Source organism: Phalangium opilio, unplaced genomic scaffold (genome assembly GCF_054372755.1).
Source record: "Phalangium opilio isolate 3A_F unplaced genomic scaffold, DU_Popi_V2 ptg000329l_1, whole genome shotgun sequence".
Lineage (NCBI taxonomy): Eukaryota > Metazoa > Arthropoda > Arachnida > Opiliones > Phalangiidae > Phalangium > Phalangium opilio.
Window position 1 is genome coordinate 12878202 of NW_028324226.1, and position 143198 is coordinate 13021399.

The following is a 143198-nucleotide window of genomic DNA, read 5'->3' on the forward strand; positions in this document are numbered from 1 at the left end:
TTGAACAATAAATAAAAATGTACCTCGATTTTTAATATCATTTTCAAAATCGACGTTTCACGGCCAGAGAAGCATATTTTGAGAATTTCTTCACTATTTTCAAATATAACCACTGAAGCCGTTATTTTTGTACATTTTACTTTAATTCAAGCAAATGTAACGATATTCATTCAAAAAACTGTTAAAATTCAATTTTCAACAATAAATCGTTGTCACGGATTTTGTATCTTGAAGAAAAAAAACATGCGATTTTTTCGGTACATTTTTAATGCATTTTTTTCTGGACAAATTTTTGACCGAATTCAGCTTAATTCACTATAAAATATTCCTTAAAAGTGATTTCATCTCGATTGAACAATAAATAAAAATGTACCTCGATTTTTAATATCATTTTCAAAATCGACGTTTCACGGCCAGAGAAGCATATTTTGAGAATTTCTTCACTATTTTCAAATATAACCACTGAAGCCGTTATTTTTGTACATTTTACTTTAATTCAAGCAAATGTAACGATATTCATTCAAAAAACTGTTAAAATTCAATTTTCAACAATAAATCGTTGTCACGGATTTTGTATCTTGAAGAAAAAAAACATACGATTTTTTCGGTACATTTTTGAATGCATTTTTTTCTGGACAAATTTTTGACCGAATTCAGCTTAATTCCGTATAAAATACTCCTTAAAAGTGATTTCATCTCGATTGAACAATAAATAAAAATGTACCTCGATTTTTCATAACATTTTCAAAATCGATGTTTCACGGCCAGAGAAGCATATTTTGAGTATTTCTTCACTATTTTCAAATATAACCACTGAAGCCGTTATTTTTGTACATTTTACTTTAATTCCATCAAATGTAACGATATTCATTCAAAAAACTGTTAAAATTCAATTTTCAACAAGAAATCGTTGTCACGGATTTTGTATCTTGAAGAAAAAAAAAACATGCGATTTTTTCGGTACATTTTTGAATGCATTTTTTTCTGGACAAATTTTTGACCGAATTCAGCTTAATTCCCTATAAAATATTCCTTAAAAGTGATTTCATCTCGATTGAACAATAAATAAAAATGTACCTCGATTTTTAATATCATTTTCAAAATCGACGTTTCACGGCCAGAGAAGCATATTTTGAGTATTTCTTCACTATTTTCAAATATATCCACTGAAGCCGTTATTTTTGTACATTTTACTTTAATTCAATCAAATGTAACGATATTCATTCAAAAAACTGTTAAAATTCAATTTTCAACAAGAAATCGTTGTCACGGATTTTGTATCTTGAAGAAAAAAAACATACGATTTTTTCGGTACATTTTTGAATGCATTTTTTTCTGGACAAATTTTTGACCGAATTCAGCTTAATTCACTATAAAATATTCCTTAAAAGTGATTTCATCTCGATTGAACAATAAATAAAAATGTACCTCGATTTTTAATATCATTTTCAAAATCGACGTTTCACGGCCAGAGAAGCATATTTTGAGAATTTCTTCACTATTTTCAAATATAACCACTGAAGCCGTTATTTTTGTACATTTTACTTTAATTCATGCAAATGTAACGATATTCATTCAAAAAACTGTTAAAATTCAATTTTCAACAAGAAATCGTTGTCACGGATTTTGTATCTTGAAGAAAAAAAAACATGCGATTTTTTCGGTACATTTTTAATGCATTTTTTTCTGGACAAATTTTTGACCGAATTCAGCTTAATTCACTATAAAATATTCCTTAAAAGTGATTTCATCTCGATTGAACAATAAATAAAAATGTACCTCGATTTTTAATATCATTTTCAAAATCGACGTTTCACGGCCAGAGAAGCATATTTTGAGAATTTCTTCACTATTTTCAAATATAACCACTGAAGCCATTATTTTTGTACATTTTACTTTAATTCAAGCAAATGTAACGATATTCATTCAAAAAACTGTTAAAATTCAATTTTCAACAATAAATCGTTGTCACGGATTTTGTATCTTGAAGAAAAAAAACATACGATTTTTTCGGTACATTTTTGAATGCATTTTTTTCTGGACAAATTTTTGACCGAATTCAGCTTAATTCCGTATAAAATACTCCTTAAAAGTGATTTCATCTCGATTGAACAATAAATAAAAATGTACCTCGATTTTTCATAACATTTTCAAAATCGATGTTTCACGGCCAGAGAAGCATATTTTGAGTATTTCTTCACTATTTTCAAATATAACCACTGAAGCCGTTATTTTTGTACATTTTACTTTAATTCCATCAAATGTAACGATATTCATTCAAAAAACTGTTAAAATTCAATTTTCAACAAGAAATCGTTGTCACGGATTTTGTATCTTGAAGAAAAAAAAAACATGCGATTTTTTCGGTACATTTTTGAATGCATTTTTTTCTGGACAAATTTTTGACCGAATTCAGCTTAATTCCCTATAAAATATTCCTTAAAAGTGATTTCATCTCGATTGAACAATAAATAAAAATGTACCTCGATTTTTAATATCATTTTCAAAATCGACGTTTCACGGCCAGAGAAGCATATTTTGAGTATTTCTTCACTATTTTCAAATATAACCACTGAAGCCGTTATTTTTGTACATTTTACTTTAATTCAAGCAAATGTAACGATATTCATTCAAAAAACTGTTAAAATTCAATTTTCAACAATAAATCGTTGTCACGGATTTTGTATCTTGAAGAAAAAAACATGCGATTTTTTCGGTACATTTTTGAATGCATTTTTTTCAGGACAAATTTTTGACCGAATTCAGCTTAATTCCCTATAAAATATTCCTTAAAAGTGATTTCATCTCGATTGAACAATAAATAAAAATGTACCTCGATTTTTAATATCATTTTCAAAATCGACGTTTCACGGCCAGAGAAGCATATTTTGAGTATTTCTTCACTATTTTCAAATATATCCACTGAAGCCGTTATTTTTGTACATTTTACTTTAATTCAATCAAATGTAACGATATTCATTCAAAAAACTGTTAAAATTCAATTTTCAACAAGAAATCGTTGTCACGGATTTTGTATCTTGAAGAAAAAAAACATACGATTTTTTCGGTACATTTTTGAATGCATTTTTTTCTGGACAAATTTTTGACCGAATTCAGCTTAATTCACTATAAAATATTCCTTAAAAGTGATTTCATCTCGATTGAACAATAAATAAAAATGTACCTCGATTTTTAATATCATTTTCAAAATCGACGTTTCACGGCCAGAGAAGCATATTTTGAGAATTTCTTCACTATTTTCAAATATAACCACTGAAGCCGTTATTTTTGTACATTTTACTTTAATTCATGCAAATGTAACGATATTCATTCAAAAAACTGTTAAAATTCAATTTTCAACAAGAAATCGTTGTCACGGATTTTGTATCTTGAAGAAAAAAAAACATGCGATTTTTTCGGTACATTTTTAATGCATTTTTTTCTGGACAAATTTTTGACCGAATTCAGCTTAATTCACTATAAAATATTCCTTAAAAGTGATTTCATCTCGATTGAACAATAAATAAAAATGTACCTCGATTTTTAATATCATTTTCAAAATCGACGTTTCACGGCCAGAGAAGCATATTTTGAGAATTTCTTCACTATTTTCAAATATAACCACTGAAGCCATTATTTTTGTACATTTTACTTTAATTCAAGCAAATGTAACGATATTCATTCAAAAAACTGTTAAAATTCAATTTTCAACAATAAATCGTTGTCACGGATTTTGTATCTTGAAGAAAAAAAACATACGATTTTTTCGGTACATTTTTGAATGCATTTTTTTCTGGACAAATTTTTGACCGAATTCAGCTTAATTCCGTATAAAATACTCCTTAAAAGTGATTTCATCTCGATTGAACAATAAATAAAAATGTACCTCGATTTTTCATAACATTTTCAAAATCGATGTTTCACGGCCAGAGAAGCATATTTTGAGTATTTCTTCACTATTTTCAAATATAACCACTGAAGCCGTTATTTTTGTACATTTTACTTTAATTCCATCAAATGTAACGATATTCATTCAAAAAACTGTTAAAATTCAATTTTCAACAAGAAATCGTTGTCACGGATTTTGTATCTTGAAGAAAAAAAAAACATGCGATTTTTTCGGTACATTTTTGAATGCATTTTTTTCTGGACAAATTTTTGACCGAATTCAGCTTAATTCCCTATAAAATATTCCTTAAAAGTGATTTCATCTCGATTGAACAATAAATAAAAATGTACCTCGATTTTTAATATCATTTTCAAAATCGACGTTTCACGGCCAGAGAAGCATATTTTGAGTATTTCTTCACTATTTTCAAATATAACCACTGAAGCCGTTATTTTTGTACATTTTACTTTAATTCAAGCAAATGTAACGATATTCATTCAAAAAACTGTTAAAATTCAATTTTCAACAATAAATCGTTGTCACGGATTTTGTATCTTGAAGAAAAAAACATGCGATTTTTTCGGTACATTTTTGAATGCATTTTTTTCAGGACAAATTTTTGACCGAATTCAGCTTAATTCCCTATAAAATATTCCTTAAAAGTGATTTCATCTCGATTGAACAATAAATAAAAATGTACCTCGATTTTTAATATCATTTTCAAAATCGACGTTTCACGGCCAGAGAAGCATATTTTGAGTATTTCTTCACTATTTTCAAATATATCCACTGAAGCCGTCATTTTTGTACATTTTACTTTAATTCAATCAAATGTAACGATATTCATTCAAAAAACTGTTAAAATTCAATTTTCAACAAGAAATCGTTGTCACGGATTTTGTATCTTGAAGAAAAAAATCATACGATTTTTTCGGTACATTTTTGAATGCATTTTTTTCTGGACAAATTTTTGATCGAATTCAGCTTAATTCCCTATAAAATACTCCTTAAAAGTTATTTCATCTCGATTGAACAATAAATAAAAATGTACCTCGATTTTTCATAACATATTCAAAATCGACGTTTCACGGCCAGAGAAGCATATTTTGAGTATTTCTTCACTATTTTCAAATATAACCACTGAAACCATAATTTTTGTACTTTTTGCTTTTATTCAAGCAAATGTAACGATATTCATTCAAAAAACTGTTAAATATTAATTTTAAACAAGAAATCGTTGTCACGGATTTTGTATCTTGAAGAAAAAAACATACGATTCTTTCGGTACATTTTTGAATGCATTTTTTTCTGGACAAATTTTTGACCGAATTCAGCTTAATTCCGTATAAAATACTCCTTAAAAGTGATTTCATCTCGATTGAACAATAAATAAAAATGTACCTCGATTTTTCATAACATTTTCAAAATCGACGTTTCACGGCCAGAGAAGCATATTTTGAGTATTTCTTCACTATTTTCAAATATAACCACTGAAGCCGATATTTTTGTACATTTTACTTTAATTCAATCAAATGTAACGATATTCATTCAAAAAACTGTTAAAATTCAATTTTCAACAAGAAATCGTTGTCACGGATTTTGTATCTTGAAGAAAAAAACATGCGATTTTTTCGGTACATTTTTGAATGCATTTTTTTCAGGACAAATTTTTGACCGAATTCAGCTTAATTCCCTATAAAATATTCCTTAAAAGTGATTTCATCTCGATTGAACAATAAATAAAAATGTACCTCGATTTTTAATATCATTTTCAAAATCGACGTTTCACGGCCAGAGAAGCATATTTTAAGTATTTCTTCACTATTTTCAAATATATCCACTGAAGCCGTCATTTTTGTACATTTTACTTTAATTCAATCAAATGTAACGATATTCATTCAAAAAACTGTTAAAATTCAATTTTCAACAAGAAATCGTTGTCACGGAATTTGTATCTTGAAGAAAAAAAACATACGATTTTTTCGGTACATTTTTGAATGCATTTTTTTCTGGACAAATTTTTGATCGAATTCAGCTTAATTCCCTATAAAATATTCCTTAAAAGTGATTTCATCTCGATTGAACAATAAATAAAAATGTACCTCGATTTTTAATATCATTTTCAAAATCGACGTTTCACGGCCAGAGAAGCATATTTTGAGTATTTCTTCACTATTTTCAAATATAACCACTGAAGCCGTTATTTTTGTACATTTTGCTTTAATTCAATCAAACGTAACGATATTCATTCAAAAAAATGTTAAAATTCAATTTTCAACAAGAAATCGTAGTCACGGATTTTGTATCTTGAAGAAAAAAACATGCGATTTTTTCGGTACATTTTTGAATGCATTTTTTTCTGGACAAATTTTTTACCGAATTCAGCTTAATTCCCTATAAAATATTCCTTAAAAGTGATTTCATCTCGATTGAACAATAAATAAAAATGTACCTCGATTTTTAATATCATTTTCAAAATCGACGTTTCACGGCCAGAGAAGCATATTTTGAGTATTTCTTCACTATTTTCAAATATATCCACTGAAGCCGTCATTTTTGTACATTTTACTTTAATTCAATCAAATGTAACGATATTCATTCAAAAAACTGTTAAAATTCAATTTTCAACAATAAATCGTTGTCACGGATTTTGTATCTTGAAGAAAAAAACATGTCATTTTTTCGGTACATTTTTGAATGCATTTTTTTCAGGACAAATTTTTGACCGAATTCAGCTTAATTCCCTATAAAATATTCCTTAAAAGTGATTTCATCTCGATTGAACAATAAATAAAAATGTACCTCGATTTTTAATATCATTTTCAAAATCGACGTTTCACGGCCAGAGAAGCATATTTTGAGTATTTCTTCACTATTTTCAAATATATCCACTGAAGCCGTCATTTTTGTACATTTTACTTTAATTCAATCAAATGTAACGATATTCATTCAAAAAACTGTTAAAATTCAATTTTCAACAAGAAATCGTTGTCACGGATTTTGTATCTTGAAGAAAAAAAACATACGATTTTTTCGGTACATTTTTGAATGCATTTTTTTCTGGACAAATTTTTGATCGAATTCAGCTTAATTCCCTATAAAATACTCCTTAAAAGTTATTTCATCTCGATTGAACAATAAATAAAAATGTACCTCGATTTTTCATAACATATTCAAAATCGACGTTTCACGGCCAGAGAAGCATATTTTGAGTATTTCTTCACTATTTTCAAATATAACCACTGAAACCATAATTTTTGTACTTTTTGCTTTTATTCAAGCAAATGTAACGATATTCATTCAAAAAACTGTTAAATATTAATTTTAAACAAGAAATCGTTGTCACGGATTTTGTATCTTGAAGAAAAAAACATACGATTCTTTCGGTACATTTTTGAATGCATTTTTTTCTGGACAAATTTTTGACCGAATTCAGCTTAATTCCGTATAAAATACTCCTTAAAAGTGATTTCATCTCGATTGAACAATAAATAAAAATGTACCTCGATTTTTCATAACATTTTCAAAATCGACGTTTCACGGCCAGAGAAGCATATTTTGAGTATTTCTTCACTATTTTCAAATATAACCACTGAAGCCGATATTTTTGTACATTTTACTTTAATTCAATCAAATGTAACGATATTCATTCAAAAAACTGTTAAAATTCAATTTTCAACAAGAAATCGTTGTCACGGATTTTGTATCTTGAAGAAAAAAACATGCGATTTTTTCGGTACATTTTTGAATGCATTTTTTTCAGGACAAATTTTTGACCGAATTCAGCTTAATTCCCTATAAAATATTCCTTAAAAGTGATTTCATCTCGATTGAACAATAAATAAAAATGTACCTCGATTTTTAATATCATTTTCAAAATCGACGTTTCACGGCCAGAGAAGCATATTTTAAGTATTTCTTCACTATTTTCAAATATATCCACTGAAGCCGTCATTTTTGTACATTTTACTTTAATTCAATCAAATGTAACGATATTCATTCAAAAAACTGTTAAAATTCAATTTTCAACAAGAAATCGTTGTCACGGATTTTGTATCTTGAAGAAAAAAAACATACGATTTTTTCGGTACATTTTTGAATGCATTTTTTTCTGGACAAATTTTTGATCGAATTCAGCTTAATTCCCTATAAAATACTCCTTAAAAGTTATTTCATCTCGATTGAACAATAAACAAAAATGTACCTCGATTTTTCATAACATATTCAAAATCGACGTTTCACGGCCAGAGAAGCATATTTTGAGTATTTCTTCACTATTTTCAAATATAACCACTGAAACCATAATTTTTGTACTTTTTGCTTTTATTCAAGCAAATGTAACGATATTCATTCAAAAAACTGTTAAATATCAATTTTTAACAAGAAATCGTTGTCACGGATTTTGTATCTTGAAGAAAAAAACATGCGATTTTTTCGGTACATTTTTGAATGCATTTTTTCTGGACCAATTTTTGACCGAATTCAGCTTAATTCCCTATAAAATACTCCTTAAAAGTGATTTCATCTCGATTGAACAATAAATAAAAATGTACCTCGATTTTTAATATCATTTTCAAAATCGACGTTTCACGGCCAGAGAAGCATATTTTGAGTATTTCTTCACTATTTTCAAATATAACCACTGAAGCCGTTATTTTTGTACATTTTGCTTTAATTCAATCAAACGTAACGATATTCATTCAAAAAAATGTTAAAATTCAATTTTCAACAAGAAATCGTAGTCACGGATTTTGTATCTTGAAGAAAAAAACATGCGATTTTTTCGGTACATTTTTGAATGCATTTTTTTCTGGACAAATTTTTTACCGAATTCAGCTTAATTCCCTATAAAATACTCCTTAAAAGTGATTTCATCTCGATTGAACAATAAATAAAAATGTACCTCGATTTTTCATAACATTTTCAAAATCGACGTTTCACGGCCAGAGAAGCATATTTTGAGTATTTCTTCACTATTTTCAAATATAACCACTGAAGCCGATATTTTTGTACATTTTACTTTAATTCAATCAAATGTAACGATATTCATTCAAAAAACTGTTAAAATTCAATTTTCAACAAGAAATCGTTGTCACGGATTTTGTATCTTGAAGAAAAAAACATGCGATTTTTTCGGTACATTTTTGAATGCATTTTTTTCAGGACAAATTTTTGACCGAATTCAGCTTAATTCCCTATAAAATATTCCTTACAAGTGATTTCATCTCGATTGAACAATAAATAAAAATGTACCTCGATTTTTAATATCATTTTCAAAATCGACGTTTCACGGCCAGAGAAGCATATTTTAAGTATTTCTTCACTATTTTCAAATATATCCACTGAAGCCGTCATTTTTGTACATTTTACTTTAATTCAATCAAATGTAACGATATTCATTCAAAAAACTGTTAAAATTCAATTTTCAACAAGAAATCGTTGTCACGGATTTTGTATCTTGAAGAAAAAAAACATACGATTTTTTCGGTACATTTTTGAATGCATTTTTTTCTGGACAAATTTTTGATCGAATTCAGCTTAATTCCCTATAAAATACTCCTTAAAAGTTATTTCATCTCGATTGAACAATAAACAAAAATGTACCTCGATTTTTCATAACATATTCAAAATCGACGTTTCACGGCCAGAGAAGCATATTTTGAGTATTTCTTCACTATTTTCAAATATAACCACTGAAACCATAATTTTTGTACTTTTTGCTTTAATTCAAGCAAATGTAACGATATTCATTCAAAAAACTGTTAAAATTCAATTTTCAACAAGAAATCGTTGTGACGGATTTTGTATCTTGAAGAAAAAAACATGCGATTTTTTCGGTACATTTTTGAATGCATTTTTTTCAGGACAAATTTTTGACCGAATTCAGCTTAATTCCCTATAAAATATTCCTTAAAAGTGATTTCATCTCGATTGAACAATAAATAAAAATGTACCTCTATTTTTAATAACATTTTCAAAATCGATGTTTCACGGCCAGAGAAGCATATTTTGAGTACTTCTTCACTATTTTCAAATATAACCACTGAAGCCGTTATTTTTGTACATTTTACTTTAATTCAATCAAATGTAACGATATTCATTCAAAAAACTGTTAAAATTCAATTTTCAACAAGAAATCGTTGTCACGGATTTTGTATCTTGAAGAAAAAAAACATACGATTTTTTCGGTATATTTTTGAATGCATTTTTTTCTGGACAAATTTTTGATCGAATTCAGCTTAATTCCCTATAAAATACTCCTTAAAAGTTATTTCATCTCGATTGAACAATAAATAAAAATGTACCTCGATTTTTCATAACATATTCAAAATCGACGTTTCACGGCCAGAGAAGCATATTTTGAGTATTTCTTCACTATTTTCAAATATAACCACTGAAACTATAATTTTTGTACTTTTTGCTTTTATTCAAGCAAATGTAACGATATTCATTGAAAAAACTGTTAAATATCAATTTTTAACAAGAAATCGTTGTCACGGATTTTGTATCTTGAAGAAAAAAACATGCGATTTTTTCGGTACATTTTTGAATGCATTTTTTCTGGACCAATTTTTGACCGAATTCAGCTTAATTCCCTATAAAATACTCCTTAAAAGGGCTTTCATCTCGATTGAACAATAAATAAAAATGTACCTCGATTTTTAATAACATTTTCAAAATCGACGTTTCACGGCCAGAAAAGCATATTTTGAGTATTTCTTCACTATTTTCAAATATAACCACTGAAGCCGTTATTTTTGTACATTTTACTTTAATTCAATCAAATGTAACGATATTCATTCAAAAAACTGTTAAAATTCAATTTTCAACAAGAAATCGTTGTGACGGATTTTGTATCTTGAAGAAAAAAACATGCGATTTTTTCGGTACATTTTTGAATGCATTTTTTTCAGGACAAATTTTTGACCGAATTCAGCTTAATTCCCTATAAAATATTCCTTAAAAGTGATTTCATCTCGATTGAACAATAAATAAAAATGTACCTCGATTTTTAATATCATTTTCAAAATCGACGTTTCACGGCCAGAGAAGCATATTTTGAGTATTTCTTCACTATTTTCAAATATAACCACTGAAGCCGTTATTTTTGTACATTTTGCTTTAATTCAATCAAACGTAACGATATTCATTCAAAAAAATGTTAAAATTCAATTTTCAACAAGAAATCGTAGTCACGGATTTTGTATCTTGAAGAAAAAAACATGCGATTTTTTCGGTATATTTTTGAATGCATTTTTTTCTGGACAAATTTTTTACCGAATTCAGCTTAATTCCCTATAAAATACTCCTTAAAAGTGATTTCATCTCGATTAAACAATAAATAAAAATGTACCTCTATTTTTAATAACATTTTCAAAATCGATGTTTCACGGCCAGAGAAGCATATTTTGAGTACTTCTTCACTATTTTCAAATATAACCACTGAAGCCGTTATTTTTGTACATTTTACTTTAATTCAATCAAATGTAACGATATTCATTCAAAAAACTGTTAAAATTCAATTTTCAACAAGAAATCGTTGTCACAAATTTTGTATCTTGAAGAAAAAAAACATACGATTTTTTCGGTATATTTTTGAATGCATTTTTTTCTGGACAAATTTTTGATCGAATTCAGCTTAATTCCCTATAAAATACTCCTTAAAAGTTATTTCATCTCGATTGAACAATAAATAAAAATGTACCTCGATTTTTCATAACATATTCAAAATCGACGTTTCACGGCCAGAGAAGCATATTTTGAGTATTTCTTCACTATTTTCAAATATAACCACTGAAACCATAATTTTTGTACTTTTTGCTTTTATTCAAGCAAATGTAACGATATTCATTCAAAAAACTGTTAAATATCAATTTTTAACAAGAAATCGTTGTCACGGATTTTGTATCTTGAAGAAAAAAACATGCGATTTTTTCGGTACATTTTTGAATGCATTTTTTCTGGACCAATTTTTGACCGAATTCAGCTTAATTCCCTATAAAATACTCCTTAAAAGGGCTTTCATCTCGATTGAACAATAAATAAAAATGTACCTCGATTTTTAATAACATTTTCAAAATCGACGTTTCACGGCCAGAAAAGCATATTTTGAGTATTTCTTCACTATTTTCAAATATAACCACTGAAGCCGTTATTTTTGTACATTTTACTTTAATTCAATCAAATGTAACGATATTCATTCAAAAAACTGTTGAAATTCAATTTTCAACAAGAAATCGTTGTGACGGATTTTGTATCTTGAAGAAAAAAACATGCGATTTTTTCGGTACATTTTTGAATGCATTTTTTTCTGGACAAATTTTTGACCGAATTCAGCTTAATTCCGTATAAAATACTCCTTAAAAGTGATTTCATCTCGATTGAACAATAAATAAAAATGTACCTCGATTTTTCATAACATTTTCAAAATCGACGTTTCACGGCCAGAGAAGCATATTTTGAGTATTTCTTCACTATTTTCAAATATAACCACTGAAGCCGTTATTTTTGTACATTTTACTTTAATTCCATCAAATGTAACGATATTCATTCAAAAAACTGTTAAAATTCAATTTTCAACAAGAAATCGTTGTCACGGATTTTGTATCTTGAAGAAAAAAACATGCGATTTTTTCGGTACATTTTTGAATGCATTTTTTCTGGACCAATTTTTGACCGAATTCAGCTTAATTTCCTATAAAATACTCCTTAAAAGTGATTTCATCTTGATTGAACAATAAATAAAAATGTACCTCGATTTTTAATATCATTTTCAAAATCGACGTTTCACGGCCAGAGAAGCATATTTTGAGTATTTCTTCACTATTTTCAAATATAACCACTGAAGCCGATATTTTTGTACATTTTGCTTTAATTCAAGCAAATGTAACGATATTCATTCAAAAAACTGTTAAAATTCAATTTTCAACAAGAAATCGTTGTCACGGATTTTGTATCTTGAAGAAAAAAACATGCGATTTTTTCGGTACATTTTTGAATGCATTTTTTTCAGGACAAATTTTTGACCGAATTCAGCTTAATTCCCTATAAAATATTCCTTAAAAGTGATTTCATCTCGATTGAACAATAAAAAAAAATGTACCTCGATTTTTAATAACATTTTCAAAATCGACGTTTCACGGCCAGAAAAGCATATTTTGAGTATTTCTTCACTATTTTCAAATATAACCACTGAAGCCGTTATTTTTGTACATTTTACTTTAATTCAATCAAATGTAACGATATTCATTCAAAAAACTGTTAAAATTCAATTTTCAACAAGAAATCGTTGTGACGGATTTTGTATCTTGAAGAAAAAAACATGCGATTTTTTCGGTACATTTTTGAATGCATTTTTTTCAGGACAAATTTTTGACCGAATTCAGCTTAATTCCCTATAAAATATTCCTTAAAAGTGATTTCATCTCGATTGAACAATAAATAAAAATGTACCTCGATTTTTAATATCATTTTCAAAATCGACGTTTCACGGCCAGAGAAGCATATTTTGAGTATTTCTTCACTATTTTCAAATATAACCACTGAAGCCGTTATTTTTGTACATTTTGCTTTAATTCAATCAAACGTAACGATATTCATTCAAAAAAATGTTAAAATTCAATTTTCAACAAGAAATCGTAGTCACGGATTTTGTATCTTGAAGAAAAAAACATGCGATTTTTTCGGTATATTTTTGAATGCATTTTTTTCTGGACAAATTTTTTACCGAATTCAGCTTAATTCCCTATAAAATACTCCTTAAAAGTGATTTCATCTCGATTAAACAATAAATAAAAATGTACCTCTATTTTTAATAACATTTTCAAAATCGATGTTTCACGGCCAGAGAAGCATATTTTGAGTACTTCTTCACTATTTTCAAATATAACCACTGAAGCCGTTATTTTTGTACATTTTACTTTAATTCAATCAAATGTAACGATATTCATTCAAAAAACTGTTAAAATTCAATTTTCAACAAGAAATCGTTGTCACAAATTTTGTATCTTGAAGAAAAAAAACATACGATTTTTTCGGTATATTTTTGAATGCATTTTTTTCTGGACAAATTTTTGATCGAATTCAGCTTAATTCCCTATAAAATACTCCTTAAAAGTTATTTCATCTCGATTGAACAATAAATAAAAATGTACCTCGATTTTTCATAACATATTCAAAATCGACGTTTCACGGCCAGAGAAGCATATTTTGAGTATTTCTTCACTATTTTCAAATATAACCACTGAAACCATAATTTTTGTACTTTTTGCTTTTATTCAAGCAAATGTAACGATATTCATTCAAAAAACTGTTAAATATCAATTTTTAACAAGAAATCGTTGTCACGGATTTTGTATCTTGAAGAAAAAAACATGCGATTTTTTCGGTACATTTTTGAATGCATTTTTTCTGGACCAATTTTTGACCGAATTCAGCTTAATTCCCTATAAAATACTCCTTAAAAGGGCTTTCATCTCGATTGAACAATAAATAAAAATGTACCTCGATTTTTAATAACATTTTCAAAATCGACGTTTCACGGCCAGAAAAGCATATTTTGAGTATTTCTTCACTATTTTCAAATATAACCACTGAAGCCGTTATTTTTGTACATTTTACTTTAATTCAATCAAATGTAACGATATTCATTCAAAAAACTGTTGAAATTCAATTTTCAACAAGAAATCGTTGTGACGGATTTTGTATCTTGAAGAAAAAAACATGCGATTTTTTCGGTACATTTTTGAATGCATTTTTTTCTGGACAAATTTTTGACCGAATTCAGCTTAATTCCGTATAAAATACTCCTTAAAAGTGATTTCATCTCGATTGAACAATAAATAAAAATGTACCTCGATTTTTCATAACATTTTCAAAATCGACGTTTCACGGCCAGAGAAGCATATTTTGAGTATTTCTTCACTATTTTCAAATATAACCACTGAAGCCGTTATTTTTGTACATTTTACTTTAATTCCATCAAATGTAACGATATTCATTCAAAAAACTGTTAAAATTCAATTTTCAACAAGAAATCGTTGTCACGGATTTTGTATCTTGAAGAAAAAAACATGCGATTTTTTCGGTACATTTTTGAATGCATTTTTTCTGGACCAATTTTTGACCGAATTCAGCTTAATTTCCTATAAAATACTCCTTAAAAGTGATTTCATCTTGATTGAACAATAAATAAAAATGTACCTCGATTTTTAATATCATTTTCAAAATCGACGTTTCACGGCCAGAGAAGCATATTTTGAGTATTTCTTCACTATTTTCAAATATAACCACTGAAGCCGATATTTTTGTACATTTTGCTTTAATTCAAGCAAATGTAACGATATTCATTCAAAAAACTGTTAAAATTCAATTTTCAACAAGAAATCGTTGTCACGGATTTTGTATCTTGAAGAAAAAAACATGCGATTTTTTCGGTACATTTTTGAATGCATTTTTTTCAGGACAAATTTTTGACCGAATTCAGCTTAATTCCCTATAAAATATTCCTTAAAAGTGATTTCATCTCGATTGAACAATAAAAAAAAATGTACCTCGATTTTTAATAACATTTTCAAAATCGACGTTTCACGGCCAGAAAAGCATATTTTGAGTATTTCTTCACTATTTTCAAATATAACCACTGAAGCCGTTATTTTTGTACATTTTACTTTAATTCAATCAAATGTAACGATATTCATTCAAAAAACTGTTAAAATTCAATTTTCAACAAGAAATCGTTGTCACAAATTTTGTATCTTGAAGAAAAAAAACATACGATTTTTTCGGTATATTTTTAAATGCATTTTTTCCTGGACAAATTTTTGATCGAATTCAGCTTAATTCCCTATAAAATACTCCTTAAAAGGGCTTTCATCTCGATTGAACAATAAATAAAAATGTACCTCGATTTTTCATAACATATTCAAAATCGACGTTTCACGGCCAGAGAAGCATATTTTGAGTATTTCTTCACTATTTTCAAATATAACCACTGAAACCATAATTTTTGTACTTTTTGCTTTTATTCAAGCAAATGTAACGATATTCATTCAAAAAACTGTTAAATATCAATTTTTAACAAGAAATCGTTGTCACGGATTTTGTATCTTGAAGAAAAAAACATGCGATTTTTTCGGTACATTTTTGAATGCATTTTTTCTGGACCAATTTTTGACCGAATTCAGCTTAATTCCCTATAAAATACTCCTTAAAAGGGCTTTCATCTCGATTGAACAATAAATAAAAATGTACCTCGATTTTTAATAACATTTTCAAAATCGACGGTTCACGGCCAGAAAAGCATATTTTGAGTATTTCTTCACTATTTTCAAATATAACCACTGAAGCCGTTATTTTTGTACATTTTACTTTAATTCAATCAAATGTAACGATATTCATTCAAAAAACTGTTGAAATTCAATTTTCAACAAGAAATCGTTGTGACGGATTTTGTATCTTGAAGAAAAAAACATGCGATTTTTTCGGTACATTTTTGAATGCATTTTTTTCTGGACAAATTTTTGACCGAATTCAGCTTAATTCCGTATAAAATACTCCTTAAAAGTGATTTCATCTCGATTGAACAATAAATAAAAATGTACCTCGATTTTTCATAACATTTTCAAAATCGACGTTTCACGGCCAGAGAAGCATATTTTGAGTATTTCTTCACTATTTTCAAATATAACCACTGAAGCCGTTATTTTTGTACATTTTACTTTAATTCCATCAAATGTAACGATATTCATTCAAAAAACTGTTAAAATTCAATTTTCAACAAGAAATCGTTGTCACGGATTTTGTATCTTGAAGAAAAAAACATGCGATTTTTTCGGTACATTTTTGAATGCATTTTTTCTGGACCAATTTTTGACCGAATTCAGCTTAATTTCCTATAAAATACTCCTTAAAAGTGATTTCATCTTGATTGAACAATAAATAAAAATGTACCTCGATTTTTAATATCATTTTCAAAATCGACGTTTCACGGCCAGAGAAGCATATTTTGAGTATTTCTTCACTATTTTCAAATATAACCACTGAAGCCGATATTTTTGTACATTTTGCTTTAATTCAAGCAAATGTAACGATATTCATTCAAAAAACTGTTAAAATTCAATTTTCAACAAGAAATCGTTGTCACGGATTTTATATCTTGAAGAAAAAACATGCGATTTTTTCGGTACATTTTTGAATGCATTTTTTTCAGGACAAATTTTTGACCGAATTCAGCTTAATTCCCTATAAAATATTCCTTAAAAGTGATTTCATCTCGATTGAACAATAAAAAAAATGTACCTCGATTTTTAATAACATTTTCAAAATCGACGTTTCACGGCCAGAAAAGCATATTTTGAGTATTTCTTCACTATTTTCAAATATAACCACTGAAGCCGTTATTTTTGTACATTTTACTTAATTCAATCAAATGTAACGATATTCATTCAAAAAACTGTTAAAATTCAATTTTCAACAAGAAATCGTTGTGACGGATTTTGTATCTTGAAGAAAAAAACATGCGATTTTTTCGGTACATTTTTGAATGCATTTTTTTCAGGACAAATTTTTGACCGAATTCAGCTTAATTCCCTATAAAATATTCCTTAAAAGTGATTTCATCTCGATTGAACAATAAATAAAAATGTACCTCGATTTTTAATATCATTTTCAAAATCGACGTTTCACGGCCAGAGAAGCATATTTTGAGTATTTCTTCACTATTTTCAAATATAACCACTGAAGCCGTTATTTTTGTACATTTTGCTTTAATTCAATCAAACGTAACGATATTCATTCAAAAAAATGTTAAAATTCAATTTTCAACAAGAAATCGTAGTCACGGATTTGCTTTGGTCCCATTGAACCGAATTCCCATTCGACAGAACGGCTTTTTTGAGGTGTCCCATTCGACCGAACGTAGCCAAAAGGTGCGATTTTATTATAGTCCCATTGGACCGAAATTCTATTGAACTGGAAGAAGACATACTGTGTGGCTTTGCATTAAATATATTTTTAATTAATAGGAAAATCTTTTGGAAAAGGTGGCAGCTAATTAAAAGGAGCATATTCCAACGAATTATTGGAACCAAACCTAACCTAACCTAACCTAACCTAACCTAACCTAACCTAACCTAACCTGACCTAACCAAACCTAACCAAACCTAACCTAACCTGACCTGACCTAACCTAACCTGACCTAACCAAACCTAACCTAACCTGACCTAACCTAACCTGACCTAACCCAACCTGACCTAACTTAACCTAACCTAAACTAACATAATCTAACCAAACCTAACCTAACCCTAACCTAACCTAACCTGACCTGACCTAACCTAACCTAACCCAACCTAACCTAACCTAACCTGACCTGACCTAACCTAACCTGACCTAACCAAACCTAACCTAACCTGACCTAACCTAACCTGACCTAACCCAACCTGACCTAACTTAACCTAACCTAAACTAACATAATCTAACCAAACCTAACCTAACCCTAACCTAACCTAACCTGACCTGACCTGACCTAACCTAACCCAACCCAACCCAACAAAACCTAACCTAACCTAACCCAACCCAACCCAACCTAACCTAACCTAACCTAACCTAACCTAACCCACCCGAAACCAAAATATTAAAATTTTAATTTAAAACTTAAAGACATTGATGGAACTACCATTAAGACTGTACTTCATTTTAAGCACAATTTGTTTATTAATTCTATAAACTCTTGCCTTGAAAGGAAAGAAAATGAGCGATTTAATTAGTATCACGAAACATTCACTTTTAATATTATTAGCATACCTTTCGGAGATTCGAACCAACAATCTATCACTTCGCAGTCCAACATCGTATCCACTACACCACCGAATCGCTGACGGCTACAGTGTTTCAAATTATATTCATGTATTTTTTAGGGGCATATTCGGACGATTGAGATTTCGGTCCATCGGGAATATAGCCATTGGGCTGGAAATCTAAAATCATTGCGGGATATTCGGTCGAATGGGATTTCGGTCCATTGGGAATTCTGTTGAAAGGAACGATACCACGGATTTTGTATCTTGAAGAAAAAACATGCGATTTTTTCGGTACATTTTTGAATGCATTTTTTCTGGACCAATTTTTGACCGAATTCAGCTTAATTCCCTATAAAATACTCCTTAAAAGGGCTTTCACCTCGATTGAACAATAAATAAAAATGTACCTCGATTTTTAATAACATTTTCAAAATCGACGTTTCACGGCCAGAAAAGCATATTTTGAGTATTTCTTCACTATTTTCAAATATAACCACTGAAGCCGTTATTTTTGTACATTTTACTTTAATTCAATCAAATGTAACGATATTCATTCAAAAAACTGTTAAAATTCAATTTTCAACAAGAAATCGTTGTGACGGATTTTGTATCTTGAAGAAAAAAACATGCGATTTTTTCGGTACATTTTTGAATGCATTTTTTTCAGGACAAATTTTTGACCGAATTCAGCTTAATTCCCTATAAAATATTCCTTAAAAGTGATTTCATCTCGATTGAACAATAAATAAAAATGTACCTCGATTTTTAATATCATTTTCAAAATCGACGTTTCACGGCCAGAGAAGCATATTTTGAGTATTTCTTCACTATTTTCAAATATAACCACTGAAGCCGTTATTTTTGTACATTTTGCTTTAATTCAATCAAACGTAACGATATTCATTCAAAAAAATGTTAAAATTCAATTTTCAACAAGAAATCGTAGTCACGGATTTTGTATCTTGAAGAAAAAAACATGCGATTTTTTCGGTACATTTTTGAATGCATTTTTTTCTGGACAAATTTTTTACCGAATTCAGCTTAATTCCCTATAAAATACTCCTTAAATGTGCTTTCATCTCGATTGAACAATAAATAAAAATGTACCTCGATTTTTAATAACATTTTCAAAATCGACGTTTCACGGCCAGAAAAGCATATTTTGAGTATTTCTTAACTATTTTCAAATATAACCACTGAAGCCGTTATTTTTGTACATTTTACTTTAATTCAAGCAAATGTAACGACATTCAATCAAAAAACTGTTAAAATTCAATTTTCAATAAAAAATCGTAGTCACGGATTTTGTATCTTGAAGAAAAAAACATGCGATTTTTTCGGTACATTTTTGAATGCATTTTTTTCTGGACAAATTTTTTACCGAATTCAGCTTAATTCCCTATAAAATACTCCTTAAAAGTGATTTCCTCTCGATTAAACAATAAATAAAAATGTACCTCTATTTTTAATAACATTTTCAAAATCGATGTTTCACGGCCAGAGAAGCATATTTTGAGTACTTCTTCACTATTTTCAAATATAACCACTGAAACCATAATTTTTGTACTTTTTGCTTTAAATCAAGCAAATGTAACGATATTCATTCAAAAAACTGTTAAAATTCAATTTTCAATAAGAAATTGTTGTCACGGACTTTGTATCTTGAAGAAAAAAACAAGCGATTTTTTCGGTACATTGTTGAATGCATTTTTTTCTGGACAAATTTTTGACCGAATTCAGCTTAATTCCCTATAAAATATTCCTTAAAAGTGATTTCATCTCGATTGAACAATAAATAAAAATGTACCTCGATTTTTAATAACATTTTCAAAATCGACGTTTCACGGCAAGAGAAGCATATTTTGAGTATTTTTTCACTATTTTCAAATATATCCACTGAAGCCGTTATTTTTGTACATTTTACTTTAATTCAAGCAAATGTAACGATATTCATTCAAAAAACTGTTAAAATTCAATTTTCAACAAGAAAGCGTTGTCACGGATTTTGTATCTTGAAGAAAAAAAACATGCGATTTTTTCGGTACATTTTTGAATGCATTTTTTTCTGGACAAATTTTTGACCGAATTCAGCTTAAATCCCTATAAAATATTCCTTAAAAGTGATTTCGTCTCGATTGAACAATAAATAAAAATGTACCTCGATTTTTAATAACATTTTCAAAATCGACGTTTCACGGCCAGAGAAGCATATTTTGAGTATTTTTTCACTATTTTCAAATATAACCACTGAAACCATAATTTTTGTACTTTTTGCTTTAATTCAAGCAAATAAAACGATATTCATTCAAAAAACTGTTAAAATTCAATTTTCAATAAGAAATCGTTGTCATGGATTTTGTATCTTGAAGAAAAAAACATGCGATTTTTTCGGTACGTTTTTGAATGCATTTTTTTCTGGACAAATTTTTGACCAAACTCAGCTTAATTCCCTATAAAATACTCCTTAAAAGTGATTTCATCTCGATTGAATAATAAATAAAAATGTACCTCGATTTTTCATAACATTTTCAAAATCGACGTTTCACGGCCAGAGAAGCATATTTTGAATATTTCTTCACTATTTTCAAATATAACCACTGAAACCATAATTTTTGTACTTATTGCTTTAATTCAAGCAAATGTAACGATATCCATTCAAAAAACTGTTCAATATCAATTTTAAACAAGAAATCGTTGTCACGGGTTTTGTATCTTGAAGAAAAAAAACATGCGATTTTTTCGGTCAATTTTTGATAGCATTTTTTCTGGACAAATTTTTGACCGAATTCAGCTTAATTCCCTATAAAATATTCCTTAAAAGTGATTTCATCTCGATTGAACAATAAATAAAAATGTACCTCGATTTTTAATAACATTTTCAAAATCGACGTTTCACGGCCAGAGAAGCATATTTTGAGTATTTTTTCACTATTTTCAAATATAACCACTGAAACCATAATTTTTGTACTTTTTGCTTTAATTCAAGCAAATGTAACGATATTCATTCAAAAAACTGTTAAAATTCAATTTTCAATAAGAAATCGTTGTCATGGATTTTGTATCTTGAAGAAAAAAACATGCGATTTTTTCGGTACATTTTTGAATGCATTTTTTTCTGGACAAATTTTTGACCAAATTCAGCTTAAATCCCTATAAAATACTCATTAAAAGTGATTTCATCTCGATTGAACAATAAATAAAAATGTACCTAGATTTTTAATAACATTTTCAAAATCGACGTTTCACGGCCAGAGAAGCATATTTTGAATATTTCTTCACTATTTTCAAATATAACCACTGAAACCATAATTTTTGTACTTTTTGCTTTTATTCAAGCAAATGTAACGATATTCATTCAAAAAACTGTTAAATATCAATTTTAAACAAGAAATCGTTGTCACGGATTTTGTATCTTGAAGAAAAAAACATGCGATTTTTTCGGTACATTTTTGAATGCATTTTTTCCGGACCAATTTTTGACCGAATTCAGCTTAATTCCCTATAAAATACTCCTTAAAAGGGCTTTCATCTCGATTGAACAATAAATAAAAATGTACCTCGATTTTTAATCACATTTTCAAAATCGACGTTTCACGGCCAGAGAAGTATATTTTGAGTATTTCTTCACTATTTTCAAATATAACCACTGAAACCATAATTTTTGTACTTATTGCTTTAATTCAAGCAAATGTAACGATATCCATTCAAAAAACTGTTCAATATCAATTTTAAACAAGAAATCGTTGTCACGGATTTTGTATCTTGAAGAAAAAAAACATGCGATTTTTTCGGTACATTTTTGATAGCATTTTTTCTGGACAAATTTTTGACCGAATTCAGCTTAATTCCCTATAAAATATTCCTTAAAAGTGATTTCATCTCGATTGAACAATAAATAAAAATGTACCTCGATTTTTAATAACATTTTCAAAATCAACGTTTCACGGCCAGAGAAGCATATTTTGAGTATTTTTTCACTATTTTCAAATATAACCACTGAAACCATAATTTTTGTACTTTTTGCTTTAATTCAAGCAAATGTAACGATATTCATTCAAAAAACTGTTAAAATTCAATTTTCAATAAGAAATCGTTGTCATGGATTTTGTATCTTGAAGAAAAAAACATGCGATTTTTTCGGTACATTTTTGAATGCATTTTTTTCTGGACAAATTTTTGACCAAATTCAGCTTAATTCCCTATAAAATACTCATTAAAAGTGATTTCATCTCGATTGAACAATAAATAAAAATGTACCTCGATTTTTAATAACATTTTCAAAATCGACGTTTCACGGCCAGAGAAGCATATTTTGAATATTTCTTCACTATTTTCAAATATAACCACTGAAACCATAATTTTTGTACTTTTTGCTTTTATTCAAGCAAATGTAACGATATTCATTCAAAAAACTGTTAAATATCAATTTTAAACAAGAAATCGTTGTCACGGATTTTGTATCTTGAAGAAAAAAACATGCGATTTTTTCGGTACATTTTTGAATGCATTTTTTCCGGACCAATTTTTGACCGAATTCAGCTTAATTACCTATAAAATACTCCTTAAAAGTGATTTCATCTCGATTAAACAATAAATAAAAATGTACCTCGATTTTTAATCACATTTTCAAAATCGACGTTTCACGGCCAGAGAAGTATATTTTGAGTATTTCTTCACTATTTTCAAATATATCCACTGAAGCCGTTATTTTTGTACATTTTACTTTAAGTCAAGCAAATGTAACGATATTCATTCAAAAACTGTTAAAATTCAATTTTCAACAAGAAATCGTTGTCACGGATTTTGTATCTTGAAGAAAAAAAACATGCGATTTTTTCGGTACATTTTTGAATGCATTTTTTTCTGGACAAATTTTTGACCAAATTCAGCTTAATTCCCTATAAAATACTCCTTAAAAGTGATTTCATCTCGATTGAACAATAAATAAAAATGTACCTAGATTTTTAATAACATTTTCAAAATCGACGTTTCACGGCCAGAGAAGCATATTTTGAATATTTCTTCACTATTTTCAAATATAACCACTGAAACCATAATTTTTGTACTTTTTGCTTTTATTCAAGCAAATGTAACGATATTCATTCAAAAAACTGTTAAAATTCAATTTTAAACAAGAAATCGTTGTCACGGATTTTGTATCTTGAAGAAAAAAAACATGCGATTTTTTCGGTACATTTTTGAATGCATTTTTTCCGGACCAATTTTTGACCGAATTCAGCTTAATTCCCTATAAAATATTACTTAAAAGTGATTTCGTCTCGATTGAACAATAAATAAAAATGTACCTCGATTTTTAATAACATTTTCAAAATCGACGTTTCACGGCCAGAGAAGTATATTTTGAGTATTTTTTCACTATTTTCAAATATATCCACTGAAGCCGTTATTTTTGTACATTTTACTTTAATTCAAGCAAATGTAACGATATTCATTCAAAAAACTGTTAAAATTCAATTTTCAACAAGAAAGCGTTGTCACGGATTTTGTATCTTGAAGAAAAAAAACATGCGATTTTTTCGGTACATTTTTGAATGCATTTTTTTCTGGACAAATTTTTGACCGAATTCAGCTTAAATCCCTATAAAATATTCCTTAAAAGTGATTTCGTCTCGATTGAACAATAAATAAAAATGTACCTCGATTTTTAATAACATTTTCAAAATCGACGTTTCACGGCCAGAGAAGCATATTTTGAGTATTTTTTCACTATTTTCAAATATAACCACTGAAACCATAATTTTTGTACTTTTTGCTTTAATTCAAGCAAATAAAACGATATTCATTCAAAAAACTGTTAAAATTCAATTTTCAATAAGAAATCGTTGTCATGGATTTTGTATCTTGAAGAAAAAAACATGCGATTTTTTCGGTACATTTTTGAATGCATTTTTTTCTGGACAAATTTTTGACCAAACTCAGCTTAATTCCCTATAAAATACTCCTTAAAAGTGATTTCATCTCGATTGAATAATAAATAAAAATGTACCTCGATTTTTCATAACATTTTCAAAATCGACGTTTCACGGCCAGAGAAGCATATTTTGAATATTTCTTCACTATTTTCAAATATAACCACTGAAACCATAATTTTTGTACTTATTGCTTTAATTCAAGCAAATGTAACGATATCCATTCAAAAAACTGTTCAATATCAATTTTAAACAAGAAATCGTTGTCACGGGTTTTGTATCTTGAAGAAAAAAAACATGCGATTTTTTCGGTCAATTTTTGATAGCATTTTTTCTGGACAAATTTTTGACCGAGTTCAGCTTAATTCCCTATAAAATATTCCTTAAAAGTGATTTCATCTCGATTGAACAATAAATAAAAATGTACCTCGATTTTTAATAACATTTTCAAAATCGACGTTTCACGGCCAGAGAAGCATATTTTGAGTATTTTTTCACTATTTTCAAATATAACCACTGAAACCATAATTTTTGTACTTTTTGCTTTAATTCAAGCAAATGTAACGATATTCATTCAAAAAACTGTTAAAATTCAATTTTCAATAAGAAATCGTTGTCATGGATTTTGTATCTTGAAGAAAAAAACATGCGATTTTTTCGGTACATTTTTGAATGCATTTTTTTCTGGACAAATTTTTGACCAAATTCAGCTTAATTCCCTATAAAATACTCATTAAAAGTGATTTCATCTCGATTGAACAATAAATAAAAATGTACCTAGATTTTTAATAACATTTTCAAAATCGACGTTTCACGGCCAGAGAAGCATATTTTGAATATTTCTTCACTATTTTCAAATATAACCACTGAAACCATAATTTTTGTACTTTTTGCTTTTATTCAAGCAAATGTAACGATATTCATTCAAAAAACTGTTAAATATCAATTTTAAACAAGAAATCGTTGTCACGGATTTTGTATCTTGAAGAAAAAAACATGCGATTTTTTCGGTACATTTTTGAATGCATTTTTTCCGGACCAATTTTTGACCGAATTCAGCTTAATTCCCTATAAAATACTCCTTAAAAGGGCTTTCATCTCGATTGAACAATAAATAAAAATGTACCTCGATTTTTAATCACATTTTCAAAATCGACGTTTCACGGCCAGAGAAGTATATTTTGAGTATTTCTTCACTATTTTCAAATATAACCACTGAAACCATAATTTTTGTACTTATTGCTTTAATTCAAGCAAATGTAACGATATCCATTCAAAAAACTGTTCAATATCAATTTTAAACAAGAAATCGTTGTCACGGATTTTGTATCTTGAAGAAAAAAAACATGCGATTTTTTCGGTACATTTTTGATAGCATTTTTTCTGGACAAATTTTTGACCGAATTCAGCTTAATTCCCTATAAAATATTCCTTAAAAGTGATTTCATCTCGATTGAACAATAAATAAAAATGTACCTCGATTTTTAATAACATTTTCAAAATCAACGTTTCACGGCCAGAGAAGCATATTTTGAGTATTTTTTCACTATTTTCAAATATAACCACTGAAACCATAATTTTTGTACTTTTTGCTTTAATTCAAGCAAATGTAACGATATTCATTCAAAAAACTGTTAAAATTCAATTTTCAATAAGAAATCGTTGTCATGGATTTTGTATCTTGAAGAAAAAAACATGCGATTTTTTCGGTACATTTTTGAATGCATTTTTTTCTGGACAAATTTTTGACCAAATTCAGCTTAATTCCCTATAAAATACTCATTAAAAGTGATTTCATCTCGATTGAACAATAAATAAAAATGTACCTCGATTTTTAATAACATTTTCAAAATCGACGTTTCACGGCCAGAGAAGCATATTTTGAATATTTCTTCACTATTTTCAAATATAACCACTGAAACCATAATTTTTGTACTTTTTGCTTTTATTCAAGCAAATGTAACGATATTCATTCAAAAAACTGTTAAATATCAATTTTAAACAAGAAATCGTTGTCACGGATTTTGTATCTTGAAGAAAAAAACATGCGATTTTTTCGGTACATTTTTGAATGCATTTTTTCCGGACCAATTTTTGACCGAATTCAGCTTAATTCCCTATAAAATACTCCTTAAAAGGGCTTTCATCTCGATTGAACAATAAATAAAAATGTACCTCGATTTTTCATAACATTTTCAAAATCGACGTTTCACGGCCAGAGAAGCATATTTTGAGTATTTCTTCACTATTTTCAAATATAACCACTGAAACCATAATTTTTGTACTTATTGCTTTAATTCAAGCAAATGTAACGATATCCATTCAAAAAACTGTTCAATATCAATTTTAAACAAGAAATCGTTGTCACGGATTTTGTATCTTGAAGGAAAAAAACATGTGATTTTTTCGGTACATTTTTGAATGCATTTTTTTCTGGACAAATTTTTGACCGAATTCAGCTTAAATCCCTATAAAATATTCCTTAAAAGTGATTTCATCTCGATTGAACAATAAATAAAAATGTACCTCGATTTTTAATAACATTTTCAAAATCGACGTTTCACGGCCAGAGAAGCATATTTTGAGTATTTTTTCACTATTTTCAAATATAACCACTGAAACCATAGTTTTTGTACTTTTTGCTTTAATTCAAGCAAATGAAACGATATTCATTCAAAAAACTGTTAAAATTCAATTTTCAATAAGAAATCGTTGTCATGGATTTTGTATCTTGAAGAAAAAAACATGCGATTTTTTCGGTACATTTTTGAATGCATTTTTTTCTGGACAAATTTTTGACCAAATTCAGCTTAATTCCCTATAAAATACTCCTTAAAAGTGATTTCATCTCGATTGAATAATAAATAAAAATGTACCTCGATTTTTCATAACATTTTCAAAATCGACGTTTCACGGCCAGAGAAGTATATTTTGAGTATTTCTTCACTATTTTCAAATATAACCACTGAAACCATAATTTTTGTACTTATTGCTTTAATTCAAGCAAATGTAACGATATCCATTCAAAAAACTGTTCAATATCAATTTTAAACAAGAAATCGTTGTCACGGATTTTGTATCTTGAAGAAAAAAAACATGCGATTTTTTCGGTACATTTTTGATAGCATTTTTTCTGGACAAATTTTTGACCGAATTCAGCTTAATTCCCTATAAAATATTCCTTAAAAGTGATTTCATCTCGATTGAACAATAAATAAAAATGTACCTCGATTTTTAATAACATTTTCAAAATCAACGTTTCACGGCCAGAGAAGCATATTTTGAGTATTTTTTCACTATTTTCAAATATAACCACTGAAACCATAATTTTTGTACTTTTTGCTTTAATTCAAGCAAATGTAACGATATTCATTCAAAAAACTGTTAAAATTCAATTTTCAATAAGAAATCGTTGTCATGGATTTTGTATCTTGAAGAAAAAAACATGCGATTTTTTCGGTACATTTTTGAATGCATTTTTTTCTGGACAAATTTTTGACCAAATTCAGCTTAATTCCCTATAAAATACTCATTAAAAGTGATTTCATCTCGATTGAACAATAAATAAAAATGTACCTCGATTTTTAATAACATTTTCAAAATCGACGTTTCACGGCCAGAGAAGCATATTTTGAATATTTCTTCACTATTTTCAAATATAACCACTGAAACCATAATTTTTGTACTTTTTGCTTTTATTCAAGCAAATGTAACGATATTCATTCAAAAAACTGTTAAATATCAATTTTAAACAAGAAATCGTTGTCACGGATTTTGTATCTTGAAGAAAAAAACATGCGATTTTTTCGGTACATTTTTGAATGCATTTTTTCCGGACCAATTTTTGACCGAATTCAGCTTAATTCCCTATAAAATACTCCTTAAAAGGGCTTTCATCTCGATTGAACAATAAATAAAAATGTACCTCGATTTTTCATAACATTTTCAAAATCGACGTTTCACGGCCAGAGAAGCATATTTTGAGTATTTCTTCACTATTTTCAAATATAACCACTGAAACCATAATTTTTGTACTTATTGCTTTAATTCAAGCAAATGTAACGATATCCATTCAAAAAACTGTTCAATATCAATTTTAAACAAGAAATCGTTGTCACGGATTTTGTATCTTGAAGGAAAAAAACATGTGATTTTTTCGGTACATTTTTGAATGCATTTTTTTCTGGACAAATTTTTGACCGAATTCAGCTTAAATCCCTATAAAATATTCCTTAAAAGTGATTTCATCTCGATTGAACAATAAATAAAAATGTACCTCGATTTTTAATAACATTTTCAAAATCGACGTTTCACGGCCAGAGAAGCATATTTTGAGTATTTTTTCACTATTTTCAAATATAACCACTGAAACCATAGTTTTTGTACTTTTTGCTTTAATTCAAGCAAATGAAACGATATTCATTCAAAAAACTGTTAAAATTCAATTTTCAATAAGAAATCGTTGTCATGGATTTTGTATCTTGAAGAAAAAAACATGCGATTTTTTCGGTACATTTTTGAATGCATTTTTTTCTGGACAAATTTTTGACCAAATTCAGCTTAATTCCCTATAAAATACTCCTTAAAAGTGATTTCATCTCGATTGAATAATAAATAAAAATGTACCTCGATTTTTCATAACATTTTCAAAATCGACGTTTCACGGCCAGAGAAGCATATTTTGAGTATTTCTTCACTATTTTCAAATATAACCACTGAAACCATAATTTTTGTACTTATTGCTTTAATTCAAGCAAATGTAACGATATCCATTCAAAAAACTGTTCAATATCAATTTTAAACAAGAAATCGTTGTCACGGATTTTGTATCTTGAAGAAAAAAAACATGCGATTTTTTCGGTACATTTTTGATAGCTTTTTTTCTGGACAAATTTTTGACCGAATTCAGCTTAATTCCCTATAAAATATTCCTTAAAAGTGATTTCATCTCGATTGAACAATAAATAAAAATGTACCTCGATTTTTAATAACATTTTCAAAATCGACGTTTCACGGCCAGAGAAGCATATTTTGAGTATTTTTTCACTATTTTCAAATATAACCACTGAAACCCTAATTTTTGTACTTTTTGCTTTAATTCAAGCAAATGTAACGATATTCATTCAAAAAACTGTTAAAATTCAATTTTCAATAAGAAATCGTTGTCATGGATTTTGTATCTTGAAGAAAAAAACATGCGATTTTTTCGGTACATTTTTGAATGCATTTTTTTCTGGACAAATTTTTGACCAAATTCAGCTTAATTTCCTATAAAATACTCATTAAAAGTGATTTCATCTCGATTGAACAATAAATAAAAATGTACCTCGATTTTTCATAACATTTTCAAAATCGACGTTTCACGGCCAGAGAAGCATATTTTGAGTATTTTTTCACTATTTTCAAATATAACCACTGAAACCATAATTTTTGTACTTTTTGCTTTAATTCAAGCAAATGTAACGATATTCATTCAAAAAACTGTTAAAATTCAATTTTCAATAAGAAATCGTTGTCATGGATTTTGTATCTTGAAGAAAAAAACATGCGATTTTTTCGGTACATTTTTGAATGCATTTTTTTCTGGACAAATTTTTGACCAAATTCAGCTTAATTCCCTATAAAATACTCCTTAAAAGTGATTTCATCTCGATTGAATAATAAATAAAAATGTACCTCGATTTTTCATAACATTTTCAAAATCGACGTTTCACGGCCAGAGAAGCATATTTTGAGTATTTCTTCACTATTTTCAAATATAACCACTGAAACCATAATTTTTGTACTTATTGCTTTAATTTAAGCAAATGTAACGATATCCATTCAAAAAACTGTTCAATATCAATTTTAAACAAGAAATCGTTGTCACGGATTTTGTATCTTGAAGAAAAAAAACATGCGATTTTTTCGGTACATTTTTGATAGCATTTTTTCTGGACAAATTTTTGACCGAATTCAGCTTAATTCCCTATAAAATATTCCTTAAAAGTGATTTCATCTCGATTGAACAATAAATAAAAATGTACCTCGATTTTTAATAACATTTTCAAAATCGACGTTTCACGGCCAGAGAAGCATATTTTGAGTATTTTTTCACTATTTTCAAATATAACCACTGAAACCATAATTTTTGTACTTTTTGCTTTAATTCAAGCAAATGTAACGATATTCATTCAAAAAACTGTTAAAATTCAATTTTCAATAAGAAATCGTTGTCATGGATTTTGTATCTTGAAGAAAAAAACATGCGATTTTTTCGGTACATTTTTGAATGCATTTTTTTCTGGACAAATTTTTGACCAAATTCAGCTTAATTTCCTATAAAATACTCATTAAAAGTGATTTCATCTCGATTGAATAATAAATAAAAATGTACCTCGATTTTTCATAACATTTTCAAAATCGACGTTTCACGGCCAGAGAAGCATATTTTGAGTATTTTTTCACTATTTTCAAATATAACCACTGAAACCATAATTTTTGTACTTTTTGCTTTAATTCAAGCAAATGTAACGATATTCATTCAAAAAACTGTTAAAATTCAATTTTCAATAAGAAATCGTTGTCATGGATTTTGTATCTTGAAGAAAAAAACATGCGATTTTTTCGGTACATTTTTGAATGCATTTTTTTCTGGACAAATTTTTGACCAAATTCAGCTTAATTCCCTATAAAATACTCATTAAAAGTGATTTCATCTCGATTGAATAATAAATAAAAATGTACCTCGATTTTTAATAACATTTTCAAAATCTACGTTTCACGGCCAGAGAAGCATATTTTGAGTATTTCTTCACTATTTTCAAATATAACCACTGAAACCATAATTTTTGTACTTTTTGCTTTAATTCAAGCAAATGAAACGATATTCATTCAAAAAACTGTTAAAATTCAATTTTCAATAAGAAATCGTTGTCATGGATTTTGTATCTTGAAGAAAAAAACATGCGATTTTTTCGGTACATTTTTGAATGCATTTTTTTCTGGACAAATTTTTGACCAAATTCAGCTTAATTCCCTATAAAATACTCCTTAAAAGTGATTTCATCTCGATTGAATAATAAATAAAAATGTACCTCGATTTTTCATAACATTTTCAAAATCGACGTTTCACGGCCAGAGAAGCATATTTTGAGTATTTCTTCACTATTTTCAAATATAACCACTGAAACCATAATTTTTGTACTTATTGCTTTAATTCAAGCAAATGTAACGATATCCATTCAAAAAACTGTTCAATATCAATTTTAAACAAGAAATCGTTGTCACGGATTTTGTATCTTGAAGAAAAAAAACATGCGATTTTTTCGGTACATTTTTGATAGCATTTTTTCTGGACAAATTTTTGACCGAATTCAGCTTAATTTCCTATAAAATATTCCTTAAAAGTGATTTCATCTCGATTGAACAATAAATAAAAATGTACCTCGATTTTTAATAACATTTTCAAAATCGACGTTTCACGGCCAGAGAAGCATATTTTGAGTATTTTTTCACTATTTTCAAATATAACCACTGAAACCATAATTTTTGTACTTTTTGCTTTAATTCAAGCAAATGTAACGATATTCATTCAAAAAACTGTTAAAATTCAATTTTCAATAAGAAATCGTTGTCATGGATTTTGTATCTTGAAGAAAAAAACATGCGATTTTTTCGGTACATTTTTGAATGCATTTTTTTCTGGACAAATTTTTGACCAAATTCAGCTTAATTTCCTATAAAATACTCATTAAAAGTGATTTCATCTCGATTGAATAATAAATAAAAATGTACCTCGATTTTTCATAACATTTTCAAAATCGACGTTTCACGGCCAGAGAAGCATATTTTGAGTATTTTTTCACTATTTTCAAATATAACCACTGAAACCATAATTTTTGTACTTTTTGCTTTAATTCAAGCAAATGTAACGATATTCATTCAAAAAACTGTTAAAATTCAATTTTCAATAAGAAATCGTTGTCATGGATTTTGTATCTTGAAGAAAAAAACATGCGATTTTTTCGGTACATTTTTGAATGCATTTTTTTCTGGACAAATTTTTGACCAAATTCAGCTTAATTTCCTATAAAATACTCATTAAAAGTGATTTCATCTCGATTGAATAATAAATAAAAATGTACCTCGATTTTTCATAACATTTTCAAAATCGACGTTTCACGGCCAGAGAAGCATATTTTGAGTATTTTTTCACTATTTTCAAATATAACCACTGAAACCATAATTTTTGTACTTTTTGCTTTAATTCAAGCAAATGTAACGATATTCATTCAAAAAACTGTTAAAATTCAATTTTCAATAAGAAATCGTTGTCATGGATTTTGTATCTTGAAGAAAAAAACATGCGATTTTTTCGGTACATTTTTGAATGCATTTTTTTCTGGACAAATTTTTGACCAAATTCAGCTTAATTTCCTATAAAATACTCATTAAAAGTGATTTCATCTCGATTGAATAATAAATAAAAATGTACCTCGATTTTTCATAACATTTTCAAAATCGACGTTTCACGGCCAGAGAAGCATATTTTGAGTATTTTTTCACTATTTTCAAATATAACCACTGAAACCATAATTTTTGTACTTTTTGCTTTAATTCAAGCAAATGTAACGATATTCATTCAAAAAACTGTTAAAATTCAATTTTCAATAAGAAATCGTTGTCATGGATTTTGTATCTTGAAGAAAAAAACATGCGATTTTTTCGGTACATTTTTGAATGCATTTTTTTCTGGACAAATTTTTGACCAAATTCAGCTTAATTCCCTATAAAATACTCATTAAAAGTGATTTCATCTCGATTGAATAATAAATAAAAATGTACCTCGATTTTTAATAACATTTTCAAAATCTACGTTTCACGGCCAGAGAAGCATATTTTGAGTATTTCTTCACTATTTTCAAATATAACCACTGAAACCATAATTTTTGTACTTTTTGCTTTAATTCAAGCAAATGAAACGATATTCATTCAAAAAACTGTTAAAATTCAATTTTCAATAAGAAATCGTTGTCATGGATTTTGTATCTTGAAGAAAAAAACATGCGATTTTTTCGGTACATTTTTGAATGCATTTTTTTCTGGACAAATTTTTGACCAAATTCAGCTTAATTCCCTATAAAATACTCCTTAAAAGTGATTTCATCTCGATTGAATAATAAATAAAAATGTACCTCGATTTTTCATAACATTTTCAAAATCGACGTTTCACGGCCAGAGAAGCATATTTTGAGTATTTCTTCACTATTTTCAAATATAACCACTGAAACCATAATTTTTGTACTTATTGCTTTAATTCAAGCAAATGTAACGATATCCATTCAAAAAACTGTTCAATATCAATTTTAAACAAGAAATCGTTGTCACGGATTTTGTATCTTGAAGAAAAAAAACATGCGATTTTTTCGGTACATTTTTGATAGCATTTTTTCTGGACAAATTTTTGACCGAATTCAGCTTAATTTCCTATAAAATATTCCTTAAAAGTGATTTCATCTCGATTGAACAATAAATAAAAATGTACCTCGATTTTTAATAACATTTTCAAAATCGACGTTTCACGGCCAGAGAAGCATATTTTGAGTATTTTTTCACTATTTTCAAATATAACCACTGAAACCATAATTTTTGTACTTTTTGCTTTAATTCAAGCAAATGTAACGATATTCATTCAAAAAACTGTTAAAATTCAATTTTCAATAAGAAATCGTTGTCATGGATTTTGTATCTTGAAGAAAAAAACATGCGATTTTTTCGGTACATTTTTGAATGCATTTTTTTCTGGACAAATTTTTGACCAAATTCAGCTTAATTTCCTATAAAATACTCATTAAAAGTGATTTCATCTCGATTGAATAATAAATAAAAATGTACCTCGATTTTTCATAACATTTTCAAAATCGACGTTTCACGGCCAGAGAAGCATATTTTGAGTATTTTTTCACTATTTTCAAATATAAATATAACCACTGAAACCATAATTTTTGTACTTTTTGCTTTAATTCAAGCAAATGTAACGATATTCATTCAAAAAACTGTTAAAATTCAATTTTCAATAAGAAATCGTTGTCATGGATTTTGTATCTTGAAGAAAAAAACATGCGATTTTTTCGGTACATTTTTGAATGCATTTTTTTCTGGACAAATTTTTGACCAAATTCAGCTTAATTTCCTATAAAATACTCATTAAAAGTGATTTCATCTCGATTGAATAATAAATAAAAATGTACCTCGATTTTTCATAACATTTTCAAAATCGACGTTTCACGGCCAGAGAAGCATATTTTGAGTATTTTTTCACTATTTTCAAATATAACCACTGAAACCATAATTTTTGTACTTTTTGCTTTAATTCAAGCAAATGTAACGATATTCATTCAAAAAACTGTTAAAATTCAATTTTCAATAAGAAATCGTTGTCATGGATTTTGTATCTTGAAGAAAAAAACATGCGATTTTTTCGGTACATTTTTGAATGCATTTTTTTCTGGACAAATTTTTGACCAAATTCAGCTTAATTCCCTATAAAATACTCATTAAAAGTGATTTCATCTCGATTGAATAATAAATAAAAATGTACCTCGATTTTTAATAACATTTTCAAAATCTACGTTTCACGGCCAGAGAAGCATATTTTGAGTATTTCTTCACTATTTTCAAATATAACCACTGAAACCATAATTTTTGTACTTTTTGCTTTAATTCAAGCAAATGAAACGATATTCATTCAAAAAACTGTTAAAATTCAATTTTCAATAAGAAATCGTTGTCATGGATTTTGTATCTTGAAGAAAAAAACATGCGATTTTTTCGGTACATTTTTGAATGCATTTTTTTCTGGACAAATTTTTGACCAAATTCAGCTTAATTCCCTATAAAATACTCCTTAAAAGTGATTTCATCTCGATTGAATAATAAATAAAAATGTACCTCGATTTTTCATAACATTTTCAAAATCGACGTTTCACGGCCAGAGAAGCATATTTTGAGTATTTCTTCACTATTTTCAAATATAACCACTGAAACCATAATTTTTGTACTTATTGCTTTAATTCAAGCAAATGTAACGATATCCATTCAAAAAACTGTTCAATATCAATTTTAAACAAGAAATCGTTGTCACGGATTTTGTATCTTGAAGAAAAAAAACATGCGATTTTTTCGGTACATTTTTGATAGCATTTTTTCTGGACAAATTTTTGACCGAATTCAGCTTAATTTCCTATAAAATATTCCTTAAAAGTGATTTCATCTCGATTGAACAATAAATAAAAATGTACCTCGATTTTTAATAACATTTTCAAAATCGACGTTTCACGGCCAGAGAAGCATATTTTGAGTATTTTTTCACTATTTTCAAATATAACCACTGAAACCATAATTTTTGTACTTTTTGCTTTAATTCAAGCAAATGTAACGATATTCATTCAAAAAACTGTTAAAATTCAATTTTCAATAAGAAATCGTTGTCATGGATTTTGTATCTTGAAGAAAAAAACATGCGATTTTTTCGGTACATTTTTGAATGCATTTTTTTCTGGACAAATTTTTGACCAAATTCAGCTTAATTTCCTATAAAATACTCATTAAAAGTGATTTCATCTCGATTGAATAATAAATAAAAATGTACCTCGATTTTTCATAACATTTTCAAAATCGACGTTTCACGGCCAGAGAAGCATATTTTGAGTATTTTTTCACTATTTTCAAATATAACCACTGAAACCATAATTTTTGTACTTTTTGCTTTAATTCAAGCAAATGTAACGATATTCATTCAAAAAACTGTTAAAATTCAATTTTCAATAAGAAATCGTTGTCATGGATTTTGTATCTTGAAGAAAAAAACATGCGATTTTTTCGGTACATTTTTGAATGCATTTTTTTCTGGACAAATTTTTGACCAAATTCAGCTTAATTCCCTATAAAATACTCATTAAAAGTGATTTCATCTCGATTGAATAATAAATAAAAATGTACCTCGATTTTTAATAACATTTTCAAAATCTACGTTTCACGGCCAGAGAAGCATATTTTGAGTATTTCTTCACTATTTTCAAATATAACCACTGAAACCATAATTTTTGTACTTTTTGCTTTAATTCAAGCAAATGAAACGATATTCATTCAAAAAACTGTTAAAATTCAATTTTCAATAAGAAATCGTTGTCATGGATTTTGTATCTTGAAGAAAAAAACGTGCGATTTTTTCGGTACATTTTTGAATGCATTTTTTTCTGGACAAATTTTTGACCAAATTCAGCTTAATTCCCTATAAAATACTCCTTAAAAGTGATTTCATCTCGATTGAATAATAAATAAAAATGTACCTCGATTTTTCATAACATTTTCAAAATCGACGTTTCACGGCCAGAGAAGCATATTTTGAGTATTTCTTCACTATTTTCAAATATAACCACTGAAACCATAATTTTTGTACTTATTGCTTTAATTCAAGCAAATGTAACGATATCCATTCAAAAAACTGTTCAATATCAATTTTAAACAAGAAATCGTTGTCACGGATTTTGTATCTTGAAGAAAAAAAACATGCGATTTTTTCGGTACATTTTTGATAGCATTTTTTCTGGACAAATTTTTGACCGAATTCAGCTTAATTTCCTATAAAATATTCCTTAAAAGTGATTTCATCTCGATTGAACAATAAATAAAAATGTACCTCGATTTTTAATAACATTTTCAAAATCGACGTTTCACGGCCAGAGAAGCATATTTTGAGTATTTTTTCACTATTTTCAAATATAACCACTGAAACCATAATTTTTGTACTTTTTGCTTTAATTCAAGCAAATGTAACGATATTCATTCAAAAAACTGTTAAAATTCAATTTTCAATAAGAAATCGTTGTCATGGATTTTGTATCTTGAAGAAAAAAACATGCGATTTTTTCGGTACATTTTTGAATGCATTTTTTTCTGGACAAATTTTTGACCAAATTCAGCTTAATTCCCTATAAAATACTCATTAAAAGTGATTTCATCTCGATTGAATAATAAATAAAAATGTACCTCGATTTTACATAACATTTTCAAAATCGACGTTTCACGGCCAGAGAAGCATATTTTGAGTATTTTTTCACTATTTTCAAATATAACCACTGAAACCATAATTTTTGTACTTTTTGCTTTAATTCAAGCAAATGTAACGATATTCATTCAAAAAACTGTTAAAATTCAATTTTCAATAAGAAATCGTTGTCATGGATTTTGTATCTTGAAGAAAAAAACATGCGATTTTTTCGGTACATTTTTGAATGCATTTTTTTCTGGACAAATTTTTGACCAAATTCAGCTTAATTCCCTATAAAATACTCATTAAAAGTGATTTCATCTCGATTGAATAATAAATAAAAATGTACCTCGATTTTTAATAACATTTTCAAAATCGACGTTTCACGGCCAGAGAAGCATATTTTGAGTATTTTTTCACTATTTTCAAATATAACCACTGAAACCATAATTTTTGTACTTTTTGCTTTAATTCAAGCAAATGTAACGATATTCATTCAAAAAACTGTTAAAATTCAATTTTCAATAAGAAATCGTTGTCATGGATTTTGTATCTTGAAGAAAAAACATGCGATTTTTTCGGTACATTTTGAATGCATTTTTTTCTGGACAAATTTTTGACCAAATTCAGCTTAATTCCCTATAAAATACTCCTTAAAAGTGATTTCATCTCGATTGAATAATAAATAAAAATGTACCTCGATTTTTCATAACATTTTCAAAATCGACGTTTCACGGCCAGAGAAGCATATTTTGAGTATTTCTTCACTATTTTCAAATATAACCACTGAAACCATAATTTTTGTACTTATTGCTTTAATTCAAGCAAATGTAACGATATCCATTCAAAAAACTGTTCAATATCAATTTTAAACAAGAAATCGTTGTCACGGATTTTGTATCTTGAAGAAAAAAAACATGCGATTTTTTCGGTACATTTTTGATAGCATTTTTTCTGGACAAATTTTTGACCGAATTCAGCTTAATTTCCTATAAAATATTCCTTAAAAGTGATTTCATCTCGATTGAACAATAAATAAAAATGTACCTCGATTTTTAATAACATTTTCAAAATCGACGTTTCACGGCCAGAGAAGCATATTTTGAGTATTTTTTCACTATTTTCAAATATAACCACTGAAACCATAATTTTTGTATTTTTTGCTTTAATTCAAGCAAATGTAACGATATTCATTCAAAAAACTGTTAAAATTCAATTTTCAATAAGAAATCGTTGTCATGGATTTTGTATCTTGAAGAAAAAAACATGCGATTTTTTCGGTACATTTTTGAATGCATTTTTTTCTGGACAAATTTTTGACCAAATTCAGCTTAATTCCCTATAAAATACTCATTAAAAGTGATTTCATCTCGATTGAATAATAAATAAAAATGTACCTCGATTTTTCATAACATTTTCAAAATCGACGTTTCACGGCCAGAGAAGCATATTTTGAGTATTTTTTCACTATTTTCAAATATAACCACTGAAACCATAATTTTTGTACTTTTTGCTTTAATTCAAGCAAATGTAACGATATTCATTCAAAAAACTGTTAAAATTCAATTTTCAATAAGAAATCGTTGTCATGGATTTTGTATCTTGAAGAAAAAAACATGCGATTTTTTCGGTACATTTTTGAATGCATTTTTTTCTGGACAAATTTTTGACCAAATTCAGCTTAATTCCCTATAAAATACTCATTAAAAGTGATTTCATCTCGATTGAATAATAAATAAAAATGTACCTCGATTTTTAATAACATTTTCAAAATCGACGTTTCACGGCCAGAGAAGCATATTTTGAGTATTTTTTCACTATTTTCAAATATAACCACTGAAACCATAATTTTTGTACTTTTTGCTTTAATTCAAGCAAATGTAACGATATTCATTCAAAAAACTGTTAAAATTCAATTTTCAATAAGAAATCGTTGTCATGGATTTTGTATCTTGAAGAAAAAACATGCGATTTTTTCGGTACATTTTGAATGCATTTTTTTCTGGACAAATTTTTGACCAAATTCAGCTTAATTCCCTATAAAATACTCCTTAAAAGTGATTTCATCTCGATTGAATAATAAATAAAAATGTACCTCGATTTTTCATAACATTTTCAAAATCGACGTTTCACGGCCAGAGAAGCATATTTTGAGTATTTCTTCACTATTTTCAAATATAACCACTGAAACCATAATTTTTGTACTTATTGCTTTAATTCAAGCAAATGTAACGATATCCATTCAAAAAACTGTTAAATATCAATTTTAAACAAGAAATCGTTGTCACGGATTTTGTATCTTGAAGAAAAAAAACATGCGATTTTTTCGGTACATTTTTGATAGCATTTTTTCTGGACAAATTTTTGACCGAATTCAGCTTAATTCCCTATAAAATATTCCTTAAAAGTGATTTCATCTCGATTGAACAATAAATAAAAATGTACCTCGATTTTTAATAACATTTTCAAAATCGACGTTTCACGGCCAGAGAAGCATATTTTGAGTATTTTTTCACTATTTTCAAATATAACCACTGAAACCATAATTTTTGTACTTTTTGCTTTAATTCAAGCAAATGTAACGATATTCATTCAAAAAACTGTTAAAATTCAATTTTCAATAAGAAATCGTTGTCATGGATTTTGTATCTTGAAGAAAAAAACATGCGATTTTTTCGGTACATTTTTGAATGCATTTTTTTCTGGACAAATTTTTGACCAAATTCAGCTTAATTCCCTATAAAATACTCATTAAAAGTGATTTCATCTCGATTGAATGATAAATAAAAATGTACCTCGATTTTTCATAACATTTTCAAAATCGACGTTTCACGGCCAGAGAAGCATATTTTGAGTATTTTTTCACTATTTTCAAATATAACCACTGAAACCATAATTTTTGTACTTTTTGCTTTAATTCAAGCAAATGTAACGATATTCATTCAAAAAACTGTTAAAATTCAATTTTCAATAAGAAATCGTTGTCATGGATTTTGTATCTTGAAGAAAAAAACATGCGATTTTTTCGGTACATTTTTGAATGCATTTTTTTCTGGACAAATTTTTGACCAAATTCAGCTTAATTCCCTATAAAATACTCATTAAAAGTGATTTCATCTCGATTGAATAATAAATAAAAATGTACCTCGATTTTTAATAACATTTTCAAAATCGACGTTTCACGGCCAGAGAAGCATATTTTGAGTATTTTTTCACTATTTTCAAATATAACCACTGAAACCATAATTTTTGTACTTTTTGCTTTAATTCAAGCAAATGTAACGATATTCATTCAAAAAACTGTTAAAATTCAATTTTCAATAAGAAATCGTTGTCATGGATTTTGTATCTTGAAGAAAAAACATGCGATTTTTTCGGTACATTTTGAATGCATTTTTTTCTGGACAAATTTTTGACCAAATTCAGCTTAATTCCCTATAAAATACTCCTTAAAAGTGATTTCATCTCGATTGAATAATAAATAAAAATGTACCTCGATTTTTCATAACATTTTCAAAATCGACGTTTCACGGCCAGAGAAGCATATTTTGAGTATTTCTTCACTATTTTCAAATATAACCACTGAAACCATAATTTTTGTACTTATTGCTTTAATTCAAGCAAATGTAACGATATCCATTCAAAAAACTGTTAAATATCAATTTTAAACAAGAAATCGTTGTCACGGATTTTGTATCTTGAAGAAAAAAAACATGCGATTTTTTCGGTACATTTTTGATAGCATTTTTTTCTGGACAAATTTTTGACCGAATTCAGCTTAATTCCCTATAAAATACTCCTTAAAAGTGATTTCTTCTCGATTGACCAATAAATAAAAATGTACCTCGATTTTTAATAACATTTTCAAAATCGACGTTTCACGGCCAGAGAAGCATATTTTGAGTATTTCTTCACTATTTTCAAATATAACCACTGAAACCATAATTTTTGTACTTTTTACTTTAATTCAAGCAAATGTAACGATATTCATTCAAAAAACTGTTAAAATTCAATTTTCAACAAGAAATCGTTGTCACGGATTTTGCATCTTGAAGAAAAAAAACATGCGATTTTTTCGGTACATTTTTGAATGCATTTTTTTCTGGACAAATTTTTGACCGAATTCAGCTTAATTCCCTATAAAATATTCCTTAAAAGTGATTTCATCTCGATTGAACAATAAATAAAAATGTACCTCGATTTTTAATAACATTTTCAAAATCGACGTTTCACGGCCAGAGAAGCATATTTTGAGTATTTTTTCACTATTTTCAAATATAACCACTGAAACCATAATTTTTGTAGTTTTTGCTTTAATTCAAGCAAATGTAACGATATTCATTCAAAAAACTGTTAAAATTCAATTTTCAATAAGAAATCGTTGTCATGGATTTTGTATCTTGAAGAAAAAAACATGCGATTTTTTCGGTACATTTTTGAATGCATTTTTTTCTGGACAAATTTTTGACCGAATTCATCTTAATTCCCTATAAAATACTCCTTAAAAGTGATTTCATCTCGATTGAATAATAAATAAAAATGTACCTCGATTTTTAATAACATTTTCAAAATCGACGTTTCACGGCCAGAGAAGCATATTTTGAGTATTTCTTCACTATTTTCAAATATAACCACTGAAACCATAATTTTTGTACTTTTTACTTTAATTCAAGCAAATGTAACGATATTCATTCAAAAAACTGTTAAAATTCAATTTTCAACAAGAAATCGTTGTCACGGATTTTGTATCTTGAAGAAAAAAAACATGCGATTTTTTCGGTACATTTTTGATTGCATTTTTTTCTGGACAAATTTTTGACCGAATTCAGCTTAATTCCCTATAAAATACTCCTTAAAAGTGATTTCTTCTCGATTGACCAATAAATAAAAATGTACCTCGATTTTTAATAACATTTTCAAAATCGACGTTTTACGGCCAGAGAAGCATATTTTGAGTATTTCTTCACTATTTTCAAATATAACCACTGAAACCATAAAGGTTGGTGTTTCTAGCCCACCCGGGAGCGGTGTTGTGAGGTATCAGATGTAACGTAAAAAGTCAAAGCTTTTCCAAAAGACCTGACGACTATTTAATTTTTGAGCTTCCGGGCTCAACGGTTTGCGCGTTCGGCCGTTAACCGAAAGGTTGGTGATTCAAACTCACCCAGGAGCGGTGTTGTGGGGTCTCAGATGTAGCGTAAAAAAACATAATTTTTCCACAATACCTGACGACCATTTAATTTTTGGCTTCCGTGGCGCAATGGTTTGCGCGTTCAGCTGTTAACCGAAAGGTTGGTGGTTCGAGCCCACCCGGGAGCGGTGTTGTGGGGTTTCAGATGTATCGTAAAACGCCAAAGTTTTTCCACAATACCTGACGAACATTTAATATTCGGGCTTCCGTGGCGCAATTTGTAAGCGCGTTCAGCTGTTAACTGAAAGGTTGGTGGTTCGAGCCCACCCGGGAGCGTAGGTGTGAAGTTTTAAAAGTAACGTAAAAAGGCAAAGTTTTACCACGATACCTGAAAACCATTTAATTTCTGAGCTTCCGTGGCTCAATGGTTAGCATGTTCGGCTATTAACCGAAAAGTTGGTGGTTCAAGCCCACTCGGGAGCGGAGTTTTGGGGTCTCAGATGTAGCGTAAAAAAACATAATTTTTCCACAATACCTGACGACCATTTAATTTTTGGGCTTCCGTTTCGCAATGGTTTGCGCGTTTGGCTGTTAACCGAAAGGTTGGAGGTTCGAGCCCACCCGGGAACGATGGTGTGAAGTTTTAGTAGTTACGTATAAAGTCAAAGCTTTTCCAAAAGACCTGACGACCATTTAATTTCTGAGCTTCCGGGCTCAAAAATTAGCGCGTTCGGCCGTTAACCGAAAGGTTGGTGATCCAAGCCAACCCAGGAGCGTAGTTGTGGGGTCTCAGTTGTAGCGTAATAAAACATAATTTTTCCACAATACCTGACGACCATTTAATTTTTGGCTTCCGTGGCGCAATGGTTTGAGCGTTCAACTGTTAAACGAAAGGTTGGTGGTTCGAGCACACCCGGGAGCGGTGTTGTGGGGTTTCAGATGTAACGTAAAACGCCAAAGTTTTTCCACAATACCTGACGAACATTTAATTTTCGGGCTTCCGTGGCGCAATTTGTTAGCGCGTTCAGCTGTTAACCGAAAGGTTGGTGGTTCGAGCCCACCCGGGAGCGTAGGTGTGAAGTTTTAAAAGTAACGTAAAAAGGCAAAGTTTTTCCACGATACCTGAAAACCATTTTATTTCTGAGCTTCCGTGGCTCAATGGTTAGCGCGATCGGCTGTTAACCGAAAAATGGTGGTTCAAGCCCACTGGGGAGCGGAGTTGTGGGGTCTCAGATGTAGCGTTAAAAACCATAATTTTTCCACAATTCCTGACGACCATTTAATTTTTGGGCTTCAGTGAAAATAGTTAGCGCGTTCAGCTGTTAACCGAAAGATTGGTGGTTCGAGCCCTACCTCGAGCCTAGGTGTGAAGTTTTATAAGTAACGTAAAAAGTCAAAGTTTTTCCACAATACCTGACAACTATTCATTTTCTTAGCTTCCGTGGCTCAATGGTTAGCACTTTCGGCTGTTAACCGAAAGGTTGGTGGTTCGAGCCCACCCGGGAGCGGTGTTGTGGGGTTTCAGATGTATCGTAAAACGCCAAAGTTTTTCCACAATACCTGACGAACATTTAATATTCGGGCTTCCGTGGCGCAATTTGTAAGCGCGTTCAGCTGTTAACTAAAAGGTTGGTGGTTCGAGCCCACCCGGGAGCGTAGGTGTGAAGTTTTAAAAGTAACGTAAAAAGGCAAAGTTTTACCACAATACCTGAAAACCATTGAATTTCTGAGCTTCCGTGGCTCAATGGTTAGCGCGTTCGGCTGTTAACCGAAAAGTTGGTGGTTCAAGCCCACTCGGGAGCGGAGTTGTGGGTTCTCAGATGTACCGTAAAAATACATAATTTTTCCACAATACCTGACGACCATTTAATTTTTGGGCTTCCGTTGCGCAAAGGTTTGCGCGTTTGGCTTTTAACCGAAAGGTTGGTGGTTCGAGCACACCCGGGAGCGGTATTGTGAGGTCTCAGATGTAACGTAAAAAGCCAAAGTTTTTCCACAATACCTGAAGACCATTTAATTTTTGGGATTCCGTGGCGCAATGGTAAGCGCGATCGGCTGCTATCCGAAAGGTTGGTGGTTCGAGCCCACGCGGGAGCGGTGTTGTGAGGTATCTGATGTAACGTAAAAAGTCAACGTTTTTTCACAATACCTGAACACCATTTAATTTTTGGGCTTCCGTGTCGCAATGGTTTGCGCGTTTGGCTTTTAACCGAAAGGTTGGTGGTTCGAGCACACCCGGGAGCGGTATTGTGAGGTCTCAGATGTAACGTAAAAAGCCAAAGTTTTTCCACAATACCTGAAGACCATTTAATTTTTGGGATTCCGTGGCGCAATGGTAAGCGCGTTCGGCTGCTATCCGAAAGGTTGGTGGTTCGAGCCCACGCGGGAGCGGTGTTGTGAGGTCTCAGATGTAACGTAAAAAGCCAAAGTTTTTCCACAATACCTGACAACCATTTATTTTCTAAGCTTCCGTGGCTCAATGGTTAGCACTTTCGGCTGTTAACCGAAAGGTTAGTGGTTCGAGCCCACCCGGGAGCGGTGTTGTGGGGTTTCAGATGTAACGTAAAAAGCCAAAGTTTTTCCACAATACCTGATGACCATTTAATTTTCGGGCTTCCGTGGCGCAATTTGTTAGCGCGTTCAGCTGTTAACTAAAAGGTTGGTGGTTCGAGCCCACCCGGGAGCGTAGGTGTGAAGTTTTAAAAGTAACGTAAAAAGGCAAAGTTTTACCACGATACCTGAAAACCATTTAATTTCTGAGCTTCCGTGGCTCAATGGTTAGCGCGTTCGGCAGTTAACCGAAAAGTTGGTGGTTCAAGCCCACTCGGGAGCGGAGTTGTGGGGTCTCAGATGTAGCGTAAAAAAACATAATTTTTCCACAATACCTGACGACCATTCAATTTTTGGGCTTCCGTTGCGCAATGGTTTGCGCGTTTGGCTGTTAACCGAAAGGTTGGAGGTTCGAGCCCACCCGGGAACGATGGTGTCAAGTTTTAGAAGTTTTTTTTTTCAAATTCAAAATGTTTATTTTAACTTTTCATTACATATACAGTTTGCTACGGGGCTAAGTCACATTGTGACTTGTAAGCCCCGTGCCCATCTGCTTAATTTATTACAACAATTTAATTTAATAAAATAAAAAATAGATTTAACAATGGTGTATTATAATAATTAGTGTTAAAGATTCATGAAAAAAGAATTAATGAATATATGTTATATCCACTTAAAATTGAACCGTGGCATGGTATAATATAAAAAATTTAACAATTGGTTTTGCCAAAGGTGGCTTTATAAAAACAAATTAAATAAAAAAGTAAAGGTTTTATTATTTTTTTCTAATATTAGTGATTTTATAGTCTTTTTAAATCTAGTTAAAGTCGGTTTTCCTTGAATTTCAGGTGATATTGTGTTATATAATTTTATTCCCGTATAAAATATAGACGTGAATTTTTTTGAAGTGTTACATTTAGTAATTTTTAGTAGGCTATTTTCCCGCCTAATGTTTGTGTATATGTAACATAAGATATTATACTGTATACTCTTTTGTATGTTTAATATTTTTGCCCTAGTAAAGTACTCTTGGGTATGGACTCTAAATGATAAATTATATATTTATCTAATTGCCCTTTTTTGAAGGATATGTATCCTATTTTTATTAGCTTTTGTTGTGTTGCCCCAGAATTGTATTCCATAGGAGAGCACCGAATTAAATAATGCGTGGTATATTTCAATTAGAATATTTCTGGGTACCATTTTTCTACAATGGTAAAGTAATCCATTCACTCGGGCTAATTTTGAGCTGGTTATATTAACATGACTGTCCCAGGTCAGGTGTTTATCAAAGTATAGGCCTAGATATTTGTATTTATCTACTATTTTAATTTTTTCCTTATTAAGTTCGATACCATTTAGTACCCTACTGAAATCTGTACCCCTATTATGGAATATTATGCATTCCGTCTTTTTTATATTAAGGAGAAGCCCATTATATGTGATCCACTTAAATATCTTATCTAGGTAGTGGTTTGATTGATCTATTGCATTTATTGGGTTTGCGGATTTATATAAAAGGAGCGCGTCATCTGCGTACATGAACATGTGACCAGACGGTGCCTGTTTAATGAGGTCATTTATAAATAGATTAAATAAGAGTGGTGATATTATAGAGCCCTGCGGAACTCCAGACATTAATTGACTTGGCGCAGATAAATCCCTTCCCACTCTAGTGTAGCATTGTCTATTTTCTAGGTAGCTTTTTAGCCACGCACTTGCAGATCCTCTGATCCCTTGTTTGTATAGTTTGTTTAGTAGATGTTCGTGATCTACACTATCGAAAGCTTTTCGCAGATCCAGAAAAACGCCCACACAGATTTCACTTTGATCAAGTGCCTCTAGTATATACTTGTATGCTCCCCCTAATGCTTCCATTGTACCATTTCCACTACGGAAACCAAATTGAAATTCCGATAATATGTTAAATTTCTCCACGAAGGAGTTGAGGCTTTATCAAATATTTTTGCTATAATAGATAGAAGTGAAATAGGGCGATAATTTGACGGAGTTTTTGGGTCGTCTTTTTTAAAAATTGGAACTATTATGGTTTTTTTTAGATTTTCTGGATAGATACCTAGATTGAAGGATAAGTTAATTAGGTATTTAAGAGGGATTATTATGCTTTCTATCACTATTTTCAGCGGTTTAGCTTTTATGCCGTCAAAGCCAGATGACGAGTTAGTTTGGAGAGAGTTAATTATGGTTACAAGTTCTGCTTCGTCGGTTTCGTACAGAGACATTGTGTTGGGGTTTAGTTCGAGAAAGTTTAATGATTTAACATTAACTGGTTTAGATTCGTTGCTAGTAAAATATTCATTTAATTTATTAGGGTGTAATGTAATTTGTTATAAGGTCATTTGACCTTTTCCCAATAGTTGATTTACAATTTGCCATTTTTCTTTATTCGTTTTTGAACCATATAACTTACTCCTGAAAAACTCATTTCGGCTATTTCTAATAATATTGTTTGCTCGGTTTCTAAGATGTAGGTATTGACCTTTGTTCATCTGTGAGGGCGATCTTCTAAACCTTTTTTGTGCTTTATGTTTGTTCCTAAGTGGTCTCCCTCCCAAGTACTGACTGCGCTCGAGGCTGCTTAACTTCAGTGAAGGGACGAAAACCGCTGTTTGGAGCGTGATATGTTCGTTGCTGAGAGTGCTATTTAATAATTTGAATTTAATTAACCTTCATCTTTATAAAACAATAACAAAAAGAAGATATGTTTGCTTTTTTCATATCTGGTGGAATTTAAAAGAGGAAACAAAAGTGAAAAAGCCAACGGCACGCAGTGTTCCCAAGTACCTACTGCGCTCGACGCTGCTTAACTTCGGAGATCAGACGAGAACCGGTGTTTTCAGCGTGATTTGGCCGTTGCCGTGAGTGCTAGTTAATAATTCGGATTTAAATTAAGTGAGACAAATTAACCTTCATCTTTTTAAAACAATAACAAAAAGAAAATATGTTTGCTTTTTTCATATCTATTGGAATTTAAAAGAGGAAAAAAAGTGAAAAAGTCAACGGCACGCAGTGTTCCAAAGTGGTCTCCGTCCCAAGTACTGACTGCGCTCGACGCTATTAACTTCGGTGATCGGACGAGAACCGGTGTTTTCAGCGTGATATGGCCGTTGCCTAGAGTGCTATCTAATAATTTGAATTTAATTAACCTTCATCTTTATAAAACAATAACAAAAAGAAGATATGTTTGCTTTTTTCATATCTGGTGGAATTTAAAAGAGGAAGCAAAAGTGAAAAAGCCAACGGCACGCAGTGTTCCCAAGTACCTACTGCGCTCGACGCTGCTTAACTTCGGAGATCAGACGAGAACCGGTGTTTTCAGCGTGATTAGGCCGTTGCCGTGAGTGCTAGTTAATAATTCGGATTTAAATTAAGTGAGACAAATTAACCTTCATATTTTTAAAACAATAACAAAAAGAAAATATGTTTGCTTTTTTCATATCTATTGGAATTTAAAAGAGGAAAAAAAAGTGAAAAAGCCAACGGCACGCAATGTTCCTAAGTGGTCTCCGTCCCAAGTACTGACTGCGCTCGACCCTGCTTAACTTCGGTGATCGGACGAGAACCGGTGTTTTCAGCGTGATATGGCCGTTGCCGTGAGTGCTAGTTAGTAATTCGAATTTAAATTAAGTGAGAAAAATTAACCTTCATATTTTTAAAACAATAACGAAAAGAAAATATGTTTGCTTTTTTCATATCTATTGGAATTTAAAAGAGGAAAAAAAAGTGAAAAAGCCAACCGCACGCAGTGTTCCAAAGTGGTTTCCGTCCCAAGTACTGACTGCGCTCGACGCTGCTTAACTTCAGTGATGGGACGAAAACCGCTGTTTGTAGCGTGATATGTTCGTTGCTGAGAGTGCTATTTAATAATTTGAATTTAATTAACCTTCATCTTTATAAAACAGTAACAAAAAGAAGATATGTTTGCTTTTTTCATATCTGGTGGAATTTAAAAGAGGAAACAAAAGTGAAAAAGCCAACGGCACGCAGTGTTCCCAAGTACCTACTGCGCTCGACGCTGCTTAACTTCGGTGATGAGACGAGAACCGGTGTTTTCAGCGTGATTTGGCCGTTGCCGTGAGTCCTAGTTAATAATTCGGATTTAAATTAAGTGAGACAAATTAACCTTCATCTTTTTAAAACAATAACAAATAGAAAATATGATTGCTTTTTTCATATCTATTGGAATTTAAAAGAGGAAAAAAAGTGAAAAAGTCAACGGCACGAAGTGTTCCAAAGTGGTCTCCGTCCCAAGTACTGACTGCACTCGACGCTGCTTAACTTCGGTGATCGGACGAGAACCGGTGTTCTCAGCGTGATATGGCCGTTGCCTAGAGTGCTATCTAATAATTTGAATTTAATTAACGTTCATCTTTATAAAACAATAACAAATAGAAGATATGTTTGCTTTTTTCATATCTGGTGGAATTTAAAAGAGGAAACAAAAGTGAAAAAGCCAACGGCACGCAGTGTTCCCAAGTACTGACTGCGCTCGACGCTGCTTAACTTGGGTGATCGGACGAGAACCGGTGTTTTCATCGTGACATGGCCGTGGCCGTGAGTGCTAGTTAATAAATCGAATTTAAATTAAGTGAGACAAATTAACCTTCATATTTTTAAAACAATAACAAAAAGAAAATATGTTTGCTTTTTTCATATCTATTGGAATTTAAAAGAGGAAAAAAAAGTGAAAAAGCCAACGGCACGCAATGTTCCTAAGTGGTCTCCCTCCCAAAAACTGACTGCGCTCGACGCTGCTTAACTTCAGTGATCGGACGAGAACCGGCGTTTTCAGCGTGATATGCCCGTTGCCGAGAGTGCTAATTAAAAATTCAAATTTAAATTAAGTGAGACAAATTAACCTTCATCTTTTTAAAACAATAACAAAAAGAAAATATGTTTGCTTTTTTCATATCTATTGGAATTTAAAAGAGGAAAAAAAAGTGAAAAAGCCAACGGCCCGCAGTGTTCCCAAGTACTGACTGCGCTCGACGCTGCTTAACTTCGGTGATCGGACGAGAACCGGTGTTTTCAGCGTGATATGGCCGTTGCCGTGAGTGCTAGTTAATAATTTGAATTTAAATTAAGTGAAACAAATTAACCTTCATATTTTTAAAACAATAACAAAAAGAAAATATGTTTGCTTTTTTCATATCTATTGGAATTTAAAAGAGGAAAAAAAAGTGAAAAAGCCAACGGCACGCAATGTTCCTAAGTGGTCTCCCTCCCAAGTACTGACTGCGCTCGACGCTGCTTAACTTCGGTGATCGGACGAGAACCGGTGTTTCCAGCGTGATATGGCCGTTGCCGAGAGTGATATCTAATAATTTGAATTTAATTAACCTTCATCTTTATAAAAGAATAACAAAAAGAAGATATGTTTGCTTTTTTTATATCTGACGGAGTTTAAAAGAGGAAACAAAAGTGAAAAAGCCAACAACACGCAGTGTTACGAAGTACTGACTGCGCTCGACGCTGCTTAACTTCGGTGATCAGACGAGAACCGGTGTTTTCAGCGCAGTGGTGGGAATCTTCAGAAGAATCTTCTTAAGAAGGGCGCTATCACGCCTTCTAACCCTTCTTTTCCGTAGAAGAGAGGGCAACACTATAAAAGCTGAAGTGCGCCTTCTTTGAAAAGAAGATTGGGTAAAAGAAGGCACAACTTCCTACCTTCCTTCCCCAGACCGAAAAATGCATGGAATGGAGTTTTAGCTATCGCGAACCCCCCTTCTAAGATTCGGAAGGTACTCCCTCGAGAAGGGAGGTGAGCCTTCTTTTTTGGGAAGAAATATCTCTTTAGAATTAAAGAAGGCAACTGGCTGGAGAAGGATGTTTACCTTCTTTTTATGGGAAGGGATAGTGGCAAAGAAGGGAAGTTTTGGGGAGGGAGAGAATAGGCATTGCCCAAGAAGGGAATTTTTTTTTATTCCGTGATGTAAACAGCCCGCATAAGGTTTTAAGGCTTCTTTCAATGGGAAAGAAGTTCTGATAGGTAAGGTAGTACAGCTCTATTATGAAATCAAATACGAGAAACTATCGGTAGATGATGTTATTCCACCAAATAAAAATTTATGTGTTTGAAAATATGAATTTGATTGAATCGATGAAGAAATACTGATCATTCTCAATTTATTTAGTCACTAGTATGTAGTAATTACAATTATGGTTTTTTCTATTGAGTTCAAATACTAACTTTCTGCCCTAATGAAATATTAAACCTAGGCCTATATGTGAATTATGTTAATGATTTTAGTATTAAGCATAAAACTATGGATTTTATTATGAAGCATAAAATTACGGACAATTTCAATATTAAGCATAAAATTACGGATATAAGTATTAAGCGTAAAATTACAAATTTTAATATTAAGCATCAACTTATTAATCTGTGACGATCAAATCAAAGCAGCGATTCCAAAACAGATTTTGATATCAAACTCGACGAAGGTAAACAAAAACTAGCTTTTTTATTCAATTGGTTTATATGTAACCTAAACGGGAGCCACCGAGACTTGCGGTATTCTCTTTGTTAGATGCTTGCTCCTCCGCGGGCCGGTGAATATTTTCACCCAGCAAGTCTTTTGTGGTGCCTTTTAATCATAGTAATTTTGCACAGCTGATAGATATTTCACCTTGTGCACATTTTATTTTATCCAACCTGGAATCCGTTGGCGACAATTTTCGGAGCACAAGACTCGGATTCGGATTCTAAACTAAACACTAAAGGCAACGTTAGATGACGACGGTTGGGAGAGAAAAAGTTGCAGAGCACACTCCTTACAATTAGTTGTAAATGATGCCATTAAGGCCAATGACTGATCGAAACAGTTACTCGAAAATGTCCAAAACAGGAAAAACCTTTTTCTAAAATCGCTTAAATGGACGGAAGAATTAAAATCAAGAAGTAGCGGCGTTGATTTGAACATGATAGGGGGTGTTCGCTGGAGCGCTGTTTTTCTTGGATTGGAATGATTTACGAAGGTCAGTTTATTTTAAGGGTCCATCTTTTCTAGAAAGAACCTCTGAATGTTTTTTGTCTAACTTCAATTTGAAAGGTTAGACAAGCAAGATCTAATAGAGAATATTTTGTACAATAAACAAATATATTCCAGGATAATGTTGGAAGCAATGGTTTATGGAAACAAAAAATTCCACGATCGGAGTACTGGAAAATCTCCAAAAACGGATTTCATCAATGTTGAAGGACCCATATTACATAATGGCCTCTCTCCTTGATCCAACCCAAAAAAAACATACTTTTTGAGAGTAAGTATCATTATCTATGAACATGTTTATTACGAATATCGAACATCGCAGAGATCAGTTCTTATTATGGTACAATTTTGATTTGTTGCTTTTCCAACTTTGAAGAATTAAATTTTGCTAAAAATAATATTCAATTTGATTCACTTTGATTATAGACACGTCAATAATACAATTCCATGTTCATAATTAACATTAATAAAATAAATTTACGACATGGATATAAGTCATGTTTATACTAATATTTCAAATCTTAAGGTTCTTATGCACAACCAGTATGGACAAATTTGTATCCAAACTTCAAGTGCGTAACAAAAGCACGCGCACATGTTGTAATTAGAGAGTAAGTAATTTCATAGGTATTTGAAAATTAAGCATAGAGGTCCGTGCACTCGAACTAAAAAAAACTCGCGGATATTTTAAATCCTGAAGATCCTGAAGTTTTTCGTCTCTTGTCAGCACGCACAAAGCTAGGTAACGTAGAGACCTAGGTTTGCTCGTGCTGACAATCGATGTTGTAACAGAGTATATCCAGAATAAGCTGTCGTTCGAGATAGGGATTTGCCTATCCTGTAGAGTGAAAATAATTTACTCACGCGCATTCTTTATCCATGGTCATAACCCTCTATCTCTTACTTTATTGATATCCCCCTTCCGGGGAAAATATTATTTTTTCTTACAAAAGTCAAAAACTGAGGTAAGAGATATGAGGGTGAGACGTCAAGAGACATTTCGTAGTACCACAGCTCTATTGGAGCATTTACACTTAAATATTTCTATGATTGAATGACTATCCTTAATCTCATGGTCGCCTTACCAGTGCCACCATCGTGCATCCCGTGAAACAAATTTTTTGAAGTGAAATGTGTTGTTAAATATTGTTTATAATTGTAATATATTTATATATTTTTAATTTTTACTGTAGTTTTATTAATTTGTTTGGCCTTAAAAATTAATTTTAATTTTCTGAGATTAATAAATCTTTCATATCTAAAATATTCTTCTTTCCTTTACCTTCTTAAACATTGGCCTTCCCTTCAAAAGAAGGTAGATTGGGTTCCGAGAGAGGAGATCTTCTCGAAAAAGAAGGCGCTGTCCCCTCTCTAGGAATCTTTCGTCCAACCATAGTAGGTTTCCTTCTAAAGAAGGTAAACTTTCCTTCCGAGGCAAGCGCCTTCTTTTACAAAGAAGGAAAAATTTTCTTCTAATGGGGGAAAACTACAGTTGAGAAGGGGGAACACCACTTCGAACCCTAGACTTTCAGCCTGTCTGAGTTACTCACCCCTTTCTTCTCTCCAACACCCCTACTCTTGAACGGAGAAGGGAGAGAAGAGAATTTTTCAAAAAGCTTCTGAGAAGGTGAAGCGGGATTTGACGGTGTCGCCCTCTGCGTCAAAGAAGGGAAGGTTGGTCTAGGGAAGATCTCTAAATTCCCACCACTGTTTCAGCGTGATATGGCCGTTTCCGTGAGTGCTAGTTAATAATTCGAATTTAAATTAAGTGAGACAAATTAACCTTCATATTTTTAAAACAATAACAAAAAGAAAATATGTTTGCTTTTTTCATATCTATTGGAATTTAAAAGGGGAAAAAAAGTGAAAAAGCCAACCGCACGCAGTGTTCCCAAGTACTGACTGCGCTCGACGCTGCTTAACTTCGGTGATCGGACGAGAACCGGTGTTTTCAGCGTGATATGGCCGTTGCCGAGAGTGATATCTAATAATTTGAATTTAATTAACCTTCATCTTTATAAAAGAATAACAAAAAGAAGATATGTTTGCTTTTTTTATATCTGACGGAGTTTAAAAGAGGAAACAAAAGTGAAAAAGCCAACAACACGCAGTGTTCCGAAGTACTGACTGCGCTCGACGCTGCTTAACTTCGGTGATCAGACGAGAACCGGTTTTTCAGCGTGATATGGCCGTTGCCGTAAGTACTAGTTAATAATTCGAATTTAAATTAAGTGAGACAATTTAACCTTCATCTTTTTAAAACAATAACAAAAAGAAAATATGTTTGCTTTTTTCATATCTATTGGAATTTAAAAGAGGAAAAAAAAGTGAAAAAGCCAACCGCACGCAGTGTTCCTAAGTGGTCTCCCTCCCAAGTACTGACTGCGCTCGACGCTGCTTAACTTCAGCGATCGGGCGAGAACCGCTGTTTGTAGCGTGATATGTCCGTTGCTGAGAGTGCTAATTAATAATTTGAATTTAATTAACCTTCATCTTTACAAAACAATAACAAAAAGAAGATATGTTTGATATTTCATATCTGGTGGAATTTAAAAGAGGAAACAAAAGTTAAAAAGCCAACGGCACGCAGTGTTCCCAAGTACTGACTGCGCTCGACGCTGCTTAACTTCGGTGATCGGACGAGAACCGGTGTTTTCAGCGTGATATGGCCGTTGCCGAGAGTGCTTCTTAATAATTCGAATTTAAATTAAGTGAGACAATTTAACCTTCATCTTTTTAAAACAATAACAAAAAGAAAATATGTTTGCTTTTTTCATATGTATTGGAATTTAAAAGAGGAAAAAAAGTGAAAAAGCCAACGGCACGCAGTGTTCCTAAGTGGTCTCCGTCCCAAGTACTGACTGCGCTCGACGCTGCTTAACTTCGGTGATCGGACGAGAACCGGTGTTTTCAGCGTGATATGGCCGTTGCCGAGAGTGATATCTAATAATTTGAATTTAATTAACCTTCATCTTTATAAAAGAATAACAAAAAGAAGATATGTTTGCTTTTTTTATATCTGACGGAGTTTAAAAGAGGAAACAAAAGTGAAAAAGCCAACAACACGCAGTGTTCCGAAGTACTGACTGCGCTCGACGCTGCTTAACTTCGGTGATCAGACGAGAACCGGTGTTTTCAGCGTGATATGGCCGTTTCCGTGAGTGCTAGTTAATAATTCGAATTTAAATTAAGTGAGACAAATTAACCTTCATATTTTTAAAACAATAACAAAAAGAAAATATGTTTGCTTTTTTCATATCTATTGGAATTTAAAAGGGGAAAAAAAGTAAAAAAGCCAACCGCACGCAGTGTTCCCAAGTACTGACTGCGCTTGACGCTGCTTAACTTCGGTGATCGGACGAGAACCGGTGTTTTCAGCGTGATATGGCCGTTGCCGAGAGTGATATCTAATAATTTGAATTTAATTAACCTTCATCTTTAAAAAACAATAACAAAAAGAAGATGTGTTTGCTTTTTTCATATCTGACGGAGTTTAAAAGAGGAAAAAAAGTGAAAAAGCCAACGGCACGCAGTGTTCCGAAGTACTGACTGCGCTCGAAGCTGCTTAACTTCGGTGATCAGACGAGAACCGGTGTTTTCAGCGTGATATGGCCGTTGCCGTAAGTACTAGTTAATAATTCGAATTTAAATTAAGTGAGACAATTTAACCTTCATCTTTTTAAAACAATAACAAAAAGAAAATATGTTTGCTTTTTTCATATCTATTGGAATTTAAAAGAGGAAAAAAAAGTGAAAAAGCCAACCGCACGCAGTGTTCCTAAGTGGTCTCCCTCCCAAGCACTGACTGCGCTCGACGCTGCTTAACTTCGGTGATCAGACGAGAACCGGTGTTTGTAGCGTGATATGTCCGTTGCTGAGAGTGCTAATTAATAATTTGAATTTAATTAACCTTCATCTTTATAAAACAATAACAAAAAGAAGATATGTTTGATTTTTCATATCTGGTGGAATTTAAAAGAGGAAACAACAGTTAAAAAGCCAACGGCACGCAGTGTTCCCAAGTACTGACTGCGCTCGACGCTGCTTAACTTCGGTGATCGGGCGAGAACCGGTGTTTTCAGCGTGATATGGCCGTTGCCGTGAGTGCTAGTTAATAATTCGAATTTAAATTAAGTGAGACAAATTAACCTTCATATTTTTAAAACAATAACAACAAGTCGGGAAAACCAAAATATTACCTCTCCGTGTCGAGAAGATTATATAACCTTAAGTATCCAATGAAAACTTCGACCTTTTTGCCCTCATCCTTTCCCGCGCTTTGCGCTTCCGCATTTCATCCTTACTCTCAACATTATCTTCCTCCATTTTACATATAAAAATCAAATACTCACAAAAAGAAGTGGCAAAAACCTGCTGGCTCTTTACAACCACTTAATTTGACTTAATATCCAATTTCCAACAACAATAATATACCGGTAGTTTAATTGACAACCTACTAGCATCGAAATTCTCATTAAGAATGGCTCCCGCGGTAAAAAAACGGCAATTTTCAACTAGGTGGGCGTTATCTCATTAGATTTGAAAAATATCATTTGTCTTTTTTACCAATGCCTAACCGTTTGGATTTTTTAAAGCAATCTTGGCACCAAAAAATATTTTTGAATGAGCATAAAAAAGGTCTATCCTCTCGTCATTTTTAAAGCTTTTCTCATGATTACTCTATACAACAGTAACAAGGAGTATAAACCCATTAGTGGAAGCAGTATTTTTTTCCCAAAACAATCTCGCTTATGTTTATGCAATGAATGAAATATATCACAATGCACGGGCCTTGATAGATATAGGAGGCAATGAAGGAAATATATAGCATGCACGGGCCTTGGTAGATATAGGAGGCAATGATAATCTCTCTCTTTGCACGAGAGGTTTATCTTTAATATTTAAATAAATATAATTATTTTTAATTATTTTAATCTTCAATAATTAACATTAATAGTAGTTAAATCGTTTAAAATAAAGCTATACCTATTATCTTCTCAAACTTTGCTAATATTGACGTTTAAAGTGAAGGGTACCCCTCTTGCCCGCTTTTTTCAAATTTGGGGTATATATACGATTCGTTTCCATTATAATAATAAGGAAAAAGCGCAATTGCGAAAACCTTTGGTGGCGATCCCACCTTAGGGAGGCTAGACGTTTCTCGTAACCCTAGCTGATCGCCGCGTATATCCTAAAACCAAACGATGATAATGGAGTAGAAGCCAATGATACAGATTGGTGTCTATGTGGAATAGAAGGAAGACCAGTGGATGGTGGTGTTAGAAGCCAGTGTAAGTGCAGACTGGTGTCAATGTGGGATTGACAAAGAACAGAAGATGGTGGTGGTGTTAGAAGCCAGTGTAAGTGCAGACTGGTGTCAATGTAGGATTGACAAAGAACAGAAGATGGTGGTGATTAGAAGCCAGTATGTACAGACTGGTGTCCACGTGGAATGGACGAAGACCAGAAGATGGTGGTGATTAGCAGCCAGTAAGAACAGACTAGTGTCCGTGTGGTGTGGACAAAGACCAGAAGATTGGTGGTGTGAGAACTCAAGTAGAGGAGCCCATTTCCGTGACTGTGAAAGCAGTTCGGAAATGGCGAACACGTTTGCTCCGATACGCAAACTGCGAACGCGGTCACGTGGGTGTAACAACGGACAGACAGACAGACACACACACAGACACACAGACAGACACGGCCGTTACAGAACCTCTCCTGGACTACGTCACACGGAGAGGTAAAAAGAAAATATGTTTGCTTTTTTCATATCTATTGGAATTTAAAAGAGGAAAAAAAAGTGAAAAAGCCAACCGCACGCAGTGTTCCTAAGTGGTCTCCCTCCCAAGTACTGACTGCGCTCGACGCTGCTTAACTTCAGCGATCGGGCGAGAACCGCTGTTTGTAGCGTGATATGTCCGTTGCTGAGAGTGCTAATTAATAATTTGAATTTAATTAACCTTCATCTTTACAAAACAATAACAAAAAGAAGATATGTTTGATATTTCATATCTGGTGGAATTTAAAAGAGGAAACAAAAGTTAAAAAGCCAACGGCACGCAGTGTTCCCAAGTACTGACTGCGCTCGACGCTGCTTAACTTCGGTGAGCGGACGAGAACCGGTGTTTTCAGCGTGATATGGCCGTTGCCGAGAGTGCTACTTAATAATTCGAATTTAAATTAAGTGAGACAATTTAACCTTCATCTTTTTAAAACAATAACAAAAAGAAAATATGTTTGCTTTTTTCATATGTATTGGAATTTAAAAGAGGAAAAAAAGTGAAAAAGCCAACGGCACGCAGTGTTCCTAAGTGGTCTCCGTCCCAAGTACTGACTGCGCTCGACGCTGCTTAACTTCGGTGATCGGACGAGAACCGGTGTTTTCAGCGTGATATGGCCGTTGCCGAGAGTGATATCTAATAATTTGAATTTAATTAACCTTCATCTTTATAAAAGAATAACAAAAAGAAGATATGTTTGCTTTTTTTATATCTGACGGAGTTTAAAAGAGGAAACAAAAGTGAAAAAGCCAACAACACGCAGTGTTCCGAAGTACTGACTGCGCTCGACGCTGCTTAACTTCGGTGATCAGACGAGAACCGGTGTTTTCAGCGTGATATGGCCGTTTCCGTGAGTACTAGTTAATAATTCGAATTTAAATTAAGTGAGACAATTTAACCTTCATCTTTTTAAAACAATAACAAAAAGAAAATATGTTTGCTTTTTTCATATCTATTGGAATTTAAAAGAGGAAAAAAAAGTGAAAAAGCCAACCGCACGCAGTGTTCCTAAGTGGTCTCCCTCCCAAGCACTGACTGCGCTCGACGCTGCTTAACTTCGGTGATCAGACGAGAACCGGTGTTTGTAGCGTGATATGTCCGTTGCTGAGAGTGCTAATTAATAATTTGAATTTAATTAACCTTCATCTTTATAAAACAATAACAAAAAGAAGATATGTTTGATTTTTCATATCTGGTGGAATTTAAAAGAGGAAACAAAAGTTAAAAAGCCAACGGCACGCAGTGTTCCCAAGTACTGACTGCGCTCGACGCTGCTTAACTTCGGTGATCGGGCGAGAACCGGTGTTTTCAGCGTGATATGGCCGTTGCCGTGAGTGCTAGTTAATAATTCGAATTTAAATTAAGTGAGACAAATTAACCTTCATATTTTTAAAACAATAACAAAAAGAAAATATGTTTGCTTTTTTCATATCTATTGGAATTTAAAAGAGGAAAAAAAAGTGAAAAAGCCAACCGCACGCAGTGTTCCTAAGTGGTCTCCCTCCCAAGTACTGACTGCGCTCGACGCTGCTTAACTTCAGCGATCGGGCGAGAACCGCTGTTTGTAGCGTGATATGTCCGTTGCTGAGAGTGCTAATTAATAATTTGAATTTAATTAACCTTCATCTTTACAAAACAATAAAAAAAAGAAGATATGTTTGATATTTCATATCTGGTGGAATTTAAAAGAGGAAACAAAATTTAAAAAGCCAACGGCACGCAGTGTTCCCAAGTACTGACTGCGCTCGACGCTGCTTAACTTCGGTGATCGGACGAGAACCGGTGTTTTCAGCGTGATATGGCCGTTGCCGAGAGTGTTACTTAATAATTCGAATTTAAATTAAGTGAGACAATTTAACCTTCATTTTTTTAAAACAATAACAAAAAGAAAATATGTTTGCTTTTTTCATATCTATTGGAATTTAAAAGAGGAAAAAAAGTGAAAAAGCCAACGGCACGCAGTGTTCCTAAGTGGTCTCCGTCCCAAGTACTGACTGCGCTCGACGCTGCTTAACTTCGGTGATCGGACGAGAACCGGTGTTTTCAGCGTGATATGGCCGTTGCCGAGAGTGATATCTAATAATTTGAATTTAATTAACCTTCATCTTTATAAAAGAATAACAAAAAGAAGATATGTTTGCTTTTTTTATATCTGACGGAGTTTAAAAGAGGAAACAAAAGTGAAAAAGCCAACAACACGCAGTGTTCCGAAGTACTGACTGCGCTCGACGCTGCTTAACTTCGGTGATCAGACGAGAACCGGTGTTTTCAGCGTGATATGGCCGTTTCCGTGAGTGCTAGTTAATAATTCGAATTTAAATTAAGTGAGACAAATTAACCTTCATATTTTTAAAACAATAACAAAAAGAAAATATGTTTGCTTTTTTCATATCTATTGGAATTTAAAAGGGGAAAAAAAGTGAAAAAGCCAACCGCACGCAGTGTTCCCAAGTATTGACTGCGCTTGACGCTGCTTAACTTCGGTGATCGGACGAGAACCGGTGTTTTCAGCGTGATATGGCCGTTGCCGAGAGTGATATCTAATAATTTGAATTTAATTAACCTTCATCTTTATAAAACAATAACAAAAAGAAGATGTGTTTGCTTTCTTCATATCTGACGGAGTTTAAAAGAGGAAAAAAAGTGAAAAAGCCAACGGCACGCAGTGTTCCGAAGTACTGACTGCGCTCGAAGCTGCTTAACTTCGGTGATCAGACGAGAACCGGTGTTTTCAGCGTGATATGGCCGTTGCCGTAAGTACTAGTTAATAATTCGAATTTAAATTAAGTGAGACAATTTAACCTTCATCTTTTTAAAACAATAACAAAAAGAAAATATGTTTGCTTTTTTCATATCTATTGGAATTTAAAAGAGGAAAAAAAGTGAAAAAGCCAACCGCACGCAGTGTTCCTAAGTGGTCTCCCTCCCAAGTACTGACTGCGCTCGACGCTGCTTAACTTCAGCGATCGGGCGAGAACCGCGGTTTGTAGCGTGATATGTCCGTTGCTGAGAGTGCTAATTAGTAATTTGAATTTAATTAACCTTCATCTTTATAAAAAAATAACAAAAAGAAGATATGTTTGATTTTTCATATCTGGTGGAATTTAAAAGAGGAAACAAAAGTTAAAAAGCCACCGGCACGCAGTGTTCCCAAGTACTGACTGCGCTCGACGCTGCTTAACTTCGGTGATCGGGCGAGAACCGGTGTTTTCAGCGTGATATGGCCGTTGCCGTGAGTGCTAGTTAATAATTCGAATTTAAATTAAGTGAGACAAATTAACCTTCATATTTTTAAAACAATAACAAAAAGAAAATATGTTTGCTTTTTTCATATCTATTGGAATTTAAAAGAGGAAAAAAAAGTGAAAAAGCCAACCGCACGCAGTGTTCCTAAGTGGTCTCCCTCCCAAGTACTGACTGCGCTCGACGCTGCTTAACTTCAGCGATCGGGCGAGAACCGCTGTTTGTAGCGTGATATGTCCGTTGCTGAGAGTGCTAATTAATAATTTGAATTTAATTAACCTTCATCTTTATAAAAAAATAACAAAAAGAAGATATGTTTGATTTTTCATATCTGGTGGAATTTAAAAGAGGAAACAAAAGTTAAAAAGCCACCGGCACGCAGTGTTCCCAAGTACTGACTGCGCTCGACGCTGCTTAACTTCGGTGATCGGGCGAGAACCGGTGTTTTCAGCGTGATATGGCCGTTGCCGTGAGTGCTAGTTAATAATTCGAATTTAAATTAAGTGAGACAAATTAACCTTCATATTTTTAAAACAATAACAAAAAGAAAATATGTTTGCTTTTTTCATATCTATTGGAATTTAAAAGAGGAAAAAAAAGTGAAAAAGCCAACCGCACGCAGTGTTCCTAAGTGGTCTCCCTCCCAAGTACTGACTGCGCTCGACGCTGCTTAACTTCAGCGATCGGGCGAGAACCGCTGTTTGTAGCGTGATATGTCCGTTGCTGAGAGTGCTAATTAATAATTTGAATTTAATTAACCTTCATCTTTACAAAACAATAAAAAAAAGAAGACATGTTTGATATTTCATATCTGGTGGAATTTAAAAGAGGAAACAAAATTTAAAAAGCCAACGGCACGCAGTGTTCCCAAGTACTGACTGCGCTCGACGCTGCTTAACTTCGGTGATCGGACGAGAACCGGTGTTTTCAGCGTGATATGGCCGTTGCCGAGAGTGCTACTTAATAATTCGAATTTAAATTAAGTGAGACAATTTAACCTTAATTTTTTTAAAACAATAACAAAAAGAAAATATGTTTGCTTTTTTCATATCTATTGGAATTTAAAAGAGGAAAAAAAGTGAAAAAGCCAACGGCACGCAGTGTTCCTAAGTGGTCTCCGTCCCAAGTACTGACTGCGCTCGACGCTGATTAACTTCGGTGATCGGACGAGAACCGGTGTTTTCAGCGTGATATGGCCGTTGCCGTGAGTGCTAGTTAATAATTCGAATTTAAATTAAGTGAGACAAATTAACCTTCATCTTTTTAAAACAATAACAAAAAGAAAATATGTTTGCTTTTTTCATATCTATTGGAATTTAAAAGAGGAAAAAAAAGTGAAAAAGCCAACCGCACGCAGTGTTCCTAAGTGGTCTCCCTCCCAAGTACTGACTGCGCTCGACGCTGCTTAACTTCAGCGATCGGGCGAGAACCGCGGTTTGTAGCGTGATATGTCCGTTGCTGAGAGTGCTAATTAATAATTTGAATTTAATTAACCTTCATCTTTATAAAACAATAACAAAAAGAAGATATGTTTGATTTTTCATATCTGGTGGAATTTAAAAGAGGAAACAAAAGTTAAAAAGCCAACGGCACGCAGTGTTCCCAAGTACTGACTGCGCTCGACGCTGCTTAACTTCGGTGATCGGGCGAGAACCGGGGTTTTCAGCGTGATATGGCCGTTGCCGTGAGTGCTAGTTAATAATTCGAATTTAAATTAAGTGAGACAAATTAACCTTCATATTTTTAAAACAATAACAAAAAGAAAATATGTTTGCTTTTTTCATATCTATTGGAATTTAAAAGAGGAAAAAAAAGTGAATAAGCCAACCGCACGCAGTGTTCCTAAGTGGTCTCCGTCCCAAGTACTGACTGCGCTCGACGCTGCTTAACTTCGGTGATCGGACGAGAACCGCTGTTTGTAGCGTGATATGTCCGTTGCTGAGAGTGCTAATTAATAATTTGAATTTAATTAACCTTCATCTTTACAAAACAATAAAAAAAAGAAGATATGTTTGATATTTCATATCTGGTGGAATTTAAAAGAGGAAACAAAATTTAAAAAGCCAACGGCACGCAGTGTTCCCAAGTACTGACTGCGCTCGACGCTGCTTAACTTCGGTGATCGGACGAGAACCGGTGTTTTCAGCGTGATATGGCCGTTGCCGAGAGTGCTACTTAATAATTCGAATTTAAATTAAGTGAGACAATTTAACCTTCATTTTTTTAAAACAATAACAAAAAGAAAATATGTTTGCTTTTTTCATATCTATTGGAATTTAAAAGAGGAAAAAAAGTGAAAAAGCCAACGGCACGCAGTGTTCCTAAGTGGTCTCCGTCCCAAGTACTGACTGCGCTCGACGCTGCTTAACTTCGGTGATCGGACGAGAACCGGTGTTTTCAGCGTGATATGGCCGTTGCCGAGAGTGATATCTAATAATTTGAATTTAATTAACCTTCATCTTTATAAAAGAATAACAAAAAGAAGATATGTTTGCTTTTTTTATATCTGACGGAGTTTAAAAGAGGAAACAAAAGTGAAAAAGCCAACAACACGCAGTGTTCCGAAGTACTGACTGCGCTCGACGCTGCTTAACTTCGGTGATCAGACGAGAACCGGTGTTTTCAGCGTGATATGGCCGTTTCCGTGAGTGCTAGTTAATAATTCGAATTTAAATTAAGTGAGACAAATTAACCTTCATATTTTTAAAACAATAACAAAAAGAAAATATGTTTGCTTTTTTCATATCTATTGGAATTTAAAAGGGGAAAAAAAGTGAAAAAGCCAACCGCACGCAGTGTTCCCAAGTACTGACTGCGCTTGACGCTGCTTAACTTCGGTGATCGGACGAGAACCGGTGTTTTCAGCGTGATATGGCCGTTGCCGAGAGTGATATCTAATAATTTGAATTTAATTAACCTTCATCTTTATAAAACAATAACAAAAAGAAGATGTGTTTGCTTTCTTCATATCTGACGGAGTTTAAAAGAGGAAAAAAAGTGAAAAAGCCAACGGCACGCAGTGTTCCGAAGTACTGACTGCGCTCGAAGCTGCTTAACTTCGGTGATCAGACGAGAACCGGTGTTTTCAGCGTGATATGGCCGTTGCCGTAAGTACTAGTTAATAATTCGAATTTAAATTAAGTGAGACAATTTAACCTTCATCTTTTTAAAACAATAACAAAAAGAAAATATGTTTGCTTTTTTCATATCTATTGGAATTTAAAAGAGGAAAAAAAAGTGAAAAAGCCAACCGCACGCAGTGTTCCTAAGTGGTCTCCCTCCCAAGTACTGACTGCGCTCGACGCTGCTTAACTTCAGCGATCGGGCGAGAACCGCGGTTAGAGAGTATGCAGCCAGTATGGCATACAAGATGGCGGCCACTGTTAAGTCGGAGGAGCCGTGTTTTTTCGCTCTCTCGTCTTTTTTTGGTGGGGAGATTATTTAAAGATATTTTTTTCATAAAATAAGAAATTATTTCACAGTAATGGTAAATTTTATTCTGAGTGTAATAAAGCTAATAACAATTAATATTAATTAAACATATTAATTAAAATACAAAAATTATATACACACAAATCAATTTTTTTTTTAAATTCAATTGGTTTGATAACCATATGGTGTGGTAGTATAATCGGGGAAAACTCTGACTTTGTCGACGACTACTTGATATATTTTTGTTTGATCTATTGTAATGAGGGTATGATTGGGCAGGCGACGTATTTGGGGGCCAATGGGTACTTGGATAGAATTCATTTCAGGTTTCCCCTGGTTGTTTACGCCTAATAATTTTTTCATAATGTCAAAGTTTACATGATTCTCGGTTGATGAATTTAAGTAGAATCCCTTAACTTTAATTATATTGGTAATTTTTTCTGTTGCGGGATCGTAAATGTTCATGGAATAGTTTTTAGCCCCAGCACTTCCGAATTCACAAATATATGCGTCTTTACCGTAGGATTCTAGTTCATTTTTTAATTCGCCAAGATAATCACCCGTGGGGAGTATAGGGACGCCATCTGGTGAGAGGTAAATCAGGCTATCGGTATCCATATAAAAACAGAGGTCACCTACCACCTCGAGATGTTTTAAAAGATGAAGGCGTGCCATAGTTGTGGTATAACAGGCTATGACGACATTAGTGTGTTTATGAGCTATCTCATTCTCGACAATGTCTTCTGATTTAACTAAGATGGTGTTGTCATTTAAAGTCATGAGACTTTTTACTTCTTTATCGGGGTTGAGGATCAATTCGTATAGAGTCTTGGCTTCTTTTATGATGTCTGTTGAGGCGTGTCTAGTTTTCTGTCCAAATTTCCCCCAAAAAGAGTTAAGCATAAGCTTACTGAGGCATCTCAACCCTTCGTTCTTTTCGATTTTATCTATATCTAGATCTATCCCCTCAACTTCTTTGTAGTTCCTGACATAGTTTTCTTTGTCCTCCTGGGTGATACAATCGGCAGGGAAACCGCTAGCCAGAGTTTTGTACTCTAAAAAGGCGTTTACGTAGTCTTTAAAAATACCGCCTTGTTTAGTCTCTGTGTTGTATTGCGTTATTTTGTAGGACCAGGCTTCGTACATGCGCGTGATTTTGTATCCTCGCTCTACGGCGTATCTCAACTCGTCGGTAACCCAGGTACCCCGCAGCTCTCTCTGATCAGGTGTGTGTGAACAGTCACCTTGAAATTGAGTTTTACAACAGGTGTAACATAGGGGAAAGGTGAGCTTACCATTTATCCGAGCTGGTAAAACCGGATGTATGAGATTTTGAGCCGGAAGTATGTCACATTTGAGAAGGCCATCAAAAGAAAATATGTCGGGGAAATTATCTAAAATAATTTGAGGATGTCCAATAGGAATTTTACCCGTTTTGTTCACGAACGGATATAAACTGGTGAAATCAACGTAGTGCATTTTTTCTGTACCAGCTGTTTTATGGTACAGTTTGTTAGCGCTACAACGGCCTCCAAAGAAAGCATCACGTGGGTTCAATCTTTTGGCTGTTTTAATACGAATGTCGTTGCGTTTTAAAAAATCATTTATTTCGGTGTTATTTGTTTTGTCCTGTAGCCACTCGCATTCCCATTTGACATTCACTTTGTAGTGGAGGGCTTCTAGTTTACAAATTTTTTTCTCGGTTTTTGTGTACCTCGTATTTAATGTTTGAGTGGGGTCGCCATGTAAAATCATGTTTCTGTTTATAGGGAAGTGAACTTTACAGCCATGATAGTAGCATCCCATGAATTCGAACACTTCTTTGTTTGTGGGGCAATAACCATCTACCTTTAGGGTTTGGATTTTAACCTCCCTACCTCTAAAAGAGGATTGAATAAGAATGTTTCTCTCGTGAGACGTCCATTCTAGCCATTCAATAGCGCCGAAAGATTGATTTTCGCCAAGTCTGTAGTAGTTTGATGGGATGATGCTAATGGTGTTGGATTTGAGATAATTTTTACGATAGACATAGGAACAAACGCCTGGGAGGGTAACTGATCCGCAATTAAATGGGTCTACGCTAGTAACTTTAAGTAGGAGCGACCGAAAGGTTAAACACCCCAAAAATAAGAGTAGAGTGTCGTTCTCGCAATAATGATAAAGCTCCTTTAAAAAATTAAAGCCTTTACCCTTACTGACTTCTGAAGTGTGCCATTTTAAGAAAGTGTCCAAGTTTTTCCTGGTGAAATACTGACACCCGTAAGCTTCTGTCGGTGGTAGAGTGTCCTCCAATACGTAGTTAGTCTCTTCCTGTCTGTCAATAATGAACTCGTGGTCCACTACGTTGAAAAGGAAATGAGGAAAATACCCTTTAGCGGCATTAGGGAGACCGAAAGTAGCGGGAAATTTGGATAAAGCGACTGGGATGAAATTATATGAATCAAGGAATAATATATTTGATAGTTTCATTTCTAAAATCCGAGTTCCGTTAATTTTCAATGATTCGGGTACAAATTTCTCGTCACGATTAATTATTTCTCTAATTAATAGTTGGTTGTCATAGTTACTACCAAAATGAGACACCACGATGACTTTCTTCACGTCGAATAAGCTAATCAAGTAATCTAGGAACCAACCAATAGGTTTGCCACCTGTGAAGCGTTGTTTGCGAGGCCCAAATTGATTACATTTAATACAATTAAAATCGAGGGACGTTTCGTCAATGCAGTCTCCGCAAACAGAGATGCTCACGCATAAGATGGCTTGATGCTCGTACGCTCCCAACTTTTCTGGGCATCTTTTCGTTTGTATACATTCAATGTCGAAGAAAACATACATTAGTTCGGGTAAATTATTGCGTGGTTTTTTAGCAGGGTTAACATTGATTGTTTTGTCTTTGATCACTTGAATGTAGCATAAATGATCACTGGGTTGATGCTTCCCACATATAGGACAGAAAATCTCCCCACAGCTATGTCTAGTAGTACGTTTTCCGAAATCAATTATTTTAAAGCAGCTTTTGCAATGGTAAAGCCGCTCGCAAAGGGCTTTTTTGTTACCAACAGGAACCAAATGGCTGTTATAACAATCGTCACCCCAGAATTTTCGTAGGCAGGAGCCGCATGTTTTTTCACGTCCATGACAAACAGTCGGACGCATACATTTAAAGCAAAAATCATTACATTTATGAGATTGAACACGCCAGTAAGGTGTGAGGCACTTCTCGCAAAAGTGTTCGTGACTAAACAATGGTTTTAAATTTGTTATGACGTTATAGTGATTATTCTCATTAAGTAGAAAGAGGCGTGGTCTGGTATCTGTAGGGTCATTTTCGCCTAAAATTAGAATTGGAACTCTGTTTTCGAATTTATAGACGAATATAGAATAGGAGGATAAATAAATTTTAAATTTCTGGAATGAATCGGGGGTACCGCATTCGGATACAGAGACTCCGGCCTTTCGACAAAGATCTAAAGAGGCTGTTTTTTGAGTTGTGAATCGGGGCCCGGTTTCTGATATGTTCTTGTAACGGTTTTTTAACTCGGTGTTGTTTTTATTGTTCATGTGGACACGATGAGCGACAGCAACACAAAGGCTACGCGCTAAACAGAGATTATCAGTGTTAGGTATTCGTCGAATCCCCCTTCGATCCTTTGAAAAAATACTGAAGGGCTTGAGTTGTCTACGATTAGACCGTCCATACCCTTCTGGTATTCTGACTATACTAAATATCATTTTTATAGGTCCTTGAAAAAAATGTTCGATCTCATCATCATAAAGTAACTCGGCTAGTTGATCAAAGAGAATAGAAGGGTCTACTTGATCGAGTCTTTTAAAGGATAATTCAAGTTCCGAACGACAGTTTATACCCAGACTTCGTAAAGTTATTTGCACGTAATCTGTTGCTCTATATTCTCTTAATACGTGTTCCGTAATAGAACATATACTATCCACAGGATCATCAGTTATATTTAGAGTTATTTCCCTCCCATACATATTAAAATGTTCAAAAAATCTCTCGCTCTGCTCTAGAATTTCGCAAGAGGGTACATCTTCTATAGGTGAAGGGGGACACCCCCCTCCCCATTGATCATAAACATTCGCCTCCGCCTCCTCCGAATCTACGATGGAGCTCTTTTCGCTGGGGGCGTAATCGGAAAAGTTCAGAGACATATATTCAAAAGGGTCGTTCTCCGTCTCGTCTTGTTGACACGCGTTATCTAGAATCTCCCCCATCTCCCTGCCTGTTTGAGAATTATCGAAACTGGGTCTTAAAGATTCATGGTTATCCCGTTCCATTTCTTGCTTCCGTCTTTTCACGCGGTCTAAGTAAGAAATTTTTAAAGGGGTAGGAATTAAATTATATAAATGTTCCAATTCGTCATGTGTTTGACAGGTTTCAGGTGTACGAGGAACGTTCTTCATATAGTCTATTAGATCGAGGAACGTTTGAATAATATTTAAGCCGCCATTTATGATAAAACCGGGTAATGTTGAAGGTATATTAGAAGGATCTAAGTGTAAATAAGAGCATAGAAAATAATAAAACTTGTTAATTTCGACTATGTTCCAAGGCTTATTTACGGCCATTTCGTCAAGTGTCCAGCGAAGTGCTTCAGCGTCCATGTTGAGGTTTTGACGATTGATGTTCGACTGTGAAGTACTGTTATTTTCTCACGTTCTTTATACTAGATTCCTACCCCCCCCTTCTCTTCCTCCTCTCAAGGGGGGTCAAGGACAGTTGATTTTTCGAAATTATTGACTAACAATACAAGGTACTAGCAAAGGCCATCGCAGCTGATTTCCGACATGTTTAAACACGTCTAACATTGTTTGACAGTGAACAATAGGTGATATAAGATAGACGTACGATGGCTTGACAGGGTGTCAAATAGTCGTATAACAAAACAACGAATTTGCAATAGATTTTATAATTCAACAAAAGGAATAATTATAACAAAAGAGTTGGTACGACATTCCACTAGGTGGGGACTTCTTCAACAATGACATTGAGAAAATGTTAGGAAAGAATTTCTTCAATCAATCAAATTGTGACAGTTCTATTTAAGGAATGTTGAGAATAGTAGATAAATAGGTCAAGTTTACTATTGTGTAATTTATTTACTCCTCAACTGTCAGGTACACAAAGCTTGTCAGGAATTCGTCGGATCTTGGAGATTTAAAAACTGCTCATTGTGCTATTTATCTTATTGGTCTTGAGAGTGCTGGAATTCCTTAATCTCTGGTTTGAAAAACGCACCTAAAAATACGCTTATAATCGAAGAAGGGGAGAGGGTTCTTCAACAATGACCTTAGGTCTTTGAAGATGTTAGGAAAATATTTCGTCAATCAAATATTGACAGGTCAGGAATGTGGGTCATAATAGATAAATAGGTCAAGTTTACTATTGTGTTATTTACTTACTCGTCAGCTGTTATGGAGGCAAGTACACAAAGGTTGTCAAGAATTCGTCGGATCTTGGAGGTTAACCCTCAAAAACTACTTATTGTATTCTTTATATTACTGATTTTGGGAATGTTAGAATTCCTTAATATTTGGTTTCAGAACTTTGACATAAAAATACGCCTACAATCTAACAACGGAACAGTCAAGGACAATAGATATTTCGCGATAGCTACTTAGGAAATTTAGTATAAAAACCGTGGAACACGACAGAGGAGAGTATCATTATTCGAGAAGACCTTAAACGTGCAACATGGAAAATCAAGAAGCTGTTAAGAGGAAGATTGGCGTAACTAACGAACGAAAAATCAACGGTAGATTCCACATTTCTAGAGAGTTGTTCCTGACAACGGGGTTCGTGAACGGCACCCTCGATCCCGAGATTCGCTTATGTAAGAAGCAGTCGGTAAAAAGTTTCGCCATTTCAACAAGTACCTGGGAGAAGTTGATCCCGCGTTTACCCGTATTAGCAGGCTGGACGGCGGGCCACGAAACCAATAACTTTGAAATCGTTTTGATCGATAACGCAAATGAAAAAACAACTGTCGTGGCGTATCATAATACGTGTCACATTAAAGATCTACTAAATGAGGACTCCATTGTTTTGGACAGTATGGAAACAGCGGCATTGAACCGAGTTTCGAACGCCGTTAAGGAGCATCTTATTAAGTTAAGTAACCATGAAATTGTATTCACGCACATGGCTGATATTATTATAGAATTTTATAATGATATTTATGATAATTTATACGGCGAACACGATCGCATACCGTGTTTAGATGGGCAGCCCGAAAAATTCGATGCAGTGGTGGGTTACTTCACCAATTTCGTAACATCGTACCAAGTGGTAATGAAATTTAATAATGTACTGGAAGAAGAAAATCTTGAAAGTAAATTTTATAACTATAATGTATTCTCGGTAATTTCGGGTCAAATAACATTTTTAAAAGAGAGAATGCACATGTTAACGCATTTTTAAATTTATGTCTGTTTGATAATTTGTTTTTTTTCATTGATGTTTCAAAAATAAATTGAATTTAAAACTGAAAAACTGTTCCATTTTATATAACTAATACAACACAGAAATGATATAAATTTCTAGTTTTTAAATTTTAAGCCTAAGAAATATAAAAGTAGATATAACTAAAGTGTAGGAAAAACTTGTCGATTTTTTGATAGGAACTTATTTTAAATAAAACGAAGTAAATAAGGCAAAAACAATTTATTTTATTTAAAATATTTACAACAATTTTTTTTTTTTTTTTTTACTTCCCCATGTTGCGGAAAGGTCCATCGCTCCGTGTTGGCTGTGGTGGTGGTGGTTCATGGTTCAGAGAGAATGATAACTTTGAGGTCTCAACCTCTTCATTTTATACTTTTTACTAGGGTCAAGGCGTGTTCGAGAGCAAACAAATGACTTCGAGGTATTTAGTACGTACAAGGGTAGAAAATTTTCGCGGGCAAAATTATACGAAACCTTGCCATTGGACTAAAAATGTATTTCAGGCGACTTTTTTTTGGGGGGACATTTAGAGAAACCCCTTCAGCGTTTCTTCGATTGACCGTACAAGGGTCTTTAGTTTAACCGTATTTACCATCTCAAATAGTGACAGTCCATGTTAAAAGCTTCGCCCCTATAGTGAAAGGCAGCATGATGGCCCTACTTTTCAAAATTATTTCTACGCGTTCACGATGGCCTACCCGCGCCGCGCTTCCCCCCTCCCCCCGCGTGTCGTTTGGGCCCCCCTACCCCCCCCCCGCGTTTGGGGTTCGCGACCCGGGGTTTGCGCGCGTTCACGCATTAATTGAATACGTTTAAGTACGAATGATAGTTACAAATAAGTTTCATTCGAGTGTTAGCTATGATACCGTTCACTACACCTGGAAATTTGATTATTTTCGGTCCTTCGGGATCAGGTAAGACAGTTTTATGCAAACGAATAATTGAAAATAAGGACAAAATGTTTGAACCTAAAGTCGATTTAGTTGTTTGGCATTATAGTATATATCAGCCTTGCTACGATAAATTGAAAGAAATGGGCGTAATAATGCGTCAAGGTTTACCCGACGTTACTATATACGATGGCTCTAAAACAATACTAATCGTATTAGACGATCTCATGTTAGAAAATAAAAATAATATTTTATCAGAAATATTTACTAAGCAATCTCACCATAGGAAATTATTCGTCATCACCCTTTTACAAAACATATTTGAAAAAAACTTGAGAACAGCCTCTTTAAACGCGCATTACATGATTCTTATGAAAACTGTGAGAGATCTTATGCAATTAGTGGCTCTCTCTAAACAATTGGCTCCCAACAACTCTAAATTTATTGTAGAATGTTATCTGGATGCGACAGAAAAACCTTACGGGTATTTACTTTGCGATTTAACCCAGAAATGTCATTCCGATTTAAGGTTTAGAACAAATATTTTACCGGGAGAACAAATAGTCATCTATACTCCCAAGAAGAAAACGATATAATTAAACGACATTACTAAAATTTAATCATTCTTTACGATGTCACCACCGAGAAAGGTCAAGAAAACATCGGGTATTAAAAAGAAAAGTTTAGCCGCTAAAAACATCAATTTAATAGCCGCTTTGGGGCAATTAAAAAACCTCAAAGATTAGCTATTCTTAAAAACTCTAATCGAGAAATTATTGATTCAATCAGCGAGTGTTGTCACAACGCCTTACAAGGAGCTGTCAATCTGAAACCCGACGTATATAATAAATTGTGTAAGCACAAGAAACATATTCGTAAAATTGCTTGCAAAAATACTCATTGGAAAGCCAAAAGAACCATATTATCTAAACAAACAGGAAGTGGTTTCTTTAGTGTCCTTTTTCCAATAATTTCGAGTCTTTTAGGCGGTTTATTCTCAAAATGAATAAAACACTAGTTTACGCTAATAAAATGACATTAGTACCCTTGGAGCAACAACAACCTGAACAAAGTCATAGTCCATCAAATCAATTAATAACATCAAATAATGAGATTTCAAAAAACAATACAGTGTTATCGGAGTTGGATAAGGAGATGAGCACGATTATCTCAAATCAATCTTTAGATGAAAGAACCAAATGGGTTTTTTATGAAGAGGCGATGAAGCGCTACCTGAACATCTCCAAGCCCCGCCCATCGAATAAACAAGACAGCTGGATTAATATGTTTCCCCTGAAATATAGAGGAGCGGCGAAGAAAATATTCGACCACTTAGCAAGTAACGCTCCTAGTATACGTTGGGATGACTCGGGGGTTCTCTTCGTGAACGGCCTTAAGATCCCAGATTCAGATATAGTTCAGCTAGTTTATTTTACTATACAACCTACCTTCTTCAATAAGTACGGAGTAGCCCCTTCACTCGTAGGTACTCCACCGACGGGGTGGACAGAATTTCAACCCTTTGTGCTAAACTTTCTAGCGCCAAAAAGCAAATCAACGTCTCCATTAGCACCGCCCCCCTCAACCAAGGCATCGCCCAGTTCTGTACCGCTGAAGAATCGACTTCGACCCCGAACGTATATAAAAGCGAAGAAGAGATTAACATTTGACAATAAAACGAGCCCTTTAATTTCGAAGAAACAACCTTTTAAAGCCAAGAATACATTATGGGAGGTTTATCGAAGCTCCAAAAAGTAGAAACTTTAAAGAATACTTATCTCAACACCAAACACCGGTCAGGGTTCACTGGTTTAAACCCATTGTACAAGGCTGTCAAATCTCAAGGTATTTCGAGAAACGAAGTCAAAGCCTTTCTAGAAACCACTGACGTTTACACACTGCATAAAACAGCTATACATAAATTCAAAAGGCGTAAAATCCCCGTCTTTAACATCTCGGATAGAGTCGAAGTAGATCTGGCTGATCTGGGTTCAATCGCTAAATACAATGACGACTACAGATACCTGATGGTGGGCGTCGACTGCTTCTCCCGAAAAGCTTTTGTAGTACCCATGAAAAGAAAACACGCGACCGAGGCTACGAAAGCTCTCGAGGTTATCATCGAACAAAGCAAACCTAAAGCCATCTGGTCTGATTTAGGTAAAGAATTTATTAATTCACAGACGCAAAAACTTCTTAAGAAAAATAAAATCAAATATGGCTCTATGACGTCAGAAAAATTCCACTGTCCATTTGTAGAACGTTTAATTAAAACTTTGAAACATCGAATATTCAAAATGTTGACTCATTTCAATTCTCATAGATATATAGATCATTTGACAGACATAGTTAAAGGCTACAATGCCTCTTATCATTCCGTAATAAAAATGACACCCGACAATGTTTCGCCCTCTAACGTTCTGGAAGTGTACAAAAACATTTACAAACCGGAAATGAGTACTAAGCCTACTAAAAAAGACGTCAAATTTCGTGTCGGAGATTACGTAAGAATAAGCAAACTTAAACCAGCATTTTCTAAAGGTTATGAGTCCAATTTTTCAACGGAAGTATTTATCATTGCCTCTATTGTGAACTTCAGAAAACCCGTATTATATCGTTTGAAAGATTTGGACAGCAAGCATATAACCGGGTTGTTTTACTCTGATCAGCTCATTCGAACAGTGGAACCCAAACTGTTTAAGATAGACACTATACTCAAGAAACGTAAACGTAAAGGGAAATTAGAATATTTTGTATCGTTTATCGGTCTACCTAAATCGCAGAACTCGTGGGTAACAGCCGACAATGTCGAGAAAATCTGAATTCTATTTAACTCTACCCAGCGACGCTAGTATGGATGTCTACCCTAATAACACTATGGGTAGTTACATCACTAAACTACCCGATCCTATTAATTTACAAGGACAATGGGAAATTTCTTTAGTAGAAGTAATATATACAAGCAGTTTCTACAATGTTATATACAAAACGAGTAAGAGGAAGGCGAGCAAGAGAAAAACACTTGAAGATTTAGTCGAAGAAAGTAGCTCTAATAAATTTAAAAACCCCAAGGAATGCGACGTAACCGACCTTGTTGAACGAAAAGATGGGAAACTGACGAGCTACGAAAGCTACCATCTACATAATATACCGGCCGGCCATTACAAATCACTTAACCACATTGTGGAAACTATCAATACTTCCAAAGTATGCGAAAAAACCGCTTCTTTATTTCATATTAACGAGACGACGGGGCATGTAAAACTAAAAACCGATGCCACTGAAGATACGGAAATTATCTTCAAAACACACGAATCATTAGCTGCAATTTTGGGGTATAGAAACCCTCTCAATATACAAGGGTTGAGCGATAGACCAGCCAGGTTAAACTACCACGTACCATCTCAATTATATATTTATTGCGATCTGGTTGAAGGACAAATTGTCGGTAACACCCACGCCCCCCTCTTACGTATTATACCCATCGAAGACAAGAAACACGGGGATACCGTGTGTCTTACGTTTGTCTCACCCCATTACGTCCCTCTGTCAAAACATTATATTAGCGAGGTTGGCATCCATATAAAGGACCACATGGGTGAACCGGCTTTATTTCAGTTTGGACTGTTGCACTGTAAAGTTCATTTAAGATGCGCAAGTCCAACGCGTTAGATAACAAAAGATGTGTTTACACGGATTATTATACCCAACAAGCGCAGTCAGGTGGTGGTCTGAGTTTTTACGTCGGGAAACAAGGACAACACGGTTATAGCCAAAACGGGGAAGGTATTGGTTCGTTCTTGAAATCTTTCGGAAGATACGTATCCCCTTTCTTAATTAAAGGGGCAAAGTTCCTTGGTAAACAGTTTCTGGGCACCTCTTCAAATATCATAAGCGACGTCGCCTCTGGAAAGGATCTGAAAACTTCGGCTAAAAGAAGGTTTACCGAAACTTTGGATGATGTGCAACAACAATACGGTAGAGGGGTTGCAAAGAAAAGACTAGCTAAAAAGAAAAAAATACCAAAGAGAAAGAAATCTATAAAACAAAACAACACAAACAAATTTAAATCAGATAAACGTAAACTTTCATTCAAAACGGTTCGCGATATTTTCTCTCCCTAAAAATGACTGAAGCTTGCAGCACGGGTTTCGATATTTTCGCTCCCCCTCCTCTTCAAACAGCCATCGAAAATTCCAAATGGGTTCCTTATCAACCTTTGACATCTTTGAAAGGGGACCAACCTATTGAATTTGAAGTAACATCCAGTGGTAGCGAATACGTGGACACAGCCTTAACAATGCTGTACACCAGAACTAAAATTGTAAATGAAGATGGAACTGCTTTAACAGCCACTGACGAAGTTGGACCCGTAAATAATTTTCAGCATAGTCAATTTGAGCGTGTCGATTTGGAGTTGGGCGATTGCGCAACAACACCCGCTGCTAGTAACTACGCGTACACTGCATTGCTTTCGGCCCTGACATCCTACGGTCCGGCAGCTAAAGAATCCCATTTGGGTGCCTCCTTGTTTTACAAGGATACAGGCGGAAGCATGGATTCGCTTACAGCAAATATGGGTTTTGTTAAACGCCAGAAACTTGCAGCATTATCCGAGGAAATTGAAATGTATTCCAGCCTTTACGTAGATATGTTTAATATCCCCCGATACCTGATAAACGGCGTTTCTATGAAATTAAAATTACATAGAAGCAAAGCTAGTTTTTGTCTTATGGGTAAACTTAACGCGTCAGGCAATGGTTATAAACCCGTAATCGTTGAAGCCGTATTATACGTCTTAAAGCTTCAATTAGCTCCTAAAATTCTATTTGCTCACGAACAAGCTTTAAGCATTAAAGCAGCCCAATATAGTTACACTAGAACGGAAACTAAAATATTCACAATTGCGCCAAATATCTTAAACACATCAATCGGAAACATCTACCTAGGTACCCAGCCTTCGCGGGTTACAATCGCTATTGTAAAACACACCTCATACAATGGAACCTTGGATAGTAACCCCTTTGACTTTGGACATTGGAATGTCAATCATCTAGCAGCATTCATCAATTCTGAACAATACCCCTCCAAAGCCTTAAAACCACACTACAGTAAAAAGCAATTTGTCCGAAGCTATTACACTTTATTTTCGGGGTCAAACAGTCACTACAACGACAAGGGGAACAATATCTCTATGGATGACTTTGCCTCGGGCTACGCCATATACTGTTTAGACCTGACACCTGACGGTAGCGCGAGTCATTCCGATCATTGGAGTCCTACGAAGCAGGGACAGTTAAGATTAGAATTGGGATTTGAAAAACCCACGCCCACTACACTGAGCTGCATCGTACTATCCGAATTCCAGGCTTTGTTACAAATAGATAAAAATAGAAACGTGTCAATCGTTTGTTAAGAGATAAAATGAATGCCGAACAGATAACACGATTTCTAAGATTCACGCCACATTTCATGGGGGTTTATCCGAGTGATTTATTACCCGAAAAAATTGACAAGTTTCCTTCGTCCCTTATAATAAATTTAGACAATCACTATAATGACGGATCTCACTGGGTCAGTGTTTACTTTGATGGCAACCGACGTGGTTATTATTTTGACTCACTGGCTTTAGGGAACTTTCTCCCTTCGATTAAAGAATTTGTTAAAAGAAATTCTAGAAAATGGTCGTTTAACAAAAGAAGACTTCAAAACTTGTCAGGTTCGACATGCGGACTGTACTGTATTGCCTATACAATACAAAGAACAAAAAGAAAGAGCCACGAATCATTCATGAAGCGTTTTGGACGAGATGGTTTGAAAAATGACATCATTGTTACAAACATGTTGAAACGCGTCCGTAAAGAATAACTTATAAAAAAATACTCTTTGTAATTTCTTTTGTATCTTTAAAAAAAATAAATGTGTCACCTTTTTAATATTGTTTTCTTTTATTTCATATATTAAGGAATGTGGGGGGGGGGGGTAGGAATGCTTGGAATGTAAGAGGGGGAGGTAAAAAAAGGGGGGGGGGAAATGTTTGGCAGATGTATAAGTTGGATATTCCCATAATCATTTTCATTCCTCATCATGAACTCGGAGCTGCAGAGATATCGTACTTTTTACTCCTGGCCTCAAGACGGAAACTATATAAAAACTTTAAGCAGAGCGGGGTTTTATTCCTTACATACCGACGATCTAGTACAGTGCTTCGAGTGCGACGGTATTTTATTAGCATGGAAACCCGATGATAATCCTTACGAAGAACATTTAAAACATTTCCCCAAATGCAACTTTATTAGAGGTGGGCTAACAAAAAATATACCCTTCAGTTTTGATGAAACAGAAACATACACCAAAAATATAAATAACGAAATCAAGACCGAGGAAAAAACACCAGAAAAACCCATGGAAAACACTGAAGAACTTTATCATACCTTTAAAGTTAAAACTAAAGATCTCGAAAGACTAGTCCTAGAACTCTACGCTAGAAAACAACTTAACGCTTTGTATATCAAAGAACGACTTGATGCCTTGCGTAAGATTTAAAAATAATATTAAAATTTATCTTCTTCCTTACGAAGATAGACGAAATTAATTTTAGAATTAATCAAATACATTTTAATATGAAAATTGAAAATGTATCTTTAATATTAAAACCTATACTTTTAAAGAAAATAAATAACTTTGCATTTTATATTATGGTCTTCATTTATAAAAAAATATCCCCACCAAAAAAAAGACGAGAGAGGGAAAAAACACGACTCCTCCGACTTAACCGTGGCCGCCATCTTGTATGCCATACTGGCTGCATACTCTCTGCGGTTTGTAGCGTGATATGTCCGTTGCTGAGAGTGCTAATTAATAATTTGAATTTAATTAACCTTCATCTTTATAAAACAATAACAAAAAGAAGATATGTTTGATTTTTCATATCTGGTGGAATTTAAAAGAGGAAACAAAAGTTAAAAAGCCACCGGCACGCAGTGTTCCCAAGTACTGACTGCGCTCGACGCTGCTTAACTTCGGTGATCGGGCGAGAACCGGTGTTTTCAGCGTGATATGGCCGTTGCCGTGAGTGCTAGTTAATAATTCGAATTTAAATTAAGTGAGACAAATTAACCTTCATATTTTTAAAACAATAACAAAAAGAAAATATGTTTGCTTTTTTCATATCTATTGGAATTTAAAAGAGGTCAAAAAAGTGAAAAAGCCAACCGCACGCAGTGTTCCTAAGTGGTCTCCCTCCCAAGTACTGACTGCGCTCGACGCTGCTTAACTTCAGCGATCGGGCGAGAACCGCTGTTTGTAGCGTGATATGTCCGTTGCTGAGAGTGCTAATTAATAATTTGAATTTAATTAACCTTCATCTTTACAAAACAATAAAAAAAGAAGACATGTTTGATATTTCATATCTGGTGGAATTTAAAAGAGGAAACAAAATTTAAAAAGCCAACGGCACGCAGTGTTCCCAAGTACTGACTGCGCTCGACGCTGCTTAACTTCGGTGATCGGACGAGAACCGGTGTTTTCAGCGTGATATGACCGTTGCCGAGAGTGCTACTTAATAATTCGAATTTAAATTAAGTGAGACAATTTAACCTTCATTTTTTTAAAACAATAACAAAAAGAAAATATGTTTGCTTTTTTCATATCTATTGGAATTTAAAAGAGGAAAAAAAGTGAAAAAGCCAACGGCACGCAGTGTTCCTAAGTGGTCTCCGTCCCAAGTACTGACTGCGCTCGACGCTGCTTAACTTCGGTGATCGGACGAGAACCGGTGTTTTAAGCGTGATATGGCCGTTGCCGTGAGTGCTAGTTAATAATTCGAATTTAAATTAAGTGAGACAAATTAACCTTCATCTTTTTAAAACAATAACAAAAAGAAAATATGTTTGCTTTTTTCATATCTATTGGAATTTAAAAGAGGAAAAAAAAGTGAAAAAGCCAACCGCACGCAGTGTTCCTAAGTGGTCTCCCTCCCAAGTACTGACTGCGCTCGACGCTGCTTAACTTCAGCGATCGGGCGAGAACCGCGGTTTGTAGCGTGATATGTACGTTGCTGAGAGTGCTAATTAATAATTTGAATTTAATTAACCTTCATCTTTATAAAACAATAACAAAAAGAAGATATGTTTGATTTTTCATATCTGGTGGAATTTAAAAGAGGAAACAAAAGTTAAAAAGCCACCGGCACGCAGTGTTCCCAAGTACTGACTGCGCTCGACGCTGCTTAACTTCGGTGATCGGGCGAGAACCGGTGTTTTCAGCGTGATATGGCCGTTGCCGTGAGTGCTAGTTAATAATTCGAATTTAAATTAAGTGAGACAAATTAACCTTCATATTTTTAAAACAATAACAAAAAGAAAATATGTTTGCTTTTTTCATATCTATTGGAATTTAAAAGAGGAAAAAAAAGTGAAAAAGCCAACCGCACGCAGTGTTCCTAAGTGGTCTCCCTCCCAAGTACTGACTGCGCTCGACGCTGCTTAACTTCAGCGATCGGGCGAGAACCGCTGTTTGTAGCGTGATATGTCCGTTGCTGAGAGTGCTAATTAATAATTTGAATTTAATTAACCTTCATCTTTACAAAACAATAAAAAAAAGAAGACATGTTTGATATTTCATATCTGGTGGAATTTAAAAGAGGAAACAAAATTTAAAAAGCCAACGGCACGCAGTGTTCCCAAGTACTGACTGCGCTCGACGCTGCTTAACTTCGGTGATCGGACGAGAACCGGTGTTTTCAGCGTGATATGGCCGTTGCCGAGAGTGCTACTTAATAATTCGAATTTAAATTAAGTGAGACAATTTAACCTTAATTTTTTTAAAACAATAACAAAAAGAAAATATGTTTGCTTTTTTCATATCTATTGGAATTTAAAAGAGGAAAAAAAGTGAAAAAGCCAACGGCACGCAGTGTTCCTAAGTGGTCTCCGTCCCAAGTACTGACTGCGCTCGACGCTGATTAACTTCGGTGATCGGACGAGAACCGGTGTTTTCAGCGTGATATGGCCGTTGCCGTGAGTGCTAGTTAATAATTCGAATTTAAATTAAGTGAGACAAATTAACCTTCATCTTTTTAAAACAATAACAAAAAGAAAATATGTTTGCTTTTTTCATATCTATTGGAATTTAAAAGAGGAAAAAAAAGTGAAAAAGCCAACCGCACGCAGTGTTCCTAAGTGGTCTCCCTCCCAAGTACTGACTGCGCTCGACGCTGCTTAACTTCAGCGATCGGGCGAGAACCGCGGTTTGTAGCGTGATATGTCCGTTGCTGAGAGTGCTAATTAATAATTTGAATTTAATTAACCTTCATCTTTATAAAACTATAACAAAAAGAAGATATGTTTGATTTTTCATATCTGGTGGAATTTAAAAGAGGAAACAAAAGTTAAAAAGCCAACGGCACGCAGTGTTCCCAAGTACTGACTGCGCTCGACGCTGCTTAACTTCGGTGATCGGGCGAGAACCGGGGTTTTCAGCGTGATATGGCCGTTGCCGTGAGTGCTAGTTAATAATTCGAATTTAAATTAAGTGAGACAAATTAACCTTCATATTTTTAAAACAATAACAAAAAGAAAATATGTTTGCTTTTTTCATATCTATTGGAATTTAAAAGAGGAAAAAAAAGTGAATAAGCCAACCGCACGCAGTGTTCCTAAGTGGTCTCCGTCCCAAGTACTGACTGCGCTCGACGCTGCTTAACTTCGGTGATCGGACGAGAACCGCTGTTTGTAGCGTGATATGTCCGTTGCTGAGAGTGCTAATTAATAATTTGAATTTAATTAACCTTCATCTTTACAAAACAATAAAAAAAAGAAGATATGTTTGATATTTCATATCTGGTGGAATTTAAAAGAGGAAACAAAATTTAAAAAGCCAACGGCACGCAGTGTTCCCAAGTACTGACTGCGCTCGACGCTGCTTAACTTCGGTGATCGGACGAGAACCGGTGTTTTCAGCGTGATATGGCCGTTGCCGAGAGTGCTACTTAATAATTCGAATTTAAATTAAGTGAGACAATTTAACCTTCATTTTTTTAAAACAATAACAAAAAGAAAATATGTTTGCTTTTTTCATATCTATTGGAATTTAAAAGAGGAAAAAAAGTGAAAAAGCCAACGGCACGCAGTGTTCCTAAGTGGTCTCCGTCCCAAGTACTGACTGCGCTCGACGCTGCTTAACTTCGGTGATCGGACGAGAACCGGTGTTTTCAGCGTGATATGGCCGTTGCCGAGAGTGATATCTAATAATTTGAATTTAATTAACCTTCATCTTTATAAAAGAATAACAAAAAGAAGATATGTTTGCTTTTTTTATATCTGACGGAGTTTAAAAGAGGAAACAAAAGTGAAAAAGCCAACAACACGCAGTGTTCCGAAGTACTGACTGCGCTCGACGCTGCTTAACTTCGGTGATCAGACGAGAACCGGTGTTTTCAGCGTGATATGGCCGTTTCCGTGAGTGCTAGTTAATAATTCGAATTTAAATTAAGTGAGACAAATTAACCTTCATATTTTTAAAACAATAACAAAAAGAAAATATGTTTGCTTTTTTCATATCTATTGGAATTTAAAAGGGGAAAAAAAGTGAAAAAGCCAACCGCACGCAGTGTTCCCAAGTACTGACTGCGCTTGACGCTGCTTAACTTCGGTGATCGGACGAGAACCGGTGTTTTCAGCGTGATATGGCCGTTGCCGAGAGTGATATCTAATAATTTGAATTTAATTAACCTTCATCTTTATAAAACAATAACAAAAAGAAGATGTGTTTGCTTTCTTCATATCTGACGGAGTTTAAAAGAGGAAAAAAAGTGAAAAAGCCAACGGCACGCAGTGTTCCGAAGTACTGACTGCGCTCGAAGCTGCTTAACTTCGGTGATCAGACGAGAACCGGTGTTTTCAGCGTGATATGGCCGTTGCCGTAAGTACTAGTTAATAATTCGAATTTAAATTAAGTGAGACAATTTAACCTTCATCTTTTTAAAACAATAACAAAAAGAAAATATGTTTGCTTTTTTCATATCTATTGGAATTTAAAAGAGGAAAAAAAAGTGAAAAAGCCAACCGCACGCAGTGTTCCTAAGTGGTCTCCCTCCCAAGTACTGACTGCGCTCGACGCTGCTTAACTTCAGCGATCGGGCGAGAACCGCGGTTTGTAGCGTGATATGTCCGTTGCTGAGAGTGCTAATTAATAATTTGAATTTAATTAACCTTCATCTTTATAAAACAATAACAAAAAGAAGATATGTTTGATTTTTCATATCTGGTGGAATTTAAAAGAGGAAACAAAAGTTAAAAAGCCACCGGCACGCAGTGTTCCCAAGTACTGACTGCGCTCGACGCTGCTTAACTTCGGTGATCGGGCGAGAACCGGTGTTTTCAGCGTGATATGGCCGTTGACGTGAGTGCTAGTTAATAATTCGAATTTAAATTAAGTGAGACAAATTAACCTTCATATTTTTAAAACAATAACAAAAAGAAAATATGTTTGCTTTTTTCATATCTATTGGAATTTAAAAGAGGAAAAAAAAGTGAAAAAGCCAACCGCACGCAGTGTTCCTAAGTGGTCTCCCTCCCAAGTACTGACTGCGCTCGACGCTGCTTAACTTCAGCGATCGGGCGAGAACCGCTGTTTGTAGCGTGATATGTCCGTTGCTGAGAGTGCTAATTAATAATTTGAATTTAATTAACCTTCATCTTTACAAAACAATAAAAAAAAGAAAACATGTTTGATATTTCATATCTGGTGGAATTTAAAAGAGGAAACAAAATTTAAAAAGCCAACGGCACGCAGTGTTCCCAAGTACTGACTGCGCTCGACGCTGCTTAACTTCGGTGATCGGACGAGAACCGGTGTTTTCAGCGTGATATGGCCGTTGCCGAGAGTGATATCTAATAATTTGAATTTAATTAACCTTCATCTTTATAAAAGAATAACAAAAAGAAGATATGTTTGCTTTTTTTATATCTGACGGAGTTTAAAAGAGGAAACAAAAGTGAAAAAGCCAACAACACGCAGTGTTCCGAAGTACTGACTGCGCTCGACGCTGCTTAACTTCGGTGATCAGACGAGAACCGGTGTTTTCAGCGTGATATGGCCGTTTCCGTGAGTGCTAGTTAATAATTCGAATTTAAATTAAGTGAGACGAATTAACCTTCATATTTTTAAAACAATAACAAAAAGAAAATATGTTTGCTTTTTTCATATCTATTGGAATTTAAAAGGGGAAAAAAAGTGAAAAAGCCAACCGCACGCAGTGTTCCCAAGTACTGACTGCGCTCGACGCTGCTTAACTTCGGTGATCGGACGAGAACCGGGTTTTCAGCGTGATATGGCCGTTGCCGAGAGTGATATCTAATAATTTGAATTTAATTAACCTTCATCTGTATAAAACAATAACAAAAAGAAGATATGTTTGCTTTTTTCATATCTGACGGAGTTTAAAAGAGGAAAAAAAGTGAAAAAGCCAACGGCACGCAGTGTTCCGAAGTACTGACTGCGCTCGAAGCTGCTTAACTTCGGTGATCAGACGAGAACCGGTGTTTTCAGCGTGATATGGCCGTTGCCGTGAGTGTTAGTTAATAATTCGAATTTAAATTAAGTGAGACAATTTAACCTTCATCTTTTTAAAACAATAACAAAAAGAAAATATGTTTGCTTTTTTCATATCTATTGGAATTTAAAAGAGGAAAAAAAAGTGAAAAAGCCAACGGCACGCAGTGTTCCTAAGTGGTCTCCGTCCCAAGTACTGACTGCGCTCGACGCTGCTTAACTTCAGTTATCGGAAGGGAACCGGCGTTTGTAGCGTGATATGTCCGTTGCTGAGAGTGCTATTTAATAATTTGAATTTAATTAACCTTCATCTTTATAAAACAATTCTGAGAGAGCGGTCGCTCTCTTAGATAAGACTTCATACTGCTCTTAATGTAAAGGAGGGTTTTTTGTTTGTTTGTAGTTTTTTTTGTATTGTATTAACTGTTTTGAAATAATTCCACAGAACTACAATTTGGGCCCTTAATATGTGGTTAAAATTTCAAAGAGATCCATTAATTAGTTTATTTTACAAAAAATAAAGTTGCTAAGGGTGGTTTTCATTTCCATAAAATTAATCACACCTTTTGATGAAAAACTGGAATTTTTCCCATAGAAATAACATGGGAAATTTTTCGAAAAAAAAAATTGTGTCTTGTGACTTAGAAAAACTATACGTTGGTTAGTTTTGGGAACGGTCTTAAATTAAACTTTAAACTATATTCTAGGATCATTTTTCTTGTTATTAAGAAAAATTAATTTTAAGTATGTTTAATTTAAAATTTTAAAAACTACCCCAATCTGCGATATTTTAGCATGGATACACTGTTTTATTAGTAGATATCAGCGCGACCAATATTGGCCTTTTTTTACGGATAGTTGCCTCATAATAATCCGATTGTTTATTCTTAATGCCTTTTGGTTGAAATGGCCTATCGATAGTGAGAAAACTCCAGGGAGGAGCTCTTTCCCCCTTTTTCACCCCGTTTGTGGCCGCCATTTTTTTAAGGGGAAAAAATTTGAGAGTGGGTCCATTTTTGTTGTCATTTTCATATGTTTTGAGGATTTGCTCATGGATGGATTTTAAATATAATATAAAGTAGGTTTCAAGCTTTAATATAAGCCTAATTTCATAATTTTCCACCTTTTTATTGTCCCACAATCTATTTCTAAACTTGGCACTTTTTTTAAGGCGGTGAAATTGCGCTAAGCCTTGGCTTACGGTTAATTTTTGCCGTTTAAAAAAATGTTTATTTCTCGTTGCCCGTTACTTCGCCTTCTCGTATCGTCGTACTTTTAAAGTTTAGATTTTGAAAGTAGTGCTTTGTTTTCTTAAATATTACTTAATTGTATAAAATTTCAATATTATAATTGCGTAAAACGAATTCAATGTTGTTTGTTGATGGGACGCGCCTTGCATTTGAATTTCGTTCCCTCGAAACTACCCCCCCCCCCCCCCGATGAACGTTTATTTATCGCCGTCTTTCGGTGCTTCAGCCCCAAAAACAGCTGTTGTAGTGAGAATTTAGAAATGTTATTTTTTAAAAATGTATGCGCTCAGTGTGTTGTTGTGTTTGCATTTTATTGCTCCTAATCGTGGTGCGCGTCGAGGTTTACGAATCCAACGTATGTTGCGAAATGAAAATCAAGGGTGGATACTATATTATCTATGCTTTAAAAGGAATTTGACGGCGACATGCAAAACGGTATTAGGCCTTGCCAAAACTTGACTGAGCTTCAGCGCCTTCATCAGATTATCAAATATAATAAATTCACCCTCGGATATCCTGTGACGAGGAGATGGTTTTAAAGTTACTAATAACACTCGATTTTGGAGGTAGATACTGTCTTGTGACACTTGAAGTAACGATTTAATCTTATAAACAGACTAACATCATGAGCCCATATCGTAAATTAACCGATGTTGATATTAAAGCTTAATTGAAATACCGATACCAATTTTTTTAACTCAATGAATCTTTAATATCAATATCAACATCAACAATTATCTACTGAAAGAGATAACTACTTATATTCCATTCAAATTTCTCGCAACATTTCAAATTAACGAATAGAAATGTGCAAATGAAGTTCAAACTGATTAATTGGGCAAATTACTATAATGTTCACCGTTACCGATCACAGATAGATTTGCGTCCTTCAGCAGTGTTTATTATGCTTGTGAAATGGTAAGCGAAATCTGCGATTAAAGTTTAAAATAGACATGAGCAAAAAGGGCTTTATAAATATCAACTCGGTTACCGAATATCTAAAATTTGACCAAAATTAAAAAAATATTCTCTTCGTGATTAAAAATCTTGTTTGAAGCAGCAAGCGGCCATCTAATCCTTATTTACCTTATTTTGAATTAAAAAAAATAGGTTAATACCTCTTTCAGTAGATGATTGATTGATATTTCAGTTTCATTGAGTTTAAAAAAAATTGGTTCCGCCATTGTTTAATTTTCAATATTGACCAATCGACAATCACAAATTTTAATAACTAAATTACAAAAACCGGTTCAAAACCTTATTAGTTTTGAAACGATTAAATTCTAATTTTAAACATATATACTAGGTAATTCCTCGTAGGTAATTAATTTATTGTCTTAGTGAAATTAATGCTGAATTTTATATACACAAAATAAATAATAAATTAACTTCTAAAATTTAAATGTAAAATGAATGCATTATTTCCCAATTAATAAATGATATCCACCTATTTTCATTCTAATTAATTTCCCACTTAATATTAATTAGTCCTAATAAGCTTAAACTATCAAATTTAGAGGTTTCTTAATTTTACAAAATTATTATAATCTAACATGCAAAAATCCGAGGCTTAAAAACATTTTACTTTTATATTAAACGTTGCAAAAGAATTGACCAATAAACACTAACTAAAATTACCTAATGAAAGAGGATAATGAAAGAGGAAGTGACACACATTTGGTTTGGATAAAGGTTTGGCGGGAGATCCAAATGTCGATTTGGATTTGGGTTAGAGAATACGGTTTTAAGCGCCCTGTCCAAATGGAACCGATCCAAACGTTTAGATTTTTAGAGGTTTCTCATATCATCTGTTTCCGAAGTCTGCTTTGTACTATTATTTATGCTATGATTTTATGCTTTATTTATCTTGTAAACATAGGCAACAGTACCGCTAGTTAATCCAGGATCCACTTTTATCATATTATATTAATTATGGTTATTGATAAATGAAGCTTCGTTAGGTGCTAGGCAACTCTACGTAAGTTAACGAACTAACAGTCTTTCAAACTAATTAGATTAGAATATTGTGAGAAAATCAAAGTGAGTTAAAAATCCTAGGTCTCTATAAATATTTCTCTTGAAAGAATTGATGGAGCAAGTTTTATTTTAGCGATAGTTTTCTGAATATTGGATCATGGGCTATTTTCTGAATATTGGATCATGGGCTATTTTCTGAATATTGGATCATGGGCTATTTTCTGAATATTGGATCATGGGCTATTTTCTGAATATTGGATCATGGGCTATTTTCTGAATATTGGATCATGGGATATTTGAAGCCTGTCACCCATTAAAACAAACATTTCCTGCCCTGGCTCTTTCAACATTGGTTTTTGGTAACAATTAAATTTAAAATAAATCATTTGCATAATGCACATTTTAGATTTTTAATTACAGTACTAACGCTTCCCACGAAAAGAATGTATAATTGTCAGCCTTTTCCAACAGTATCATTAGGTGTTTATGAAATTAAAAATAAATAAATCTTTTTGGTTTAATTATCGATGGTTATTAAAGAGGCTTGGACTACCTTAATCTGGTCTCTGATGGAGAAAGCTCTGCGTTAGTGTAAACAATAGTTTTTAAACTTTGAATCATGGGATGGTTTAGTTATTATTTAGTGACAATTATTAGGTAACAGTTAAATTTGAAAATTTTTTGCTGTTCATAACTCCGTTTTAAAAATGGTATTATCCCATTGGACCGAATCCCATTCGACCGAAACCGCTTTTTGGTTTTTTATGGAGAATATATTTAAATTTCCAGCCCAATGGCGGGTTTCTGCTGAATGGAATTTATTTGAAAGAATTAGTTAATTAAATGTTTGTGAGGATTTCGAATCACCGCAGCAGCATGGTAGAATATCAGGCTTTTAATTCAGAGGCTCGGGTTCAAACCCAGAGATGGAAATTGTAAGTTAAGTTAGGTTAGGTTAATAATATTTTATAAATCATTTAACTATTCTACGCCTTTTCTAAAATATTTATGTTTAGCTTCATTGACTTCTCAAATAATATGCCTTTTCCAAAACATTACTGTTATGTTTGGTTAGGTTTGGTTTGGTTAAGTTAGGTTAGTAATATTTTATAAATCATTTAACAATGTTACGCCTTTTCCAAAATATTGATGTTTTATACCTTCATTGACTTCTCAAATAATATGCCTTTTTCAAAACTTTACTGTTATGTTAGGTTAGGTTTGGGTTCGTTATGTTAGGTTAGTAATATTTTACAAATCATTTTACTATGGTACGCCTTTTCCAAAATGTTCATGTTTAGCTTCATTGACTTCTCAAATAATATGCCTTTTCCAAAACATTACTGTTATGTTAGGTTTTGGTTAGGTTAGGTTAGGTTAGGTTAGGTTAGGTTTGGTTTGGTTTGGTTAGGTTAGGTTAGGTTAGGTTTGGTTTGGTTTGGTTTGGTTTGGTTTGGTTAGGTTAGGTTTGGTTAGGTTAGGTTAGGTTAGGTTAGGTCAGGTTTGGTTAGGTCAGGTTTGGTTAGGTTAGGTTTAGGTTAGGTTAGGTTAGGTTAGGTTAGGTTAGGTTAGGGTTAGGGTTAGGTTAGGGTTGGTTTGGTTTGGTTTGGTTAGGTTAGGTTAGGTTAGGTTAGGTTAGGGAAGGTTAGGTTTGGTTTGGTCAGGTTAGGTTAGGTTAGGGTTAGGGTTAGGGTTAGGTTAGGTTTGGTTTGGTTTGGTTTGGTTAGGTTAGGTTAGGTTAGGTTTAGGTTAGGTTTGGTCAGGTTTGGTCAGGTTTGGTTAGGTTTGGTCAGGTTTGGTTAGGTTAGGTTAGGTTTGGTTAGGTTTAGGTTAGGTTTGGTCAGGTTTGGTTAGATTAGGTTAGTTTTAGGTTAGGTTAGGTTAGGTTTGGTTTGGTTTGGTCAGGTTTGGTTAGGTTAGGTTAGGTTAGGTTTAGGTTTAGGTTAGGTTTGGTTTGGTTTGGTTAGGTTAGGTTAGGTTAGGTTACTTCTATTATTCGAACCTTACAGGAGGGATTTCTACAATTATAGTAACTAGTTTTATCCTTTTTCTTATTCAATTGAAACAAGTAGCCAAGTCGCCTTTATTAGCAATTCTCTCCGTTAACAATCACTCTTAAAGTTAAATTTTGCATTTCAAACATCAATATATATATACAACGAAAACTGTAGGGTAAAAAAAAGCCTTAAAAAAGTGAAAATGTTTGCTTTTTAAATTTTGATATATATTTTCCCAAAACCGCACATTTGGGCTGTTTTCGGTTGAATGGGAAACGCGTTCGGTCGATTGGGATTCGGTCGAATGGGACACAAGCTTAAAAATTATAATTTCTAATTTTGAGAAATAATTATCTCTTTACGATAAATACAGTTTATTTCCCTAACTTTCAACTTAGGCCCTCGACTATGGGAGCATCTAGTTGTGCTACCCCCAGATATTTTCTTATATCACTCTAAGAAAAATTAATTATGTTAGGAACGAAATGATTAACGCAAGTTGATGAAGAAATTCATTATTATTTAATAGATATTTTCATAAGTGGATCATATTACAGCTCCCTATAAATACTGGACGTAGGTTATGCTTTTGTAAAAAGCGTTTTCTTCCAAGACATCCAAGCCCGCCATCTATAGCTCAGTTTTACAAGTATAGTTTTCCCATTAACACGGATCTTGAGTTACGTTAACCTACGGAAGTTCCGGTTGATGGTAATGGCTGTCAGACCGCCGTCAGTGTCGTGATTAGTGTGAAGCTTGTTATCGCGTTATAATTTTGATTTAGAATGGCTTATGTTTCTTTGCTAATTAGGAAAAACGCCTAGGATCAATGTAACTAATTGCAATACCCAAATTAAAGAGACATCTGAACACGATCTATGTGATATTAAAAGCACTTAACCGTAAGCGACTAAAACGTTTTGTAAAACCAGCATCTTTCGCAAACGGAAAACCTTTGTCACACTTAAAAAAGGAAAACAAATTTCTATGTCGACGCACATAACCTTTAATTAGTAATAAATCGGTCCAACTATCCTCGCTAAAAACCATTAGATCGGTGGAAGCTCAGTGCTGTACTAAGGATACATTAAAAATATTCTAGCATGATGAAGGCTATTTTGATCATTTGAATTCATATTAATTTCCTTTTCAACACAAGCGTTTAAAAATACCTATAGATCGCCAATTATTTTTTAAAATTGGGAAAATAAAGTGGACTTCTACTATTATATTCACAACCCAACACTTTGTATGGAACAACTTGTTTCCTTCCGCGCTCTTCTCTCTCAAACCTTTCCTCATTGGCTACCACTTACATCCGTTTGCTTGCCCCGCTTATTAAAAATTTCTTTCGCGCCATAATCATTCCTCTGGTTTAGTTCACAAATTCGCCGCTGCGTTTCGCATATACCCTTTTCTCTTCAGTGCTAGGAGACAATGTTGATGCACGGCGATGTTATATCGTCCAGTACTTCTAGGGAGCTGTAATATGATCCACTTCTGATATTTTTCATAACAGTAATTACATTAATCACCCATTTATGTTAGTATAAATGATTTGTGTTAATATACAACATGTGATTTAGTGGAATAATTATAAAAATTGATGAAGCCAGAGCTAAGGAATTAAAATTGAATAGGCATAAAACAGCGATTAGAGCTCGACTTTATCTCGCCATTGTCAACGTCACTTTATCTTAATCCATAATTGAAAATTATCCACAGATCTTGCGTGTTAAATCGTATTATATCCACAACTTTATTTATAAATAATTGGTTATCCACTGATTTGTGGATAATGGATAGAAAATGTCGAGCTCTAAATGCGATATAGCTAAAATCAATCCCACTGGCTATTTATAATACAATATAACCTTTGTCCTATGTCTACTGTTTTGAAAAAGTACTGATATGATTTATTGTGTTAAAAAATAAAGAGTTGTAAAATCAGGATTGTTAGGCTCCACAGCTTTGTAAATCATTAAAAACACGTTTTATTTTGGAAGTAATTTTATTTGTTAAATTTAAAACATAAAATAGTAATTCAATTTTTTTAATTAAATAATTATTAATAAATTTCAATAACTGTTAATAATTTTAAATAATTTTTAATTAGTAAATTTATGTGAAAAAACGTTAGTGAAATAATTATGTTGAAAAATTTTGGATGATTAATGGTTTATATTTTTAATGAATGATGAATGCTTATAATAAATTTAATTTTTGATGATAAATGATGATGGTACCTAAAAACCATAGGATTATATTATAAGTTGGAACACAAGAAAGCAGTTGACCTGTATAATATCAAAAGTTCACAGGAAAACAAAAAGTATCATTCACTGAATCTTGTTAGCATCGTGTAATATGAGAAAACCGCCATAACGCTTACAAAAGTGTGTTTTTGTTTCCCTTAACAACCGTAGCAAGTGTCATAACTTAACAACGTCAATAAAGTGGACGATGTTATAGTTTGGATCGCTAACATTGAGTACTTATAGCTTACATATATTATAAATCTTTGACCTCAAAAAATTTATTTATTGGTTGAGGTGGGTCGTTTGCTTCTCATTTCACATGGTGCTATAGACAAGGGCTGGGAACTATGATAAAAGTATACATTTGGTTTTCAACTATAAGCCTTTGATAATACCATAAGTTAATAAGATATGCTCCATAAGTATGAGATACTTCGTAATGCTAAAGACAGCTCGAGCTACTTCGAGAACGTCAAACGAGAACTAAGTACACTCGGTCAATTTTGTAGAAATTTCATCGTCCTATTTATTAGCCTGCATTACTAAGCCTTTGAAAGCGCCTCACCAGGAGTCCAGGACTGGGATTTAGAATCTATGATCTAGGTCACTTAATGACAAGCTTTAAGTAACCAGTGACAAACTTATGGAACATACTTTATGAACTTGGGGTAATACCAATAGAGAGCCCTTCATGGTTAAATCAAAATATTCCTTGAGTCTTACTTTAAATTTTGAAATTTCACTGATTCAGAATAATTAATGTTTAAGTTAATTGAAGGTAATTTTACTTTTGCAGTGTCCCAATTCAATACAGGTTATTTTTAATAATACTTACAATTACACTGAAAGGGTGTTCATTTTCTCCACCACAACCTCTTTCAGTTGTAGTTCTTCTTCGCCGCCCTCAGGCGCGTTTCCCTTTTCGCCCTCAGGCGCTTTCTCTTTTTCGCCCTCGGGGGCTTTTTTCTCCGCTTTACGCCCTTTTGTCACAGAATTTAAGTAAGAAAGATTAATATTATTAATTTTCTCTAAAGAATTTAGTTGCTCTATCAGCTTGTAAGTTGCCTATAGCGATTCAAGTTCATCTAATTTGTTATTCAATTTCAAACATTATTCAGATATCCTATTTTATAGCATAGCGCGGCTTCAGTGGATTCCCTTCGAAGTGACTCTCTCCTAAACTGCGAGTATAGGTTAACGAAGGATAGTATGCGAGATTTATAAGTACACTGAGAAATCCCTCCCACAAATCCCTCCTGCTTTTATCAAACCAAAACTGGAGTTTGTAAGGAAAATCACCTTGTAGGGATCCACTTGAGCTGCACTCTGCTTTAAGAAAGTGAAATCTGGTGAAATTTACGATTTTTTAGTCTTGAAAAGCGCACCAGAATGGAAATTGGAAATTTTAATGGCAAATTTATAAATATGACAGTAAAAGCATGGACAAAAATGGGCGTGAGTAAATTTGTTTTCACGCTATAGGATAGGCAACTCCCTATCTCGGACGACAGCTTATTCCGTATAAACTCTGTTACAACATCGGTTGACAGCACGCGCAAACCTACGTCTATCTCCTAAAATTTTTTGGCTCTTGTCTGCACGTACAAAGCTACGTTGCATAGAGACCTAGGTTTGCGCGTGCTGACAACCGATGTTGTAACAGAGTTTATACGGAATAAGCTGTCGTCCGAGATAGGGAGTTGCCTATCCTATAGCGTGAAAACAAATTTACTCACGCGCATTCTTTATCCATGGTAAAAGATTGAAGATAAGATTTTTTTAGGGATCCTTTTCAGTATAAATTGAAAGTTACATCAAAACACAAGTCAAATGGTTCCCCTATAAGTTGACTTTCCTTTCGAACACCGGATTTTGCTTGGCGGTATTTATAACAGCATAATTCCAGCCTGCAAATGTCTCTGCTTTCGCCAAGCCAAAACTAGAGTTCGTAAGGAAACTCAGATTGTAGGGGAATCCACCATATTCCCTTTCGCCGGAAGTTGGTCTTAGCTCGGGATTCATGGGGGTGAGTAACGGGAAGAAATTGGTCTGTCGTCCGCTACAGTACATATTTTTGGATTATGTAGCAGACGACAGACGAATTTCTTCCCTTTACTCACCCCCATGAATCCCGAGCTAAGCCTAACTTCCGGCGAAAGGGAACAAGGTGCATTACGTGACTTTTGCGGTGCTTTAATCACTGTTCCAAATCGGGTGGTAGGAACGAAGTCTAGCAATTTCTAAGGGCGGTTTTGATTTTAAAATATTCTACGATGTTTTTCCCAAGGGCCACCCTAAACAAGCTTTATAACTGGAGTGTTTTAGTAATAACCACTAAATTATATTTCTCCTCAATAAATACTGAAAGGGGTCATTCATAAAGCACTCTAATAATAACCTATTTATGTGGTTTTCCTTGTGATTTAATGTCGTACAAGTTACATTTTCGACCTAAAATCGCTAATATGTACTTTAGTCCTATCACCCTATTTATAAAGTGCCTAATTTCTTGGCTTCCACTGTAAAAAAGTTTGTCCTAAACGATGCCCTTCCTAATTAACTCTAGGTATGCCTCTTTATACAAATAAAATCTTTGTATAGAAAACAATTATTGAAAAATTGGCCACTACTATACAACCGACTAACTAGCACAACCTGATGATGTTTTTTCTACCTTTAATATTAGGGCAATCACGAGCTATATGGCCTGTCGTGGATTTTTCTTAATGAGTCCTGATCGGTCCAGTGAATGCGGCAGTTGTATGAATTTACAGTTACGGAATTTATTTTATTTTATTTTATTTGGCTTCTTTTGGAAGCCCACCCTATGTCTATTTAGTAGACCTTCCCAATTGCCTCATTTGGAGACCCTTGTCTCTTATGGAGACCTACCCTTGTCTCTTTTGGAGACCTACCATGTCTCATTTGGAGACTGTCTCTTTTGGAGACCAACCATGTCTCATTTGGAGACTGTCTCTTTTGGAGACCAACCATGTCTCATTTGGAGACTGTCTCTTTTGGAGACCAACCATGTCTCATTTGGAGACTGTCTCTTTTGGAGACCAACCATGTCTCATTTGGAGACTGTCTCTTTTGGAGACCAACCATGTCTCATTTGGAGACTACCAATGCCTTCCTAAAGACTTTTAGAAAGGCTTTCAAAAAGGATACTTTCAGTAGTATTTCCAATCCTGCGTCGCTATAGTCGCCGAACTAGTAGCTATACTTAAGGCTACGAATTAATTTTACAAGTATTGCAAGTTTTAAATATCTTTATTTACTACAAATTTTTAGCTAGTCTTTTTCTGATCTGCTCTCTGGCAAAGTTCGGAGAAGAGTGATTCTTTTTGGGCATTATAGCCCATAAGGTTGTACAGTTTTTAAAATTGGTTTCCCCTACCTTTTACATGGTTCAACGTACAGATTTTAGGGTAGCTTCTCTACCTTTTAAGTTAATAGGTTACAGGCAAGCGTGAAGGCTTTATTATTTCTTATCGTTAAAAAAGATACAGATGTGGAAATAGGAGCTTTTACTCTCTTTTGTATTGAATCGTCAACGGAACTTAAAATCAACACATGTGTGCGAAAAGGGAGCTTTCTCGTTTTTATTGTGTTTAAGATATAACTGAGCCTGTACGGCGACTTTTAACAGTATGCACATTTTGTGTCATTAGGTCCCCTTTTGGGTTTAAAGTGCTAAAACCTTTTTATAAAGAGAGAAAACTATCCGAGGGATTTAACACTCCCCCGCGAAATACGTAGTATTTCTTATATTGTTTTTGTTTTCTTATGCATAATTTTGTCCCGTTTAACCGTATTTAGTTAGGTTTAATCTTCTTTGTTAAATGTCTTCAATAAATCTTAATTTTACATTTGCTTATTTAATCTAATATTTTCAATGTTTAAATGCTTTTATTTAATTATCAGAGATTTCTAAGGGGTAGAGTAATTGGACTGGCCTCCGTAAAAGATTTCCGTTCGCGGTTCGCACTATGCAAGCCCGTACCTTGCCATCGCGGCCAATTTGAGTTTCATTTACAACACCCATTTTCCACATTTGTTTTTGTAATTTGTCGTCGTGTATTAGAACAACGTCCCCGACCTTCATTACAGTTTCGTTTTTTGCGAGTTTGCTGTGATGGGCAGATCGCAAACCTAGTAAATATTCGTTTTTCCACCTCTTAGTGAGATGGTCCATTAAGGCCAGTCTATATCGTAGCCTCTTGGCTGTTTCCCTTTGGGAGCTAGTCGTGAAATCGGTTGGTTTTACCTTTTGTGGTGGTAAGCTCGTGAGTCTCCTTCCTATAAGCAGATGCGAGGGGGTAAGGGGGGAAGGCTCGTCAACGCTTGTATTGTCAAAGGTGATGGGGCGCGAATTTATCACCGCTTCAACTTCTACTAATATTGTTTGTAGTTCTTGAAAGTTGCAGGATGAATGGCCAAGGGCCTTTTTTAAGAGACTTTTCGTTGTCCTCACCATTCGCTCCCAAAAACCACCCCACCAGGCAGCTCTATCCGCTATGAATCTCCATGTGATACCCCTTTTGCCAAAAAAATCTTTCAGTTCAGGTGTATCTAGATTGTTCCATATGGTTTTAAGGTCCGCATTCGCTTTTGTGAATGTTTTTGCGTTGTCGGTGTAAATATCACTTGGTAAACCACGCCTGCCTATCATTCTTCTGAAGGCTAACAGAAAGTCCTCCGTTGTCAAAGAGCCTACAAGCTCTAGGTGAATGGCTCGTGTTACCGCGCACGTAATTAAGCAGATGTATGCCTTTTCGGACGTTTGATTAGTTTTTACATACAAAGGTCCTGCAAAATCGATGCCAACTACTTGGAAGGGTGGAACTTGGTCAATTCTTTCCCTTGGCAAAGGTGCGGTGGAAAGTTCGCCTGCTTTGCAGCTAAGTTTTTTACATAGGTGGCATTTTTTCAATAAGGATTTCACTAATTGTCGACCAGCGGGAACCCAATAACGAGATCGTAATTGAGTGAATGTTGCAGTCACACCGCTGTGAAAAACGTCTTCGTGGCTTCGCCAAACTATAAGTTCTGTAAAGCGTTTCTTCTTGTTTAGGATAGCTGGATGCTTCTCCTCAAAGGTTAAGCTTGATTTTTCTAACCTTCCACCCACGCATAGAATATCTTCCGCGTTAAGAAAGGGTTTTAGAGTTAATATGTTTGACGTTCTTTTTATGTTGGTTTTGTTTTTGAGTGACGTTATTTCGTCTTGAAAGTCTTCTATTTGTTCTGATTTTATCCATTCTTGTTCCGCGTTTAGTAATTCGGATGCTTTCAGGGCGCCTTGCCTTGTATCTTTCTTCTTGCAATTAGCAACAAATCGGTACATCCAAGCTGTAATCCTTAGAACCTTGTCTAATTTGCTATATTTATTCAGGTCGATGAGATTTTGAATGCAAAGTCTTTCTTTACAATTCACGCTCACGCTTAGTACTGTTTTCCTCCTCTCTACTTCAATTTTGTCTTTTGCCCTAAGGGCTACGGTGCTTTGTTCGGGCCAGTTTTCTTCCTCCTGTCTCAGCCAGAGGGGTCCGTGCCACCAGAGTTCGTTTTCGTTAAGGTTTGTGGCTGATAAACCTCGTGTAGGCAAGTCTGCAGGGTTATTTTCCCCTGGGCAATGCATCCAATCTAAGGGGTCGGATGCTTGCTGTATTTCAGCTACTCGGTTTGAAACGAAGGGCTTCCATGATTTTGCTGAACCCTTTAGCAAGTGCAACGCAATCATCGAGTCGGTCCACATTCGCACCTTTAATGCGTCGGTTTGAAATACGCTCTTTATGTTCTTTACCAAACGACAACCAAGCAAACAAGCCATTAGTTCTAATCTTGGCAAGGTTAGTCGTTTTAAAGGAGCGACTCTAGCCTTGGCGGTTACAAATGATGTATGTATTTCATGATCTTTCGATGTATAGCGTATGTAAATAACGCAGGCATATGCTTTGATGCTACTATCACAGAAACAATGTATTTCACTTGTTTCAACATTGTCCGTTTCATTGAAATAGTGACGGGAAAGTTTGATGTGTCGCAATTCGGGAAGCTCTTTACACCATTGTCTGAACTGCTCGCTTATTTCTTGGGGAAGTTCCTGATCCCATTCGAAGCCTTGTTCCCACAAGGATTGAAATAAAAGTTTCGCCCTGAGGGTATACGGGCTTAGTACACCGATAGGGTCAAAAATTTGTCCTACCGCGCTTAATATGAAGCGTTTGTTGTTCTTTATTCCTTCGAGAAAATGAATCAAATTTTGTAGATTAAAGGTGAAGTAATCTTCTTCTGGCTTCCAGAGTAGCCCAAGGATCTTGAAATCTTTCTCCCCCGCCTCCCCTTCAAACGTGACACCTTCGCTTGATAAGCCTTTATGACCCCACATGCGTTTTAGTTCTTTTGAGTTAGTGTTCCATTTTCTCAATGTCATTCCGGCTTCTTTCATGACGCTATTGATATTTAGTGAAAGGTCGAGGGCAGCTTTGGGGTCACTGTCGCCACTACACAAGTCATCTACGTATAGATCTCTTCCTAAAACTATAATTTCCTATCTTCCGCTGTCATATTTTTTAAGGTGACATTTAATGGTCGCGGCTAGGAGGAAGGGAGATGACGTCACCCCAAATGGGACTCTGGTCATGCGTAATTCTTGGAATTCATTTCTGTCTAACTCTGAGATCCATAACATTCTTAACGAGTCCCGATCTTCTGGGTCTATTCTCACTTGAAGGAATGCTTTTTCGATATCTGCGGTTATCGCGATCTTATGATTTCTGAATCTTAGTAATAGGAGTAGAAGGTCTGGGTTCAGGTTGGGTCCCGCAGACAAACAGTCGTTTAAAGACGGTACCCCTTCTATGTGTGATGATGCATCACATACGACACGCAAGCGAGTTGTACTAGATACCCTAGTTACCCCTTGGTGTGGCATATAGTATGTTCCAGGAATTGATTCAATTGTTTCTACCCTTTCTAAGATCCCATTTTTTAACTGTTCGTTAATTATATCCTTGTAATCTTGAAAGTAAGCTGGGTCTCTATTAAATCTTCGCACTAGGCTTTTCATGCGTTTGTAGGCTACACTTTTGTTATTAGGAAGGACGGTTTTTTCTGTTATGAATGGTAATTTAACTTGGTATCTATTGTATATGAATGTAGTAGTTTGTTCAAATAAAGTCATAAAGTCTTCACTATGGGGGTTTTCGTCTTTCTTTGCATCTATCCCGAGGGATTCTAGTTCCCAAAATGACTTTAACGTGTCGGATACTTTCTTCTCTTCTATTCCAACACGCATAGACGTTGCTTGTCAATATTCTTGTGGTAAAGAAGGAGAAGATTGTGGGCCTTGCAAAACCCATCCAAATGTTGTTTCTTGAGCGACTAGAGATTTGCCCATTCTTTCGATATTGCCCGTGGCGATTTCCCAATAATAGTCGCTTCCTATTAATATACCAATGTCCGACCCGCTTCTCGCGGACTCTTCGGGTTCGTCGGCTAAAGCCATACCTTGGCTATTCATGTGTTTCTCTATCTCCTTGCAGTCAATGGTGGTGATGGCTTGGCATAGATAAGGTACCTCTATGGCTATAATTTCTACTGCCTTATTTTGGTTATTCTTGTTTTCTAAGGTTAGTTTCACTTTCCTTCTTTTGACAGCTTCTTGATCGTTATTTCCAAAACTATTTATTGTTAGGCTTACAATTCCAACCACTGGTAGGTTTAAAGCTCGTGAAACATCTTGCCTAATGAAAGTAGCGTCGCTGCCGTCGTCTAACAAACAGCGCGCTTGCCTTTTCTTCATGGCTTCTTCCGGGTGGGGGTTCCTGACTGTGGCCTGTGCAGTTTTTAACAAAACGTTGCGATTGGAGTATACTGAATGGACTGTAGCATTTCTACTCCCTATCGCGGCGTTTGATTGATTGTTTATACCCGCCATAACGGTATTCTTTGGTCCCTTGTTTGAGTTATTTTGGGGGCATATGGCTCGATTGTGTTTTCCCTTGCATAACATGCAGCCTTGCAAATATGATCTGCACTCAGATAGAGAATGTCCCATTCGCAGGCAATTAAAGCATCGCATCGATGCCCTTATCAAATCCTTTTTGTCTTTTAGGGAATGGACAGTGCAGTTGACGGATGTATGTTTATCATTTTTGCAAAAGATGCAATAACCCGCTTTTTTTGTTTGCGTAAATAGTACGGATGCTGAAGAAACAGCAGCTCCGCGTCCGTTACGCGTATAGGCATACTTGTTAGGTGTTTTGTGACGGAAGTCAGTCTTTGCTTTTACGGGGTATTTATCTCTCTCTGACCATTTGCTCCCTGAGGAGGAGGCTCCAAAAAGGTTGGTTCCCAAAATATTAGCCCTTTCTCTGCTTTCCACATCCTTTCTTAAAAAGTCTACCAGTGTTTCCGCGTTCCAATCATCGTCCGAAACGCGGGTACGACTGTACTCTAAACGGATTTCTTCCGGAATGCTTTGCAGAATCGAGGGGGCCAAACACGTGTTTTTGGAGGCCGTGTCCATACCCAACCCTTTTAAACTCCTTAAATTTACTTCACAAATTTCTAAAAGTTGGCGTAAGGCCTTAATATCTCTAGTTGATTTGACAGGTGTTAAGTTAATCAAATTGTTCATATGAGTTAGCATTATTAAATCTGACCTGCCAAATCTGTTTTTTAAGTCTTTAACTATTTCATCATAAGCTTCATCTGAAGCGTTATAATTTTTAACTGCACCCTTTGCTTCACCTTCTAGATATGAAACTAAATAATTAAATTTCTCTACCTTTGGGATGGTTTCATCATCATCCACAGCAGCTTTAAATCTGCTCCAGAAAGAGTTGAATTGAGTTATGTCCCCTCCAAATTTTGGCATGTCCAAGCGGGGCAATTTGGTATTTGTTCTTCTCATGGCACTACACGACCCCGATTGGCAACCGGAAACGGAACCATGTCCCGATGTACGATTGTTTCCAATCGGTGAAGAGTCGCGTTGCCGTTTACGGCGCGTTGCCGACCGAGTGAGTGTGATTTCATCGCGGATTTTTCTCGCGGCGATCACCTCGTTTGATAATGCCTCAACATCATCGATATAGTTTCTTATCTTTTCGTCCAATACTACGAGTTCTTCCTCGCGTTGGTTCAACAAAGTCACTTTATCGTCTATTTCATCGCCCGAATTTCTATCACCACTCAACAACACTCCAAGTTCTCCGATGAGAGTAGCCACGCTCTCTCTAGCACATCTCCGTATCACCTCCAGTTTCCTTAGTTCGCTCTGCGGCCTTCTCTCCTGGGTCCGTAGGCTCGCCAGCGTCTGCTCCTCGTCGCTAGAGTAGTTGTCCATGCTAGCTCTTTTAGTTTCCACGGTTGTAAGTTTTAAGTCCCGGTACGTCTAGTCCCGGGTTTCGGCACCAAAATGTCGTGGATTTTTCTTAATGAGTCCTGATCGGTCCAGCGAATGCGGCAGTTGTATGAATTTACAGTTACGGAATTTATTTTATTTTATTTTATTTGGCTTTTTTTGGAAGCCCACCCTATGTCTATTTAGTAGACCTTCCCAATTGCCTCATTTGGAGACCCTTGTCTCTTATGGAGACCTACCCTTGTCTCTTTTGGAGACCTACCATGTCTCATTTGGAGACTGTCTCTTTTGGAGACCAACCATGTCTCATTTGGAGACTGTCTCTTTTGGAGACCAACCATGTCTCATTTGGAGACTGTCTCTTTTGGAGACCAACCATGTCTCATTTGGAGACTGTCTCTTTTGGAGACCAACCATGTCTCATTTGGAGACTACCAATGCCTTCCTAAAGACTTTTAGAAAGGCTTTCAAAAAGGATACTTTCAGTAGTATTTCCAATCCTGCGTCGCTATAGTCGCCGAACTAGTAGCTATACTTAAGGCTACGAATTAATTTTACAAGTATTGCAAGTTTTAAATATCTTTATTTACTACAAATTTTTAGCTAGTCTTTTTCTGATCTGCTCTCTGGCAAAGTTCGGAGAAGAGTGATTCTTTTTGGGCATTATAGCCCATAAGGTTGTACAGTTTTTAAAATTGGTTTCCCCTACCTTTTACATGGTTCAACGTACAGATTTTAGGGTAGCTTCTCTACCTTTTAAGTTAATAGGTTACAGGCAAGCGTGAAGGCTTTATTATTTCTTATCGTTAAAAAAGATACAGATGTGGAAATAGGAGCTTTTACTCTCTTTTGTATTGAATCGTCAACGGAACTTAAAATCAACACATGTGTGCGAAAAGGGAGCTTTCTCGTTTTTATTGTGTTTAAGATATAACTGAGCCTGTACGGCGACTTTTAACAGTATGCACATTTTGTGTCATTAGGTCCCCTTTTGGGTTTAAAGTGCTAAAAACTTTTTATAAAGAGAGAAAACTATCCGAGGGATTTAACATGGCCCGGCTTCCGACACTCGTAACAACGCCTTTCGTACGGTTTTCCCGCATTTTTTGACCGCGGATTCCGTCCACCGCGTTCACGACGCCCACCGCGACCACCTCGACCATAATTGTTGACGTTTAGCGTAACGTTGCCGTTAAATGTGGCACCTGTCAATCCTTCCATTTTTCTAAGCCTAGGCCAGTTAACAATAAATTTAATAAACTTAACAAATTAACGTCGATTAGTTTGCTCACACTCGATTTCTTAAACTTGGTCATATAATTTAATATCGAGTTGTTAAATATATGCCTTAGTTTAAAAAAAGATATGTGAAATTACAAATTATTGCTAAATTGTTCATGAAACTTACTTGAGTATTTCGATCCTCCAAAGTTTAAATTTGACGGTTAACGGTTTGGCCAAAGCACAGCCCACTCGATCACGCAAGCGCGTGCAACTTGCGTGACCGAGTGGGCTGTGGCCAAAGATACGGCCAACTTGTTATCAAGTTCTACGGCGTACGAACGAAATACAAGCTGGCCGCCCTGCCTAAACCTATACAATATTTTTTACTAACCTATAGGCCTAGCAGTGCTGCCATGATCACAAAATTTCCTGCTAGCCTTTCAGTCTTTTATGTCTATGGTCTTTCAGTTTGGTAAACTTTGGTTTTACTCTTAAAAGGCCTAACTTTCTATTTTGACGCCACTTTCTTGAGATTTTTAGAATCTTGATTCCCAAAGGTAAATATTCTACCACAAGACTAATTATTGCTTTCATTTCTAATTAATTTTAATTAACACATTGTTATTTTGTTTTAATTTCGATTTCCTTATTCATTTTTTAAAATCACGTTAAGCCTACTTTTTAAAGTGTATGTTCTCATTATTCTTTCATTTATATATATATATATATATATATTCCAATTTTATTTAACGAATCTTTGTGCCTTTGCAAATACATAAGGATCTGTGTGTACCTTTGCAAATCCAACGGGATCTGTGTGTACCTTTGTAAATTCAACAGGATCTGTGTGTACCTTTGCAAATCCAACGGGATCTGTGTGTACCTTTGTAAATTCAACAGGATCTGCGTGTACCTTTGTAAATTCAACAGGATCTGCGTGTACCTTTGTAAATTCAACAGGATCTGCGTGTACCTTTGTAAATTCAACAGGATCTGCGTGTACCTTTGTAAATTCAACAGGATCTGCGTGTACCTTTGTAAATTCAACAGGATCTGCGTGTACCTTTGCAAATCCAACGGGATCTGCGTGTACCTTTGTAAATTCAACGGGATCTGCGTGTACCTTTGTAAATTCAACGGGATCTGCGTGTACCTTAGCAATTTCAACAGGATCTGTGTGTACCTTAGCAATTTCAACAGGATCTGTGTGTACCTTAGCAATTTCAACAGGATCTCTGTGTACCTTTCAAATACAACAGCACAAAGGCGTTCTGTGTGTTCGTATAACAAATACAGTACAAAAGTTCCACTCATTTTTGAATAATTGAAATGTTTTCTCGAGAAAAACGAAAGAAAGTAAATAAGCGTTTACTAACGCAAAAAAGAAGAGCGGAAGCCAAGCTAAAATTGCAAGTTCAGAGTAAATCATTGAAACGTGATCAAACAAACAAACTCAAGTGTAAACGGTACTATCTTAAAAACAAGGGGTTCTTTAAGAGAAATAATGCAAAAAACTATGTCGAGCGTAAATCTCTACTTGAGAGAGGGAAAAAAAACGAAGAGAACTTCGCCGCCAGGTGGAGCTGCTAATTTGCGTTCAAAAAATACAAAACCAAATAAGCGGGATAAATTTGTCTTTGCGAAAAAGCTCCTTAATGCGGGGATTTTCAAAACGAGAAACAAAAAGTTTATAGCTGAAACCTATAAAATATTTCTAGTCAAACGTCTAACTGAAAGACTGGCGGCGTCAAAGTCTCTTGACAAACGCATGAAGTTTATCTCCCACAAGCTAAAATGCCAAGTGCTAGCTGGTAAAATATTGCATTTAAAAAGGCCATTGTATTCGGCTTACCACACCCAACTAACGACTGTTGTTAGTGAATTTAAGGATTTTGCCGAGAAAATCAAAGAAATTGGGTCCATTGATCCTGACAATTTGGCAGAAGTTGTGGGTGGAAAAAGGCTTCACAGTAGCCTGAAAGAGGCCTATTTTTATGAAACTACCTACACTGCAAATTATAAAACCACTTTTGGATCACTAGGGTACACTCTTAGCTCACTCGGAGTGGTCCAGGAGTGATCTCATAGTGTTTCGTTTGTGTTCTAACTGTGAACTAGGTTTAATAGAAGTGATGCAACAGTGTTCCCTTGTGAACTTTTGTGATCTATGTATGTTCAATCGCTTTTTGAAATCATATCTCACATGAAGATCACTAGCCAACAACTTTGGATCGTATTGAGATCACTATCCGGGTATAATTTAAGAACACACATCGAACATAGCTATTAATCAAAAATGTCTTGATTAGAATCAAGACCTAAAAAGTATCGATAAGACTGAGGTTATCACTTGTCTGAAGGATCAGATATTAATTTTTCTTTTTAATTGAAACATAAATGCATGCTTAAGGAAAAACAACGTTCCATTACCGTTTTCCGTTGAAATAAATTATTTTACTGGTAATCAATTTCAAAAATTTACTTATCTCGGCTTTTCGACCACAATTCCATTCCCCGAAAACATTTTATCATTACATTAATTACTTTAGGGAGAGTACGTGTATGGTTTTGCGTTGTAAAAGGTTCCTAAAGACGTTACATCCCCATTCGTGACTGGAACGATTCGCAGTGGAACATTTTAATTATTCTAAAACCAATGGCGCCAAATTCAATAGGGACAGTTAGATTTTTACTCGCGGTTTTGCAAAATGATGTAATATCAAGTGTACTTTAGTCAACCGTCGTATTGTTCTTTCTCATAGTTCAGGGCATGATCAGTGTTACTGCCCAATTTCTCTCTCTAGTTTCTAACAATGGTTAGAGACTATTTGATATGGCACGGCACAACGTTATATACATTTGTAAATTCTAAGTAGCACAAAAGGAAAAAGAATCCATTTTTTTATATTTTGGTTTGAAATAAATAAACTCATGATAGTAGTTATAACGAACAGAAAGTCAAGGGAATAGCACCGGTAATGAGCAGCAAAAAAAGAGGAAAATTTGCTTCAAGTTAGCAGAGGGACATGGTAGTGAAAATAGTAATCTAGATTTTTGTTCGTTCAAACCTTAATATATCATAAAAAATTCAAGTGGGGAGGCGGCACTACCTAGAAAGATTGATTTTGGCAGATAACAGCGAAAAAATTATGTTCTACACACACTGGGACTATGGGAGAGTTTCAGGGCCGCAGGTCGCACATGATGAAATTTCAAGTCCAGTTTACATCAATTCTCCCTGGTCGTACTAGTAGCAGGTTAAGCTATAGTTTGCTCAGGTCCTGTTAGTCTCGAAAGGGTTATATAGTCCTTGTAACTTTTAAAAGGTTGTTGTCATGGCTAAACAGACCGCTATTACAGTTTTTTATTGTATTATAGGATATTTTGACACGATATCTCCCAAAAGTAATTAATGTAATGATAAAATGTTTTCGGGGAATGGAATTGTGGTCGAAAAGCCGAGATAAGTAAATTTTTGAAATTGATTAACAGTAAAATAATTTATTTCAACGGAAAACGGTAATGGAACGTTGTTTTTCCTTAAGCATGCATTTATGTTTCAATTAAAAAGAAAAATTAATATCTGATCCTTCAGACAAGTGATAACCTCAGTCTTATCGATACTTTTTAGGTCTTGATTCTAATCAAGACATTTTTGATTAATATCTGTTCCTTCAGTCTTCATTTTAATTAAAAAGGTTAAGAAACTGTTTTACATATATAAAAGGGACCATAACTTTAGCTCAATCAGACATTTATTTATAATGATACTTCAAAAAAAAAAGTAAATCAATAAAAGTTTGTATTCTTATTGTAATTAATATAATACAATTTTTTGCAATCATTTATTGAAACGCGAGGCGCCCCCTTAAAAATTCCAGAAATAGGACCAAATTGACAATTTTAGAAAATTTTTAAAAATGCTGATTCCCGGGGCAAGCACCCACAAGTACCCGGCGCAAGTACCCACAAGTACCTACAAGCACCCACAAGTACCTACAAGCACCCACAAGTACCTACAAGCACCCACAAGTACCTACAAGCACCCACAAGTGCCTACAAGCACCCACAAGTACCCACAAGTACCAACAAGCACCTACAAGTACCCACAAGTACCCACAAGTACCTACAAGCACCCACAAGTACCTACAAGCACCCACAAGTACCTTCAAGCACCCACAAGTACCTACAAGCACCCACAAGTACCTACAAGCACCCACATGTACCTACAAGCACTCACAAGTACCTACAAGCACCCACATGTACCTACAAGCACTCACAAGTACCCAAAAGACCTACAAACACCCTTAAGTACCCACAAGTACCTACAAGTACCCACAAGTACATACAAGCACCCACAAGTACCTACAAGCACCCACAAGTACCTACAAGCACCCACAAGTACCTACAGGTACCTACAAGCACCCACAAGTACCCACAAGTACCTACAAGTACCCACAAGTACCTACAAGTAACCACAAGCACCTACAAATACCCAGAAGCACCTACAAGTACCCAGAAGCACCTACAAGTACCCACAAGTACCAACAAGCACCTACAAGTACCCACAAGTACCAACAAGCACCTACATGTACCCACAAGTACCCACAAGCACCCACAAGGACCTACAAGTACCCACAAGCATCCAAAAGCACCCACAAGTACCTACAAGCACCCACAAGTACCTATAAGCACCCACAAGCACCTACAAGCACCCACAAGTACCCACAAGTACCTACAAGCACCCACAAGTACCTACAAGCACCCACAAGTACCTACAAGCACCCTTAAGTACCCACAAGTACATACAAGCACCCACAAGTACGTACGAGCACCCACAAGTACCTACAAGTAAGCACAAGTACCTACAAGTAAGCACAAGTACCTACAAGTAAGCACAAGTACCTACAAGTACCCACAAGTACCAACAAGCACCCACAAGTAACCACAAGTACCTACAAGCACCCACAAGCACCTACAAGTACCCACAAGCATCCAAAAGCACCCACAAGTACCTACAAGCACCCACAAGCATTCAAATGCACCTACAAGTACCTACAAGCACCCACAAGTACCTACAAGCACCCACAAGTACCTACAAGTACCCACAAGTACCTACAAGTACCTACAAGTACCCACAAGTACCTACAAGTACCCACAAGTACCTACAAGTACCCACAAGTACCTACAAGTACCCACAAGTGCCTACAAACACCTACAAGCACCCTTAAGTACCCACAAGTACCTTCAAGTACCCACAAATACATACCAGCACCCACAAGTACCCACAAGTACCTACAAGTACCCACAACTACCCACAAGTACCCACAAGAACCCACAAGTACCCATAAGTACCTACAAGAACCCACAAGTACCCATAAGTACCTACAAGCACCCACATGAACCCACAAGCACGTACAAGCACCCACAAGTACCCACAAGAACCCACAAGTACCTCCAAGCATCCACAACAACACACAAGCACCCACAAGTACCCAGAAGTACCCACAAGCACCTACAAGTACCCAGAAGTACCCCTTGCACCTACAAGTACCCAGAAGCACCTACAAGTACCCAGAAGCACCTACAAGTACCCAGAAGCACCTACAAGTACCCACAAGTACCTACAAGCACCCACAAGTACCTACAAGCACCCACAAGTACCTACAAGTACCCACGAGCACCCACAAGTACCCACGAGCACCCACAAGTACCTACAAGTACCCACAAGTACCCACGAGTACCCACAAGTACCTACAAGTACCCACAAGTACCTACAAGTACCCACAAGCACCCACAAGCACCTACAAGTGCCCAAAAGCACCCACAAAAACCTACAAGCACCCACAAGTACCTACAAGTACCCACAAGTACCTACAAGTAAGCACAAGTACCTACAAGTAAGCACAAGTACCTTCAAGCACCCACAAGTACCCACAAGTACCTACAAGTACCTACAAGCACCCACAAGTACCTACAAACACCCACAAGCACCTACAAGTACCCACAAGCACCTACAAGCATCAGGGCAAAGCGCCTACAAGAGCTCAAACGCCATGTTTTTCTTGTTTAATATCCCTCTAACAGCGTGAATCACGACAAAAACGCCGTAAGTCCAATATAAAAAATTAGGGCTAAAATGCGTGTCTCTAACAGTGGTAAAACGCCGTAATTCCAATACCCAAAACAACGTAAGTCAAAGTATGTGTTAATAATGATAAAAATCAATACTTAAACTTAATTGATCTTTATGAAACTTGAAAAGTCGGTACATTGAAGTATTATCTTTCATTTAAGATGGTTCCCAAACGTAACGAATGAATAGTTTTCCTTATATGCCTTCTGAGAAAATGCTCTTTTTTATAAAATTCCCATGTTATGTCTATGGATGAATATTGTATCTTTCACCAAATGTCGGATTCATTTTATGGATTCTAAAACCACCCTTAGCAACTTTTATCATTATAGAATTAACTATTAGTTGGATCTCTTTGAAATTTTAACCACAAAAGTAGGGCCCAAATTTTAGTTCACTGGCAAAATTTCAAAGCGGCAAACACAATACGAAAAATGTTACGGCCAATCAAAGAACCCTCCTTTAGCATTAGAGGGAGTATCAAGTCTTATCTAAGAGAGCGACCGCTCTCCTAGAATGATCTAGTTGCGTGCTTTAAGCAGAAAGAAAAATTATTTCAGAATATACGATGTCACTTCCTAAAAACTTTAAATAATAATCTCACATAAATATATTGCAGGCCTATTCCATTTTATAACGTATGGTAATATCGAAACCAAACTAAATTGTTCGATTCCTTAATGGTTATAATTTCCCTTTCCAGAGGAGCTATAAAAACCTTTCAGTAAAAACGTTAGGCGTGCGTATAGTGAGTGGAAGAGATATAGATCAGCTGGAAATGGAAATTTACCAATATAAGAGGGGGTCGGATATTTAAACGAAATCAAACACAGTTCAATTTCAATTATAATAATTCACTGAAAGGCAATCCTCGAATTTTAGCTAAAAATGCGTGAAATATTTTAAATTTCAAAATGACTATCAATTTATTTAATTATAAATCAAGCGTTAATTTTATGATTGTCCGATCCTTTCATAGAAAACTTGAAAGAATTCTCGGAACCCCATTGCTATACTAAGATTGAAATGGTAGTGAGGAATAGCTAAGGCGTATGGATTTATAATGTATAGTTTCATAGGAAAGAAAATAGCGTCTCTAAATTCCAACTGAAACCAAGTATACCATGTTACTACTGCGCTATATTCCACCCTCTCAAATCACAATGTAAACACGTGGTTTGGGGAAAACTTCACCTGTACACCCCTCCCTTTTTGGAGGAAAAAAACTATAAATAAAGAGGTATCGTAAAGTGTTGCCAGATGAGAAGATTGTCGCCCAATTGGGCTTTTTTTAGAGCTTAATGCGGGGTAAAACAAATATACTATTATGATAAAATATCAGAGGAATATAATTCCTTTTTAAATATCTTTTGTCAAATTGAGTGCCTTTCTTCAAATAAATGGGTTAAAATTGGATAATTTTTAATTAAAGAAACATTCTTAAGTAGCGGTTGATTGTGCTATTTCATACGTGCAATTTTAACTGGCAACTTTTTCGGTCTTTACCGTGCGTTGCCCTCTCCCCCGAAGTAGTGTTGAGAGAGAGAGAGGCAGCGCCTCGTGTCCCATCGTCCCATTAAATTTTCCACAAGTTCAAGGGAAAGTTTGTTTACTTTAGTATCTGGACAAGTTTTTTTTAAATTGGTCGTATCTCGGATGTGCTTCGTGTTTGCTTTTTCGAATATTTAAGGCAGTTAATCTAATTAATCTAATATTTACGAACTCGTTAAATTCTACGTAATAACTTTTTGGTAAGTGTCAATTTGTCTGATAATTTTAATTAAAATAAAGTATTTTCTCCCCGGACCAAGGCTTATGGTATATAATGGGCTTTGTTTATTGTTTTACGGGCGAATGGTAGTGAATATTAATATTATTTTTACCATGAAGTTCACAATAACGTGTTCCTTACTAAAACTAGATTTTCCAATAGGTACAGTAATGTCAATTGGGCCTAGTGTTAAAAATTTAATTATTTTTGTTGCCATAATGTAATATTTGGGATTGCTTTTATCATATGTGGAATTTTGTGTTTATATTGATTTTGTCATAAAATTGGCTCATATTTGTTTTAAATATGGCGGCTATCAATAATAATGATATTAAATGCCCAATGTGCTGCTATCGAACAGCAAGCACTCACCGTCTAAATCAGCATGTTTTAAGCCTACATCGGAATGAAAGCTCCTTCAGCGTGGCTTTCAAACTATGTCCCTATAAATCAACTAGTTACTCAGCATTCAAAGTACACTGTAGTCGTCAACATAGGCATGTGCAAGAAGCTGAGCCTGAGAATAATGATTTAAATTATAATAATGAGGGTGGGGAACTAAATGATATGGAATTTGAATTGGATACATCGATAAGTAACAGTGATAATGAAGATGATTTTAGAATACAAAGGCGAGATGTACCAGAACCAAGCAAAAGGTCTATTGAGAAATCCTTTGGGTATTTCTTTTTAAAATTAGAATCAACCCATGGCATAAGCAAAACTACTTTAAATATTATTGCTGAGGAAATTAATGTTCTTAATATTGAAATTCTTTCCATCTTGAGAGAAAATATTTGTGCTGAAATTGAAAGCAATGGGATAGTTAATTTTAATGAAGCTCGCTATGACAGCATGTTTAATTTCACTTCCAAATTGAATCACATGAGATCGGATGCTTCTAGAATGAAATATTATGGTAGTACGTTTAACTTACTGGAAAGCATTCCTGTGTACTTAGGGAAAAAAACTAAAAGGAAAAACGGTAGATTATCCCGTGAAAATATTTATGGATATTCAATCCCAATTTTGTGCAGTTTACGAGCGTTAATTAGAACCCCTGACGTAAATTTCTGGATGCAAAACTCTCACGAAAGTCAAGGGCCACTCATGAGAGATTGGTGCGATGGGGAGTACTATAAAGAGAATAAGATACCACTTTCTACTTGTATTCAAATTATTTTGCACGTGGATGATATTGAAACTGTTAATCCAATTGGCGTTCACAGGAAGATCCACAAGTTGACAGTATTTACGTATGAAATTTGTAATATTCCGCCGCAATTTAGATCGAAATTACACACAAAACAGCTTCTTGCTATTGCTAGATCATCTGATATTAGGAAGTACGGTATGGGAAATATTTTATCTGATTTTATAGAAAGTATGAATAGCTTTAAAAATGGTATAGACTTGTTTGGTAATGGTAAAATTTTCACCGCTGTTCTTGTGGGAACTCCAGCAGACACCCCTGCATCAAATCAGTTGTGGGGCTTCAAAGAAGGGGTGGCCTTTGCAAAAAAATGTTGCCGTACTTGCCTCGGAGAGCGACCGAAAATTTGGAGTAGTTTCATGGAAAACGATTTTCAACTAAGAACAACTACAGATCATTTAGATATGTGTGAGATTTTAGATGAACTAGAAAGTGTGGGTGCAAGAAAGCGCTGGAGCAAAGAGTACGGAATAAACTGTCTATCGCCGTTATTTCATATCAAAGATATTTCACTTGAAATAGCGGTACATGATCCGATGCACGTTCTGTTAGAAGGAGTTGTATTTGTTGAGTTGAAAGCTATGCTTCAAAACTTCATAAACGAGGAAAAAATGTTTTCACTTGACTGGCTCAATGGACAGTTGGAAATTTTTCCATACTCATATTTAGAAATTAAGTCAAAGCCAACTTTGTTTGACCAATCTTGTCTTTCGGAGAAAGGAAATATTTCCCTATCAGCCTCCGCGTCATTGGCTCTAATCGAAGTTCTACCATTCATTTTAGCACAGAAGGTTCCTAATGACAATGCAAAGCTTTCAAACTTTGTCTTGTTAGCAAAAATTACACATATATGCACATCCCCATATGCTTTAAATGATACCATAATGGAGCTCGAAGCAGCTATTAAATATCATCATGAGACGTTTTTAGTTCAGTACCCAGACATTAATTTAAAGCCCAAGTTTCATTTTATGATTCACTTTCCTAACCAAATTAGGCGTTTTGGGCCACTAAGACACCATTGGTGCATGCGCTTTGAAGCACATTTCAGTGTGTTTAAAGGAAGGAAATGGGGATCTTTTAAAAATATTTCACTCAGCATGATAAGATATCATCTTTTAAGAAATTGTTTTTACCAAAACAACACTTCTGCTGACCCAAACCCAAATTTTTTGTATGCTTGTGATGATGTTAAGGTCACAAAAGAAGTTTTTATAAATGATCTTGAACCGTGCACAAAAAATCAAATTTTACCGTTCATCGGCGATGGTAAAGTTTTTTTAGTAACAAATTTAAAAATTCAGGGTTTTCTTTATATGAATGAAATTGGCATTTCTTTAAATCGGTTAGAGGACAAATGTCAGTCTTTAGCTGTGGTAAAATTAATTTTAGCCATAGGAAAACGATATTTTTTCATCTTGAAGCAGGCTGAAATTGTGCAATACGCAAAACACCTGAACGCATTCGAAATTTTAATTACTGATACAGAGTTAGTTATTCAATGGGATGACCTTCATTGCCCATGGCCGCTTTCAGTTAGGTACTATAATGACAGATGTTATATGCTTAACAAATATTCTTGTTACATGCCTGACCATTAATTATGGTCTATTTTTGAACCAAAATTCCATAAATTTACAACAAAAAAAATGAAACATTAAATTGCACATATGAAAAATATAAAATCCCGCATTACAATGTGGTATATGAAAATAATTGAATGACCCGGTATAGGTATAGAGGAAAATGTTAGACCGTAGAGGTATAGGAAGAGGCCCGTGTAAGGAATGTGACGTAGGAGATTGCGAAGAGTATGAAATAAATGGGAACGAAAGTAACTGCCAATACTGTGGATGCCCACCCACTAAACATGAGAAACGTACGTATATTACGTAGGCCTATACATAGTTTTTGCTAAAAGGGCTGGTGAAAATTCCTCCCTTCACTGGTAGCTTTCAACAGTGCAGTGTTGTCAGGCCGTCTCTGAGCCTAGCTATTCGAGCACCGATTCATTCTGAACTGCTATAGCCCTGGCTCAGCAGAGCCAGGGTGACATTGGGGGAACTGCAAAAACCCTTTAGTTAAAACTATGTATATGCTTTAGGTATAATGCTTGTCACATTTCAGATTTTACATTTCTTTATAGTCATTTTAAGAAATGGTAACAACCATGTTATTCAAAAAACTAATTACACTAACTCGGGAAGCAAAGAGACCAAAGATGGCAAGTGCACACACTTTTATTTAAAACTATTTTAAAGCTGAGACTTACAATTCTCAAAATAAATTCTAGGTAGTAACAAAAATAAATAGGATAAAAGTGAGGGACTCTAGGGAGAGAAAGCCTTCCGCAGCGTGTGTTATGATATTTACGAAGCAAATTCTCGTTTTCTCTCTGGCGCTTTTGGCCGACCAATCAGCGCTCTCCTTTATGACGTTATCTTTCTGCAAAATAGTTCAGCGTTCGAGGATCTCTGGGATGCTCTCCATGGTCGGCAGGCAAGGTATGAAGATACGAAAACGACTCGTTATCTTCTAATTCAGTAATCCATTGGTAAAAAGAGTACTGGAAGCCCGAATAGTTTCCTGAATCTTCGCGTTTAGAGTCTTGAAATTGATCCTTCAAAACGTGAAATTGTTCCCACATAGCCTTTAAAATAGGATCCAGTTTTTCATTTTTAACTATATATTGAATTATATCATTCCTTTTTCCAGATCTGTCTGTTGTGAAGAAAGTGTCGTTTTCATACTTGTCAATAATTGACGAAACGCTTAACCCTTGGCCTTGTATGGACATTTTATTGTTTTTCTAAACTACCCTAACACAAAACTTAAAAAACCGTCTCCCGACTCCCGTCCCGGGCTTAAGAGGCTAGCGGGCGGCTAGCTTACGACTTTACGCCGCGTGAACTATATTTACACTGCGCATTCGTATCCGTTACATGCAATTTGGTCGGGGCTTGTCGCTCGGTGCCAGTATTCATACGCGAGTCCCCCAGAATACCGCGGGGGGCAGGAAATATATTTCTCCGTGGCTCAGAGGCAACGAGAATAACACGTCGCCTACGTTTTCTATAGTCCTTCACTTTCTATCCTATTTATTTTTGGTAGTAATAACCATATTCAGGTGCTTGAGCAATCAAACTTCTCTTCTGATATTGGTAACGTTCTCAAGGCTACTAACTCGGAGCTAAGTAAGAGTCTCGGTAGTTCAACAGATATTCATTACGGCTACAATGAGAAGCTTGACACTTTTTCTATAGGTGCAAGCAATGATTTAACAAATGTAGTTAAAGTTTTCAAAGACATTAATTGAACCTGGTACGAATTCAATAAAAATTTAATTTACTACAATGCTATCGTTTCTAAATAGGTCCAATTAATGATTTAAAAAAGGCTGATAGTCCTAGTATCTCTTCTACCATTGAAATTGATAAGTCTAAAGAAGGTAAATCTATATAAAGTTAAAACCCATACCAGGGTGACTAGACTTCTTTTATTTCTTACTATTTAATTGTTATCCTGTAATTTCCTATAATTGTTTTCTCATATATTTTCCTACAATTTTGATATTATTTATCCTACATTTTCCTAAAGTTTTGCTTTTTATTCTAGATTAGCCAATATTTTTGCCACTATTCAAGCGATGTTTTTAATTAAAAGTTTCAATTAACTTTTCTCTAATTAACTTTTAAATTTACTTTTTTTCCTGTGCAAATTTTTAATTATTTCTCTGGTCATAACATATAAGCGCAAGTATACAAAATTATTTGTTTGCAGCAGAGATTGAGCTACCAACTTTCTCCCCACTTGTCACAAGCGCCCTCCTAAACAAATGTGTTACGGAAAAGGGATACTGGACCGCTTTTATATCGGAATGCGCTTTGCATTGGGTAAATGACTCAAGAATTTGCAATCAAATGACTTATCAAATTATTGGGAAAAGGATGGTTGAGAAGTACGAATGTCTCAAAATGTCTGGAAATACTCCGTGGGTAAGTATATAAAATAGCAATCCGAATTTAAGTTTAAAGTAAAACCATAATCTTAGTATATAATCTAACGATATTTACATTGAATTGAAACGTAGAAAGAGTTCACAAAATGTTTGAGTCTAAAAATCAGAAAGGAACGAGGGAAACAAAGAAGATCACAAGATGACGCGTCACTTAACCAAGCAAAAGGATTTATGAAAATTGTAGCAGTATCTGTTGATACTTCTAGCACAGAACAATTAAGTAATGGGGTAGTTCCTACAGTTGTTACTACCAAAACTGTAAAAACGCCAAAATCTAAGCCAATTAGGTAATCTTAAGCAATGCATTTTTATTGTTGAAAAAATAACAAAAAAGTATTTTATTTTAACTCAGCTACTCTCGAGACAATTTTATTGGCGAAATTCTTGATGAAGATGACATTAAACAATTAACTGAAAACATCAAGAAAGAATGGGAAAAGAAAAAAACTGATTGGGGCACCATCAAGGCTCTACTTCGGCAGTCATACCCTAATCGCACTTTTTTCTTGAAAAACCAAAAAGAATTTTCAATTGCGCCGTTTCTTACTCTTTACCCATGTTTTGAAAATGGCAGAGCGGTAAGCGGCCTTTTTGAAATTAATGCTACGCAGATAGGCCTTATAATAAAAGGTTAAACTAAAAATTTCAACTTTTTTTTAGTTTTTGTACGAGCTACGCCTAACACTTGGAACTAAGGTCTATGATGAGTTTTACAAAAATGTTGAGGTGTTTGTCAACGCAATAATGGAGTTTTCAAAGGAATCCTTGACTGCAAAGGTAAATTATGTCGCATTTTGGTAAATGTGCCTTGCAAATGTTATTGTTTTTATAGAATGAAAGAAAAAAGTTTCAAGCATGGAGCATATTTGAAAAAAAAGTTGCTGTAACGCAATCGAAGGGCATCAAATCTCTTCCAATTATAAAACAAGTGAAGACGGAAGAATTTGACGATATAATACTGGAAATGTTAGAGGGTCCTCCCATGGCTGTAATAAGCTTCGCGGGCAATGAACCTAAAGATTGCGCCATACTTGGACTTGGACTTAAAATACATTTGGCAGAAAAATACATGGAATTGACGAATGTCATAAGTCTGCTTATTGCTATATATTACTCTTTCGAGATTAATTACCCGAAAGAGTATTTACAAACAATGGCTCTAGCAACCAAGCTAGTATTGAAGGATAACTACTATAAATTGGCTTCCAAGGCGGTTAAGGTTGAAGTAGAATTAATGAAAATTTGGAACAAAATTTGATATACACGCTTTGTTGAATGAAATAAACGGATTTTGAATTTATTTGAAAATTATTTTTTTATGATTCAAAGTATAGGGTTAGGAAAATTAAACTTTAGGAACTTTTAGAGGATTGGCCTATGTGGAAAATGAATGGGTTGAGGGTGTAGAGGGAGATCACTCGGTGGTCGTATCGAAAAAGATAAGTGATCTCAAAGTGATTTCCTAAATTTGCAGTGATCTAAATTAGTTACGCTAGTGATCCTAATGCACACCAATAGATCACAATTTAAGATCACTTTGGTGCACTACTAGATCTCATATATTAAATTTTAGAACACTAAAGCACATATTTAAATCGCTTTTGGCTCGTGTGTTTCTAGAGTTCTGCAAGCGCTGAGTGATCTAAAACTGTTACAGTATATAGGGATCTTAAAGTGTCTTAAATGTGTTCTCAATATGTAGAAAAAGTTTCCAGTGTATTATCTGATTGGAAATAATGGTAAAATATTGAAAAATGACGATGAGTCACATTATGGCAAAATTTTTAAATTGGATTCTGATGGTCGTGTACGAAAAGTTCTGAAAGACCGTGCTACAAGTTCGACTAAAGAATTGTTTGTTGATGAAATGGGAAATTCTATTGACATGAAAAACAATAACGAGACTAGTAACGTAGAACGAGTTTTAAAAGTTAATGAGTCGGGAGTTGTTATGAATCTTTTTAACATTGTTGAAACTGAAGAGAAGAATCCGAAAGCAAATTTTGTGATCAATGAAGGGGGGTTTATTGAAAGCCGAAACAAAACTGTATACTGGGAATGCAGTGATATTTGTAATGTTCGAACTCGAGCCATTGCAAAAGTACTAGCTTTCGTAAACACAGTTGCCAATGCGAATGAAAAATCTTTGACTAAAATTTTTGAGTCTGATTTGGACCTTTGCGAATTAAGAAAAGAATTTTGCAAAAAATCAAACTTGTCTATACCATCAGATGGGGACGAAGTAGTGGTGAGAATAGTTCCGTTTCTAGGACACACTGCTTACTGCGCTGATAGCGAAGAGTGCCAAAGTCATTTGCGTGCTTTAGCTGAACTCGCTCCTCATTATTCGGGAATTAGAACTATTCTGAATAATATTTATCGCGTCAAAGCGTTGCTCAACGCGTTAACTAAAATTTCAACTGAAATTGAAAGTGGTGATTACGAGTCTCTGACAAAAGTCATGGCGGAATTGAGAAAAATCCTTGTCACACGTGGAAAAAATTTGAATAAGGAACAAAACGATGCTCCTACAGGAAGCGTTAACGCTCCTCGGCCGAGTCTCGATGAAAGTGAAATCTTGAGTCTTTACGAGAATCAATTCGCTCGGGCAATGCTAAACACCAACGAGTTTCACGACACGCCCTGCGACTGCTGTTTAAGATTACTGAAAAAATCTGATTTAAGAGCAGTAGAAAAACTGGTAAACAGAGCTGTTTTTGAGAACGAGGCCTATCTGATTTTAAGAGCTGGTTGGATAATGAATAATTCCGACACGAGAGAAGCGGACATGCTTCTATGTCGTTACTGCGCCACGGATTTGGGAAAGGGTATAGTTCCCATTAGATGTTTTCTGAACAACTTGGCGGTTGACAATCCTCCACCAGATGTCACCAGTTTAAACATGTTTGAGAAAGTTTTAATTCAGCTTGTGAAGGCCTTCCACACTGTGGTGCGGTTAGGCACCAAAACCAACTCCAACATGCAGTTTGGCACGGTTAAAGCTTTAAAGGGAAGAGTAATTTATCTTCCAATTCCCGTTGAGAAAAATTTGAAGATGATTCCTAAGACGTTGCCCACAAATCACGAACTGCATATCTTGGTAAATGGCGTTCCCACTGCGGACAAAAAAGTTTGGCAGCAGGTTGTTTGCCTCGAAAAAGTGTTGAAAGCATTCAGTGTGCTAAAAAAAATTAATCCTTTTTACAAAGACATTGACATTTCGACAATGAATGAGGAATATATTTGTGGCACGCAAGAAATTGATGGAAATGAAAATTCATTGACTCCCGAAGAATTACTGAGCGTAACAGATCCACTTGCGTTAATTAATGATGGATCTGATGCGTTGACACGTGCTTCCGCTGCGCTTCCAACAGAAGGACCAGCGGATAGTAGTCACGACGTCCAAGGTGACCAAAACGCTTCGAACATGCAGGAGCAGGATGGAAATCAGTCTAGCCTTGCCCCCGGCGACGCTTACAAAATTCTAACACAGCCCGAGGCTTTGTTGCGAAAACTATCCGAGGGTGAAGCCAATGATCTGTACGATCATTACTCTATTCATCCAGTGAACGTTCAACCACCGAAAGATTTACTTGGCGCTTACCAAATGAAGCGCGTCGAAGCCGAGCCAGTTAGCACTTGGGACAAAAACTTGGAATACATGAGCTTTGTTCATTTGTTCCCTAAGGGTCGCTTTGGCAAGCACGATGATAGACCATTTGGGAAAATAACGGAAACCGAGTATCGTTTATCCCGTCTTTTGAACAAGAGTCCAATTTTTAGACGAGATTACGCGTATTTGTTCCATTCTTATCAAGAATGCGAAATGAAAGCGATTTCTAGCAGTTTGAACTACGTTCTTCGTGTAAAAAAACCCATGCCTATTGGGGTTGAAAATTTGCTCAGTCGCGTTGAATCTGGCGATAAAGAACTTGAGAGTAATTTAGCTACTTTCTTGGGTCATATTCGAGGAACTAAGGACTACTGGTATAAAGTTCTTAGAAACGTTTTAGCGATGATTCGGGAATTTGGTCCTCCCACCTGGCTTTTAACTTTTAATCCGGCCGAGTACGATGATATGGAACTGCACGATCACTTGAGAAAAGTGAATTCAGACGTTCCAGGAGTAGAGTCGATGACGGTGGCTGAATTGTTGAATTTGGATCCGCTTAGCGTAAATTTGCACTTTCACAACAAAGTGAGGTCGCTGCTAAACAACTTTGTCTTGTGTAAGCAGAATCCAGTTCTTGGCATGATAGAACATCATTTTTGGCGGGTTGAATACCAATCTCGTGGTTTACCTCACTATCACATGCTTTTGTGGGCCAAGGACGCTCCAAAGATTGGAACTTCTTCGGCCGAGACTATTTTGGATTACGTGCAAAAACACGTCACGTGTTCGATGCCAAGCGCATCGATAAGTCCAGAATTGCACCGGCTCGTAAAAAAATTTCAATTTCACAAATGCACCTCCAGTGGTTACAAGAAGGTGAAAAATTCTAAAAAAGGATCGAGAGTGTGTCGTTACGGTTTCCCTCGTAACGTTACAAGCGTAGCGACTATAAATGCCGTTAGATCAGTTACTCGTCACCGTAAGATGAAAAAGGTGCAGAAACGGCTGTACGACTTGCCGAGAAAACAGCACGAAGATTTAATAAATGATTATAATCCCACGCTACTATTGGCTTCCAAAGCCAACATGGATTTGCAATTTATCGCTGACAAATCGGAAATAGTGGTAAACTATGTTACGGCTTACGTGACAAAGGGAGATCGGGCTGACATGGATCAAACCTTTGCCAAGTTAGGCAACGAAAGTTTGTCCAAAAAATTATTTGCCTATAGATTGAAATCTTTGACGTGCAAGCAAATAGGAATTTATGAAGCTCTCGATATGATGCTGGGCCAAGACCTTTACAACAAGTCTGACAGCACTAAATTTATAAACACTTACTTGAAAGAAAACCGATCGAGAATTTTGAAAGGTTACAAGGAACTCGCTCGTTTGAGGGAAACTGACCCCGAAAGCAAGGACACTTGCCAAAAAGGGTTCGTCGACGACAAGTATCCGAATCGTCCCGACAGCTTGGAAAATATTAGTTTGCGGGAATTTGGTCAGTTTTACGATTACGCGAAGCACTCTGATGGTGTCGAGAAAAATGCGAATGTAATCGAGTTGAAAAACAATTTGGGTTTCATGAGAAAGAGAATTAAGCCCTACATAGTGGAGCACTACATTCACGATCCGATAGAGGAGAAAGAACAGTATTGCCACGCTCTATTGATCCTCTTCAAACCGTGGCGTGACGAAAATGAGCTATTGGGCGATTTTGAAACATACGCCGATGCTTTCGAAAACTCGCTTTCGGTGTTGAAGGACATGAGAGAATATCACGACAAACTCTCGGTTTCCAAAGAAGTTCAAAAGAAACGGGAGGCTTCTAAAAAGGCGAAAGAGCCAGAAACTATAATTTCGGAGGCAGAAAGTGAGGACGATGAAAATGCGCTGCAAGGGAAAGAAATTGTTATCGAAACCGAACACGCGATGGCTGATGTGGAAGCTGCCATGGAAATGAATTTCGAGACTGATGTTGACAATGTGGCGTCACTAAACTCGGATCAAAAGAGAATTTATGATCAGATCATGAATCACTTCTCCCAAGAGGGAGAAAAATCTAGAAACAAGTGCCTTTTTGTGTCGGGACCTGGTGGAACTGGCAAATCGTTTCTTATCGACACTCTCGCCAGCGCTGTAAGGCGACTCTTTCAAAATCCTGCTAGCGTGGCCATTGCCGCGCCAACGGGTTTGGCAGCGTTGAATGTTAATAACGTAACGTTACACAGATTACTAATGTTGCCGGTAGATCATGGGCGTATCGCCGAATACCATTCCCTGAGTTCTGAGAATATAAGCATTATGAAAGAAACTTTGGGTAATTTAAAACTGTTAATTATTGATGAAATTTCTATGGTCTCATCGGTTTTACTGACTCACGTTCACTTGAGGCTGAACGAATTTTGGGAAATGAACCAACCATTTGGTGGAGTTGTATTTATTCTTGTTTTGGGAGACTTTTTCCAATTGCCTCCGGTTCAAGGAAATCCCGCGTTTATCAAAATCACTTCCGAAGAAGCCAGACTTAGATTCAATTGCATCGGAGGAAGTGATCTTTGGAAGTTTTTTAAATACGATGAACTAACGCAAAATGTTAGACAAGCCAACGACCAAAGTTACGGCGACATTCTAAGCAGAGTTAGAATTGGAAATATTTCCGAAGCTGATGTTGCAACCTTAGGAACTAGATTGGTTGCTAGAGGAAAAAACATCGAGGTGGCTATGGAGCTTTTCACTAAGCTGTCCAATGAAGGGTTTCACCCAATTTGTTTGATGCCTAAATTAGCCATGTGCGTAAAATTCAACTTTGATATGCTGCGAAAAAACGGCGAGAAAGTTGAAGTCATTCCTTGTCAGGATAGACTCGCTGACTATGGCAGAAAAATGAATAAAAACATTCTCAGGAGACTGCAAGGGCTACAAAACGAACCGTCCAAAACAGGCGGTTTGGAGAGCGAGTTAGTTCTTTGCGTTGGCTGCCGAATAATGGTCAGAAGGAATATCAGTTTTGAAAAAGGCGTTGTAAATGGTACGATGGGTTTCGTAACTGGGTTCAAGAAGGACGAACATGGAAACGTTACTGGGATTTTTCTAAGAGTAGATCGCGAACCGAATAACGACGACGCTAACACTGACATTTTAGTTGAGAAAATTTGCGTCAAATTTTTGCTCATGGCAAACATTTACGTTAAACGCTCCCAGTTTCCCGTCATCCTGGCGTACGCTATTACGATACACAAAAGCCAAGGCATGAGTTTAAAATGCGCCATCATGGATTTGGGTTCGAATTTATTCGGAACGGGCATGGCGTATGTGACTTTATCGAGAGTGACGTCCTTGGCCTGACTCCATCTATTACAGTTCGATCCGACTAAAATTAAGGCGGATGGACGAGCCATTATAGAGTATAACGGGCTTCGCAAAAAATATAGGCCAGATCTGCCTCTTTTGGAAATAACGGAGTCGAAAGAAAGTCGAGGTGGGAAAAGAAGTGCGCCTACACTATCTAAAAGCCTTTTAGAAGGCGAGGAAGAGAGATGTGAAGAAACACCGAAGAAGAAAAGGAAAGCCCAACAGAGTTTGGATAGTTTGCCCTTGAAGGGTTTAGCTAACGATGATCAAGTAACGTGCTACTCTAATAGCGTTTTGCAACTGCTCTTATTAGTGCCGGAATTAAGAGAATTGGTTAAATCTTACAATGGGTCATTCATTGAAAAACCAGTTTTACGTTGCCTCCAAAACACAATAAACGACATAGTGAGTTCTCAAGGTAGTTTCAGTCGTAAAGGGTTGGAACTGAGAATGGCTGTCGGAAATCATTTTACGCAAAACGTTCAACAAGACGCCAGTGAATTTTTGATGGTACTCTTGACGACACTAAGCCAAGAAATGGAAGGCGATTACTCTAAGGCTCTAAAAGATCTTTTTTGGTCAAAGTCGCGAAATGTTACCAAATGCCCCAAATGTCAAGTTGAACAAAATTCGGAAAATATTGTTGAAAGCAACATTTTCAATCTTCCACTAGAAAACCGAGATAAAATTGATTGGAAATCTCTAGAAAAAAGAATGAGATTGACAGAGATGCCATGCGTATTTTGTAACAACCCAAAAATACAAGAGCGTGATGTATTGATATCCAGCGGGAAGTACGTATTTTTGTGTCTTCTCCGTGGCGATTACAAAGATGGTCGTCCAATTAAGATTTCGACCAAAATAGCAAGTTTTGAAAATCAAAATGTCACTTTGAGCAAGATGCTTTTTAAAACTAAAGGAGTGATTATTCATAAAGGTCAATCGTTAGCCGAGGGACATTATGTGAACTTTGTGAGAAAAGACAACGGCTGGTACGAGGTCAGTGATACAATGATCAGAAAAAGGGAGAGATTCGTCAGTAACTTGACTGACGTCACTGTTCTGCTCTTGGAAAGAGTCCAGACACATTGAAGGGAATCTAACGTGCTTGAAGAATCCATATCAAATTTACCCCGGGTAAAGCCTAAAATTTCAATATTCGTACCAGAAAGGAGCATCATATCTGTCAAAGATATACTAATAGTTTCATATTCCCTTTAAAGTATTTTATGATTGGGTAAAATTGTTAATTCTTGAGCAAGTTAAAGGTTTACAATGGTTCGAGATAAATTTTGATGTTGCCCAGACTATAATAACTGTAGGGAGGATTGTAGGGCCATGCTATTGTTATGAAAAAGGATGATGATTGTTGCATTAACTGTAGAATTTTCCAATGAAGTAATTTTAGTACGCTGTATTATTCTTGCCCCAATGGTATTTCATGTAAAAACAAGTTAAAAACGTAGCCCCTGTTGGTAATGCCATGTGATTAAATAATAATCTTTAATAAGCTGGTGAAAGTCTTGACACAAACGCATCCTTTTAGTTAACATTGAACAGTTTTTTTGGGCTGAGATTAAAACACTCTTATTCAAATTTTAAATAAATATTGATTAAAATTAATATATTCGAAGAGTTCTCTAAATATCAATTTCGCAACTACCATTTTTCTCTTTTAAGCGCGCTATATTTTTTTAAACATTAAGACGCTTATAATTTTTTTTGCATTAACAATTTCAAACCGTTCAAAAAAAATCCACGAGATTTTATAAACTAAATTAATTTAATTTAATATTATACTGTTTTAATTTCAACCCCTGTAGCGAAGATTTTATGTTTAAATATTATTTATTAATATAACCTTTTCTTTGTATAACTTATCAATAATGTGTACCCGACCCAAGCTAATAGCACTTACAATAATTTATTTTTAAACTACTTAATAGCCATATGAACTTATTAATTTGTCCCACTAACTAATATCCTACTATTGTTGGAGAATTTGTTTTTATAAAGTTTGAGAATTATTTCCCCAATTGCGGTTACCAAAATATATATACATATATTACATTACCCTTGTAAATAAAATAACTAAAAGATTTTTTTTACAATTAATATTCCAGGAAGTTTTGCATATTCTCTTTGTGTTTCTCACCAGCTGGAGTAGTCTGAGCGATGGGTGGCATTGAGTAAAACCAACAGGTGTAGAATTTGCAAAGCCTTCTGGAATAATTTTTTTTCTTCAAAATTTTATAACCTTTTCATTGTCCCTTTGGTAACCCACGCGCAAAACAATAATTGTCATGTTCTAGCAGCACTGTTTCCAAACTTAAAGCTAAGAGTTGCCTGACAAAATTTAAAAAAATTGACCCTCAAAATCTCATATTTAAATGAACATATAATAGCCAGTAAATGGTAAAGTTTTCTTTGCCTCCTCCCCCTCCGCCCCTTTAGATAACTAATATAACGAAGAATAAAATTATTTCGACATAAATGCTACAAGCAGTTCATATTTTCAACTTTGAAACATGCAATTTAAAGACTATTTTCGTACAATTATAAGCGTATTGTATCAACACGTGCCAGCTGCTAAGCTTCAACAGAAAGATAATTCATCATAGCCTTTACCAGTATAATAAAAGGTTAAAACTACACAGCTAAAAAATATGATCATCATCATTATAAAAAACAACACCACAAGACTTCGATAGATAGATCCAGAAATATAAATATTCAACTTCTATGCAGAAACAACAGACACTTTAGACTGGCGTGTTCAAAGAATGAGAGCGACTTTGGATTAAAAAAGCAAAGATATCAAAGAAATAACCTTCGTATTGGTTGAGCGAGTGTCTATAGAACGTCAAGCCAAACAATACATGTCAATTATTTGGTTTCCCTGCATAATTATATAAAGGCTTGGCAAGCCTTGCCTTCAAGTTCATCAACACAATAGAAGTTCCTAACAGATATGAATTCGCTAAAAAAACTTTTTTGAACAAAAGTTGCTTCAACGTTATTAAAATTTAGAACAGCAATGGTTTGTTACTAAAATTATGTACTTCACTATGTTGGGTGTTTGGGCGCACTCCTGTAAGCCAAGCTTCTGGGCGACAAAGTTTTGAGGGAATAAGGGACTTGTCAGCATGCCTACCCTACAGGAACTGACTACCCCGTGTCCGCGGGTGGTGAAATACCCCAAATCCCCCCTCCTTCACTACTCGATTAAACCTCAAGTACTTCACTCGTAACTCCAAAAAACCCAACTGTGATTAACCTTGGAGTTCAATTTAAATTTCCATCGAAACGCCTTATGAACGTTATTTTACGGACGTTTGCCATACAAAACAAGCTCGATGGAATTAGTAAAATAAAGCTGCCAATTAATGACGTTAAGCAGTAATGCTATCTGAGTTCAAACGTAATAAATATAAAAAAAATAAAATGGACTGGAGATGTCGCTACCAAACACAAGGCACATCATTAACTCTCTGAACTAAATTGCAGATTCTACATTAACAAAACAAAATCACGCGCGATGGAGCTAGTAAAAAACCTACCGATTATTGACATTAACCACTAACGCCATCTTAGTTTAATAGTGAAACACAAGGCTCCTCATTAACTGTGAACTAAACTGCAGACTCTACATCAATAAAACAAAACCAAGCGCGATGGAACCAGTAAAAAAGCTACCAATTAACGACATTAACCACTAACGCCATCTTAGTTCAATAGTATTAAATATAGAAAAAAAATAAATCAACTGGATTGAAGATGTCACTAACGAAATACAAGGCGCTTCATTAACTCTCTGAGCTGAACTGCAGATTCTACACCAACAAATCACCACCAATTTTAAAAAGCATCTTTAAGTATATTACCAGTATTTTAACAAACTCCCCCTTCCCTTTTTTATACCTAAAATAATTTAACATTAAAAGCCATGCTTACTATTTTTCTGGCTATTATATATTCCCAATTTTACAGTCCTAGGATTAAATGTGTATAAATATTTTTTCATCATTGAATTATTCACTTGAGAGATAAACAAAATGATTATTGGTGCTCTAACGTTAATGTTGAACTTTTCACACTTTTTAAGTCCAACCTTCACGTATGACTGTCTTTGAACATTTTTTTAATCCCTCTCATGTATTCATAGTGAAACTTACATTTTAGATTCAGTTAAAATTAATTATAGTTATTCATAGCTTTTCCTTGTTAAGGTCTATTTTTTGCCAGTTAGGACACAATCACTAATTATCCTCAAAAGCCTTTCTGGTGTCCAAAATAATTTTCCTTATAAAGTTATGAATGAAACCCTTTAAAAAATACGCAACTATTAGCTTTAATCGTGATAAACAAAATTTTTATTTACTGGAAAATAATTATAATGAATACCATAAATAAATAACAACCAGGGAAATTCAATTCCAAATTGCGTGCTATAAATAAACATAACAATTATCAATCCAAATGTGTTTTTAAAATAAATCTTTAGCACATTCCAATAAAATAATCATGCGTGTTTAAACCTTGACAAAAAGTTTAACCAAAATATTCTTAAAGCAATTTATTCTACAGGGCCGGTAGGCCCTTGTAGATATGACTTGATACTCTTTTGTAACGTTAAAGCAAAATTCACATGCTTTTACCAATTTTCCTATGGAGATTAACATGGGGTTTTTCGTGATATTTAGCCACCTCTAACTGAAAAACTAGAGCGAAGTTACTTTTCGGAATACTCTTAATTTAACAATTATGTATTCAAGATGTGCTATCGGCTAGTTTCATTTAAATCAATTAACTCTAAGTATGTTAATTTTAGTTAATTCTGAAAGTACGTCAAAAAATTACTTTTGGGTCAGACTGTCTAGCAGTAGACGCTGACAAATTACTTTACTATTTCATCCGAGCTTGAGCACCTTTATATGTATTTTCTAATTAACTGTAGCACCCTTAATAAGAAATAAGTCGTTATCAGGTCGAATTTTCGTCTAGAAAAGTAATTCAGGTAAATAATTACAGTTAACAGAGGTTTTTATATCATTTAAAGTAAGTTTTTGAACGTTCTTTACGGCCAAGGCTTAAGTTGTATTTTAGTTTGTCTATGTAATATAGTATTTATTATAGTCTTTCGCCTTTCAAGATAAAAAAGCTCATTTCCAGCTCTGTATTCCAAAAATACGCAGTCTGCTTCGTTTCCTGCTACAAACAAATATATGAGGTATACGGGGTTTCATTATTTGTTAATCTCACTAAAATGCTACTAATTGTGAAGGTGTGTGATATAATTCCTTAAAACTAAACCAATGTAGAGGACCAGATTATTATTTAAAACAATTTTGGTCCTATTGAATCAGTCATACTGTGATGTTACGTTATCATTTTATAAACTATTTGTTACCAACAGTGGATTGTTTAATTCATAAGTAACAGTGGTGCTGGTTAATCCAGAATGACAGTGTCGTTATACAATTTAATTAATCAAATAATTTTTATGTTTACATCACAGATTCTCTCAACGTAACCACGTTAGAAACGGAGGGTTACGTTGTTTGCTATTTCCACAGTCCACGTTGCCGTTTGTTTATTGGTTTAAATTGCTATGAATTGTATAGGTATTTGATTTAATTACTGGTATTCAAGCTAAACTATAGAATAACATCATTCATTAACATATTGTATAGATAATCTTTACCACAAACCTAGCACAGGATATGATAAAAATTGAACGCAATGTGTTGGAAATAATAAAAAACTCCTCTAAACATTAGAGTTAAGGTGAATTATTTATTAAAAGTCATTTTATAAGCTTAATGAGCACTGACGACAAGTTAATTTCAACGTAATTAAGTGTAATTAACGTGAAATTAAACCCCGAATGTACATTTTTTTTGGATGAAAACTCAGATAACTCTTAAATGATGTCCTTGATTAAGATTGTATCTAACCAAGCCGTTGGTAAAGCCCCATGTTTTCTCTTTCACACTTAAGCTAGTTTAAATTATCTCGAAAGCACCTTAATAGGCGCGAAATTCAAAAGTTTAGGGTAAAATAAGAATCGAAAACTCCACTAAAAATTGCAATTAAGGTGAAGTATACATTTAAACTCATTTTATAGCCTAAATGTACACTGCCAAAACACAATCCTACGTTAATTTTAACTCAATTAAATATAATTAACGTGAAATTAAACCAAAATATACATTTTTGGATAAAAGCTCAAATAACTTTTAAATAAACTGTTTAAACTACCCAAAAGTTTAGGGTACCATAATGATGAATATATGGCAAAAATATTAAACTGCACTAAACATTGCAAATAGGGTAAAAAATTCAAATAAATTTTAAGCTTAATCCACTCTAACGAACCACGCTCAAATTAAGATTAAAACATCACAAGTTTTTCGTACAGCCACAGTAGTTTCCTATTTCACTTTCAAATTAATCTAAATGATCATTAAAATACATCAAAAGCGCATACATTAAAATTTTAGGGTAATTGCAATTTAAGTTAATATTTTATTGAAACTTTTATTATAAAATAAATCCACACAAGATAAACAAGATAAGCCGTTAAATTAAACTCAATCAAGTATAATTAACCTAAGAAAAACATTAACATGTACAAAAATGGGCCAAGCCTCGCTTCGTGCCCTCTCCGCCCTAAAAAGTTCTGAGATCCCATGTAGAGCCAAGTCTGCCTTTTGTTCTCATTCAATCGCCAATTGAACAATTATGTTATAAATTAAGTCCTTTTCCTAATTAATAACCAATATTCTTTGACTCTATCATTATTATACATCTTTGTTCGTATCAAAAATATCGTGACTTGGCAATCGCAAGTAAGTAATATTAAAAGGAAGTCGAAGGGATATTCACTAAATCGTTTATGGTCGAGGGGATATGTACAAGTTTATAAGATGAGTCATGCACAACCCTATGTACAAATTATATGGTGAGTTATGCATAACCCTATTTACAAGTTTATAAGGCGAGTTATGCATAACCTTATGTACACCTGCGCTTGCCAAGTCACGATATTTTTGATACGAACAAAGATGTATAATAATGATAGAGTCAAAGAATATTGGTTATTAATTAGGAAAAGTACTTAATTTATAACATAATTGTTCAATTGGCGATTGAATGAGACCAAAAGGCAGACTTGGCTCTACATGGGATTTCAGAACTTTTACGGCGGAGAGGGCACGAAGCGAGGCTTGGCCCATTTTTGTACATGTTAATGTTTTTCTTAGGATCTCACTTCTTTTTGTAGACCCTCTCGTTATACTTCGGTAGTTATATTAAAACAAGACCCTCTCGTGGTACTTCGTTTGCCAATATAATCGCTAACGTTTGTCCATATTTACGCTGAATTACCCCTTTCGACCCGCAGAGAATATGCAATAAAGATTGTACGCGATATCCTAATAAAAGAATGTAGCATCAGTTACGACACATTTCTATTAAACTACTACTCCTATTAGCTTTAATATATATTTAACTTTCGGTTAACTTTGGACCATTACGTCCTTTCATCAAGAACACACACTATTTCTGTTGAAAAGACGGCAGCGCCATCTAGTTTTAAAATAAAGAACTAAAGAACAATTTTATAAAAAATTCGGGATGTTTTAATTTTTCTGTGCTTTATAAAATAAATGAAAACTAAATCCTGAATTTTAAGTTTCTATCTCCTCTAGAAGTACCTTAGAATTTTGATGATCGGTGAGTGAGTGAGTGAGTGACAAAATAAGGTAAATTTCACCTGCGATATTTCGAAAAGCATATAGGGTAGAAACTTGAAATTTGGAAACAATAGCTAGGATTGACAGTCCTCGCGGCAAGCAAAATTTCAGACTTTCACCTATACCCATCACGAAGTTACAGTGGGCTTAAAAGTGCCACGAGTTGCTTCGAGAAAAGGATGTCAGTGCTCGACTTGGCTGGGAGCACGGCAGTGCTCCCAGAATGTGAAAGATTCGTGTTTTGGGTAAATTCATGGATACCTTATAATTAAACTAACAAATCTTTCACCCAGCCTCCATTTTCCTGTTTAATTCTTACGATTAATTAAATTGTCATTTAAAAGCTTTTTTCCCCATTTTGAAAAGAGAGCCATTGAAAAGGCGTGATATTTAAAAGTTTTGGGGCAAAGTAGTGATTGTTCTGCAAGAGTCAAACAGTCACTCCTCTAAAGTTTGCAGAATTTCTTGTTCAAACTCGTATAATAAACTGAAATAACACTAGTAAAAGAAGATAAGCCGTTAATTTCAACTTAATGATCATATTTAATTAAAATTAATCGAAAACAACAGGTTTTTTTTGGGTAACTATAGATAACAAAATAAGATTAAACTACGCCAGTTGTTCTTTCAGCCTAAATGTTTTCCTATTTAACACTAAAATTAATTGCATTATCACTATAATGCATTAATAGGCTCCAAACACAAAATTTTAGGGTAAGGAATGTGTCAAAATGAAACTTTTCCATTTAAATTTTAATATATCATTAGCATAGTTCGCCAAATCACCAGCAACAATTTAATCTGGCAACATTCAATGTAATAATGTTGCCAATAAAACAAGGGCGTCTAGCCCATAACTAAGCCATATCACTAGCCATCTCTCGCTATCCCTAATTCAATAAATTTTCTTCTACTGAAATACCACCTAGCATACCAGTCAAGTGGGGGGAGCAACAGAAAATTTTAAAGCACAGTCTTACGATAAGTCTTGGAATTTGGGCCTCAAATTACAACCTCTAATCGAATCCGTTTGGTACACATCAACGTCAACGTAAATGTTCAATGTGATTACCATTGTGGTGCAGGCACTCTTCATCTGTCCATGTCTTTCAATTACTTTACAAGCAACGAACTCATGACGCAGGAAGTCCAAGTAAATGCCTTCAGAGATTTTCTTATCAAGAAAAAGGGTCCGATAATTTGGTTTCCAAGAATGCCCTCCCAAAAATGCACGTTATGAAGGTTTAAGGTACCATCCTTAAATAGCCTCGTCAGAGAACAGTACCTTTCTAAAAATAATGGATCGGCTTCAATTAGTTCACGCAAAGGTTTTGCCGTTTTGGGTAATCCTCGTAAACATCATGTTCAATTTTCCCTGGTTTGAATACACTGGCATTTTGCTAAAAGACGAGACCAACTAATTAAATTCGGTCCTAACTGCTACGTAACGACGATTAGTTTTCACTACGGCCTTTTTTCTCGGTTCCTCAGACAACTTGGACCTTCTGCTTCAAAGTCATTCCCAAAGAAACCTTTATGTTTTCTTTATTTTGTTCATAGTTTAAGGTTAGGGGGCCGACCTTTATTACAATGGTTTCTTTTTTCGGTATTTGTGCCTTTTTAACAGGCGTATTGTTAAAATTGCAACACTACAGAAATTGTATTTCAAATGGGGCCGGCAATACCGCAACGCTGAGCCGAAAAACTGGATGGTAATTGTTTGGACCTATAGGGTCAGGACATTGGAGGACCAAACATACCGTGGTGTCACGTGTCGAATGTTAAAGCGACCTTCACCACTATACATACTATGACCTGCTGCTCAAGCTGACAATCTTTGAAAACTCAACTTTGAGGAACTTCCGGTCTTTTTAGATATAAAGGGGCTTTCAGTGTCGCTAAGTAGTAGAATTACAGTAGTTGGTCTCGTTTCCTAGCAAAATGCCAACTTATTCTAACCAGGAAAAATTGGGCAGCAAGTTTATTTTGGGTGAAGGTCGCGGTAACATTCAACCATAGAGAATTTTACACATGTGTAAAATTCTCTCTGGTTCAACTAAAGGTAGTGCTTTATGCCGAACGGTCTCCACACCGACATTTGGGTGCGAGGACTTTCGTCATTTCGATAGTGCAAGATCGTGAACGTAGAAGAGACTGTATAGTCTGTAATGAGGATACAGACTTTGACATCGTAGAAAGTTTTGAAGCCAATCTCATGCTTGTAGTAGAGCGGTGGAACAAGAAGTTGCACTAAGCCATTCTACTGTTCGTGCCAGTTTACAAGGGCATTACTACAGGCATAATCATATCCCCCTACATCAAGCCTTAACGGACGAGAAGTACCTAAGACGGCAATACCATTAGTCTTGCCATGCGTCATGAGTTTAGTGGTTGCAAATGTAATGCAAGACACGGACAGTCATCTGGAAGAGTGCCTCAACCACAATGGTAGACACTTCGAATATTTACGTTGAGTTGTTTACTAAACAGTTTAGAGGTTGCAATTTGAGGCCCAGGTTCTAAGACTAATCGTAGGACTGTGCTTTAAAATATTTTGTTGCATTCACGCATATTCTCCTGTATTCTTTGTGTATCTTGCCACTCGTTGTCACTTAAATACAATTAGTCAAAAATGTCTTGATTAGAATCAAGACTTAAAAAAGTATCGATAAGACTGAGGTTATCACTTGACTTAAGGTTCAGATATTAATTTTTCTTTTTAATTGAAACTTAAAGGCATTCTTAAGAAAAAAACAACGTTCCATTACCGTTTTACGTTGAAATAACTTATTTTACAGGTAATCAATTTCAAAAATTTACTTATCTCGGGTTTTCGGGCACAATTCCATTCCCCCAAAACATTTTATCATTACATTAATTACTTTTGAGAGAGTACGTGTATGACTTTGAGTTTTAAAAGGTTCCCCCAATTGTTCCAGTCATGCTTCGCAGTGGAACAGTTGAAAACAATGGCGGAAAATTAAGTAGGGACAGTTGGATTTTTACTCGTGGTTATGCAAAATGATGTAATGTCTAGTGTACTTCAGTCAACAGTCATACTGTTCATTCTCATAGCTCAGGACATGATTAATGCTACTCAACTATTTCTCTCTCTAGTTTCAAACAATGGTTAGAGACTATTCAGTGCCGCTTGTCGCACATGATGATATTTCAACTACAGTTTACATCAATCCTCCGTGGTCGTACTATTAGCAGGTTAAGCACTAATTTGTTCTGCACTGGACATGTCTCGAAAGGGTGCTTGTTGCAACTTTTTAAAGCAGTGTTGCCAATGTGTGGGTAATTTCTCACATCGTGGGAAATTTAGGTTTGATGTTAGGCTCTGTGGGGAAAAAGTAATATTTTTCGGAAATCGATCAAATGTCGGAATTTTCCTGTTAAAGGGTTAATAGTGCAGACTGTGCAATTAAAATTAGTGTATTTTCGAAAATTTTGTTCGGTTTAATAATTTCAAGCGACATTTTGAAATAAATTAGGTGATTTTAAGTTTGGCACTGAAAAAGAAAGAAAGCTTATTTTGAGAATTTTTAAGCTTTATAGCAATTTGGAGCATTTGTACATATTGTCAAAGCCATGCGGAGTGATATTCCATATTAAGCTTAGTAGGATGAATTAGTCCAGATAAATATGACTGTAAAAAAAGGGGGTGCGGGAAATGAGTGAAATTTTAAAATGGAAATGGGAAAATCCACTTTCTAACATTGGCAACACTGATTTGAAAGTTTTGGTCATGGCTAAACAGACCGCTCAATCAGTTTTCTTTTGTTTTAAAGATTATTTTGACACGTTATCTCTCAAAAGTGATTAATGTAATGATAAAATGTTTTGGGGGAATGGAATTGTGCCCGAAAACCCGAGATAAGTAAATTTTTGAAATTGATTACCTGTAAAATAAGTTATTTCAACGTAAAACGGTCATGGAACGTTGTTTTTTTCTTAAGCATGCCTTTAAGTTTCAATTAAAAAGAAAAATTAATATCTGAACCTTTAGTCAAGTGATAACCTCAGTCTTATCGATACTTTTTTAAGTCTTGATTCTAATCAAGACATTTTTGACTAATATCTGCAACTCAGTCTTAATTGTTTATTAATTTATTTTAATGTTGAAACCGGGGTTGATTTTAGGCATTATTTCATCGCGTATTCCCTCATACCATAGAATCGGCATTATTAATTAATTCCCGATGGGGTTTGACCAGAAATATACCAGATGTTCCCATGCAGATCATTCTTAAAGACTGTTTTAATGCCATTGTTCCAACAACATTTAAATACGGATATTGCTCTTAACTTTCACGTTCAACATAAATGACTTTAAAGTATGTCTTACTCTGGCAGTTGGTGAAATAGGCAAATTGTGGTAAACGTGACTATAAATAAACTAACTACCAATAATTTGGGAAAGGTAGCAATATTTTGGTAGAAAAACATCCAATCTAGTATTATCGTTCTAAATGGGGCAATTTGATAATAATTTGAAAGAAATAACAGGCGCAAATTTAGTGCAACATCGCTCCTTTGGTACTGTTAGAGAATTTCTCCTCTGTGTATTTTTGAAAAAGCTGGCATAAGCTGCTTAAAGGTCCGCCCTCGTGTTGACTTCTAGTTGGTTTCTGACTTTGGTATTGAAAAATTGTAGGGTAGAATATTAGGCACCGTGTTAGGGCAGGCAATGGAACTGTTTAGCTTTAGCATTACGTATTGGAAATAACTATTTATTTATACTTATGAAATGAATCGTGAAATTACGTGTTGTCAACTATTTAGGTCTTGAGTACAGTAATTTAATAAGTATAAAAATTATGGTCAATAATTTTATTCAAGAAAAGAGTTCTTTAATAAATAATTTTAACATTATCTGGAATTTTGAAGTTAACTTTTGTTCAATAATTCCTAGTGAATCATTAAAGAATTAAATAGCATTATGTATATTTAGTTTTTGAGTATTTTAAAAGCTTTAAACACGTATGATGATGTTCTGTTAATGCACAATAGATTTATTTTATGTACACTTTTGGTTTGGTATAGCTGAATTTATTTAAAGCCTTTAATTTGGGCTTAAATTCCCATGGTTGATTTGTTATTATAAATTGTACTTTAAATTTTTTTTTCTAGTAATATTTTTTGTTTTCCATGTTTAAGCTAATAGTTGCGTATTTTATAAGGTTTTATTCGTAGCTTCCGAAGGAAAATTTAATTTTTGTCTCCAGAATGGTTTTTAAAACAATTAGAGATTTGTTCTCGTAAAATTTCCAATTCATTGGTAAATGTAAGTTTCACTATGGAATCATTGATGAGATTAATGAAATTTTCAAAGACAATCATACGCGAAGGATGGACTGAAAAGTTCAACATTAATGTTGAATGCCTATAATAATTTTGATAATCTCTCAAGTGAAAGATTCTATTTTTAAAAAGTGTTTATTTACATTCAATCCTAGGACTCACAAATTGGGAATTTATAGTAGCCTAGTTTTCAGGAAAACAGTAATTTTTTTATCTCCTATAATGGGGGGGGGAGGGGTGTCTTTGTTAAATCACCTTTAACATTTTTAAAGATGCTTTTTAAAAGCGTACTGATATGTTGATGTAAAATATGAGTTGTTCAGATGCCCTTTAATTGTTAGTGATAATTCTAATTCATTTCACAAACATTTTTCGTATTCATTATTATTGCATGATAGCGTTAGTGGTTAATGAGTGAGTGTCATTAATTGACATCTTTAATTACCGATTTCATCGAGGTTCTTTTGTTTGTCAAACCTTCATTGCGATGGTTTTAATTACGAAGTTTCAATGCAAATTGAATTGCGAAGATTTTAATTGCGAAGCTTCAATGCAAATTGAATTGCGATGGTTTTAATTATGAAGTTTCAATGCAAATTGAATTGCGATGGTTTGAATTACGAAGTTTCAATGCAAATTGAATTGATAGTCCACGGTGATGAAAGATTAACGAGTGAAGTAATCGAGGTTTAATCGGGTGGTGAAGGAGGGGGGATTTGGGGTGTTTCACCACCCTCGGACACGGGGTAGTCAGTTCCTGTAGGGTAGGCATTCTGACAAGTCCCTTATTCCCTCAAAACTTTGTCGCCCAGAAGCTAGGCTTACAGAAGTGAGCTAAACTTCCGACAGTACATATACAGCCGTTATTAGGCAACTTTTGTTTGAAGAAGTTATTTTGCGAATCCTTTTACGAGCTTCTATTTTGTTTGTGGACCAATTGCCAAGTCGTACAGGAGTTATGTAGCGAAGTTGAAGCATTGGGATATATTTTTAGGAATTGGTATAGTTGAAGCCAACACAAAGGTTTCTTTGTACATCTTTGTTGTTCTTAATCCAAAGTCACTTTCACTCTTTGAACGTGCCAATCCAAAGCGTCTGAATATCAGTAGAGAAATTGAATATGGATATTTCTTGATATGTCGTCTCTGTCGTATGTCTTGTTGGGTTTTTTTCCAAAATGATAGTTCGGGAAGTTCTATTGGTCATCGTATTTTTCAACTGTACATTTAAGTATTTTATATTACTCGTGTTGGCTATGATGAAATATCTTTCTGTTGGCGCATGTTGATACGATAGGAAATTACTGATTTGTCGAAAGAATGTTGTACTTGGTTATATTAGTTGTGTAATTGGCGGGGGGGGGTTGAAGTAAAACTTTACCATTTACTGGCTATTATATGTTCATTTAAATATAAAATTTTAGGCTATGTTTTTAAAATTTTGTCACGCAACTATTAGCTTAAACTTAAAGAACACTGCTGTTTTATAATCATTATTTTGTGCATGGGTTACCAAAAAGACAATGAAATGGTTATTAAACTTTAAATGTATTTTAAAAATTTTCCAGAAAATTTTTGCAATTCTACCCCTGTTGATTTATAGGAAACGTCACCTGTCACGCAGATAGATAACCGTAGCTGTTTAGAAACACTAAGAGAATATGCAAAACTTCCTGGAATATTTTGATTGAAAAGAATAGTTTACTTATTTTTTATTTATGGGGGCAATGTCTATATTTCTTGGTGACGACAATAGTGAAAAGTTCTATTACACTTTAAAATCAATTTCTACACAAAGTGTAGTGTTAGTTAATCAGACAATTAAATTAGTTCATATATTTCTTAGCTAAAATACTATTACTGGTATATTATACAAAAACTATACAAGGAAAAGGATATAATAAAATATATTATTTAAAGATAAAATTTAAGCTATTTGGGTGTTCTGGTTGTAATTAATTAAAATTAGTTTAGATTTTTTAACTTTTTAAAATGAGTAATGTATAAATTTAAAGAGTGTCTTAACGTTAAAAAATGTAGAGCGTTGGTAATGAAGTTGTGAAACTGATATTTAGTGAACCCTTTGAAAAAATAAATTGGAATTGATATTGGTTTAAAATTTGGATACTAGTGTCTAAATTTCAGTTCAACAAGTCTGTTCAGTTTTAAGTAGCCTTTTTACGAGGTTATTTAGAAATTAAATTTCATTGCAACGCTTTACTAACAGGGGTTACGCTTTTAGTTTTTTTACCTCTTGGAAATTCTATAATTAAAGCAAGATTCGTGGTTTTTTTTCTCTCGTAGCAATAGCTAGGCCCTAGAACCCTCCCTCCGCTCCCTTTTAACAGCTATTGCCAAGACAACTCCGAAATGAACCTTGAACCAACGTAAAACCTTAAACTTTCTTGAGGGCCGATAATTTTACCTAGTCATGAATTACTCTAAGGTAATACGAAACTATTCGTACATCTCTGGCAGGATGTATCGTAAAGATATCCAATATAACGGTTCACACAGAACACTTTGGAATCACAAAGATATCCAATATAACGGTTCACACAGAACACTTTGGAATCACAAAGATATCCAATTAAGTGGTTCACACAGAACACTTTGGAATCACAAAGATATCCAATAGAGTGGTTCACAAAGAACACTTTGTACCTGCAAAAGATTCAAAATAAATGGGTACACGCTTCACACCCAGAAATGTGAATCCAAAGTACACTCAGATTTAGATGATGTACTACAAAACTTGAAAAAAATTACGTTTTAATTTCGAGGCGAACGATAATCTTTCTTAAAAAAAGTAACATTTTTATCCTATATAGTTTTTTCTTCTGTATAACACTGGCCCAACAACCCTCCCTCCGCTCCCTTTTCACAGCTATTGCCAAGACAACTCCGAAATGAACCTTGAACCAACGTAAACCTTAAACTTTCTCGAGGGCCGATAATTTTACCTAGTCATGAATTAATCTTAAGGTAATATGAAACTATTCATATTACTCTATTCATATATCTCTGGCAGGACGTGAAACCATCTGATACGTAACATTAATTTTAGGGTTTACTACGGGTCATTTTTTTAGGAATCCGGGCGCTTAACATCCCCTTTAAAATGTCTATACTCTTTCCAAAAGCAGAACAGTGACGTCAGTCAAGTTACTGACGAATCTCTCTCTTTTTCTAATCATAGTATCGCTGACCTCGTACCAGCCGTGGTCTTTTCTCACAAAGTTCACATAATGTCCCTCGGCTAACGATTCACCTTTATGAATAATCACCCCTTTAGTTTTAAAAAGCATCTTGTTCATTGTGACTTTTTGATTTTCGAAACTCGATATTTTGGTCGAAATCTTAATTGGTCGACCATCTTTGTAATCGCCACGTAGAAGACACAGAAATACGTACTTTCCGCTGGATATCAATACATCACGCTCTTGTATTGTAGGATTATCACAAAATACGCATCGCATTTCTGTTAATCTCATCCTTTTTTCTAAAGATTTCCAATCAATTTTATCTCGGTTTTCTAGTGGAAGATTGAAAATGTTGCTTTGAACAACGTTTTCCGAATTTTGTTCAACTTGACATTTGGGGCATTTGGTAACGTTTCGAGACTTTGACCAAAAAAGATCTTTTAGAGCCTTAGAGTAATCGGCTTCCATTTCTTGGCTTAGTGTCGTCAAGAGCACCATCAAAAATTCACTGGCGTCTTGTTGCTCATTTAGTGAAAAGTGATTACCAACAGCTATTCTCAGTTCCAACCCTTTACGGCTAAAACTACCTTGAGAACTCTCGATGTCGTTTATTGCGTTACTGAGGCAGCGTAAAACTGGTTTTTCTACGAATGATCCGTTGTAAGATTTGACCAATTCTCTTAATTCGGGCACTAATAACAGTAGTTGCAAAACGCTATTTGAATAGCATGTTACTTGATCATCGTTATTTAAACCTTTCACGGGAAAACTATCCAAACTCTGTTGGTCCTTCCTTTTCTTCTTTGGCATTTCCTGCGCCGTCTCGTCACATCTCTCTTCCTCGCCTTCTAAAAGGCTTTTAGATAGAGTAGGTGCACTTCTTTTTCTACCTCGGCTTTGTTTTGACTCCGTTATTTTCAATAGAGGCAGATCTGGCCTATATTTTTTGCGAAGCCTGTTATATTCCATAATGGCTCGTCCATCCGCCTTAATTTTAGTCGGATCGAACTGTAATAGATGGAGTCCGGCTAAAGACGTCACTCTTGATAAAGCAACGTACGCCATGCCGGTTCCGAATAAATTCGGACCTAAATCCATAATGGCGCATTTTAAACTCATGCCTTGGCTTTTGTGTATCGTAATAGCGTACGCCAGGATGACGGGAAACTGGGACCGCTTAATGTAAATTTTTGCCATGAGCAAAAATTTAACGCTAATTTTCTCAACTAAAAAATCGGAGATATCGTCGTCGCTATTGGGTTCGCGATCTACTCTGAGAAAAATACCAGTAACGTTTCCTTGTTCGTCCTTCTTGAATCCAGTTACGAAACCCATCGTACCATTTACAACGCCTTTTTCAAAACTGATATTCCTTCTGACCATTATTCGGCAGCCAACGCAAAGAAGTAACTTGCTCTCCAAACCGCCCGTTTTGGATGGTTCGTTTTCTAGCCTTTGCAGCCTCCCGAGAATGTTTTTATTCATTTTTTTGTCACAGTCTGCCAGTCTATCCTGACAAGGAATGCTTTCAACTTTCTCGCCGCTTTTTCGCAGCATTTCAAAGTTGAATTTTTCGCACATGGCTAATTTAGGCATCAAACAAGTTGGTTGAAACCCTTCATTGGACAGCTTAATGAAAAGCTCCATAGCCACCTCGATGTTTTTTCCTCCCTCAACCAATCTAGTTTCTAAGGTTGCTACATCAGCTTCGGAAATATTTCCAATTCTAACTCTGCTTAGAATGTCGCCGTAACTTTGGTCGTTGGCTTGTCTAACATTTTGCGTTAGTTCATCATATTTAAAAAACTTCCAAAGATCACTTCCTCCGATGCAATTGAATCTAAGTCTGGCTTCTTCGGGAGTGATTTTGATAAACGCGGGATTTCCTTGAACCGGAGGCAATTGGAAAAAGTCTCCCAAAACAAGGATAAATACAACTCCACCAAATGGTTGGTTCATTTCCCAAAATTCGTTCAGCCTCAAGTGAACGTGAGTCAGTAAAACCGACGAGACCATGGAAATTTCATCAATAATTAACAGTTTTAAATTTCCCAAAGTTTCTTTCATAATGCTCATATTGTCAGAACTCAGTGAATGGTATTCGGCGATACGCCCATGATCTACCGGCAACATTAGTAATCTGTGTAATGTGACGCCATTAACATTCAACGCTGCCAAACCCGTTGGCGCGGCAATTGCCACGCTAGCAGGATTTTGAAAACGTCGCCTTACGGCGTTGGCGAGAGTGTCGATAAGAAACGATTTGCCAGTGCCACCAGGTCCCGACACAAAAAGGCACTTGTTTCCAGATTTTTCTCCCTCTTGGGAGAAGTGATCCATGATGTGATCATAAATTCGCCTTTGATCCGAGTTTAGTAAAGCCACATTGTCAACAACAGTCTCGAAATTCATTTCCATGGCAGCTTCCACATCAGCCATGGCATTCTCAATTTCAATAACAATTTCTTTTCCTTGCAGCGCATTTTCATCGTCGTCACTTTCAATCTCAGAGACTATGGTTTCTGGCTCTTGCGCCTTTTTAGAAGCCTTCCGTTTCTTTTCAACATCTTTGGAAACTGAGAGTTTCTCGTGATATTTTCTCATGTCTTTCAACACTGAAAGCGAGTTTTCGAAAGCATCCGCGTAGGTTTCAAACTCGCCCAATAGCTCATTTTCGTCGCGCCACGGTTTGAAGAGGATCAGTAGAGCGTGACAATACTTTTCTTTCTCCTCTATCGGGTCGTGAATGTAGTGCTCTACTATGTAGGGTTTAATTCTCTTTCTCATGAAACCCAGGTTGTTTTTCAACACGATTACACTCGCATTTTTCTCGACACCTTCAGAGTGCTTCGCATAATCGTAAAACTGACCAAATTCCCGCAAACTAAGATTTTCCAAGCTGTCGGGACGATTCGGATACTTGTCGTCGACGAACCCTTTTTGGCAAGTGTCCTTGCTTTCGGGGTCAGTTTCCCTCAAACGTGCGAGTTCCTTGTAACCTTTCAAAACTCTCGATCGGTTTTCTTTCAAGTTTGTGTTTATAAATTTAGTGCTGTCGGATTTATTGTAAAGGTCTTGGCCCAACATAAGATCCATAGCTTCGTATATGCCTACTGACTTAGAAGTCAGTGATTTCAATCTATAGGCAAATAATCTTTTGGACAAACTTTCGTGCCCTAACTCGGCAAAAGTTTGGTCCATGTCAGCCCGATCTCCCTTTGTCACGTACGCCGTGACATAGTTTGCCACTATTTCCGATTTGTCAGCGACAAATTGCAAATCCATGTTGGCTTTGGAAGCCAAAAGTAGCGCGGGATTATAATCATTGATTAAAACTTCGTGCTGTTTTCTCGGCAAGTCGTACAGTCGTTTCTGCACCTTTTTCATTTTACGGTGACGAGTAACTGATCTAACGGAATTCATAGTGGCAACGTTTGTTACGTTTCGAGGGAAACCGTAACGACACACTTTCAATCCTTTTTTAGAATTTTTGACCTTCTTATAACAACTGGAGGTGCATTTGTGTGTTTGGAATTTTTTTACCAGCCGGTGCAGTTCCGGACTTACCGATGCGCTTGGCATCGAACACGTGACGTGTTTTTGCACGTAATCCAAAATAGTCTCGGTCGAAGAAGTTCCGATCTTTGGAGCGTCCTTGGCCCACAATAGCATGTGGTAGTGAGGTAAACCTCGTGATTGGTATTCAACCCGCCAAAAATGATGTTCTATCATGCCAAGAACTGGATTTTTCTTACACAAAACAAAGTTGTTTAGCAGCGTACGAACTTTGTTGTGAAAGTGCAAATTGACGCTAAGTGGGTCGAAATTCAACAATTCAGCCACCGTCATCGATTCTACTCCTGGAACGTCTGAATTAATTTTTCTCTAGTGATCGTGCAGTTCCAAATCATCGTATTCGGCCGGATTAAAAGTCAAGAGCCACGAGGGAGGACCAAATTCCCGTATCATCGCCAAAACGCTCCTAAGGACCTTGTACCAGTAGTCCTTAGTTCCTCGAATATGACCCAAGAA

At 34.5% G+C, this 143198-nt stretch overlaps 5 protein-coding genes, 1 long non-coding RNA gene, 2 other non-coding genes and 49 pseudogenes across 8 annotated transcripts; 4 read left to right on the forward strand and 53 right to left on the reverse strand.

Annotated features, from left to right (window-relative positions):
- Positions 1–45099: 45099 nt before the first annotated feature.
- Positions 45100–45172, forward strand: TRNAS-GCU (transfer RNA serine (anticodon GCU)). Its single transcript has one exon. It is a non-coding gene; the product is annotated as a tRNA-Ser (tRNA).
- Positions 45173–48107: 2935 nt separating this feature from the next.
- LOC149611026 (5S ribosomal RNA) lies at positions 48108–48210 on the reverse strand (annotated as a pseudogene).
- Positions 48211–48346: 136 nt separating this feature from the next.
- LOC149611027 (5S ribosomal RNA) lies at positions 48347–48464 on the reverse strand (annotated as a pseudogene).
- A 362-nt stretch (positions 48465–48826) lies between these two features.
- Positions 48827–48945, reverse strand: LOC149611028 (5S ribosomal RNA; annotated as a pseudogene).
- A 617-nt stretch (positions 48946–49562) lies between these two features.
- On the reverse strand, positions 49563–49681 carry LOC149611029 (5S ribosomal RNA; annotated as a pseudogene).
- A 362-nt stretch (positions 49682–50043) lies between these two features.
- LOC149611030 (5S ribosomal RNA) lies at positions 50044–50162 on the reverse strand (annotated as a pseudogene).
- Positions 50163–50299: 137 nt separating this feature from the next.
- LOC149611031 (5S ribosomal RNA) lies at positions 50300–50402 on the reverse strand (annotated as a pseudogene).
- Positions 50403–50539: 137 nt separating this feature from the next.
- Positions 50540–50658, reverse strand: LOC149611032 (5S ribosomal RNA). Its single transcript, XR_016376847.1, has one exon. It is a non-coding gene; the product is annotated as a 5S ribosomal RNA (ribosomal RNA).
- A 3556-nt stretch (positions 50659–54214) lies between these two features.
- LOC149611033 (5S ribosomal RNA) lies at positions 54215–54317 on the reverse strand (annotated as a pseudogene).
- Positions 54318–54918: 601 nt separating this feature from the next.
- Positions 54919–55021, reverse strand: LOC149611034 (5S ribosomal RNA; annotated as a pseudogene).
- Positions 55022–55157: 136 nt separating this feature from the next.
- LOC149611035 (5S ribosomal RNA) lies at positions 55158–55276 on the reverse strand (annotated as a pseudogene).
- A 122-nt stretch (positions 55277–55398) lies between these two features.
- Positions 55399–55501, reverse strand: LOC149611036 (5S ribosomal RNA; annotated as a pseudogene).
- A 136-nt stretch (positions 55502–55637) lies between these two features.
- On the reverse strand, positions 55638–55740 carry LOC149611037 (5S ribosomal RNA; annotated as a pseudogene).
- A 121-nt stretch (positions 55741–55861) lies between these two features.
- Positions 55862–55964, reverse strand: LOC149611038 (5S ribosomal RNA; annotated as a pseudogene).
- Positions 55965–56101: 137 nt separating this feature from the next.
- On the reverse strand, positions 56102–56220 carry LOC149611039 (5S ribosomal RNA; annotated as a pseudogene).
- Positions 56221–56341: 121 nt separating this feature from the next.
- LOC149611040 (5S ribosomal RNA) lies at positions 56342–56444 on the reverse strand (annotated as a pseudogene).
- A 1947-nt stretch (positions 56445–58391) lies between these two features.
- On the reverse strand, positions 58392–58494 carry LOC149611041 (5S ribosomal RNA; annotated as a pseudogene).
- A 136-nt stretch (positions 58495–58630) lies between these two features.
- On the reverse strand, positions 58631–58749 carry LOC149611042 (5S ribosomal RNA; annotated as a pseudogene).
- A 122-nt stretch (positions 58750–58871) lies between these two features.
- On the reverse strand, positions 58872–58974 carry LOC149611043 (5S ribosomal RNA; annotated as a pseudogene).
- Positions 58975–59111: 137 nt separating this feature from the next.
- LOC149611044 (5S ribosomal RNA) lies at positions 59112–59230 on the reverse strand (annotated as a pseudogene).
- A 121-nt stretch (positions 59231–59351) lies between these two features.
- Positions 59352–59454, reverse strand: LOC149611045 (5S ribosomal RNA; annotated as a pseudogene).
- A 377-nt stretch (positions 59455–59831) lies between these two features.
- Positions 59832–59934, reverse strand: LOC149611046 (5S ribosomal RNA; annotated as a pseudogene).
- Positions 59935–60070: 136 nt separating this feature from the next.
- On the reverse strand, positions 60071–60189 carry LOC149611047 (5S ribosomal RNA; annotated as a pseudogene).
- A 122-nt stretch (positions 60190–60311) lies between these two features.
- On the reverse strand, positions 60312–60414 carry LOC149611048 (5S ribosomal RNA; annotated as a pseudogene).
- Positions 60415–60774: 360 nt separating this feature from the next.
- On the reverse strand, positions 60775–60877 carry LOC149611049 (5S ribosomal RNA; annotated as a pseudogene).
- Positions 60878–61253: 376 nt separating this feature from the next.
- LOC149611050 (5S ribosomal RNA) lies at positions 61254–61356 on the reverse strand (annotated as a pseudogene).
- Positions 61357–61733: 377 nt separating this feature from the next.
- Positions 61734–61836, reverse strand: LOC149611051 (5S ribosomal RNA; annotated as a pseudogene).
- Positions 61837–62213: 377 nt separating this feature from the next.
- On the reverse strand, positions 62214–62316 carry LOC149611052 (5S ribosomal RNA; annotated as a pseudogene).
- Positions 62317–62452: 136 nt separating this feature from the next.
- LOC149611053 (5S ribosomal RNA) lies at positions 62453–62571 on the reverse strand (annotated as a pseudogene).
- Positions 62572–62948: 377 nt separating this feature from the next.
- On the reverse strand, positions 62949–63051 carry LOC149611054 (5S ribosomal RNA; annotated as a pseudogene).
- A 377-nt stretch (positions 63052–63428) lies between these two features.
- Positions 63429–63531, reverse strand: LOC149611055 (5S ribosomal RNA; annotated as a pseudogene).
- A 136-nt stretch (positions 63532–63667) lies between these two features.
- On the reverse strand, positions 63668–63786 carry LOC149611056 (5S ribosomal RNA; annotated as a pseudogene).
- Positions 63787–63908: 122 nt separating this feature from the next.
- LOC149611057 (5S ribosomal RNA) lies at positions 63909–64011 on the reverse strand (annotated as a pseudogene).
- Positions 64012–64147: 136 nt separating this feature from the next.
- LOC149611058 (5S ribosomal RNA) lies at positions 64148–64250 on the reverse strand (annotated as a pseudogene).
- A 121-nt stretch (positions 64251–64371) lies between these two features.
- On the reverse strand, positions 64372–64474 carry LOC149611059 (5S ribosomal RNA; annotated as a pseudogene).
- Positions 64475–69191: 4717 nt separating this feature from the next.
- Positions 69192–71304, forward strand: LOC149611060 (uncharacterized). The gene is made up of 2 exons (XM_089859066.1): positions 69192–69298; positions 69374–71304. The coding sequence occupies exon 2, from the start codon at positions 70516–70518 to the stop codon at positions 71239–71241; it is 726 nt and encodes a 241-aa protein (XP_089715192.1). The 5' UTR covers positions 69192–69298; positions 69374–70515; the 3' UTR covers positions 71242–71304.
- Positions 71305–79123: 7819 nt separating this feature from the next.
- Positions 79124–79226, reverse strand: LOC149611061 (5S ribosomal RNA; annotated as a pseudogene).
- A 376-nt stretch (positions 79227–79602) lies between these two features.
- LOC149611062 (5S ribosomal RNA) lies at positions 79603–79705 on the reverse strand (annotated as a pseudogene).
- A 136-nt stretch (positions 79706–79841) lies between these two features.
- Positions 79842–79960, reverse strand: LOC149611063 (5S ribosomal RNA; annotated as a pseudogene).
- A 377-nt stretch (positions 79961–80337) lies between these two features.
- On the reverse strand, positions 80338–80440 carry LOC149611064 (5S ribosomal RNA; annotated as a pseudogene).
- A 377-nt stretch (positions 80441–80817) lies between these two features.
- LOC149611065 (5S ribosomal RNA) lies at positions 80818–80920 on the reverse strand (annotated as a pseudogene).
- A 136-nt stretch (positions 80921–81056) lies between these two features.
- LOC149611066 (5S ribosomal RNA) lies at positions 81057–81175 on the reverse strand (annotated as a pseudogene).
- A 377-nt stretch (positions 81176–81552) lies between these two features.
- On the reverse strand, positions 81553–81655 carry LOC149611067 (5S ribosomal RNA; annotated as a pseudogene).
- A 377-nt stretch (positions 81656–82032) lies between these two features.
- On the reverse strand, positions 82033–82135 carry LOC149611068 (5S ribosomal RNA; annotated as a pseudogene).
- Positions 82136–82271: 136 nt separating this feature from the next.
- Positions 82272–82390, reverse strand: LOC149611069 (5S ribosomal RNA; annotated as a pseudogene).
- A 122-nt stretch (positions 82391–82512) lies between these two features.
- Positions 82513–82615, reverse strand: LOC149611070 (5S ribosomal RNA; annotated as a pseudogene).
- Positions 82616–82751: 136 nt separating this feature from the next.
- LOC149611071 (5S ribosomal RNA) lies at positions 82752–82854 on the reverse strand (annotated as a pseudogene).
- A 121-nt stretch (positions 82855–82975) lies between these two features.
- Positions 82976–83078, reverse strand: LOC149611072 (5S ribosomal RNA; annotated as a pseudogene).
- Positions 83079–83455: 377 nt separating this feature from the next.
- Positions 83456–83558, reverse strand: LOC149611073 (5S ribosomal RNA; annotated as a pseudogene).
- A 377-nt stretch (positions 83559–83935) lies between these two features.
- On the reverse strand, positions 83936–84038 carry LOC149611074 (5S ribosomal RNA; annotated as a pseudogene).
- A 122-nt stretch (positions 84039–84160) lies between these two features.
- LOC149611075 (5S ribosomal RNA) lies at positions 84161–84263 on the reverse strand (annotated as a pseudogene).
- Positions 84264–84622: 359 nt separating this feature from the next.
- Positions 84623–84725, reverse strand: LOC149611076 (5S ribosomal RNA; annotated as a pseudogene).
- An 11383-nt stretch (positions 84726–96108) lies between these two features.
- On the reverse strand, positions 96109–98646 carry LOC149611077 (uncharacterized). The gene has a single exon (XM_089858823.1). It carries the CDS (start codon positions 98644–98646, stop codon positions 96109–96111), a length of 2538 nt encoding a protein of 845 aa, XP_089714949.1.
- A 102-nt stretch (positions 98647–98748) lies between these two features.
- Positions 98749–99495, reverse strand: LOC149611078 (uncharacterized). The gene has a single exon (XM_089858824.1). It carries the CDS (start codon positions 99493–99495, stop codon positions 98749–98751), a length of 747 nt encoding a protein of 248 aa, XP_089714950.1.
- Positions 99496–99507: 12 nt separating this feature from the next.
- Positions 99508–101550, reverse strand: LOC149611079 (uncharacterized). Its single transcript, XM_089858825.1, has one exon. It carries the CDS (start codon positions 101548–101550, stop codon positions 99508–99510), a length of 2043 nt encoding a protein of 680 aa, XP_089714951.1.
- An 8963-nt stretch (positions 101551–110513) lies between these two features.
- Positions 110514–117238, forward strand: LOC149611080 (uncharacterized). The gene is made up of 11 exons (XM_089859113.1): positions 110514–110679; positions 113647–113791; positions 114059–114140; positions 115024–115106; positions 115176–115198; positions 115286–115360; positions 115693–115907; positions 116003–116217; positions 116283–116508; positions 116591–116707; positions 116763–117238. The coding sequence occupies exons 7-11, from the start codon at positions 115833–115835 to the stop codon at positions 117186–117188; spliced, it is 1059 nt and encodes a 352-aa protein (XP_089715239.1). The 5' UTR covers positions 110514–110679; positions 113647–113791; positions 114059–114140; positions 115024–115106; positions 115176–115198; positions 115286–115360; positions 115693–115832; the 3' UTR covers positions 117189–117238.
- Positions 117239–127476: 10238 nt separating this feature from the next.
- On the forward strand, positions 127477–130589 carry LOC149611081 (uncharacterized). Its single transcript, XR_016376481.1, has 2 exons — positions 127477–128335; positions 128419–130589. It is a non-coding gene; the product is annotated as an uncharacterized LOC149611081 (long non-coding RNA).
- Positions 130590–143198: the final 12609 nt, after the last annotated feature.

Coding starts and splice junctions, on each gene's coding strand:
- LOC149611060 (XM_089859066.1), top strand. CDS start 70,516: ATGGAAAATCAAGAAGCTGTTAAGAGGAAGATTGGCGTAACTAACGAA.
- LOC149611077 (XM_089858823.1), bottom strand. CDS start 98,646: ATGAAAGAAGCCGGAATGACATTGAGAAAATGGAACACTAACTCAAAA.
- LOC149611078 (XM_089858824.1), bottom strand. CDS start 99,495: ATGCGTGTTGGAATAGAAGAGAAGAAAGTATCCGACACGTTAAAGTCA.
- LOC149611079 (XM_089858825.1), bottom strand. CDS start 101,550: ATGGACAACTACTCTAGCGACGAGGAGCAGACGCTGGCGAGCCTACGG.
- LOC149611080 (XM_089859113.1), top strand. CDS start 115,833: ATGACTTATCAAATTATTGGGAAAAGGATGGTTGAGAAGTACGAATGT. Junction 116,509..116,590: donor GTTTTGAAAATGGCAGAGCG/GTAAGCGGCCTT, acceptor ACTTTTTTTTAG/TTTTTGTACGAGCTACGCCT. Junction 116,708..116,762: donor AGGAATCCTTGACTGCAAAG/GTAAATTATGTC, acceptor TTGTTTTTATAG/AATGAAAGAAAAAAGTTTCA.